The sequence below is a fragment of the Columba livia genome, chromosome 1 (genome assembly GCF_036013475.1).
Source record: "Columba livia isolate bColLiv1 breed racing homer chromosome 1, bColLiv1.pat.W.v2, whole genome shotgun sequence".
NCBI classification, from domain to species: domain Eukaryota; kingdom Metazoa; phylum Chordata; class Aves; order Columbiformes; family Columbidae; genus Columba; species Columba livia.
The window spans coordinates 70,282,268-70,426,446 of record NC_088602.1 but is presented as its reverse complement, the minus strand read 5'-3'; the positions used below and the strand labels follow the sequence as shown (position 1 = coordinate 70,426,446).

The following is a 144,179-nucleotide window of genomic DNA, read 5'->3' as shown; positions in this document are numbered from 1 at the left end:
GCACTTTAACTCCTTCGCAATCAGTAAATGTGCAGTCATGTTGGCTGTAAGCTCCTGAGGACTGGGAGACGTTGAAACGTTTGTATAGATACTGGTGTATTTTTATACACTTAAGGCCATATTATTCCACTTTTATTGAAGTGCAGTATCTTAGTCAGAATCTGGTCCTAAATAGATAATGAAGTGGTAGATATGCTTATGATACTTTGTGAACATTTAATTTATTTAATGAAAGAATGTAATTGAACACATTTGAATAGTATTTATGGTTTTAAGAGCTCCTGGAGAATAACAGGTAAAGACAGGAGAAATTAAGGGTTTGCAGTAACCCTGTTCCCTGTTGAGTCCTTTCATTAGGATCCATATAAGTGGATTAAAAGTAACACTGTATCCATTCCACTCTCAATGATTCATTCTGAACATATCAAATATATTTGCCCATTATGTAGACAGCTGTGTAATCTCTGAAACTTTTCAGGGTTTGGAATTGTCCTGCAATGTGGTTAGTTCCCCATGTGGTGCTTTTTTTTTTCTTTTTTGGGGGTTGCGTGTGTGAATGAATGTTTTTTGGTTCCTCCTTAACATTTACAGGAACAGGAAGCAGCAATACTATTACTACTCAGGGCCTGGATTTTAGGTTTTTTTTTTCCAGACAGAGCTCCTAGCTATTAGAGTGAGTACGTCACTTGGCAATTCAAAAAGCTTTACCTTCTTATAAAAGAAGTTACTTACAGCACCGTATAAGGGCATGAGTTCTTTCTTCTTGAGCAACAAGTTTTTGCTAGTAGGGACTGTTATTTGTATCTCCTGGAACATTCAAGTTATTTATATTTTTCCACAGCACTTCTGTGTACAGAGAGAAGTTAAGCTGCTGCTAATACGAAAACTTAAGAGCAAACTGCATCTGTAACAGAATAGGAAGCAAGTCAAAGAGCAGGAGTATTTTATCTCTGCCTCTGTAAAACAAAACAGTCAAGCTGGCATGGAGTTTCAAAGGTTGGTTTCTAAGCTCTATACCTAGTGACCTATTGTCACTTATTTATGAATACTAGTATTTATTTACACTAAAACTGTGTAGATACATTTAATGTTAGGTTGTCACTTAAACTCTAATTCAGTATTTACAGTTTTTCAAGTTTTACTTTATTTTTAAAATATACTTCAACCAATATCAATAACAAAAATGTCTTGATAATTAAAGTTTTGTGTCTGAATTAATTCCATCAGTGTAATAGAAAGAATACATTAAAGGTTTTGATTACTTAAATGCCATTCCAGTCTATGATACAGCAGCTGTTTAGCAACAGCCCAGCAACTGTATTTCATTTTATGGAGGTTCTGAAGTCCTTCCTTCTCTCTCTGTACACTTGTAATATTTATTCTTTGCCCTAAACTCAAAGGATTAAAAAAAATAAAATAAGAAGAAGAATTAAAATAAAAAAAACAACCCTGAATCATCCTTTGCCAGACAGTGACTCCGTATTTCTGGTTTTCCCCACTTAAAAATCTGACTAAGGACCATATCATACTGTCCATAACAGAGAACATTGATGAATTGTCAGAAACCCTGGCTATTCATTTGTGTGGAAAGAGGAAGGAAATAGCAACCTGTGAAGCATTCTTCCTTACTTAGTAGAAGTCTAATTATACCAAACTTTCTCAGGGTAGGGAATACAGTGTGATTTTGGGGGGGTGGCGTGCGGAATTAGATTCCTCCCTGATATGCAAGGAACAGCACTGTCAGCTGTCTTAATTTTATTGATGTTATATAATGCCTAATGGAGTTACCTGTGCTCAAAGGTCCACCTTTGCTGGTTCCAGTTATTACCTCAGGAGTCTGTGAATTCCTTTTTAAAAGAAGATCCTAACTGCCACAACAGCAGAGAAGAACCTTGGAGCATGTCTCCTAAACACCCCAACAACAGAAGCAAATTCATTCTTGCAACTGATTATCAGAAAGGGCAGCCTCAGCCAAAACTCTGATGGCTGAGTGTTTTGGGGGCTGCCTAGAACTCCCTGATCTGAAACCAAAAAATTAAATCCAACGTAGAGGTTGAGATGAGGACTTAGAGACCTTCAAAGTCAAGTGTTCACAGAGTCTGTATTTCCTAGAAAAGGGATCTTATGGGGCAGAAGTTCTGTGGTGAACAGCATATATTAAGCCACAGTTTGGGTCTCAAGCTCCAACCTCAGCACGGCGGGCTCACGAAGTTCAAAGTCTGCAGAAACAGGCTGAACAGTGACTTCTCGGTTGAGTTCAGTGCTACTTGGTCTTAAGAAATAAGTACTCAGTGCTGTACCTCAGACCGTCATGTGCTGAGAGTGACTGTGTTCCCCTAAAATGATATGGGGATCCTGTTCTGCTGTCACAGGGGGAAGTGGTGCCAGGCATTTAAATTGTTGCAGACTGTGGGTGCTGCTGGGTCAATTATCTTTTTCATTATATGAATAAAATGAAGGCCATGCTAGTGTCATGAGTCATTTTGTGTTTCCTTTCATTTATTGTCTGGTTGTTACTAAATATTAAGCATTTGATGAAATGTCCTAATAGAAAACATTACTTTTTAATTTAAACAACTTTTCTTCTTTTTCCCCGGTAAGTCCACCAGTAGCTGATACTTTGATAGGTGCATTGGGTCAAGTGAATTGCTGCTTGAAGTGGTTGTTAAAGTGTCTATGATATCAGCAAATGACCTAAGTGTAACTTTGGGAAGTTTTTTGCATGAGTTCCAGGAGCCGCAGGGCAACTGAAGTAGTAAGGGATGATGACTCATAAAGAATAAAAGGAGCTGAAGTGGGAATTTACAGGAAAGAGCGTAAGCTATGGCTTTTCCCCTCTGTGGTTTCAGGGCTATTTTTATTAGAGACAAGGAAACTTTTGCATACCCAGAGAGAAGGTGAAATCACCTGGGAAACAGATATTCTTAGAGAACAAGATAGGTGCGTTGACTAAGGTACTAATCATCCCCAAATTTTGGTGCAGGAATAACCAGGAACTAGCTGCCTTTTTTTTTTTTCCCTACAGTAATGGAATCTGCTGAGGTTAAGGTGCATCCATACTGCCTTCAAAGTCTCAACAGGTGAAATCGTTGTATAGTTCACAACCAAATTCTTCAAATTAGACCTACTGAAGGAGTTCACCACTGTCCTCAGTGTGGCTGGACTGTGAAAGCCCCTATATGGCAGTATATTTTATGGTAACTGGGGTGAAGGATGCAAAACATTATGATGTGTGTATTCCCAAGCCCTGTATTACATATAGAGAAAGCCTTGCATATGCAGAAGCTGTTCATGAAATTAGGATAAAAGAAGAGATCACTGCTTTCAATAAAACAAACACAAAAGTAACAAAAGCAAGCTATCTGTAATTTCTCATTAATACAACATCCTTTCCCTTCCAGTGTCTGCCAGGTTTCCAGAAAGCTCTTTTTGAGGTGGACAGAACTGCTCTATAAAGCTGTACCTGTGAAGGCCTAGCAGCCAAGAAAGATGTCATTATTTGAAAGACCAAAATGAAAATATGTATTTTAAGGAACCTCATAAGATAAATTCTTGTGTTATAAAAGCTCTCTTCCTACTCCTCACTGTGAACGCAGCAAGGAAGCATCTACCTACAGCTGCCCTGCGTGTAGCCTGTTGACAGAACTCATTCACACCCAAAAGAGCATACAAAACCATTTCCAGGGTTTTTGCTTCATGCTGGCACAGCGCCATCCAGGAGTAACAGCCAAAGGAAAAATTCCTTTCCAGGATATTCATTGCCTTAAGCCAGAGACAAAGTAGAAAGATAGGCTTTTCTCATGCTTGCGAAGTTAGAGGCACTGCCAATGTCAGCCATGGCTGAGGCTCTGAAATAACGCAAGGCTGTGACACTACTTCAAATTCGATGATGCAACCTCATTTTACATTAACTAGCTTACTTTTAAGGATTGAACCAGTTTAAAGCTTTTGGACAATGAGAATTATCTGAAAAACCTTCCTGCTGGTTTATTTTCCTTATTTGCATGTGTTTGCTACCTGCATCTCACTCAAAGTGGACTGCATCTCACTCAAGCGTGGTTTGCTTCTGTTTGTTCTGGAAATTTGCATTAAGAACCATTGTTAGAATCAGCACATTGATCCAAGGCTATAATGAAACACATTGCACTCCCACTTGGAAACTGGAGAGGAAAATCTTGATACATACATATAAAATACACTAAAACAGTGGATGTTAACATTTCAAGGTGAAAAAAAAGGCACTATTAACCTGAGAAGCAACAGGTAGTTTCTGTATTGTCCTTGGGGAGAATGTACTGTTCTATATCTTACTTCTATACAAAGTGCTCAGACTTTAAAAGTTACATTGTCGGTCCATGAACCAACCATTCATTATGTGTTCCCCCAAAAACAGGTTAAGCTCTCCACACAAGACCAGACAGGTGAATAATGCTAACATGTCAAATTAACTTGTAGATATATATTTTTCTGGCTGTTTCCTATGCATTTTGTGGGCTCTACTGTACAGTACACTACTTCTACTGTACTTCAGTGAGGGACATGTCTTCCCACCTGGACTACCTGCGATCGAGGTCTGTCTGCTGCACCATCTTCTTTTGTTACGATACCTTATGGACACCAGAAGGAACTGCAGACTCATAAAATGTAGGCAGTACAAAAGCTCCTTCTCTTAGTATTCTTTGTAATTTTTTTTCTTTTTTTGGCGTATGATCTTAAAATGAAGGTCACACTTTTCTGGCCTTTGGCAGATTGCAAGGTATTCTGGGGAATTGGACATGGAAAGCATACTGGAACATTTCACATTATGTATATTATACTTCTTTGAAATTATAATTTCATACCTATAGTATGCTGCAGGCTCAAAAGTAGCCTGTGCCTCAGGTACCGTGTTCTATGCCTTTGCTTTTGTTATTACTGTTTTGTAAAACTTCAAAAGGGAAATGAATTTATACCATACAGGAGGAACGCTGCTTGCCTCCAGTTATTAGGGTCTGTATTTTTCACTGAAACCAGAGGCAGGAATCTTAGACACTTGAAAAAATGTGCTTTAGTTTATCCTGGCTTGTTTACCACTGAAGAAATAGGAAAGAAATGTGTGTCTTTCTATCCAAAGAGGAGGTCAAAGAACACCTAATTTGAAGAGTACAAGAATCAGTTGGGCCAGAGTAATTTGAGACTGTATCCGAAGTTGGAGATTCTAACCACCTCAACTTCCAGTTCTAGTTGAACAAGAAACATTTTGGCTGCAATCTTAAGAACCACATATACATGAGCTCCCCCAGGCCACCCAGTCTTTCCATTACCTGACAAAACAGAAATACACGTGCATAACCAAATAAAACCCATAACTTTTAGCTAAGTTCTTGATATGAATGATGAATGGAGCAGGACCCAGGAGTTCATATGTTTATGTGCACACAGTTTGTATGCAACCTAAAATAAATACTGTAGTTAGAGGTCATAGGGTCGGATTTTGAAAGGTCCCTGATACAATTTGTCAACTGTTCATTCACTTAACTACCTTGGAAATTAATGCACAAATACCACTGAGAATCTGGACATAAATGCTCACCTTCACTTCTAAGAAAACCAAAGAGTTCAGATTTATAGTAACATGCAGTAGGCGAATTTGGTTGGGAATGCTGGTGTGAGGCAAACATTGAGGATCAAGAAAAGTAACTTTGGTAGTCATTGACACAAAATAGTAACAACAAATGTTAAGCAGATTTTAGAAAGGAATAAGAAAACATTTAAGTTCATACACTTGGATGTTTTAAGTAGGACAGTTCACAATGACAACTATTAAACATACCAAACCAACAAGGTTTGTTACTGTGGATATGGAATAGAAAATGCTATGTTCACTTTCCAAGGGGAGCACTAGGAGATCAAAATTTGACATTCATATCTATTGATCTAAATTTAGCTTTTAGGAGTCATTGTCTCCTATGCACCTCTCTGCTCATCTTCAGGTTAAATTTATTTTGCCTGCCAATAAAACATGAATATAAATGCTGAGACAGGTGGTGATTATCGAACATAAACTCAGCATGTTTGTGCAGCAGGGAGAGCAGTCAAAGAGGCGGCATTCAAACCTCAAGTTGTTTATTTCACCATACAGTTTGATTGGACACTAGAAAAATATGAAACTTTCTAGAAATCAATTAACATACAGTATGTTAAAAGCAGTATAAAGCATTTTGTACTTTAATGTACCAAACTTCGTTATTCAGCATGGAAAGCTACGTTAGATATTATAGTAGATCATCTCTGTAGACAGATCATCACAGCATTACAGGGAAAATTTATTTTTGAATCTGTATCATTAAAACTGAAATAATTAAATGTATTATTTCTAAATAGACAGAAGGTAGAGGAGTTTGCTAAAAACACTGAGGAATGGATTTTCTCGCCTTTTTAATGCATGCTTAAGATTCAGGATACTGGAAGGCAAGGAGAAATATTTCTCTGTTAGGCAGGATGAATGTTGGTTTCTTTGGTAATATTGATTTTTCTGAGTCCTACATCTTGTTGTTTAATAATTTGTAAAAACATCCACACTTCAACATCAGTAATGAAGCCTCTATAATCAACATGTCAGCTGAGGAACTGGCCTTTACTTTTCAAACCAGGAACAGTATCTACCATGTCACAGCACATTTCTGTACGTGCTCTGCCAGCTTGTTACAAGCACCACAGCTTTGCCGTTTTTAATGCTGAAAGTTACCTAGAGGTTGTGCAACAGCAGAGGCCACCACCGTGACCTGAATAATGACTTTCATCTGGGGCCACTGCAGAAGACAGAGAAAAAGTCAGATGTGATCTTATTGCCCCTTTTGCTCTGGGTTGCTGTTCTGGAAAGTACACGCTAGGCAAGGTACAAAGGCAGAGTAATTACTGTGCAAACTAGTTTAGGTAATGTAATAGAGTAACAAAAAAGCTATCGTATGGGTTCTGGCCAGAAGGCAGAGAGGAAGGCTTTCAGGGAGCGCTGAACTGGAGAATTTATCCTTCTAGCCATACATTCCCGTCATGTCTTATAATAGAAATAGTCCAGATGCAGTCATGAGTGCTTGTCAAATCCACGCAAATGTTAATTATTTTCTTGGGAGAAAATCCAAACTAAGGTTCATTGGTACAGAGCATGTAAGCAAATTTTAAGTTTGGAGATATAGGTCCCGTGATTCCACCTCTTGCCAATGTAATTCTGGTGAGGGCATATTCTAGCTGTTTTTTCAGGTACTTTGGAAGGTAAGTGCATTTTAATATGTTTGATGACATACTCCCCACCTCAGAAGAATGGCACAACTGGCCTAGAATTAACCATGTTTGCAGTAATCTGCTACTTACACCTGTTTCCCTCAGTTGAATCTAAGCTCAAGCTTAGTAATTTATAGAAATAGATTGGTATCCCACTTTTGTAGAATAATGATTTGATCTTTCAGAATTTTTTCTCATTGCTAACTTAAGTGAAATACTTTTCCTAATAACTTAATAATTGTGTTTCAGTGTTTGTTTCATTTTTCTTTAAAGTAGATCTCTGGTTCTGCAGCATATGAATGCCAAGAATATTGCAAGTCTCAGAGCAGAGATCTCAGAAAAGCAAATCACAGAATCACAGAATGTTAGGGATTGGAAGGGACCTCGATAGATCATCTAGTCCAATTCCCCTGCCTGAGCAGGAACACCTAGATGAGGTTACATAGGAATGTGTCCAGGCGGGTTCTGAATGTCTCCAGAACAGGAGACTCCACAACCTCCCTGGGCAGCCTGTTCCAGTGCTCTTTTACTCTGAGAAGAAGTTTTATCTCAAATTAAAGTGGAACCTCTCGTGTTCCAGTTTATACCCATCGCCCCTTCTCCTGTCATTGGTTGTCACGGGGAAGAGCCTGGCTTCAACCTCCTGACACTCGCCCTTTACATATTTATAAACATGAATGAGGTCACCACTCAGTCTCCTCCAAGCTAAAAAGAGACCCAGCTCCTTCAGCCCTTCCTCATAAGGGAGATGCTCCACTCCCTCAATCGTCTTCATGGCTTTGTGCTAGACTCTCTCCAGCAGTTCCCTGTCCTTCTCGAGCTGAGGGGCCCAAAACTGGACACAATATTCCAGATGTGGTCTCACTAGGGCAGAGCAGAGGGGAAGGAGAACCTCTCTCAACCTACTAACCACCCAGCTTCTAATACACCCCACTTGATACCCCAGGATGCCATTGGCCTCCCTGGCCACAAGGACACAGTGCTGGCTCATGGTCATCCTGCTGTCCACCAGGACCCCCAGGTCCCTTTCCCCTACACTGCTCTCTAACAGGTCATTCCCCAACTTATACTAGAACCCAGATGCAACTTGCCCTTGTTGTATTTCATTAAATCTTTCCCCACCCAACTCTCCAGCCTGTCCAGGTCTCACTGGATGGCAGCACAGCCTTCTGGTGTGTCAGCCACTCCTCCCAGCTTGGTGTCATCAGCAAACTTGCTGACAGTGCACTCTATTCCCTCATCCAAATAATTGATGAATATATTGAATAGTACTGGTCCCAGTACTGACCCTTGAGGCACTCCACTAGATACAGGCCTCCGACTAGACTCTGTCCCATTGACCATGACTCTCTGGCTTCTTCTCTTCAGCCAGTTCACAGTTCACCTCACTACCTGATCGTCCAGACCACACTTCCTCAGTTTAGCAGCAAGGATGCTGTGGGAGACTGTGTCAAATGCTTTACTGAAGTCAAGGTAGACCACACCCACTGCTTTGCCATCATCTGTCCACCTGGTTATGTCCTCATAAAAGGCTATGAGGTTGATTGGGCATGACTTCCCCTTGGTGAAGCCATGCTGACTGCCCCTAATGACCTTCTTATCCTTGATATGCCTTGAGATGGCACCAAGGATAAGTTGTTCCATCACCTTTCCAGGGATGGAGTTGAGGCTGACCTATCTATAGTTACCTGGGTCCTCCTTCTTGCCCTTTTTGAAGATTGGAGTGACATTTGCTTTTCTCCAGTCCTCAGGCACCTCTCCCATTTCCCACAACTTAGCAAAGATGATGAAGAGTGGCCTAGCAAAATCTAAATAACATAGTGTCAAGAAAAGTAATTCTGATTGCTATCTTCTCTATTTGTTATTACTAGACAGAGAAAAATCCATTACGACAATTTTGCCTTTAGGGTCATTCATTTACTGTAGACAAAGTTCAATGTAGATTGTTGTTATAGAACGGCTAACAGAAATATGACTTGTGTACCTTTTTTGAGCTAACTAATTAGCTCAGCTCTAACCACTAGGCCCCTTCTCAGTCTATTTCTATTGGTGGCAAAAAGCAGTCAACCTTGACTACATTGAAGCCGAGTAGATGAGCCTGTTCCACAAGGTCTTTTGGCTCCACCCTTGTTAAGTGAAATCTGCTGGGACTGGGTTATCTGACCTTTGCCGTGTAGGAAGTAAACGGGGGAGATTAACCATCTCAGTGGAACCTGAGGTTCAGGTTACTGGTGTCACGCGTTGCTTTCCTGCCATGGTGGCATGAACTGGGTATTCTCTAGTGGTTCACCCTTTCCATGTGCTTTCTATAGCTTCAGTGAAATAGTTTTGGAATCTACATGAAGTGGTTATGTTACACACGAAATGTCGATGTTTTCCAAATGTGGCAAGACCCTGGTGGTGCCACTTCCCTGTATAAACTGAGAGCTTGTTAGAAGTGGCTGAAGTTTGGAAGCTGAGAAGTGACGCTTCCTGTGTTCTGCAGTTGTTGAGGAGTACTGGCCTCCTTCACCTTATCTTTTTTATGTGAAATTACTTAGATTTCTTAGATTACTTAGATTTCTTTTTTTGTTGTTGTTTTTTGGTTTGGTTTGGTATGGTTTTAACCTCTGAAAAAAACAAGTGTGTATGTGTAGGCATCATCCAGAAGGACGCTATTAAGCGTTTATTACGATTTAACAGCAGCTTGTGTGAAAAATGTATCTTACTGTGGATTCAGATTTTTCCTTGTGGCTGAACGAAATGTTTGGACCTGTCCTTGAGCCTGAATGCATTTTTAAAGTAATATTATTTATGCTGAGACGTGCTTATCAACTTGTACAGCTAAATTATCATGGGGAATAGGGAGACACATAGCATGCTGGGTTTGGCAGGGGAGAAGCTAAAGTGAGTAGTGAAAAATGTAGAGCAAATTCAACAAATTATAAAATGCTGACTTTTTCCTTATATTCTGTGTTTTTTGTTTTCTGAACTCAGTGGTTAAGTGATTTTATTGTGTCATTGAACTAGCCAGCCTGTTTGAGAAAAAATAATAGGTACATTTTTATTTTCCCTGTCTTTCTCTTTGTATGTATCCACCAGTTCAGTCTTATGAAGTACTGAATTTTTTGCAGCAATGTCAAGTAGAATTATCACCTCTCCTTTTTGTTTTTGGTGATTACAAAATATTATTCTTTGAAACGATAGAGGAAATTCAGGACATATCACCACAAAAAAAGAAAAAAAAAGTGGCTGTTTGAAGTAAAACCTTGAAAAGTGATGAGATGTGTCATTTTCAAAATGTTTATCTTAAAACATCTTCATTCTTAAAGTATCTAAGATTTAAATGCTGCTTTATCAGATTTCATGTCCGTTGTGAATTCTGGGATGTGCTAGTTTTAAGTGATACGTTTTGAATATATTTTTTAAAAAGTATTTAAAAAATAATTGGTGCATCAACTATTGCTGATGCTCTTGACAGTTTTTAAACCTTTTAGTAGAATGTAGAGGAGACAGCTTGCTAGAGTGTTTACTTCTTAGTTTGCATCAGACAGCTGTATATTTATCAGTGGAACTTCTCGAACCACAACAGTTATTTCATAAGTAGTCAAGCTGGTTTCATTGTCTTTATGATCTGGTTTCAAAGATTTGAGGGTGGGGGATGTTCAGCACACTTAAATACCTTAAATGCAAGCAAGAATCTCACCAACCGCAGTTTGAGTGGTGAGTGGCAATGCTTGTGGAACATGAGGTGCCTTTTATCCAGCTGCTTTATTTTAGTTTTGATGGAAGACTCTGTATGTTGCTATCTGTTTGCATAAGATTAAAAAAAAAAGAAGTTGCCATTAACAAAAAAACTTGATGATAGTAACTGCAGTGATGTGAAAATTACTGATTTCCAAAGGTTTTCAAAACAAAGAAAGGATTTGTCACTGTATGAATGAATATAGACTTGCGGAAAATATAGTGGTTTTGTTATATCAGACTGTGACAGTGCATAATGGTTAGTGTACTATTGCTTAATTAACATAATTTTAAGGGTAATAATCAGTGTGTTCCGTGTTTAGCTTGAATTGCTGTGTTAATATGTATTTGTGACGTTGAAGGGTTTATTTTTAAAATTCATTTACTTTGTAGAGTATTCTGCCTCAAGGAGTGTTCAAGCATTTATGGTTAATTTCCGAAGTAGTCCTTAGGAATTATTATGTATATGCAAATCGTTGCAAGTAGAAATTAATTAGTTCTTATATTTTGTTTAATTCTATTTTCTTTGGGATATAGTTCAGTAGCAAGTTCCTGTGTGTGTGGCCTTAGCAAAGATTTGCCGTTCTTGATAAGCCTTGTCCTAAGAGACTTGTGTCAGAAGGAGAGGAAGGAATCTTGGTAGAAAAGTGCCATTTAAGAGGATAACTTTGGTTTCTTTTCAGGAAAATAAAATGAGCTTGTGGTACAAATAAATATTTCATAAATTACTTGGTAGCAATGCATACGCAAACTGTAGTCAGGGGCTTGTCTTGGTTGCCCAAGGCTAATGCCTCTAGAGCGACACAAGTTCATGCACTGGGATAACTACAGACTTGCGTAGATTCTGAGAGCGTGTGCATTTGTTTCTTTCGTTACCATCTGCACCATGTGTTGAGCATGGAGTTCAGTTTCCTTATCTGCAATATGGGAATAATCATCCTTCCCACAGCTAATGCACATCTTATGATAAGTAGCTGCTTGTTATGTTGAACACCAGCTACAACCTATTTTCATTTGTTGTCTTTGGTGTGATTGATTACAGCAGGAGCAGATCTGAGGCCCTAAGCAGAGGGAATAAATCAGGCTGTGCATCTTTTAGAACACTTTTTCTCAAGTCTGGAAAAACTGGCAATATTAAATTCAAGCAGGATTGCAGACCAACAGCACACTCTGTAATGTGCTATTCTGTACTTATAGCACATAGGTGCATTAGTCCTAGGATATCACATATTTCAAAACATTAAATAGCCATTCTGGAATGATATATTCATATAATTACAATTAGTGGCAGGAGCAGAATTTGGAGCCTGTTCCCAGGCACTTACAAAGGCTGTGCCTATGGCAGCTATATAGAACCAGCTCCTTAAGACCGTAAGGGGTACATCAACTATCCATTAAAAACACTTCCAGCAGCTTCTGCTTCCCACTGCCGCTGTTCTTTCAACAAACTGCTACTTTGGCAATGTAGACAGTACTTGCCATATCATCTTGTTCCCAACCTCTTAAAATTCATATTTAGCAATATTTGCCTTCAAAGCTAGTAGTGGTGGTAGTCTGTAGTGTTATGTTGTTAATCTAAAAGCACGTTTTGTGGCTTTAAGTACCAGGCAACCAGATTCTCTCTAATAAGCTTTTTTTCATTTTCTTTAAACAAAAGAAAACAATAGCAGAACAGCCATTTTCAATAACAAGAAAATAATGGATATCGGAAGCACAGTTGTATGCTTCTTCCTGACATGGGACTTTCCCCCTCCCAGGGATGTGAAAGTGCTCACTGCATTTTGTCTTTGGTGCAGAGCATGTACTTCCAGTCTCAGTCATAAACTGTATTTGGACCAGTGGGCTCCAAGTGTGCAGATCAGATCACGGTTTGCCCAGAAATACCAGGTGAAAAGATGATTTCTAGACTAATTAGATAGCATTTATAATGATTCTCTTTTGGTTTCTAATTCCCACATTAGTTTTAAACCTGGAAGATGAGCTGTCTTTTAGAGCTAGTAACTGATTTGTAGGGACTTTGTGAATGTCCATCTGGAGATTATTCTCCCATAGGAAATTCCCTCATCCATTTTAAAGCTGAACTGTTATCTAGCACTTGATAGAAGAGCATGGGTTTGGTATAAAACTCAAGGGTATGTTATTTTTGCATGTCTATGTGCTCATGTTGCAGAGGGGCTGAGGGGCTGTTATTCATACTATTATTGTTTCTGCTGGCTTTGACAAAATAGCAGCTGGTTCTACTAATGAATGTTGAAGGTGCTCATTTTTTCTGTTCAGTCTCATGCATGCTGCAGGGAAATACATTGTGAAGGGAACATTTCATGACATTGGTATTCGTGAAATGACAATATAGGTCCCAAGGCGGAGTGTCTGCTTTGTTTCCTTGGCAGAGCTCTTCCCCTATATTTTCCTTCTGTAGTGCACCTCATGAGAGACAGCGATGCATGACCATGGGAGTCAAATCACCTTGAACTTCGAACAGATTCACATCTGAACAGGAATAATGTAGTTTTCTGAATGCAGAGGAGGATTTGCAAAAATCATTTGGTATTCCTCTAAGCTTGCCACAGGGAAAGTCAGTGGTAAAACTCTTGGACTTTAAGGAGAACATGGCTATGTCAATATTTAACCTTAGTCTTTCAGGTTTGAAATAACTTGCATAAGAAAATACATGACCATCCAGAATCTTGGCAATTATATTAAATTTAATCGGTGCACATTGTCCAATTTAAAACTGTTTCTGAAAGCAGTTGACCAGCTGATGTCTTTAAAAATGAAATTAATATCTTTAAAGTCATCCTCTTGAAACTCTATCTTCTAGAAATGTGTAGGCTTTTGGTGTCTATGCTGTGAAAACTGCGGTTACTTTCCAACAGTACATTCTCACACAATTTCATTTGTTTTAATGAAATAAGACAACAAAGTGCAGTAAGTATATAGGATAGATCACTGCTTTAAACTCATCAGTAATTACAACTTCACATGTTCCGAAAACGTAGGTTAATAAAGAAGCAGCCAAATAACCCATGGCTTTGACCATCTCTCTCTTTTTTTTTTTCCTATGTTACATTAATGTTTTCAAGCTTTTCTCCAGAGGACCTAGAATTTCTTCTACTTTATTTGTAAATATAGCAAAATGTTCAGGTTAGCTGTGTGATTCGGTGAAGATTTACTGAATTTTATGTTACTTTTAATAAAGGGTAGGAAATGCAGTGTAAGCTGATACTTATTCCTTCAATTATAAATTCATTCAGTATCTCTTGAACTTTTGTCCTACTTGCTCTTATGAGTCATGTTACGATAACACCTAGAGCTTCTATTAGAAATCAAGTCTGTACTGCATTAGGACTTTGTACTGTAAGAGAACACCCTCTCTAAAACTGCCTGCCAATTCCAGTATAGATTTATCCTGGGGGGGTTAGTAATTGTTTTCTTCTCTCTCTCCCAGCTACCACCAAGAGCTAAGAATTTGTGTTGTTTGCTTATCTTCGGTGAAACCTGTTTTCCCCTTCTCTAACCAAGTGTCAATTCCCTTCTCAGCCTCAGGCTTCAAATCAGCAAGGCTCGCTTCCAAAGAGAATACCTGAGCTGGGTTTATATGGACTATGGAGGCTCTTGCTCCTTCTTTGGGAAGTCTTCTTTAGGCAGAAGTCCTCAAAGTTTTGGGCCAGAGCTCAAGACATGCATGTACCTGGGGTTGCGGGGGGCAGGCGGCACTGAGGTAAAGAAAAACAAAATAATCAAATTTATAGTGAGGAATAGTATAGACAGCACACAAGGTCAATGAATCACACATAAAATGTACTATAAGGAGGTATGGCACCTCCTTTGGCACCTCCTTCTGTGGCATATCTCACAACAAAGCAATGGGTAAGAGCAATGACACTGCCACCATTAGGCATCCATTTGTTGGATGTATCTGATGGTGGTGTAAACTTTGAAACAGGTGTTACTGGCTGATAAGCTCCTGAGAAATGCCCTTGAACAATTGCAGGTGACACACGTAATGCTTTTTCTTTGAATGAATGCCCATGTGCTTTTCAGGTACTCGTTCATCTCTAACTGTCTACAGCCCTTTCCTGCTTTGCCCATTTTGGACAAGCCAAAAGAGCCAGAGCATCCAATTTCAAGGTCTCTCCAGGAGTTTCTGCACAACAGAGACACGAGTAATTGAAGCTTCGTATGATCCTACTCTTAACACTTGGAAGTGTTGGCTCTGAGTTTTGTTTCTTTTCCTCCTGTCCACTTCCCACCTTTTGAAACGTTAAGGTATCACACCAGATTATGCTTTTTGAAGTTATATCACTGATGGGACATAGCAGCATTACAGATCTTCCACCCGGCCTTCTGCATACATGAAAAAAGAAGAGGAGGCCATGGGCTTCCATTACCTCTAGTAAATCTGCAGGATCGGTAGGGATCTGTTCTGCTTTTATGAACAGGTGCAATCACAAATTATAAACACGTGAAATTATGAGTTATTTAGTGCGACTCTGCTGTGCAGATGCCTCTCTCCTTCATAATTTTCAAAGCACTGTACAAACACTGCATGTAGTGACAATAATCAGTGGTAATTTTACCTAGCCCTTTGTTTTGCAGTTTGAATGTGCATTTACTTATTTTGTTGATCCATAAGCTGAAGTCAAAAGAGAAAAAAGCCCAAGCTGTCTCCTAAAGTAAATGTGGAGGGTCTCAACTGCTTTTAGAACAAATTGGATCAGATTATGAGGCCATTTAATAAATAGTTTATACAGGTAGGAGTAGAACAAATGCACCATACATTCTATAATTATTTTGTTCTTACAGCTCAAAACCAAAAGCATGGCATTAAATGTGTCTTTTATTCAAGTCCCTTTCACAGTGACACTATCAACTCTACTTTTTTTCAGGAAGCAAACCTTATTTTCATTGTCTTCTTCTGGTTTTCTGATGTTTAAGAGCTTCTTAAAGCTATGGGGTTAAATTCCACCTTTTGTGCAGTTGGTAATCAAGTGTACCTATCAATGGAATAATGTATCATGTATTTTCACGGGTGTATTAGAGAGTGAAATTTGGCCCTCTTAACGTCCAATAAGAAACAAGTGCTCTTAACTGGCTAAAACTGGATAAAATCTAATGGTCGTCTGTTTATTAGTGATTTTAATGCTGAGCTGCAGATTTGAAATAAAGAGGAAGTTATTCCTGGTTTCCACATGGCCGTAAAACTTAAAGCAAAAATCACCACAAAACCCCAAACATGTTTGGGTTTTTTGTGCCTTTTTTGTCTGCCTGTACTTGACAAAGGGAAGAACTTCAGGAGGTAAGGATGATGTTGTGTTTGCTTTTGACAGTCAAAGTGGATTGAGCTTTGCTTCCATCTTCAGACTCCAGTGAGGTGCCTGAGGCAGCATGAGTAGAAGATGGAGAAAGAATCTCTTCAAAAAGGTTCAGAAATCATTTTTATAAGTCTGTATTTCCTTGCTTGACTTGACAGTTTTATTTCTTTGTAGTGCCACTGGCTATTGCTGTCTTTGATTCTCCTTCACTCAACATACTGCGGGAAAGCACTTATACCATACAACCACACAGAATCTGATTTTTTTTATTTTATTTTTTTCTAAGGCAAAGTGAAGGGTGCGGGGAGGAGGAGCAACAAAGATTTAGTAACAGCTGCAACCGGCTCATTACAGGCCTTTGAGTTTTGGTTCCTGTTGAGTCCCTGTGGTAATTCAGCTTTAAGCAACAGAAATCTTGAGAGATGGTGACATGAAAGCCTCAAGGAAGATCAGGGAAACAAGCTGAAGCAGGTTAGGCAGTAAGAAGACTTGGTGAAGGAGAAATGTACTCACTAGACTTGGGAATCTTGTGTAAAGATTTTATTTGGGTTTTTCTGTTTTTATTGAAATAAGAGTGAAATTTTATTTTCTTCTTCCATCAGGAAATCAGGAGAAAGGGGAGAGGCACAGAGTTGACTCTGTCTACAATTACCTGAAAGGAGGTTGTAGCATGGAGGGCGTTGGTCTCTTCTCCCAAGTGGCAAGTGATAGAATGAGAGGAAATGGCCTCAGGTTGTGCCAGGGAAGGTTTAGGTTGGATATTAGGAAAAACTTGTGAAGAATTGGAAACAGGCTGCCTAAGGAAGTGGTGGAGTCACCAACTCTGGAGGTGTTTAAAAAGCATTTAGATGAGGTTCTTATGGACATGGTTTAGTGCCGGAGTTGGGTTATGGTTGGACTTGATGATCCTGACAGTCTCTTCCAACTGAAATGATTCTGTGATTCTATGACTCTGGGCAGACCAGTGGCAGTGCCAGCTATATGGATATCACGTGCAGCTTAAATTTGGACATGAGCAGTATCGATGACAATAACTGGAATGGGGAAGGTATGAGGGGGTTGGGAGTGCTCTCATTCTCCTCATGCAGCACTAGGCTGGCAGGATGGTATCACTGACATAACTGACGAAGAGTCACAGTGCCAGACTATTCTAATTTTCTCACTCTGTATGTTGAAAAGAGAAATGCTGGGTATGTCCAAAGCTTTATGAGGAGCTACTGCTGTTTCTGACCCTGCTGTCTCATTTGCATAGCGTTTCCAGAGCTCTGGCAGAGCTGTTATCAAGGCTTATGACAGGATGAAGGAGGAAAGAAAATGAAATTCATGCAGCAGCAGAGAAGAAAAGGCAGAGGGAGAAAGCCTGAGGGGAAGAAGGAAGATGAATATGCCATTTGGGGATTTTTGAGACAAATTGCTCTCTGAGGGAGGTTGTGCTCAGCACATGCTTTGCTCAGTTACTCAAAACTGAGAGCTATTTTGAAACTACAAGCCTATGTCATACGACTCTGCATATAACACGTCTTCCCTGCCACACTTGCAACTCCTTTTGGGGTCTCTGCCGCTATCATCTCCTCCTAGCTAAGCAAAGCACATGAAAATAATGCAACTGGTTACTGCTGCCAAATAACCGTAAATTTTGAAATCAGCCCATATCTGCTCTATAAGTAATTTTATTTTAATTGAGACCTAATGCACCAACAGAAGATATGGCAACAGTTCTCTAGGCTTAAATGAAGCACTCCATTAAGTAGACCTATCCATGGATCTAAATCTAAGCCTACAGTACTGTTGTAGAGAACAGCTCTGGATTTCTCCACAGCATGGTAAACTTTTAATTATTTTCTCTGTTCTGTGGAGGGGTATGGACTTGTGATTATGCTAGAAATCAAGAATACACAAACTTGTCATTGATGCCTGTTGTGTGGCCCCTGGCCAATTCTCTCAGTGTGTTATCCATAGACTCTTCTGCCAAAATCCTATTACAAGCTGAGACTCTAAAAAATGCAATTCCAGTTGTTAGTCCCCAAGTCATTAGGTACCTTAAATGCATGTAATAGCCAACTTTAGATATCAGGCCCTTAAAATTCATGCTGTTATTTATAGCTGTCAGTGTGCACATATGTGACACAGGATACAATTGAATAGCTGGCACACAATAATAAATTCTGAAAAGTTCTAGAATAAAACTATGGATGCTTGCCTAGTCTCTTATAAGCAATCATAACTTTTGTGAAGAAAGCAGGCTTTTCTTTTAGAGTATATCTCTCTGCTCTCAGCAATAAGAAGAGAGAATAGGTAAACTATATAACAGCTGAGGGACTTAATATTCAGTTTTGCTACAACATTTCTAAGGTGGGGGGAGCATTCTTCTCCATTTGCTCTTTCAGAGTTATGACTTTGGAAAATTAAAATCTTCATTCTCTTGGCTGTAATACCTTGGATATTGGCACTGCTAGGCAAGAGTAATCTTCACTTCCCCGCTTCATGCACCAGTGAAGTTTTTCATGGCACTGCCTGTGCAATTAGATAATACTTCAGAAATACTCAGTGACTGTTGGTGGAACACAAGTGAGAATTTGTGAGCTGAGAAAGTGCAACAGGGGTAGAACCCATCTAGATAATATGTGAATTAGAGAACCAGTTTGATATTTAAATTAAATGAAGAAATCAGGCAGCAGAATTGAGAAAAGTTTTTCCTCTGGGAGACCCAAGTTAATGAAACCTAATTTGATTCTCTATTAAAAGTAATGATTTGCAGATAACATTCAGCCTTTCAGGCTGTGCGAGGCTTGGTATCAAATCTAACCACGTTTGATTCTGAAGAGGTTTTGAACGAAGGGTCCTGCCCACAGGAAACTATCTGAACAAGGTCACTTTGAGGTATTCAGAAGCGGTGGTTGTCCTGCAGGCTCTCTTCTCAGAACAGGACCAAGACAGAGATGGAAAATGAATGCTTTGTAGCTTAGAGCAGGAGGAAGGAGAGGGAGATGGGAAGAGATGGATACAAAAGTTTGGGGAGGCTTTGATGCAACATCCGCTATAGGTGCTTGTTTCTAAGACAAATGCCTTAGAAGGTGGGGGGAGGAAGGAGGGCTCACTGGTTTCCACAGTCTGCTTTCCGCATCCTTATTCTTCATGGCCTCCACACTCTCTTGTCCTGTTACTTCTTTTTTTCCAAAATGACTAAGTGACAGTTACCCAACTGTTTCAGAAGGGAAATACAACTGAAGTGTGATAGTGACACAACCCTACATCTATTCATCTGGCAGAAGACTGTGACAGCCCAATCTCTCAGCTGCTCCAAAGCAGCAGGTGTCTTGGGGTGCTCATAAAGGCTGATTACTATAAAATTTCCAAAAATCTATGAGTAAGTCTAAACCCATAACATAAGCTAAAGATTCATTATGAGAAATCTGATGTCTTCTTTATTGTTATTTCCCCCACCCACAGTGAACAGCTTCTGCTGCTTAAAAATGAAAGTGAGAGTGGCAGGTGAGATGGGAGAGACATTTTACATACCTGATACATAGTTAATTTTTCACATCTGAAAGTCACGTAAATGTTTTGAGTGCTGTATTTATTGAAAGGTGATTCATCACCTAGGCTGGTTTAATAGCTCGTTCGCACTAGGTATCCACAGGGGAAAAAAAAAAACAAACATAACCAAAACAAAAAAAAAAATAAACAACTAAAGACCCCCACGATTTGTACCCAATGTACCTGGATGTGACAAGTTACAATCTGTGCTCTGCCTAAAATGTGAATAGTAATACTTGGAAATGTCTGTTTTATGTAATGCATGGAGAGTGTTCTGTGAACCACAGATAAAAGGTGCTGAAGATGTAAAGCAAAGTAGGGGCAACCTTAGCTGCATTGACTGTGAGATGCTGGAGTTCAAGGTCCTGAGAGAAAGAAACAGTGCAAACAGCAGGATCACAAACCCTGGATTTCAGAAGAGAAGATTTTGGCCTGTTTAGGAGTCTCCTTTGATGAATGCTGTGGGATACAGTCCAAGAGAGCTACTTGTTTGTTGTTGTTATTGTTGTTGTTGTTTTGTTCTTAAGGATCGCCTTCTCTAAGCACAAGAATAGTTCATCCCAAAATGCAGGAATTCAAACAAAGGTGGCAGGAGGTCTACATGGATGAATTATGATCTTCTGATGAAATTAGACGTAAAAAAAAGTGTACACAAGGTGCAAGAAGGTCAGGTCACCCAGGAGTAGTATAGATACTAAACATGCAGGAGTAGGGTTAGAAATGCCAAAGCCCAACTAGGATTCTGTCTGGCATGGGACCTTAAAAGCCACAAGAAGGGCTTCCTACAGGTGTATCAGTGGCACAGGGAAGATTGAGAAAAACATGGGCCCCATGCTGAATGGGGAAGATGACCTGATGACAAACGGCATGGAAAAGACTGATATGCTCAATGTCTTATTTTCTTTGATCTTTACTGTTAAGACTTGTCTTCACAAGTTCCAAGTCCCTGAGATCAGTGGGAAAGCCTAGAGGAAGGAAGGCTTGCCTTGATGTATGACGATCAGGTTAGGAGATCTTTAAACGAACTGGTCATGCACAAAATCCATGGAACTGGATGGGATGCACCCCTGCTTGCTGAGGAAGGTGGCTGATGTCATTATGTGGCCACTTTTGATCTTTGGAACATTGTGCTGATAGAGGGATGTTCCTGAGGACTGGAAGTGAGTGAATTTTGCTCCTGTCTTCAAGAAGGGCAGGAGGGAAGATCTGGGACACTACAGGCCAGTCGCTTTACCTTGATCCCTGAGAAGGTGATGGAGCAAAGAATTCTGGAAACCATTTCCAAACATAACAAGAGTAAGAAAGTGATTGGAGTAGTCAACATGGATTTATGAAGGGGAAATTATGCCTGAATTGCTTGGTAGCTGTCTGCATGAAAAGACAAAACTGGGGGGAGTGACAGACAAATGTTCTCCCATGCAGAGGGTCCTTGACAGGCTGGGCAGAGGGCAGAGAGGAGTGAACCTCATAAAGTTCAACAAAAGGATTTGCAAAGACCCAGACCTTGGGAGGAATAAGCCCATGTGCCAATACATGCTGGATGGCAACTGACTGGAAAGAAGCTTTGCAGAAAAAGACCTGGAGGTCCTGGTGGATACCAAGGTGAATATGACCCAGCAATGTGCACTTGCAGCAAAGAAGTCCAACAGCATTGTGAGTTACGTTAGGAAGAGTGTCACCAACAGGTTGAAGCAGATGATCCTTTCCCTCTACCCAGGCTTGGTGAGACCACCTCTGGAGTGCTGTGTCCAGTTCTGCGTTACCCAGTACAAGAGAGACATACTGGGCTGAGTCAATTGAAGGTCCACTAACATGATTAAGGGACTAGAGCATATGCATATTTTATCAATGTGCATAAATGCCTCTTGGGAGGGAGTAAAGAAGAGGGAACCAGACTCTTCTCAGTGGTATCCTGTGAAAGTTTGAGAAGCAATATGTGTGTACTGAAATACAGGTAATTTAAGCACATTATTTAAGCACAATAAAAAAAAAAAAAACTGTTATTACTGGGAAAGTTGTGGAGTCTCCCTTCTTGGAGGTGCTATGTGTCCAGTTAGACTTCATCTTGAGAAAACATGCTTTAGTTTATCCCAAGTAGGAGGTTGGACTAGAAAATTTCTAGAGGTCCCTTCCAACCTCAATGAATCTTTGTGCAAGTCTATAAAACTGAAATATGACCACTATAGGAATCAAAACCCCACTGAAGTCCTGTGAAAATAATACTAGATTATAGCATTAGAATATGAACTTACAAATACAACTGAGTGCCATACTTTTAAGAATTAATAAGGGTCCTGATCTTTCTGTCAATGGTGGAGTCCCAATGTCTGCCTGTGGATGGACTGTGAATAGAGTTGCAGATTTGGCAGCTTTGCAACCACTTTGAAGAGATAAAAATCCTCACCCAGTCAGAGACATCCTACCTACCTCAGAGATACTTTTAATCTAGCTGGTAGCTACAAGGTAAAACTTCTCATTAGAGGTTCTTTGAATATAGTAAGAGAAAACTTAAAAAGTTAAAATTATGTATAGCACTGTGGGCAATAAAATAATTTTTAAAATGTTAAGCATTTTGACAGATTTTTTTTAAGTGTATTAGTCCATGACATACACGGAAGAACTGTCAATGACATGCATGTGACATGCTAATATCAACTGACATGCAAACATTTTGGTCAGAATGGTCAAACTGGTGACGCTTAGCTTGCGTCTAGTCCCTGGGACTGTTTCTGGTGTGTTTTGTTTTCCTTATAGGAAGTAGGAAATGGCTACTTGGGCAGCTAGCTGGGTTTTATGTGCTTGGCCACATGTAGGCAGAGACATTTCTGCATCTGGTATTGGAGCCAAACCTCTTCTGTATGAGTCCGTGAAAATATCGTCTGCAAAGACAAGTATCAAAATGTGACTCTCCTCTTATCTGCTGGATCCCTGTAACTATGGGACTTTTCCTGTGTTCAAGCAGGGCCCACTGGTTTGTTGTTGTTTTGGGGTGTTTGGTTTATGGTTATTGTTGTTGTTGGTTTGGGTTTTTTTTGGTGGTTTTTGTTTTGTTTTGTTTTAAACATCTGGAAATAGAATTGTAGAATAATTTTGATTGGAAGAGACCCTCAAGATCATCAAGTCCAGCTGTTAACCTAACTCTGGCACTGAACCATGTCCATAACAACCTCATCTATGTGTCTTTTAAACAATATATACATCTTTTAAACAAAAAATAGTAATGGTAATATACATGTTTTGGAATAGGCTTTAAATAAGTGACAGTATGCACTAATAAATTTAGGACACTCAAATTTGCTTCCCTCTTCTGCTGCAGAATTTCACCTTTGCAGTTTCCACCTCACAAATATGATCTCTTCTTACATTCCCCTCCTGTACATTTTCCTAATTTGAGACCTCTTACAGATCTAAAGCAAAAAGGGGAAACCGAACAGTGTACACCTCATGTTGTGGGAAAAGTTCTACACTTTTTGTTTATGCCTCTAACACTGTCACCAGAACTTTGGCTCTAAGCAATTTGATCCCTAACAGCAAGTTAATGCAAAGTTGGCTTTCCTTCTTATTGGCTCATCTGGCTATTGATTTGGTTGATTATTGGTATTAGTTGTTTTGGTAAACCTGATCAGCTGGAAGGGCAAGACACATCTTCAAGTGTGAGAGGGACACCTATCCTCTCCACATCTGGTTTTACAGAATTGCTGTTTAACAAAGTGGACTTGTATATTTAGTAACACTGTGTGGCAAATATGTAGTTATGTACAGTAAACTCCCAGTTATCCAAACCTCTGTTTATAAACAGTCTCTGTAATTCCCTCTTCTCTTGACTGATGATCATTTGAGCTCAACATTATCCAAATACACTGGATAAACCAAATGTGGTTTGGCAACCAGGGTTCTATTATATTTAAGCTTGATTCATAATGTGGTAATAGTCTGGTAATGATACATATCCACTTTTCCATAACGTGCTCAAAAACCTGTGGATAAAACACAGTTGCATAAATGCTAGGACTCTTATGCTTTAAATTACAGTGGTGGGAGAAGAGAATGTATTTTCAAGAGCACACACAAAAATGTTTCCTGCTTACTCAGTTACAAAGGTCTGTGAGGAACGTAGTGCTTTCCATGATACTTTATTTCACTTGCCCGCAAATATTCTGGATATGGAACTTCTTATTGGGTGTGAATAAAACAATTTGAATCTGACCCTTTTTTGTATATTTCTACAAGCTAATTTTCAACAAATTGGTAGCATGCTGCTCAGTTCCCACCTTTGTCCGCTACATATGCTCTGGAATAGTGAAGCCACCTCCACTTTCCTTCCACTGCAGAAATTGTTCCTTCCCAGCTGGTGGCCTAAATGAGACTCCAGCCACAGCCCCATTTGTATCTCCTGCTCTAAAACAGGAGATTTTAATAAAAGTTTTCTGAGGCTTTTGTCATATTTGAGGGAGCTATTGGTTGTGTGATTCAAGCTCTTTACCCTGCAGGCTCAGTCTCCTCTTGTGGAGGGGGATAAGACAACCTAGTTCCAGTTCGATAATCGGCAGAAAGGAGGTAGAGTTCACTCCATGTAGCCTTCTATCTGCTCACCACCCTTATATGCAAACAGTCTTACAACTGCTTCAGCTCTCTGGTGCTTCACCCAGAACCACGGTATGTTTGGGATTGGAAGGGACCTCAAAAGATCATCTAGTCCAATCCCCCTGCTGGAGCAGGAACACCCAGATGAGGTTACACAGGAACATGTCCAGGTGGGTTTTGAATGTCTCCAGAGAAGGAGACTCCACAACCCCCCTGGGCAGCCTGTTCCAGTGTCTGTCACCCTCACTGAGAAGAAGTTTCTTCTCATATTTAAGTGGAACCTCCTGTGTTCCAGTTTGTACACATCCTTGGGTGCCTGTTGCTGGAGGAATTCCTCTGTGTCTCTCTGGCAGGCTGAAAATGCTCTCAAGACTGTAGTCAGAAGTATCTGTTTCTGTAAAGCCTGTAGGCTGCACTGTGTTAAACAGCTGTGATATTTTATCTTTAACTATTTCATGCTAACCTGGTGTGTGATTTATATACACGTGACTGCTATGAAAAGCCTGACCGAAGTCTAAACCAAAATAAAAATACGTCCAGTAGAAACAATTTACAAGCTTGAAGCCTTTGTTTCTCATTGAGGCAGATAGTACATATTTTGTTTAGCAGCGGTCATATGCTGCTAAGTCATGTTTCCTTTACAAAAAAAAATATTGCTGGGAAACCCAGTAGGGAGATTTATACGTGAGTCCCCTTGTTTGCTTTGCTGTAGCTATTCCTCTGGGATCAGGTGGGATACTCTGTAAGGAAGGGAGATTTCTCCTTTCCTAGGGTTCAGTGAGCCTTTTTGGTAAGAAATGTACTTTTAGGGTATGAGAGGGGAAAGCTGTACCTGTTTCTCACATGTTTACACCCAGCTCAGAGTTGGCATCAGGAACAGGGAGGCTAGTGGAAGAACAGCAAGGGGAGTAAAAATCAGGCCTCGGGAGTGGAGGGAAGAAAATAATATATATATATATATATATATTTGTTTTGTTTTGTTTTGTTTTGTTGTTTTTTTTTAACAAACTCTCCAAGGAGACTCCACAGAGTTTGAAAAACCAGAGTTAGAAAACCAATTAACTAATTGTGGGAAAGGGAGCATGGCTGAAAAAATTATCCTTCCTACCAGCAGACAGGCATATTTGGTTGCAATATTTCTATGCTGAGATTTTGTATATATTTGTATATATATCTCTACAAAGTGCTTTGAATGTTTTGTTCTAATAAAACCTAGTCTCCAGGTTTCAAAACTCTCCGAGGAGTTCAGCTTGTGAGAGATGTTCAAGAAGATTCTCTTGAGAGTTCTTGCTGATTCTGATCATTTTGAATTTGAGTAGGTTTACAAAAATGACTTCCTGAGGAAAGTAAAACCTCAAAAGTTTGTATGTATTTTTTGTTTGGTTTAGAGTTGATTTTTCTCTTACCTAAAGCAGATATACCAAATTCTGTAAATATTTGAAATTTGAATACTTTAAACCAAAACCCCCCTGGAACTTCCTTTGCAGCCTAGACTAAATTTCCACAAACAAATAAATGATTGTGAACACATCCGAAGTACCATTTTTCTGTGGAGTGTCACAATTGTCTCAGTGAGAAGATCCTGCCTTTTTAAAAGTTATATTGGCTCACTAGATTTTTTTGGACTGCTGAAGAAATTCCAGCTGATGACAAATTGTCTTTGTATGAAGTGTGAACCAGAATCCTTCTGACCAGTTGTGCTTACTACAGTTCCCACACTATTTTTGCAATAACAGTGGAAGTGTATTTGTTTGCCAGACTATTCAGTCCAAAATTCTATTAACATTAGCTACACTTTGCCTAATGAACATACTCTCCTACTCCCAACATGTTCTCAATGCAGTTTTTAATGTAGGTCTGGTACCATTCCATTTGTCTTAGCATTTTTTTTTCAGCAGAAAACATGAATTCAAAAAGCTGAGATTCAAACTGAAGTTTCACTGCAAGTCTACATAGCTGTGACGGTTCACACCACTTAATGATATGAGCCCTCAAGTATTTCTTGATTTTTGGATACTTGGAATAGAGGTACTTGAGTCTTTTTCTAGCCCTGTGGTGTAAAATGAACACTTTAGTTTGGATTTAATGTGAAGATTCCTGCTGAATTCAGGAGAGAATGGATTAATACCTGGAAATGGCCACTAGATCTTTGGTCTGTTGAAGATGTGGTTAGAGAAATCTCTCATTCTCCTGCTCAGCGCGTGACTTTTGGTAAGTCCTTCCACTTCTGCTTTCTCCATTTTCAGTAGGTAAAGGATGATAATGGTTACCAAATCTATTTAGGTTTATTGTGAGGATTAATTGACTAATAATTTTAAAGCCCTTCAGCTCATCAAAAGATAGGTCAGACTATTATTTCCCCACCCCCCATTAATAATGACCTAAGAGGGGTTTGAACTAGTGAGGAAGAGGTGAAAATATATGTCCCATTATTAGTTGCAAGAAACATCCACCACTTCTAAACCATAAAAAGGAAGCACAAATTGTTTGGCAGAGTTTCCAACACTGGCCATGAATGATTCTTCCTGAAACTGTTGAATCATTCTGCACAATGTTTTATGTTCTTTAAAAACCCACATGTTCAGTAAATCACCCTGCAACTCCAATGCTACTTAAATTGACAAATGAGTTTTTATCAGGCCATTAATTCAGGCTTTAAAAATTTTATACAACTGCTGTAGATTTGTGTAAAGTATTCAATATGCTCGATCATTCTTCATTGATATTAAAATTCAAAGGCATCAGCCTGAGCTTTAACAGAACCTCGTTGATTTGAACCTCCTTTAGCTTAATGGCCTTAATTTGCTTTAGCTGATACATATTCAGTGTGGAAAATTTAAGGACTAAAGTAAAAATAGTGAAAGGCAACAGAATTGTAGAATAGCTTTAGGGAAAAAAGGATGGGGGATAAAAGAAGAGAAAGTGGATTTGGGCACAGTCCAGTTGGAAGAGAAATTCGAAAGAAACAAGTATATATGATGCTCCCAAAGGCCACAGGTGGCATCAATGTCTTGATGGCTTTTTCTGCCTTTGGAAATCTCCTAAAGCCTTGATTCTTCTCTTAAATTCAATAGCAAATCTCCTATGACTTTGTTGGAGCAAAATCAAGCTTTAACTGTTTGAGGTATCCCACAAAGAGGTCAAGGAGCAGTTGTTTCAAAGTGTATAGGAACAATTAATAAGCAAGTGTAGGCTGTATTTGAAGAACAAATGGGAGATTTGCCCCTTTTTACAGCACTGTTAGAGAAAGCTGACAATGGTCACTGCCAGGGGTGCTTGGAATAGACTTGATAGTTGCTTTTAGGAGGTGGAATAATAAGTATTCTTATAAGTGTGGCTTTCAGGTTTTAGTTTTCTTTGCTGTGATTTTTCTAGTGGGAGTCCAGAATGGACTCCTTGTGGTACAAGACTGTCCTGTTTCCAACTGGATACCTGTATACATGCAAATCTTACTTTAGTATGGTAATTTACTGAATTTAGGAAATACTTCAAGTTTTTTATCATGCTGTTAACTTTAGTTGAAAGGTGTACTGTTTCTGGGGATGGATGAACAGGTACCAAAAGGTTTAATCGTAGCAGAGTTGTCATGTAGTTTCAATGATAATCAAAATGCCTGTTCTAAGTTGTCATCTCTTCCCGCTTCATCCACTGGCAGAACTAAACTTGGAGAAGCATAAGGTTTTTTTAAGATTATAATTCATATTGCTTGCTGAAGCCTTAGGACATCTTTTTCCTAGGAATAGGTGGCATCATAGTAGTAAAAGTCTGGCCAGTACATTTGTGTGACCCTAGTTGCCGTCCACTGTATCTATTACAGTCCAGCTGATTGAAGACTTTGTGATCAGCAGCCACAAGGATCCTGTCGCTTCTAAACCAGCAGTGTTGCATGTTCTAGCAGCAGTACTTCATGTCTCACTGTCTGATTCAGATTTCTGACTTGATACCCTATTTAGGAGTAATGATGCCATTGCTCAGCTATCTCTAAATCCCATCAGTAGTATTTTCCCATAGTCTTTTGATTTCCTCAGTTGTATGCTCTAGCTTACTGGGCTTCTAGGGGGAAGATAGAAAGGTGAATTTTGTATCTATAGACATTCCACTCTGAAAGCATCTGAGAGTGATTAGAAAGTAATTGCTTTGAAACAATCGAAGACTTGGGAGAAACATGTAGTATAAGCACAGCACTTGTGGGATTTCAGGATGTGGCAGTGCTTCTTCCTGGACAGAGGCTGAGGTGATGGACATTTACCCATCACAATAGTTGTATAGAGCTTGCTTCTCCCAGGTGAATGCTAAACTGCCCTCAAACTGTGCCCAGTCCTATGTTCTCTTGGTCACAAAGTACATCTCTCACAGTGATGGGCTGATGCCTGGCAGGATAATGTTGTTGATGTTCCTAGAGTTGATTGCTTGTGTCTTTTTAGGGGTTGCTACCAATAGTGTTTTCTGTTAGGATGCTGTTGGTTCTGGAGAATAGGTGGTCTTTTGTCTGGCCCAAAACCAGACAAAGAAGACCAGACTGGAAGACCAGTACAAAACAGAATTTGCAGCTTCTGTCTCTTTACAGTCACCCTGCTTAGCAAACTTGTTCTTTAAATCCCTTTGGAATGTACATTTTCCAGGACTAACCTGTGCTTTCTACTAACTATCCACTTTTACATTTGTGAAAGAAGTAATAGTGGGTATACTAGTAGTAGCCTGGTTTGTCACTATACTGAGAAAGGACTGTATGGCCACTGAAATGGCTGGATCTTGGGACAGAGTCTCTCATTGAATCTTCTTGTCTGTATTAATCACTATTATTTTTTGGTAGTTGAAAGCAGAACAGTATCTTCCTAGCTGCAAACTCTGTTACATGTGATGAAAGGCTGTATTAATTGCTCTGGAGCAATTCACTCTCTCATTGCTGCCTTTTTTAGTGCATTTCTGCACAAACATTTGGATAGAATCTGTTTCTTGTTCTGTTAGCATTCTGTTCTGACCAAGGGGATTGAACGTCTGTGGAATCAGGTGGTTTTCACTATCAAGAAGGATATCAGTATCTGATCCTAAAGCACCGTAGATGTGATGGTCCAACATCAGAAGCAGCATTCTAAGAGCAGATGGGCTAATTAACTCTTTTGCAGCTCTGATAGAGAAAACCAACAGTGGTCACTGCCACTGTCTTTCATGTGAAAGTTCTGTGATCGTACCGCTATATGTGAATGTCTCACCTTTATTGTCTGGGATATCAGATGCAACTTCTAATTTTTTTTTTCAGTTTTGTTTTATAGAGTCACTCTAGTGAAAAACTTAATAAATTCACAAATTTGGCCTACAAGACTTACCATGGACCAGTTTTGAATGTCACTTGAAAGAAACACTGTGGCAATAGACTGGCACGTTTTCCACAGCCAGTGTCTTTTGAGCTGCAGCCTGTAGGTCAAGGTCTCTGCTGCTAGGCTGTGATTGTTGAATTTGTGAGCAGCTTCTCAGATGACCTGTGATAGAATGCTCTTTCTTGCCTGTTGAAGAGCAACAGTGGGAGCTGCTTTGTGTTGAGATCTGCAACACTGAAGATTCAGTAAGTTCAACCTGCTTCACAAGTGGAAGCTGGGAGGATCATAGACCATCTCCAGTACTTTTGTCTCCATTATGATTCAAATGTCTATACAGAAAATCTTTATAGATCTTTCTTCCTCTGGTCTCAGAATCCTTTCCCCTCTTACCACCAAGGTATGAACAAAAGCTTCAAAGTGTTGAAGAAAGAAAGAAATGAGATTTCTGCCTGGATAGTACTAGACTAGCTTAGAAGAGGCAATGGAAATGTACCTGTTGGCAGCAGGAGGTCAGTTGCTCAGAGGTAGTATTTCTGTGATGTACTTAACCGGGAGAGGATTGTTTCTTATCTATTGCCTTTTGTATTCAAGGTACTGCAGAAAGTTTTGCAATGATGAATTAGAACTGCAACACCTATGTAAGCAAATGCAGTTGCAATTATGTATGTGGTAAAAACCTGAATCCTGTCTAGAACAAGTTGAAGGTGTTATGAAATTCACAGATGTTTGGTTCAGGACTAGAGTGTATTGTCCTCCAAAATTGTCATGCAGTCTAAAGTCTACATCTGTCTAGAGCCAGTGTCAAGCATCGGAACTTAGTCTTTCATATGCATATGCCTCTATTAGACAAAAGTTTATTATACAATACCAAATTCATTGTAATCAAATATTCTAGCTGAATCTGAACCACAGAAACCCACACTTTCGTGACTTGTTATGTATTCTTCCAAAATATTAATAATCTTATATACGCTCTTAAGTAGAGATACCTGGACAAACTCATGCAATATTGCTGAGAGACTATTACTGATGTTTGACTGTGAGTAAATAGGTAATGTAGGAAAGAGTACTCGAATTAATGTTGAATCAGCCTCAAAAGTATTCACATGTTAATGAGGGTTTCCCTCAAATTGTCAGAGATTTTTTTTTAAAGAAAAATATTTTTAAAAAATCTACCAACCCCCTGGTTCAGCAGGGTCAGTGAGACCAGATCGTTGAGGTGGATTTTGAACATCTTCATGGATGGAGACTCTGCAGCCTCTCTGGGCAACCCGTGCCAGTGTTTGATTGCACTCACAGTAAAACAAAAAAGATTCTTCTTTAGTTCATACATTTTTTATATATATATTTTAGCCTGTGCCAGTTGCCTCCTGCATTTCTGTGTCTTAGTTTTGCCGTACTTTCTCTAATAACTATTATATATTGCATATGTAAATTTTATAAAAACCAGTTAATTACTCAGTTTTGATTTTGAAAATGTTCACTTGCTAACACCTTTGTTTCCTCATGGAAAAAAAGATTCCATAAAACTGAAGATTTTAAAAGAGGCAGGAGGGGAGTCAACAAGCTCCAAAAAAAAGATTGTTTTCTAAGCAGACAACAGTAATTTCATTTGTTTCTGTTCTGATTGTGCCACAGTTATAATAGAGTATGGAGGAGGTGGTGGTGGTGAGATAAACAAAACCAAAACAAGCAAAAAACCAAAACCAAACACATACCAAAAAAAAAAAAAAACAGAAGGAGCTTAATTGAAGTATTCTGGGCCTTTACCTGTAGACAAAGTAAATAAGTAGTTATGACAGGCAACTGGTACAGCCCCAGTAAAATCATAGCCTTAAGGAACGGTACTGTAATTTATTTTTATTCTTTTTTTAATCTCTCCTCAAGAATGAGGGTTACAAGATTTGTCCTTATCCCTTAGGGTGAGATGATTCAATTTTGCATTGACAGCAAAATTGTTCCTCGAGGCAGGAACCCTTTCGCTGTATGGCTAATGACACTGAGCTCAGACAAAGTCACCCCTTCAGAGATGCAGGGCAAGAGATTAAAATTGTGTTGTTTGGGCCTGTTTGTTTGTTTGTTTGTTTTACACCATCAAAGGTAGATACTGTATACTGTATATTTTCTGTGGCTCTGTCCTGACTGTGCTTCCTCACTGTACCCTCTTCATGACCCTGCTGAAACTATTTGGTGTTGTTGGTCAGGAAAGAAATCTGAGGGAAAGTGTGACTGGTTTCTATCTGCTGGTTATGATCCCCTGTTTCCTGGCTGGCAGAGCCAAATCCAGGGTGGGGCCATGGTTTTTCTTGTATTTGAGAAGTAAAATGCATTTTTGTTTATAATGTGGACAAAAGCTTCCACTAGTCCTAATCTTGACTACCAGCATGAAAAATACTTTTCCCAGGCCATTATGATAACAGCTAAAACTCTGTGCATAACTTCAACTGTTACTCTTGAGCACTTCAGAGAAATGCATTAGTTAATTACTAACTATTATTACTGCCAGCTGGTACCTGGTTAAGTCTGCAGTTTGTTTTACTGCAGCCCACTGTGAAGTAGCTCTTCTGTTCCATGGTATGCAGATGTTTTCCTGGAACCTGAGAAAGTCTGTGTTGAGGTAAACACACTGGTTGTCTGTAATGGGCAGCTCTTTTGTGAACCCTTATTTCTCAGATATGTTCTCCATCTGTTCTGTTACCTACCATTCTCCTGCTGCCTGTGAATTTAGCATTAGGTTCTACGCCTGCATTCTGCTACCTATGGATGGTGTAACAGAGGCAACACAGGTTGCTTCATGCTCTTTTGCAGAGGTGACAGCTGTAGGAAGATCTCCATTTAATGGTCTCCATCATGTTAATTAATTCTTGCAGCAGTAGATACTGAAGATGCAAAATCTGATTGTTAGCTGTGCCTCCATCACATAGTTTACTTATTTATGTAGCTATAACAACATCCATGCCTTTCATCTGAAGGATATCAGTAGGATAATGAGCCTGTATGAATAATAAGTTATCCAGTTTAGTGGCCAAATTGGATTGGAAGAAAGTAATTTCAAGTCAAACAAAGAATACTATTTACCTCAAACTAAAATGTTGGGGGGTTATTGTTTGTTTGTTTGTTTTTCCTAAGTTACATAAAATCTATTTCTTCATGTTTCTTGTTTATTAGAAATTTTCTATCAATTTTTAGAACACAGCATTAGATTTATAGTTTGTTTGTTTTTTTTTTCTGTTGGAATTATCTTCTAAATTGTGTGGATTGTGATGCTAAACTTCAAATTGACCACTTCAAATGACACTTTTACTTATTTCTGCAATATATCAAATATAACATTTACTGGGTCCTATTATTCTGTCTTGTTGTAAATGTTTATACCCTGACCAACAGACCCGTATTTATGAACTATTTAGAAATCACTTGGACCCAACAGAGGCTGCATTCTACTAAATGGATGCAGTGTAACAGAGGCCCTTCTCAATTTAAAAACCGTTTTTCACCTTTCTGCTGAGAGAACCTCATAAAAATACAGTTTATCATGCCACATCCTCCCCTTACCTTAGAGAAGCTTATTCACCGTGGTTTTAATTCTTACTGAAATAAATGTTTCATGATGCAGCAGTTGCTAAATGACTTCTTCTAATGACATAACAAGTTCATAATGGCAATTAAAGAAGGTTGTAAATACATTTAATATGACAATTCAGAGAAAGGTGGGGCATGAAGGCAAAACAAATACTCAAGAGGTTTTAGAATGAGGTCGTTGAGATTTTGACTTTCAGTTTTTGTGCAAAGCATAAAAAAGTAGGAACAAGAACTTTTCTTAGTATTGCCCTTCCTTCTCTGCCTCGCACCCATTCACCAACCCTCAAAGCATTAAATTACTTTCTAGTTTTGAGTAAACAAACTCATAATATATTACACAGTGGCAAATAGAACAGGGAATACAGTGAAGCCTTAGCTTAAAAAAAAAAAAAAGGTAAATCTTGTCTATGGCTTTATAGTTTTCTGTGTGTTGGGGATTCTGTGTTGATACGGGTTTGCTAAATTGTTCATAATTGAGCATTTATGAACACTTGATATATATTGAGTTTCTGATTTATGAAATGTGCCTGGTGGTCAAAAGATTTATGATTCATATCAGTAATTTATGTGTCTAGTGGCACCTGATTTATTAATCGAGAAAATGACTTCCCAGTCAGTCAACTGTTTTGTGAATATGACTGATTTATAAGTGTGGGAAATAAAGGATAGTCCATGTACCTGATTTATAAGTAGCATTACTGTCATACAGATGGTTTGAAACTCTATGCTTTGGATGTAAATATCTATTTAATTAATAAAAATAGACTGATTTATACGACTTATTTGTAAATCTTGATTCTAGATTTTGGCAGAAGTCATGCTCTGATGTGCTTTATTTCTCAAACAGGTTATTTTCCAAGGCCCAGATTTTGTAATCGCAGTTTAGTTTATGGGTATTTATTTTACATTCTTGCTTCATGTTCTTACCAAGATGAATTACTTTCTTTGTCCGTTTTAGAGTACTGCCTTGATCAATGTTGTATATGGCTGTTTTTCTATCACTTCACACCTTCTCTCAGAGTGATGCTTTATGCGCAACCTTCGTATTTACCAATAATTTCTGACCTCTCTTTTTGTCTGGATGCCACTTCAAGAGCATCTAGTGCTTTTTCTTAGTAGCTGCATACAAATTACCGCAGCAAACAAATGAATGGCTAGAAACTGTAGCCAAGGTTGATAATACTTCACAAATCTGTTAGAGACTTGGGAATTTGGGCTATAAACCAAGTACTTTGAGACAGTGAGCTTTCAGTTACATACTTAAATAAAAATAATTTGTTCCTTCTAAGATGAAAAGGAAAAGAAGGTGTCCATAAGGTGCATTTTTCTGCTATTTTCAATCAGCATTGAATCATATCTAAAATTTATATTGCAGTATTTAATCTTTTTTTCTCTCCATACTGTTTCTTTGTTGAAGATCTATACTCATTTTTTTACTGAAATCTGTACCCCCGCAATTTATTCAAGGTATTCTTTTCCACAGTGGAACTTCTGAATAAAGAGCAAACACGTTGAACTTTTTTACTTAAAAACAAAAAAAGTCAAGCTTTTAACTGCAAATGATACAGCAGATTTGAGTTCAATTTTTGATATAGCTTCAAAAAGCTTACAACCAATACTTTACACACTTTGTGACTGAGCTGTTCATAGAGGGAATTCAAATAATTGTTGAAATACTTGTTATTGGTCATCTGTTTTTGTTTTCTGATTAATGGTTTAATCTTCATTCATTCTTAATGAACTGCTACTAAATGAGTTGTGATTACAGTCACTACAAACATATGCGGGAACAACAACTGAGGCTTGCTAACTTTGGGAGGAATGCTGTGGATGGGTCAGGAAGATGGGGTTCAGTAAGAATTTGCAGAACTAACTATCACAGAATGGTTAGGGTTGGAAGGGACCTCTGGAAATCATCTAGTCCAGCCCAAAATATGTAACATTACGGCAGTATTTTGAGGCCCTGACTTAAGTTTGGTGTTCCTCATTTTGCAAGGCAAATGTCAAGGAGAAGAAAGAATAGTTCATGGATATGAATAAGCCAGATTGCTTTCACATTTAAGTTAAGAGACAGACCCCACTAAACTATTAAATGGTGCATGGGGAGTTACAACATGCTGTGAGAGAAAACGGGAGCCATGAACCCTGTAGTCAACAGTTAAATTCTGGACCGTTTCAGCAGATGTCCCAGTTAGTGCACCAGCTTACTGAGGATCTATCACAGTGAAGGTGGGGCATGATAAAATGAGATTGCTATGGATTAAAGCCAAATGGAAAGGATCAGGAATATAAAACCTTGAAGGAGCTGTTAAATGTCACACAGTCACGTCCTAACTGGTCATGTATCTGATCTGATGAGCTTAAGGTGGATGAGATACATTGGTGGGGATGGAAAGGAATTCTGGAAGTCCAGAACAATGAAGTGATTGGCCCAAGGCCAGAAATGGTGAGAATGAAACTCAAATATCCCAGTCCCATGATAGGCAAGCTCCCACAGATTTATAGATAAAACTTTGTTCGTATTCTTCCTTTTCTAGTCTTCAGTCACTCCTTTTGAAACAGTATGAACCACAACAAACTGTAAAGGGTTTTGCATGGCAGAAAATTCAAACAGATCTTATGTTAATTAGAATAAGCTTGAGTAGCTTCAGATCTTGTGAAGAGCATCATTTTTATGATCAAATTCATGTTGAAGAGATTCACTAACAGCCCATTAACTCACTGTAAAATATCTGATAAGGTTTAGATGAGCTACAAAATTGACTGTATCTCTTGCAACATTAATTACAATTTAAACTTTAATATGCTTACAACTGTTCCTTTTAGAATAAAAGGACAATTTAAAATGACAAAACGTTAGATTTTTATGGATTCTGCTTCATTTACACTACCATATTTTTAACTTGTTGCAGGATTAAATACTGGAACCTCAATTTATAGCTATCTAGTAAATTTCTGACAGTTTTTGTAGAATGAAAATTTGCAGATGGAGAAAATGTTTAGCAATCATTTTATCTAATTTGGTGCTGTGAAAACTGAAAAGAAATATTGTGGTCTGACTGAAGTCTGAAAGTTTGGCTTCACAAATCACAGAAAAGCAGAGTTCGGTACCAAAGTTGTCATCAGATTAAGAAAGCGTTAGGGCTGTCTGCAGCATGTAGAAAGAGTTTTATCCTGAAAGTCCCACTAACCTCATGGTTTGTGCTTTTCTCTCTGAACTACAAAGTCCATGCTGCATTACATCCTGCCTTTGCCTTGGTCCCTCTGTCCTTTCACTTATATACCAGTAGTCTTGTCTACTGACTCAGAGACAGAAGGAATGGGCAAATAATTTCAAACTACAGTTTCCAGACCTACTGCGCTAAGTCTGGTGGAGAGAATTTTGTGTTAAGTTAGTTCAAACAAATATTTTCTGCTTGATTTGACAAAATTGATTTAGTCAGTTTTGAAATGTAAAAATATTTTTGTTTGTAAATTTCCAGAAATATTCTGAATTTGTGCTTTTTCTTTTACCAGTATTTTAAGTTTACATTCAAATTAATGAAAAAAAAAAATCTTAGAATTGCTCTATAAGAGCAATGATTTACAGTGAGTTTCACCTCCAGATGTTTCACTAGTGTTGGGGTAGGCACAAGGCTTCAGATTCATGCATTCAGTTACAGCACTAGTGCCCATATGGTAAATCTTGAGTGTCTTATGTAGTACCCATAGTAGGTTTCTTTGATTCCAGAACCGAAAGGACGACAGATTGGATTATCTTCTGGTGTAAACCATTGCTGAGTGGAGTCTCCCACCACTTCCATCAATTCTTTGGTAGTTTCAGTGTAGCTGACTTCTCATTCACCCTTTACATACACACGCACACACTTTGGTGTTACGTAATTGCCTAAGCATTTTTGTTAGTTTCTCACTTTTTATTTTTAAAAATTTCTAGAAATATATATACACACGGTACATATGACTGTCTTGTCTTCTATTCCATTCCTTCAAAGGGTTGTTTTACTTCCCATCATCAGGTTATGAATATACCCTATGAATTTTTCATGAGTTCCAGGATGTTCCTCACAGCTGTAACTCTCGCATTCCACTCCATTACTTTTTCTCATGAGCCATTTTTAAGATGAAATTAATGAGAAACATCACTGGATGAATTGCTCATTTCTGAGTGTGTGTGTCCTTATGTGTCCAGGACTCGGAAGGAGAGACCTTTTGGCAGTATCTGTTCTTGGCAAGCTGGGAAATCTCCTGCTAGCGCAAGGAATCTTACAAATGTGACTAATGAGTGAGTGTAATGTTGTTTGTAAAGTGCGTCATCAAGTGATATACACTCATTTTATGTGAACTGGCTTCCTCTGTCGCAGAAACATAGTGGCTGTATTATTAACTCTTTTTCTGATGGCCAAATCTTTGTGCAGCTAGGCGCCTGTGTTTAGGCTCCCTTTTTAAAGTACTGCAGTAAAAGTCCTACTTATGGTCTCTTGTAATATTAAGGTAGATATTGCAGCTTCTGTGACAACAAACATACCAGCTTGGGTAAAGGGCGTAGAACCATTGGAAAGAAACAGAGCAGGCAGAGTGGCAACCAGGGCATAATCCTAAATGTGTAGACTGTCTCATTTGGAGGCTTTATTTCCTTCCCCGCCTTGAACCAGCAGGTACAGAGATGCATGAAAGTAAGCTGTGAATATTGGACAGAAATGATCAGCAAAACGTGCTTGGACCTCCAAGTTTGGTTGCTCTCTAAGGCCAAACACTAACCCTGGAGTTAATTCTGTGTTTTACCTAAGCTGCTGTGCCCATTTCTCCCCTACACGTTTGCCTGTGTTTTGAACATCAAGTTGAATGCATAAGCAGCAGGATATTAAACTGCATTATTAAACTGCATCACAGTAATTTGGATCCAAGCACCAAGCTCTGCAGTGGCTGCCTAGGAAGTGCATGTTGCTGAATGAGCATAAGGTCTGATGGAGTTAAAATGACATGGTTAGTGGAGTATAGTGTTACTGTAGTGTACACAATTCCATATTGGTTTCCAACAAAGCTGAATCCCAAACAGTGTTGAAATACTGAATTATTATGACCCAATGTGTTGAGCTGCAATGGAAAGCACATATTTAAATATTCAGAAAGCATTATCTTTAAGAGCTTTATTGGGAAATTCAGTGACTGTAGCAGTTCAGCTGCTGGGTTTAGCTGTGAGGGAGAAAATCTTAAAGCAATACTTACCATTTGAAGGAATATGAAGTGCAGTAATGGTACTAATTTGTTATTCTCTGATCAATAATATCCAATTATTTCTGTTGGAGAATGTAGTAATAACTGAGGCACAGCTGAAGTCTAGGGTGACAAGTTTCTTATTTAATTAGTCAAGTTTGTGTGGAAGTTTCTCATGTTAAACATGCCGGGTGGCAGCAGCACAAACAAGGAGAGGATAGATCAGCAGTGATGCAAAATCACATTTACTTTCTGTGGCTGTGAACCACTCCTGTGATGATGCTGTCAGAGTCTGGTGGCTTGCTCCTGTTCCACTTGAAACCAGTGAGATTTTGTATGGATTTCAGGAAACACTGGAGTGGGCCACTGAGTAGACCTCAAAATTGTGAGCTGAAGGCGCCTTAGAGCTTTGATGTGGGGCTCTGGAGGAGGTTACTGTGAGGCTTTAGCTTCAGGTGCTTACACCACCCCTCTGCCAGAAGCTACCACTCCCACAACATGTTTAGTGCAATGTCTTTATGCACAGCTCTGACAACTTAAAAACACCAGTGAGGAGTTCAACCTACAGTGCCAAAGCACAACATGAAACCATTGAGATGCATGCATGTGTTCCTTCCTGTGAGTCCTCTAAGGATGGTGGACTGCTGGGTAAAATAAGGTTATTAACTGCAACAGCATGATTTGCTAGAGCTTATCTCCTAAATCCATCCTCAGTTTCATTTTAGTTAACAGCTCCATGGCTTTCTTCAGAGCACAGTCTGGCCTTAATAACTGACAGCGGGTTGGATGCTAAATCTGAGAGCTGACAAAGTGGGGGAGAACTGGAAAAAAGTAGTTTCTTTAACTATTCTAGTTTATATTTGTAGCTGTACTTTTGTTGCTTCTACAAAAAAAGTCTGCATTTTCTGTTTGTTATAAAATTTAATTAAAAAAAAAAAAATATTGTTGACTTGTTAGCATAACATTTAGAAAGTATGTGGGCCTTTTAATGACCCCAGTTCCCCATTTGGGTGGCTAAGAGTTGCATTGCTATAAATTCACTTTAGATGCCAGCTTCTTGGCTAGTGTAAATTGCCAGAATTTATCTGATTAGATGTAAATGTCCATTTTTTGAAAGCTGAAGGTCCCACTGATGTTTGGATTTCTTTGCGTGTGACAATCAGTGGAATAAGGATAATGTCCGTTTTCCAACAGATCTATTTGTCATCCAGTTTCTTTCAATATCTTAATAATATTTTACATGCTCTTATGGTTCCAAACATTGTGCCTGATTCTTCCTCTGTTAAAATTGTGCTAAGGACTTTCTAACGACGTCTACAATGTTGTTATGCACCAGTGTTCTGGAGAAATCAGCTGTTGCCTCACTACTTTGTAATATTAAAATAAGTAAAAGTCAAAGAGCTGGCTTGCATCATACCTTTTACTATTTGACTAGACTAACATCTGTAATAAAATTCATCTTAAAGTGTGAGTCATAGTTTGTAGAAGATCTATGACCTTTAGTAACCACCATAATAAACCTCACTCTTTTTTTTTGCCCACAGGTGCGTAGATATATACGTTATACTTCTTGTCCCTAAAGAGCCAGGAACATGAACTTGGATGAACAGGTATAGCCACTGCAGTCCTGAAACACTTAAGCATTTGCCCACCTTTACTTACATGATTTTGCTGAATTTATTTAGATAGGCATGCTCTTCATTCAAGGAAATGCAGCAGGAACTGTTGCCTGGAATAAAAAAATTGTTCAGCTGAGGTGGTGTAAACCCAAAGCAACATCTCAAAATAGAGGAATACCTTCAGCTGTTAGTACAACAGATTATTTTGACTTCTCTGTCTAACATTTCAAAGCTGGTAACACAGTTTTGTGCTCCCAGTGAATTTAGAGTGTTATACATTTGTGCCTGTGCCAAAAACTGAGAGCAGACGCTCTGGCTCACTGAAGCTGGCAGAAAACGGTGAGCAATTGCCCAATGCCAAGAAAAAACATCTGTAGGACAAAAAAACACCACCATATCTATGCTTTTGGGTAGTAATTGGCTTAAACAGGCCATACTTATGTCAGCAAAACCCTCAAGAATGTTCATTGTTAATTGCAAAAACATAAATGTTAATAATCAAGGACTTCAGTAAACATTTACAGAGATCACAGTGTTCTTTAATGAAATTATTAAACACTACATTATTTTCACATATGAATCCCAATGAGCTTCTGTACTAATGTGCCTAGGAATTGCTTGGCACTGATTACAGGAAAAATAATTCTTTACGAGGAGGTGAAAAGTGTGATTTTCGAAATCCAGACTTCTGAAAAAGTGGTGAGACTATTTCCTGACATTTGCTTAAGGGGAAAATGAAGTAAAAATAGTGATGCTGAAGATGTTTTACAGTAGAGTGAATTGAAAGCAAAGACCACTACAGCAATAATGGAGGAAGAGGACGGGCCTGGACCTGAGCCTGGGGTGGGGGATAGACATCCCAGCCATTCCTCATTACATGAGCCTGTGCACTGCTGTGGTGGTGGGGTGATGTGCCTTAAGCTCTCCTTACAGATCCATGGTAGCTGTAAACAAGAGGACAGCAAGAATTAAAATGTCTACTGATTACTGCTTAATATTTTAGCAGCTCATCTTTCCAAGAAAAAAGATTTAGGACATGCTTGTGGAATGAGCTGCTTTTCTGGGAGCAAGCAGGGAGAGAGGGAGGGGTTAAGTTAGTCGTTAGTATGTTATGTGGTGATGAGGTATGGGAATAGGGAAGAGACATCTGCTGCCGATCTCAAACACCCACACAATGAGATGAGTAGATCATCACTCCATCCTTAACTCCTGTTTACTAGGAATCCCAGTTCTTTGCTGGAATTTTGTCACTGTACAGAATAAATCTGTATGCAAGTCAGGTTGCTTTAATTATGGTACATTTCTTTAGTAAAGAAAATGAAGAAGCAAAAATGTCAGTATTTTAAATTTATTTTAAACACAGTTGGAAGACAAAAAAATGAATAAAACGCTGGCCTTAAGTAGCACCTCATCTTTTTATCACATGCCTAGGTGTCTTAGTAGATCCAGACCCAGATTTGTCTGTGCTGGCCATCATTTCCTCATTGCTACTACATAGCTTAGAATTTTCTTTCCTTATGGCATATCCGTGGGGATTAGAGCTTAATTGCTCTGTGAAGCCTTGATCATTAGGCGAAGGTTTTTGAACGAGGCAGGCTTTGCACTGTATTCCTGAGGAAACCAAGAACAACTGTATTTTAATCTCTGAATGTTTCACAACCAAGGGCTGTAACTTGAGGGATTTCACATTCCTGATCACGTTGACAACCTGATGCTTTAAAGTGTAATTGAGCAGGTAGGGATGACTACTGAACTGCCCCGTGTTCCTTGCTTTGAGGTTTAGCTTGTTTATGCCATTACAGGAGGGGTGTTAGGGGTTCTGAGCCATCCAGAGCTTGAGATCCTTTTGCTCAGAAGCTTACATCAGGGCCATATTTACCCATTTATTCCCACTTGGTATTTGTCTAGTTGATTTTCCTTGACTCAGCATGCTGACCTGCATTTTAGTAGTTAAATTGCATCCTTCTTTTTTCAGACCTCTCTTTTGTTTTGTTTTTTTTTTTTTTCAGGTTCATTTTTAACTCTATTTGTATCCTCCAGCATACTGGCAATTACTCCTACCTTGATGTGCCTGCAAAATTAATAATCTTACTGTCTTTTTCATCATCCAGTTTATTAAGGAAAGCATCAAATTGTCCTGTAGTTAGGATAGGCCCCTGTGGAACCTTGTGGTGTGTATTCCAAAGATGGTTTCAAAATCAGTTCCCATAATGAAACATACATATTGGCTAATAAACCTTTTGAAATTACTTTTTATATTGCTTTGGGAACTTTAATGTGTGGTTTCCTCATAAATGGTGTGGAATAGCCTACTACCTTAACAATTAGTTCTTGAGTTTGCTTGAGTGAAGAAGTTTACTTTGGTTTGTTTCTTCCAAGAATGGAAACAGCTGTAAGATTGTTAGTAAGGCCCTTTTGGTTTACAGGGTGCTCTAAGTGAAGGGATTGCTTAAAGAAGCATTCTGCTGTCTGCAAGAGTGACAATAAAATCGGAAAATCCCCTAATATCTGCAGTTATACATGTTGCATGCCAGATGGTGAGAAGATGAGGCTGATTTACACTCCTCTGGTGCCACAGGCAGTTTGTGATAAAAAATGTTCATGGCCCTACTTCAGTGGCATAGCTGTTTGAAATTTGGAATAGCTGTTTTACAGTGGGATCTTCCCCTTATCTTAGCAGGGGCCTTTACATTACTAGCTATTCTTCCATAAGTTCCAGTAGTTGTTACAGATAGGCATAGATGCTATTTTCCATTTTCCTACTACTGTGCCCAGAGAAACTCTTGGGGATGTATTGTCAGGGGCCTAGGAGAAATGCATATGGAAATAATCACCTTGCAGAACCCACAAAAGGGGCCAAGATATTGTATGAGGGCTGCCAGAAGTCATGCAGATGCTGTAACAGGAGGCATAGCGTATTCTTCAAGATAGAGGACATTTGATCTAGGAAGTCCACCCAGTATTGTGCTATAGAGTTACTAGTTAGGGTCTAAGAGCAGCATTGCAAATTTTATCTACTAAGCTGGGCATGGTGCCATGTTGCTGCCAATATCTGAACTCAGGCTGGTTGTGTCCAAGCAGTTTGGATATGTACTCTGTGCTTTATTCATGCTTCTGCTTCCAGGGTTAACAGCCCCCTGGTTTGTCTGTGATCAGTGGCATACACCTACCTACACTCCATATGCACTGACGCTGTTGTGTCAGTTCAGCCAAAGGCAGACTTCAAAGTTTTCCTTGTCTTGCTGCAAACATCTCACTTTTAAACTGAAAGATAATGTTTTGGTACAATCAGTGATACAAATCTGAAGAGATGCTGGAAAAGCAGAGACTTTCTAGTTTATCTTCTAGGTATTCTTGAGTATGGTGTCAGGGTGCAGCACAAGCTCTGTGTGTGCATTCAGCCGTGTACCAGTCTCAGCCTCAGAACACAGAAAATAAAGGGGCAGCTAAAGGGGGCTATTCTTCATTTTATTAAATGGCCTGTGACCCCTGTTAAGGGGTATCTGATATCTACTATAGTATCCACAAGCAGTGTCCTCATGAATAAGTGAGTTTCCGTTAACCTCACCCAAGCTTTGCAGGAAGGCTTAGATTTGGATGAGTTGAGAGAGAGACAGAAGAGTCATGTGCTTTGAGCAAACAGCAAACCTTCTGAGCATATGAAGTACTGCAGCCCATAACCCTGTGTTGTGCTCACAGCATGAAATATTTTGCGCTTCATGGATCACTGTCCTTAGTGGGCCTAGTCCTGCTGAGCACTCAGTTGACTTTGTAAGACCTCTTTTGATGATGGAATTCCCTGTTGCCAATAGAATCTAAGGAGAATTTAGCTGCCAGACTGGTTGCAGGATATCAAACAAGTAACAGCCTCTTATGAATGTCTTTAGTGGTAGACCTGTGTCTCTATCACATTTGTGATTAATAAGTGCCTTAGCAAATAATTATTTGATAACAGGATCTTTCTAACAAGAAGCATCTCTGGCACCAACAATGAAAAAGCACTTGTACAGGCATAATGATGCCTTCCTGCATTTGAAAAATATCCTTCCCTGTGCAGCTTAAGCCTGACACTTAGTGAAGGTAGTTTTTGTAGCTGTAGACTGTTATAGCTATGAGGGAAATTTAGTACCTCTAGAGAAAATACTGCCTTTCTCTGCAAACCTGTCCTTAGTAATTGAAGAATAATGTGTTAAACCATTATGATCATTAAATATGTGAAGAAAAGGGTACACTTATTTCAGTTTGCCTTTTAAAAATGGCTCATTAATAATTTAAAACTCTTTGCTTCAGGGTTTTTTTAAACACCTAACTAAAAATTAGACTCCTAATTACATGTTAATCATACAGTGGCAAAATGGGAGGGAAGAAGAGAATCATAATTACTAATTCTCCCTGGCCTTATTTCAGCAATTCATTCAAGTACACGGTTTAAAACCTTCAGTAGTCAGAGAAGAAAAGGACTACAGGCACTAAGTAGCATAAAGACAGCAGCCAGAGGAAAACTGCGGTGTGGAAGTGTTGTTCTATAGTGCTTGCTACTAGAAATGTGCAAAGGGTGGAGGTTCCATTTCAAGAGAGGCTTTGAATTTTGAATGAAATCAAAATTGAAGTGAACTGTCTTTTCACAGCAAAATAGAAATAAGCATACTATTTTGCATGAATACAGATATTTATTTTCAACAGAGTCACAATATTTCATTTTGAAAGGTGACAGGAGAAGGCTCTCTGGTGCACTGGCTTCTTTTCTTCGTAGATATCCATGCGTGCTTTTCAGGAAAGGGGATGGTTTGTGTTCATGAGACGTGATCCTGGATAAGTGTGTGCACTGAATTGCCTAAGATGTGATAGTTGGCAGATACTAGTGGAACGGGTTCTTGCTTTTTAAGAAGATTTCTTAATGCACTATTCTTTTCTATAAAATAATGTCAGGTTTTGCTGTTATGTTTCTAATGAATGATGCATGCGCTAAGTACTGGTGAAGTAGTTACTGCTTTGACTCACTTTTAGTGGCAAAATATAGCATTTTAATAGCTTGTAAAGAGCAGGAGAACCTTTTTAATTGACTTAGACAAATCTGTTAAGTTTCATTTGGCATCACCAACTTTTCTTCTGTCATTAATGCTCAGATTTCTGCTCAGTTTTCTTTCTTGTGTCCGGATGAAAATAAAATGTCAGATCAAATGTAGCAGAAAATAAGACCACACTCTGTTTTATTTTAAGTCTTCCTCTGACATGTTGGTTTTTCATTTGTGTAAGTACATGATCATCTTAGTTATGTGATTGCATAGAGTGAAGGATAATACAGACCTGTGACATGTCTGTATATTGCTGATATCTTAATGACTGTTAAATGACCGGCTCACCTAATAGTTGCTGAAAAATATTGCAGGCTTTTGCAGGCTTTAGACTTCACATTGATCAGTCTCTGATTGAATCAGGGTTACCACTCTGTCTTTTGGCTCAGAAAGTAGCAAGTCTCATCTCCATACTTTAAGGAAGATCTTTTCTTACTGTTCAGTGAACTCTAGATGGATAGAGTATTCTCCATCTTGCTCCCCAATAATTCTTTGGTTGTTTTTAGGAAGACAAATCTTTGTTGTTCACATGGTCTTTTCACCATAGAAGTGAAATGACAATATAATCTGCATTGTACTGCAGCAACAAAGCATTTGAAGGCTTGTAGTCTTCTTGATGTGAGAGAACCTATCAGCAGATTCTCCATTTGCTTGATTCCTTTTATAATGTTACATATTTTGGTCTCCAAAGGGTTAGAACTTTTCACTGGCTCATGAAGTTTGTTAGTGACCTTGTTCCACCTCTGTAGCATGTCCTTTTAACAACATTCAAAGCAGAATACCATCATTTTCTATAGTTCACAAAGGTATTAACAGATGGTTTGAAGCTTTCAGACGTGTAAGCAACATGTAACTTTACTGCCACAAAGATAAAGCTCCTCTTGCAATAGAAGGGAATGGCAAGCGAAAAACAGAACAGCTGGAAGAGAGAGGAAGGCTTGCTGCTCTTGCCTTGAGAGTGGTATGGCGAAGCTATTAGGTGGTGCAAGAGGGAGAAAAGCTCTTTCCCCCAGCAGTTTCCTTTGCCTCACACACAGACTGTTCGTGGTGGGATGGCAGCCACAAGTTTGGCGTTTTCTGCAAGCAAAGGCTGTGGAAGCATGACCACCTCTCAGTCCACAACAGTGTATGAACCTGGGCTACAGCCTGTTCCATCAGTTTTAGGGCTGATCTTGCTTGTAAATGAAATGAATGCCTCTGTCACTAGGAATGCTAGGACTAAGGCAATAACTGAAAAGGAAAAGGCAATAACTAAAAGAGAGAGCCTTTTTCTTTGTCCACGTGTTGTGTTGTTGTTTTTTGTTGTTGTTTTACTTTTTTAAATTTATTTGCATTTCTCTCTCTCTCTCTTCTTTTTTTCCTTCTCTCCCTAGTCTTCCAAAGGATACTGTTGTCATCTAAACCTAATTCAACTTTGCGAATATTGCTACATCTTCACAGACTTTCATGGGCTTGGACCTACGTCAGCTGTGATGCATTTTAAGTGGGACCATGGTCACGTATCAGAACTGTCGGTAACGCACGGAGATCATCTTTGCCAACTCTTCCCTATGTGCTGCGGGTCTGAACGAGCATGGCTGTGCAATACACCATGTGCTCCCCTCGAGGAGGAAGCGTGGTGACACTGCTGTGTGCCCTGCAGTCTCGCTTGATATTCTCCACAATAATGCAGTGAGGCAGTGACTGAGAACGGATTACTAAGTAATTTGGAGAGCTGCAAAATGACTGGACTGCATCCCAAGACTTAGTGAACACACAGCACAACAACTCAAAGGATTTTTAAACAGTCTACATGATTAAACATGATGTCCTCTTTTAAGGTTTTTTCCTGTTTAAATTAAATAAAATGGAAAAATGTTTTTCCTGGGGGAAACAAAGTCGTCTTATATCCATATTGAATTCAGTCAAGTAATTGCAGATCCTGTACTTTAATATCTTGAATGAAGCAGGAAGTTTCTCTCTGTGCCCAGGGAGAAGGACCAATGGAGAGAGTTAATAATTGCTTAAGGCAAGTTATTGCTTTTTCACCTTTCTTCCTATTTCAGTTGCCCAGACTGTGAGCTGAGACTTTCTTACACGCTGCATAGACTTTCATAACAAGAAGTTCATCAGAAAGAGAAATAGGCTATATTGTAATTTGGGGATATAAGTGAAATAACTTTTAGGGAAAAACAAACAAACAAACAAAAACCTAAACCCAACTGACAAACAATAAAACCTCTCCAGTTCAAGATATCCTAGCACAGAAAGAGTAGCCTAGTTTTATACGTACATTTATCTATACATTTTTACTGGACAACCTTTATAAACAAAGCCTCCAGTCTGCCAAAAAACTGAAGCACACACTGACTACTTAGCTTTATTGCCATTAAGACTGCACAAGAAAACTTGAGTCAAAAGGATATAATGTTTTTTTCTTGAAATTCAAAGGAGCTTTGGCTTTGATTTTCACTAAAATGACAGAGGGACTGGTATTTCTAGAATAATGGTATTTTGTACTCTATAGCTCTGAAAGCACTGTGCAAAGGTGAATGTGAATAAATAGAGAAGCAGTAGAGATGGGGGAGAGCAGGAGCACATAGATAAGGAATTGTATGGCCCACGATCTTGGTGAACCCATAGCAGTTCTGAGAACGGAACGCAGGTGTCCTGATTTCCCATCTGGTACTTACCTTGTACTGCACTGTCTCTGCCGAAACTATTCAACTCATCTGTGGCTTTGCCAACGGAACATATAGCTGCTTCCCTAGTGGCTGCCTTTCTATAAATGACCTAGATGAGGGGGAATACTTGCCATGAAGAATTTAAAGATGGACAAAATTACAGGAAGAGAGCCAGGTAATGGATGTAAGTTGGTTTAGGATTTGGAAATCTGTGGAGTTTTTATAGGAACTGGAACTGTAGTGCACTTGTGTTTGCTGTAGGATTTACTAGCCACTTGATGGACTCTGTAGAAGTGATATGGTGAGTTAAACGGTGAGTTAAACCTGAGGACAAAGAAGAGCTACAGAAAATCTCTAGAGTTTCTCCAAGGTGAACCAGCTGTCTTCTTTTTAACTTCTACATGAGTATTGGAATTGGAGACCCAGACAACCTATTTTCAAACAGTTCCAATTATTTATATATCTCGGATCAACCTTTATTATAAGCAGTTATGTATTCAGAATTTTATGATCCCATCAAAAAAGTTAAGTGATTAACAGCGGCAGGTTTTACTGCAGGTCCTATAATTTATGTAGTCAGACTCAGATTCATAGCTTTGTTCTGTCTTCTCCATCCTATAATATATTGGTTGTCCAGTGCGGTCTTGAGCCCAGTAAATCTCTGAAGAGATCACTCTTGAAAAGTGAGGCTCTCCAATGTCATGTAGCAGGCTGTAGGCAAATCATGGCTGAAAAAGCAGCATGTGCAATGTGTGTGTGCTAGAACAGCCAACAAGGCTGCTTTGGAAGAAACCAGGTTAGAATGGAAGCTCTTCCAGTTGTATGAATGTATGTAGTAACTTCTGCTCTTAGCCTAGCTAAGAGTAGCATGTATGTCATTGATATGCTGAGAGGATATATATGAAAAAAACAGACTTCGTCTAATACATGAAATGGAAGATGTTAGAGAGGAAGGAGGAAACTTGGAAAAACACCAAGCTCTGCTCTCTCCTCAACCAGAGGGTGAAAATATCTGTCATTCACATATCCTACAACTTTTCTTTAAACTTAAGCTGCTACTCCAGAGTGTTCTTGGCTATTTAGAAATCTGTAGAAGAGCAGCTGGATCAGGTGAGTGTGGCTTCCTCAGAGCCTTGTCTTCATCTTGCAATATCTTAGGCACTGCTTTCCTGAGCTGTTTCATGGGCCCCTTTTCCTTTATTGCACATTGTTTTATCAACATATAGCACACGCAACAGTGGAATGTCACATGTGCTCTATTAAGGTTAACAGAAACAGACCTTTACTCTTTCCTTTTGTCTGTGACCTGAGACTCTGAAAGAGCAGCTTAGTAGGCATTACTTTAATTTGCAGTAAAGGATGTGATCAATACCACAGAATTTGACATCTAACAACAATCAAGTTACTTAGTGTGTGGAATTTATCTTTTTTTCCAGGAGCTGCCTTCTTTCAGCACAGCATTAGCAGGCATTAACTATACATCCTAAATAGAATTAAAAGTAGCTATGCCCCTCATTGCTATGCCCCCCATTTCCAGACCAAGTGTCCCATATGTGCTAGGAGTTTGTCTTGGCTCTCATTTTTACCTACAAGATTTCCGTGTACCACCCTCAACAGTTTTAGAGACAATCAGTTCTAACAATTACTTGACACCTCAAGCTTTAGTGGTGGTAGCACAGAAGAGGGATGATGTTTTGACCCTTGTCCAGGTTACACGTCTCTACAACTCTCACTAGTGCCCCTTGCTTATCCCTCTTTATTTGGGAGACTGTTCTGCCCATCATTTTAATCGTATGAGGGGCTCTGTGTCCCTGCTTTTGCCATAGCATGGTTCCCTGGGATTTCTTTACACCAGTGGATCTGTGAACCCTGTAAGCTGCACTCCTTGTTTTATCTTCCTGATTCTAACAGAAATTCTGTCAATATCCTCACACTCGCATGTTGTGGTGCCAATTTCCTTTTTCCTCATGTAAGGAAACTGATACATACTCTCCCTTCCCTTCTTACCCACAGTTAATCCCCTATCCATTTTTGGTTTATCTCTCTGGGTTATCTCAATAAAATGAGAATGGTCCAGACCACAGATGCATAAAACATTGTTTCTGATGAAGTTACACAATTAACTGAATGCACAGTTTACATGCTACCATGTGATGGATAGAAAAAGTTAAGTTGAACGTACAGTCTTGTTTTGCTCGGCAAACAAAGCAGACATAACTTACCTCTGAGTTGCAGTGGAAGACGTGCATTGTAAACTCCTGTTAGCATCATGGTGCTGAGAACTGCAGGGCAGCCTCATTCTCAGCAGGTTTGAGTTGGGTTTTTCCATCTCCCTTGAACAAATAAAGAAAATGTTTGGAATTGTTTTAAGAACTAAGGCAACTTGGTAATGATGGTGTAATACAGAAGAAAATATCTAAAAAAGGATGTACTGACTTCAGTTCTTTTGGCAGAAAAACCTGAGGCATCCACAGTTTTCCTTTTGTTTCTCCTGCTTTTGAAGTATCTTGAAAAAAAAAAAAAAAAAAAGCCAAACCAAAAAAAAGAAAAAAGAAATCTGACTTGGACATAGAAGAGCCAGGCCTTTACACTCTTCATTATTGTGTCCTGTGGAAGTTACCAATGCCTGTGCTGAAGGCTACTGTAGGCATTGTTAAACACCATTTAGACATGTGAAGCAGCAAAAATATTGTCAGATCTTAAGCTTTTTGTAGTGGTTTTCACTGAAGCCTCTGAAGCCTCAGGTCTCCAAACTCTTATTATAAACTGGGGATCTCTTTCATCTTCTTTCAGAAACTGATATTCCAGTGCACAGGGGAACCAGAGACAAAGGTTTCTGCCATTCCTCAGCTTTCAAAAGCTAAAAGGAAAATGTGAATGCCAAAGTAATGACTAGAAACTCCAGCAGCCTAACTTGAGTGTTTGGGTTTTGGCAACACTGAAGCAGCTTTAGAGCAAGATGACTGACACAGATTGCATCTGCATACAGGGAATTCCTCCTTCTGCTTTCTGTAAGAGGACTTCACATTGAGGGTTGTGTTAAAGAGAACCCATACGTTCTGTGAGCTACAAGAATGGCATGTGCCATATTTGGAAGTGGTCTGGTGAAATAAACAGTGGACTTGCATGTAGCTGAACGGTGTATCCTCTTTGACTTCTTGCGTTATAAACAGTCAAACTGGTTTTAATCTTGACTGACTGGAGGATCCTTGAGAGAAACCTCAGAGAGTAGAAAGAGCTGTCAGTCTTGCACAGTTTGTGTAGAAAAGCTGTTGCTGTGTATTATTTTTTATTTTTCCTGGAGAAAACATCTGCTCTCAGATCAGCCCGGGGCTACGTCAGTTTTTAGAAAAAAAGCCATTTCCAGGGGCTGACTATTCTCAGAAGAGGCAGTAGTTTGCTTGAGGGGGAAGAAAGTACCCGCTGCCTCCTTAATATCATGACGTACAACTGACTTTGCTCTATCCTTTGATTGAGATGATGGTTCTCTGAAAGCCCTCTCTGAGTTCAGTGGGATCGAGGTTGCCTGCAAGAGCTTTCTTTAGGCTGCAGGCTGTTAAAATGAAAATCACTGAGGTCTCCTGTTGCGGCTGAGCAGAGAGACCAGCCTTCTTTTGCCTCCAGCAAAAGATAGTAAGTCTGTGTGGAAAAGCAAGTATAATCTACTTTTCTGATATTTAGTGGTGATAATGGCCGGGGATAAGGGTTGCACCATGCTAGACACCGTTAAGTTAATCTCAGCTCTGCAGAGCCCCTGTTCATAAAGATGGCAAGACAAACAGGTGTTAGTACAGAGCTACAAGTACAGGAAAGATCAGCTCATCTTTGCATAAATTAATATTGTGGTGATGTTAACTGACACAAGGGGGGCACTGATATAACCAGTGCCGACAGGCAGCGTGAAAGCAGCTGCAGGCGTGACTCTGGTTCAGCAGCGGTGGGGTGCGGACACGTCAGCTGCTCTGCCGGTGCGGAACCACAGCAAGAAGAACAGCGGTTGCTGCTGCCTCAGACTCCCTGTTCTCATCCCTTCCTCCTCCACTTCCTTTTCATTCTCTTTTCCTCCTCCTGCAGATGCAATCTGCTGACGCTTTTGTCCACTTGGACAGAAAGGCTCGGGGCAGAGGACCGGTCCTCTTGCAGGTGAAAAATTCCTGCCAGTGCATGGCTGAGGGGTCCAGGCCAGCTGCCACATCAGGCAATGGAGTTTTAGCATACATTTAACCTTTCCTACCTGTCTCTTCAGGCAAAACAACACTCAGGCGGCTTCTTGGAGGCACCAGACCCTGTAAGGGCTCTTGCTCTAATGATCTAAACTAGCCCTGCCCTTTAAGTTCACTAAATTGCAGAAAGGACAGGCAAACTGACTGGCTCCTTATGTCTTCTCTGCATGCCCGATTTCAGAGGGACTTTGGTGTGGCCAAGGACTTTCCACTTCTCTAGACATTTCACTCTTCTATTGCTCTGTTACACTTTATTCTGCCTGACCGCAATCCATGTTTCTAGGTGTTTGGAGGAGAGACCTTTTTGAATAGGACACTTTTGCTTGGTTGGAGAGGGGCCTGATAAAGCAATATGTCAGACACAGTTACAGCCTGAGTTCCAGTTGCTCGCATAGCTTTCCTGCTATAACAACTTTCTGTAGACTGGCTCTTCTGAGAGACTCTGGGGAAAAACTTGTTTGCCCAGCACATAAAGCAAAGGATTCTAATTCTGGTAGCAAGGCGTTGCCATAGTAATGCGGAGGGAAAAAAAATCCTTCCTTTTTTGGGGTGGAGGTGGAGAGGGAATGAGAGATGGCTAGATGCTGAGGCAGAAAAGAAAGTCTAATGGCTTGTGAGGAAGGGATTTTTAAAAATAAATAAATAAAAAAAAATAAATCAATGTCAGTTTCACTTGAAAATGTTCAAGGCAGAACCGCCTTCTGCTCAAATCTTGTGTCAGTGTTGCATTCAGGGGACAGCTGAAGTCACTGCGGGGTCTTAGTGCTTCACTAGCCCATTCACTAGAGTAAGGCCAGGGCTGGGCTGGGTATCCTTCTGATGGATTTGATGCCTGCTTGGTCTAATTCACTTGCAAAGAGCTCAGGCAGCAAAACCCCACCTCTCTTTCCTTCTTTCCTTTCCTTTTTTTTTTTTTTTACGGTGTGTGTTTTGGTTTCTTTGTTTCAATTCGACCAATTCATTAACCGGAAGCTAAATTTATCAACCTGAAAATAAACTACTAAGCAAGTTCTCCTTATAATCTGCAAGTTCTGGGAACCATTTCCTCACTCTTATTGCTTTAATGGCCTCCATTCTCCCTCCTCCTCCAAACACCTATAAAAACTATTGATGGGAGAGGTAAGAACGATTTGAGCCCACTGGTGTAGAAAGTCAAATTTATCCATTTTGATTTTTCGCCTGCTTTGGCCAAGTGGTGGAAAATTGCTTTTTGCTCATAGCAAAGACTCAGAACTACAATGTTCTGTTTTGTCGGGTGGTTGTTTTTTGTTGGTGGTACTTTTTTTGTTCTGCTATTTTTGTTTGTTTTGGTTTTTTAAAGTTGTACGAGTTCATGGTTATTGGAGGAAGCACAGAGCTGTTAGTGATTTTCTTTTTGTAACTTCTACTTGTGGTTTTACTTCAAAGCTTTATACTTGTGGGCTTGAAGGCTTCCTCCACTCGAAAGCACTTGAATTTAATTGAATTTAATTGACTCAATTCATAGACTTGAATGATAATGTAAGTTTTGTGTGTGTATCCTATGGATAGAGATTTCTCATGTCCCCTGATAGGAATCTTTTGTGGTCTTCCTGCATGCGGCTCGTGTAAGGCCTATTTTTAGGTAGTCTTCCTACCATTGTGCTTAAAACACTGGGCAGAAGCGAGAGGGATTCTCTGAACCTGAGCTGAAACAGTTTGACTGTCTTCTCAGTTGTTTTCATAGCGGAATTTAAATCTCAGGTTCTAACCAATTGCAACTGTTTTTACATCATGAGACCCTGGTCAAACCCAATGACTTAGCTAGTCTGTGCATACGTGTTGCTGAGTGCAGAGACTTTTTGTGTAATCTCATTTCAAGGTCGTATTTCTCATCATTTCCTCTCCTGTGTTATGATGTTTCTTTGAGGGATGAAATATCTACTGCTTACCAGAAGGGGAGCTGAATTTCACTAGTGCCTTGAGAATGCAGCCACAGGACATATGGTAAAATCAGAATATTTGATACGTTTGGGCTGGTGGGTTTAGTGTGAGATGTGTGCCTGCAGAGAGAGCCCTGGGGAAGCACCAGAGAGGCTTGAGGAGCAGGTGGATAGAGAACACAGGCCAGAATTAAATTAGATGCTGTGATGAAGGGTACAAATACAAAATAAAACCAAATCAAATCAGAGACTTTTCTGGGGACTAGTCTGGACGAAAAAAAAATAGAAAGAAAGAAAGAAAAGGGGGAGGACACACAACAACTACTGTTTAAACTGAATGAATTCTCAGTTCAATGATTTTGCTAAAGGTGTCTGATTGTATTATAGGGTACAGATACAAAGCAATTTCTTCCAGGGCAAAGAAGTTATTTTTTGCCACTTTTCACTGTATTGAAGAGACCAAATCAAATTTTGTACATACATTTTTGGTCTCCATTTTCTGAAAAGAAGATTCAGATGACATGGAGCTCGGACTAAAAGGAGGTCAGCTAAAAGGACATTTTTCAAGACCCAGAAAGGACTTCATCCACAGAAAAAAAAAGAAAAATAAAAAAGAGAAAACCAATATATGTTGCTAATTTACACTTATGCTGGCGACTTGAATATAGAGACAGTGGGAAGAATTAATAGAGCATTTTTAGAGTAGAGGTGTGCTATATTTTTAACATAAGAATGTTTGATTTGCCAAATGAATAAAGATACATAATACCTGGCATGGGGATAATGAAAACACCCTTTTTTAGGTGCATCAGTTAGACACTTTTCAAAAATAAAACATGAGACACTTCTCAAAAATAAAACATGTACTTTGATCCCTTTAAACTTAGGCACTTATATGAAAGCTTAGAAATGGGGAGAAGCGGCACATTCGAAAAAGACATCCATAATAATTTTTAAGAGAAGTTTGGTAAACAAATAAGAATTGGAGCTGACATCTGTCTTTGTTCTGAGGAAGGTGAACCTTATTTATTTTTCCCCAGCATTTCACCTTTTTATAAACTACCACACCACCCAAAATAATTAGAAGATACACATTCTCTTGGGGCTCTGTCAGCTATCATAGGGAAAAAAAAAAAAAAGGAATGTCAGCATATGAAGTTATGATCCTTTGTTTTCTGAGGGCTTTTTTTTGGTGGAGTTTTTTATGCCCAGCTGCAAGCATGAGAAGAGGAACAGTGCTGTGGGCAGACTTTGCATGCAAGTCTCAGTTCCACAACTCAGTCCCCATGTCTGTATTACAGCTGACCTCTACTTTTCAGGAAGCTCTGACCTGGTTTCAGAAACCAGATATGGAAATGAACTGAATGCCCACATTTGAAAGCTTGAAAGTCCTAACTTTCTTTGCCCTTGATTTTACTCCACAAGAAGTTTGTGGTCTTCAAGGGTTGTTGGGTATGCATTTACAAAGAGCAGAACTTACTTTGTAGTGCTCAGGATCAAAAGTAGCATTCTGACCTAAATCAGCTGAAGTTATGGGAGTCTGATTTTGACTGTTTGTAGAGACACAGCACTGCTTATGATTTTAAATCCTCTGTCCAGATTCATAATCTCCGTTCTAATGGGATAATTGAGTAGCAGCAGGCTTATCAGAAGCTCATCTTTAATGACCAGTCGATTAAGTTCCCCATCCGTCTCTGTAGCGTAAAGATGCAAACATAAAACCCTGCACACTGCTTTGGAAGGTGGGAGCTCTGCCTGGTGGAGTGCAGAGTCTTGGGCAGCCCCAACACACTGTTGGGAATGAAGGCAAATGGGGTGTACACTTCCTGCGAACATAATTGGGAGTATTTTTGAATGTCACTGTTCATTTGTGAGCTCTCATCTAGGTAATACGACCATCCTGAGAGTCTTTATAGTACCATCCTTTGTGTCCTTTCATGGCTACTATAAGCAGTGGTGTCACCTAGACTTATATACTGTGCATCAATATAAGTTGGGCTTTAGAGATGCGTTTTCAGGTCTGTTTTAAAGTTTCTTTGAAATCAGCTGGTCTTGTTTTATGTCTTCGAAACACACCGTATCTGTAGATAATTAACTCACTGTAAAAAGGCAGTTGTTATGGAAAAGCTAGAAGGCACATTCCTCCCTCAGGCTAGGTCTGACATGGGGTCTGCTGAAGTCGCATCAGGCTATCATGTAATTTAATTTTAATTTACTGAATATGTTGCCTTGGGGTCACATTATTGCTAGGAAATCTGAGGTGATTTATGTCATGCTTGTGCAATTTCCACTCACAAACTTGCGGCAGACACACTGTGATGGTGTGATCATCGATAAGAAAGAGACAGTCCCCTCATAAGGCAATGCGTCTCTCAGGCTTCCTGTGCTGAGTGATGACTTTCAGGGACACAGAAGAACTGAGAATTCTCTTAAGATAGTTTATAGAGATTTTTCCTCTCAAATCCATCTCCTGAACTGCAGGCACTAAAACTCACCTTACTTGACAGGAGTGCTGGCAGTTTTCCTGAACTCTGGTGGCCTCAGCCAGTAGGCACAGGTGCTGTCTTCAGACAGGGGGTATGGGTGACAGAACGGACAAGGTGGAACTCTGCCTGATGGAACCCAGAATGCACCACCGCCCAGAGCAAAACTTGAGATTCAACCACTTGTGTCTCACTTGTGGGTTGCTCTGTGATCCCAGAGCATCAAGTGTTGTTGGCAGGTGCCACCCTGGAGAGACTTACCCTCGTTTATTTCAGCCTTAGGCTTTTAAAAAATCAAAAGCAAAACAAACCCAGAAAAGCTCACCCCTGCCAAAACAAAAGAAGAAGTCCCTAAAAATGTCTTGTGGGATGTTTAAGGTGAAGAAAGTATCTTGGGAATTACAAATTTGCCAAAGGCAAATAACAAAGAGTAGGGAGGCAAGCACAGCTGGTCCTGCCAAGGACCGTATTGGATCAGGAAAGCCTCAGTGACCAAATAAGACAACACTGTTGAACAAAGACAGTGAGAAGGGTCAGAGTGAGTTGAGTGCAACAGAGATCTTGTATTTAAGTTTGTATCAGAATTGAATTTTTGTGAAGAAACGAGAATAGATGTGAAGTTGAGCTACCCTAATTGCAGGTCCAGTTGTTGAATTTATCGGAAACATTCTTCCCCTGCCTTATTATGCTGGTCCGTCTTTTTGTACCTTTTGACAAAAAGGTCCTCAATGATAGCAGGCAGCCAGCTACCCTTTCTCATTTTTCATTTGTTTGCTGGATTATGAAAGATCATAACTGGACCATAAATACTGATAATCTCTTCCTGGAACATCCTGAGGGGTTAACAAACAAATGCTGTGGTCTGCTAGAAGATTCCTAATGAATGAAAGGACTTCCTGATGGTTTTCCTCGGAAAGGACAACATCATGAGGGAAGTGGCATGTGCATAATTCTAATCACATTATAGGCCATTAGAAAATATCTTGAAGTAGCCTCTTTTGAGCTGTATTTTAAGGGTTTAGTCTCCCTCATCTGTAGGAAAACTCATTCAGTTGGGCAGTTATGACAGGAAGGATATATAGCAGACTTTCAGCAATAAGCATTTAATGTTAGCATCTGTATTTTCTCAACACCGCTCTGACTCTCAGTCAGTAAAAGAAATACCAGCTTTACAAGGATCTAGAGCCATAATGCCCTGACAATTTATTTTTTCAGTTTCAACAAGCACACACACAAAATTCAAGAACCAAAACATTCATATTTCAAAATTTTTACATGTAGGAAGGGCAAGAAAGTAGCCAGAAAATAATTTAAGCATTGACAAAACCCAGTGGATAGGTACATTATTCTTATTATATTCTTCTGGCAGACTTTCATGATAATAGTTCTCAGTGTACAGACAAGAGCAGGGTCACCGCATGGCCATGTTTCTGTGGAGTAATGGTGCCTGTGATGTATTGGCTTCAAACCTGGCTTATTAAATTTCTTCTCCTGAGTCAGATCCTCAGATGGTGAAAATAATTGTATCCTTGGCAGAGCATCTGCCCCTTGTTATAATTTTTTTTAAGTCAGAAAAGAAATCAAAGCTAGTTGGATGCAGCCACGTGTGTATTCCTCAATCTAAATTACTGACTTGTACTCTGTTCTACTTTCATTTTGGCCCTTTGGACAACTGACATGTTTGACAATTTCCTATCATACTTGACTAGATAATAGTAAAGTATGGCCCAGTCTGGGCGCAGAAACATTGACATACAAAAAGATTGTTGCTGCCTCAGAAAGATGCCAATCTAAGCATCACTGAGGAAGCAATGAAATATAATATTAGTAGAACTGGGTAACAGTGTAGAAATAAACTATTTTAGCAAGTTACCACTCCATTAGTTTACCTGGCTGGGAATTTATCATATTATATTATTGTAACAGAAATTCACAGTGTGTAAAATACAGCTGTGGAAGAAGACTAACTTAGCTATTGCTAAGGGGTTTAGGTGGTACTTGTATATGGAAATAGACTTACGCCATCCATATCTGTATGGATGATTTTCTTTTCTACCTAGCTGAAATAGTTTCATTTGTTGGTTCCAAGGTAGTAGTAGCTTGTGCTCTGTGCTCCAGTTTGAAAGTGTTATGTGAGGATAGAAAAGTACCAATGCATGTATGCAGCAGATGACTGGCGCAGACCTGGCCCACTGAAGGTAACGGTGGGTTCTGAAGGACGCTGGTGGCGACAGGATGTTAAGCAAGTTGATGAGCAACAGGCTGAGAAGCCTGGACTAGAGCCGAGGTCGCTTCGCTCCCCCTCCCTGGTGCTTCCTGTCAAGAGAGATATTGCTTGTCCTGAGGTCCCAGATCCCAAATGCCTCAGTTGAAGCATGTGTTCTAGTAGGCGAATATTCAAATAGGTCAGGCACTGTGACCTGGACTGTTGTTTAGCTGTGCTCCAGTGTGATCAAAGAGATGAGTGGGAGGGGATGCAGCTAACGTGCTGGGTGACCTTCAGCAAGTGACTTCACGTCGCTGCATTTCTGTTTCCCGTAATGTGAAATGAAGATTGCTACACACATCTCTAAAACTGTTGTTTACATTTCTGGATGTGATCCATTATTTAAATGTAGATGATAACTCTAAATGTTGCTGACTTTCTGAGATGGTCTGTCAGATTTACTCTACACATCTAGTCTGCGGAAAGGGAGTCTTCAAGCATGCTTGGTAAAATGGTACCTCTGTTCTGGTGCAAAATAAGAAACTCCATTTGAGATTGATACAACATCCCCTGCTCTTAGAACTGGTTGAATGCTTATTTTTAACTGTACATTTTAAACAACAAAAACGGATTTTGCAGTTTTGTGTATAATTATAATGAGTTTATTCACGCTACTGAGCGTGGAAAATGCATACAAGATGCATCTCAGCTGCTTCTTCATCATAGTGTTAGATTCAAAATGACTGGACCAAGGATGATTAAATCTTTCTTGCCCCTCACCCACCTGACAGAGTTGTTCTTATGCTTTTAGTCATGCGAAGCACGTAATAAAGGTAGATAGTGCTGTAGGAAGGGGAAAAAAGCTTGGTCAGTGATACAGTACACATACAGACTCCAAGCTGCAGCATCTCTTGGTTTGTTTCACTTTTCAAATTCTGTTTACCACTTTAGAAGCAGATGGTGAATTCTAGAAGCCAGCAGCAAAGCAGGCAGGATCATGGATGAGATGTATAAAATTAAGCTCAGGACTCTGGAAGCCCAGTTGCCTTGTGTAGCTGTTGATGTTTGCACAGACAAGACACAAAATACCACCAGATTACAATTAATTAACAAATTCTGATCTTTTGGTGAGGCTTTTCACAAGATTTGTGTAAATAATAAGGGAACACGCAGGGCAGTGGGGGAGCAATGTTTCATATTTGAAGTGTAGGGTGAGATTTTAGTTTTGCAGTGGAAAAAATAAATGAGGGTGCGATCATACCATGTCATCCTGCTATTCTGTTGCTTGGTGCCATTGCAGCCACCCTGCTGCAGGCTGTGATTTTTGTCAGCTGTTAAACTGAATTTGACTTCATCTGTTTTGGATGAAAGGTCACTCAGAGAAACTCACAGTGAAGACTGTAACAAGCCCCTCAGTAGGAAAAGTTCTGTTTCAGGACTAACGCAGCTTGGTGACACTAGTGACAAAATTCTGTTTAACACAAGTCACGAGATCTGGTGTGATGGATGAGCTGTGTGTGACTTGCAGAGCTGTGACTTGCAGAGGCTGGCCCCAGCATGGCCAAGGAGAGCAGCCAGGACCCTCTCAGCTCTGCTGTTGCTATTCCTCCCCACACCATGTGCCTTCCATCCCTCCCAGGACCAGTATGGTAGAGATAGGTCTGTCTCCTACAGGGACAGCTTTCACTCAACTTTAGTTTCGGCTTTCCTCCCACTCCCTATAAAGGAATTCTCCACCTGCCTCTCATGCCCAGAGTTCAGATGTTTCCCTGGCAAACCTTCCCCTCCAGCAGAACCACAGGTGATGAAAGTAGTTCTGCACATGGGATTTTTCCCGTTAGGTAAATCCACCTTACCACTAGTTATAAGCTTCACCCTAATAGACTGGTGCTGGCTGCCCTTTGAGAAACTGCTCTGTGCCTTTGAAGCCTTGAGGCCTGAGGCTCAAGTGGAAATGAAGTAGAGGCCAAGAAGTGCGGACGGAAGCAGCATTTTCCTCTTTTCAAATGATATGGGTAGACAGGGAGGCCCTTCGCTAACTGTTTGCCGTTGAAATACTTCTTGTGCAGTGGAGCACTACTCTGATTTTCAGGGTAAATATCAATCGAAAAACATTTTTCAGGAGCTGGCCCTGTATAAATGGCCAGTATATGATAGAGAGGTCTCTTAGGTAGAATTAGTTTGCATGCTTCTGGTCTTCCAGTATGTACTCAGATTTTGTCAGGGTAGAGTCATTGCTTCTGCTTGTGTTATCAGGTGTCCTATTTTTCTTAACATGCTTTGTCCTAGACTTTTTTTCTTTTTTTCCAGAGCATACAGCACAGTTGTCACAGTTTGTTTTCATCAGGGTTGGACTCATTTATGTGAAGAAATAATCTGTGGAGTACTTACTCATTATACAAAATTCTCACACTGTCCTAATAAATTTGGCCTTAACTTAGTGTGCATAGTTAAAAAGGAACTGAACACAAGCTGAAAACCAATAAACCTTGCCCATTCCTTCCTAATGGATTGTGGACATGTTCATTATTGCTGCAGGTTGTGTTTGCCACTCATGCTCTGGCAAAGGTGCCCATTAAATCTAACACCTGCAAGCTCATTTTTTAGGAATTAATAGGAAACTTTTTCTTGTGCAGGCTGTAGCAGCATTTTATTTAATGGCATTTTAATTTAATTTAATGCATTTTATGTAATGGTATTTTTCTTTGGCTATGGGGGACTCTACCAACCTCTGTGTTTCTACCCTATTCACAGCCTTCTTCATAGGTCTGACAGAAAGGGATGTCTAAGGTGATAGAAGTGAAAAGGCCAAGCCAGTCATTGGAACTGGTGTGTTGCAGACATGCACTTACCTGTGCACAGACTTTTAAAAAATATACTTGAGAGGCACAAAACACATTTGAGAAGGAGCAGAACAATATTGTGTGGATTATCAACATTCTATAGCCATCCACATTCCATATGAACACACTAAATCAGAATGACAAAACTATGGACCCAATTTCTAATGTGGTGTCAAAGTTTGTCTGCTTGCTAGAAGTCAGCTGCTGGGTTGTAGGGCTGGTCAGCTTAGATGACAGATAAAATCCATATGGCTACCAAAGGGGGTGAGCAGGGGAAGCACAACTCTTTGGTTTCCTAAGCAGTGAGGACCCAGAAATTTAATTTCCAACTCTGTTAGTGACTCAACATACATGGTTAGCCCAGTCATAAGGTTAACACTTCAAAGAACGTCCATTCATTATGAAGGTCTCAACATCTGAAAAATCTTGGTCTTTTTTCCTGGAAGTGTTGTGAATGTTTAAAGCTGCTATTGGCGCAAAGGTACCAAATCACCACATGCTTCACTTATGGATAGATTTGCAGTTACAATACCTGCTAATCCCCAAGGTCTCCAAAATTAGTAGACATTTTTGAGAATGTTGTCTTCATCTTCTCTGGATCTTGTTTTCAACTTGTAAAATGTACATAGTCATGCCTTGCAGTTCACACAGGTATTGCAATGCATAATTACTATACAGGAATCCTTCGTGATCTTTGAATGATGGATTTTCCAGATGAAAATAAAAGTGTTTTTTACACTATCAAAAGCTTTGATGAATGGGTTCTTCAGAGACTGCCTCAGTCTCCATTCCCAAGAATAACCATGTGACTGCTTTGTTCAAGGAAGGTGTATATTAGTGGTGCTTAGACCAGGACAGTACCCCGGCTCATTCTCATTTTCACATGAAGATGCAGTAGAAGTCAGGGATTCCCAGGGTCACCCTGTGAATAGTATTTTCTTGCTTTGCCCTGACATTGAGTGTAGCTTGAAGTCCCTCTAATGCTGGGCTCATGCCATGAGCTCCTCTTTCCTGCATGCCTCTTGGTAGCTATTTGCTGTTGGTGGGTTGTATTCTGTTCTGATGGTGGCATCACAGGTGTTGGTGGAGAGGAGGAAAGTAATTATCTTGGCATTGTTTTTCAGTCCGTTTCAGTGAAGTTTCTCCAATTTGCTGTATCAGCAGTGAATGTATTATACAGCAATGTATTATACAGAAATATATTAATAATAAAATGCATTATATTTGTTTAAATTCCTTAAAAATGATAATATCAATAATAATAGGATGATAATATCAATGTTTCTTTACTTGTAACTTCAAGCATTGTTTTGAGTACCTGGCCAGCAGCCAGTTTGTCAAATTAGTGGCATAAGCCAGAAGACGTAGGAATTGATGGAAATTATGTCCAGTCAGACTCTGGTTTTGCACTGGAGCAACTTCGATACGTTTGATCACTCTCTTACATTATACCAGCATTTGTAGGATCAAAATCAGGCCAAACTTTCAATTTGGAGTTTATTTTCCCCAGGATGACTCCTGTGACTGGAATCTGACCTGTACAAAAGGAAGGTGTTTGTATGAACGTAAGCCCAAATGCAACTGCAGAAACAGGACAGAAAAACCAGTGTAACATTTAGCAATGGCTTGTGTCTGCTAAGGTGTTGGTATTCATGCAGGTTGTAACTATTTTCTGCTTCATTTTTTTTGAAGCTATAGCGGAAAAAAGTGGTGTCTTGAGTCATTCTACTGTTTATCACCATCAGATCAAAGGGCACAGAATTAGGTTTGTGTTTTCACAGGGAAGATTGATGCTGACACACAGCTGTCCTTTCCTCCTCCTGAACACATCAAGACTGAATGTTTTTCAGATGGCAAGCTTGGCCCTGGTTAGGAGTCTGAAATAAAAGTCCTATTGTCTAGAGTGTTTTGGTGTTTGCTCTAAAGAAATCATCAACCTTGGTTGTTTATTTTTTCTTTTACAGGAAAGGTGGGGGATGGGGTAGTCATCCCTGCATCTGTTTGCAATCCTCACTTTAAAAGTCTAAAAATAAACAAGTCCCACAGTCCACTCAAAAACTGTGTTTGCTGACACTCTTGAACAAGGGACAATGAACACTTCAGAATCAGTTTAGCTTAAAAAATTGTATAGACTGATTAAAAAAAAAAAATCAGTAGTGTGCTTTACCACTTTAAAATATAAAAAAGGTATTTTTAGACATCTACACAAACACAAATACTTATTTTTAACTTTCTAACAGGCCCAGAACACTACTGTTTGAATTCCTCTTTGTAATCTAATTTTTCTTTCCTCTCTTCTTCTGATCCTTCAGAGGACTGAGTTGGATGTAAGAAACCACTGAAATACTTCTGTGATGATATGAAAGGTTAAAGAATGTTATCTCAGAAACATGGTGTGCACTCGTTTTTTTGTTTCACACAAGGCAAAAGTAACTTCAAGCATGACAAATCTTTTGCAGGGCAACCCAGTGAATGGTGGTCTATATATGGCATTAGTTATGGTTTCTGCCGTGGGGTCTACATGAAATTATTGATAGCCAAGGGAGAATGGTAGAGACTACTTCAGGACAGACTAGATTCTGTGGCATCTGTAACACTAAAACTATTGCTAACATACCGCATTGCTATTATGATTTATGGAATGACAGAACAAGAGCAGGGACCTGTAATGGGGTGGTGCAGTGGTGTATGTGTGTATGCCTGTGGCCCCCTTTGAATTTCCAGGGTTTTAATTCTATTTCCTCTGTGTGTAGAGGTATTTACACAGCTATAAAGACAGCCAGTATTAAGAACTGAGGAGACAGCTGTAGCACATGAATAGACACTTGTTTGTATGTATTTATATACATGCCTATACATAAAATAAATACCAAAATCCACATTGTACTTGTAATTAAATTAGCGAGATATTCAGTGTTAAGATTCCCACAGTGTCCATTTGTAGCCATGGAAAAGCTAATTTTATCTGGATCTGCTAATTTCTTCTTTTTTTTTTTTTTTTTTTTTCCTTCCAATCTCTCTTTATTAGTCCCTTTGAAGCCTCCTAGTGCAGCAGAATCCAAAGACTGAAAAACAGAATTGCCTGACTGGTAAGTTCATAGCATTGTTATCTCTGGTTAATTTGGTTTAAGTGGAAAAACTGCTCAGAGAGTAGCACTGCTATCAGGAGTTGGTTTGATGTCTGTGGGTGGGGATGGAATCCCTGTCAAAACCATGTAGATTGCAAGGTCTCTTAATTCTTCTGTGTTATGGGGTTTAGAGACACAGTGGTCTCTTGCAGAAAATATAGATATTCCTAATGTCTCCAAAGACAGAAACTGGTTTAGTTGGAGAAAGCAGTAAGAGGCCCACATGAGACAGGGAGAACTTTAAACTCTGGAGGGGAGGGAAGGCTCATCTGGTGTTTTGCACCAGAGGAAATCTTCTGTGGGGAATCAGTAGGCTGTCTTTACGAACTCTTGAATTTCCTTCATTGTTTGGAGTTCTCTCATGAATCTCACTGGATTAGTCGCTCTTTGCTAAAATTCCTGGGGCACGTTTCAGTCTGTTCTTTCTTAATTTCCTCAAGCAGGCTGGTGCATTTTCTTGTTTATTTAAATCTTTGTCTCTCCATCTCAGGATAGTTTCTTCCCTCTGTAGCTGTTGAGTTACGCACGACGTCGGGTGATTACTCAGAACTTCCTGGAAAGCTTTTTGTTTATTTTACACAAAAGTACTCAGGAAGTTCCTCAACTCTTCCAGCAGAGCTGTGCTGCCTTCTGATCCTCTAACTGCACTCACTGCATTTTTGGAGGATGAGCTACAACCATTTTCAGTTCAGTATTAAAGCCAGGGTATATCAGTGTTGTTCCATATATTTCAAACGGCAAGACTACTTTTGAGATCTGCCGCACCTCAGTTAATAGAAAAATGTCTCCTCACTCATTGCAAGGGCAATGTGACAGTCAGGCTTTTCAATGTTCCCCACCAAGCCTGCCATCTTCAGTCTAACGTGTTTCAGCTCTGGGTGCAAATTTGACACCTTCGCAGCTCATCTCGCCCTTCCGCACACAGGCTTTCTGTCTCTCTTGGTTGGTGAGGCTTCACCCTGCTTCAGCCACTTTCCACAAGGCACAGACTCAGGCAGCTAAACATATGTATGCTAAAGACAATAAAAGGAGTGGAGGAAAAAAAAAAAGAAAGGAAAAAAACTGAAAAGGCTTGGCATGTGGGTTCTTCTTAGCCACACAACCCCTGGTGGCTCATTTCAAAGCACTTGAATCTATACAATTAGGCTGAATGTTTCCTGTGATATCAGGTGATGGAGCAATCATTTTAACGTATTTATATCTTGACGCTATACGCAGCTCTTGCAGCCCTCTGTGAGCAGAAACGTGCTGGTACAAGTAAGGGAGCAGTGAGAGACTGTCCTGTGTAGTCTGTGTGTAAAGTTTTAATTGTCCCCACAGACGTCACTCACTGGTGTTGTCAGTCCTTCCAGCTTCTGCACCTCCGAGTCCTCCACACCCACACAATGAGAGGTCTGTGGGAAGAGGCCTACAAGCGGTCGAATTCAGCTGTTGCCTTAGAAGTGATAACCCTCTGTAAACAAGGCCAGCCACTACCAGTGTGAAGGTGCTACTGATGTGGCTAAACCAGTTTAGAAACTACTGGTGCGTGAGAGCACTTGTAAGACTGTCTTTAGTCCATATAGGTTCTGTTGGCATCTTAGTTTCGGCTACCATCAATTGTACGATACTTTAAAAATTGATTATGAGGGCTCTACAGAAGTGACCTGTACTGACTTGGTTTCCATGGGCTGCTCAGATATTGCTGTTGTAGACCAAATAATTTTGCAACTGGCTCTTTAGTTTTCAGGCTGCATCTACATTTCCTCTTCAGGAAAGAAGGAGGGAGTGGAGGAAGCTGTTGGTGCTGGGGCCTGTGCTTGGCCTAAACAGAAGGATTTGGAGGGGAGACGGACTCTGAGCTGTTACCTTTCTGGCAACTCTGAAGCTCACCAGGGGCTTCTGCATCTGAAGGAGCAGGGTGAACCTCAAGACAGACTCTAATGATGGACCTGAATAAAACCCAAAACAAAACAAAACCACAAAACCCCCAAATACCCTGAAGCACCCATGTCCCTGCTACCGGAATCATTGCTCTTCAGCCAGATGAATCTTACTATCGAACAGCATTTAGTGGAACGTAATCCAAATGCTTTGGGGCCGAATTGCTTTCCAAATTACCGAGACTTTGTGTGGTTGGTAATTGGCAGTTGCTTGTACTTGTATATTCATTAGATACACCACCAATTCATTTGGGCCTTCTCCTCCACAGAAAGGACCATGCTGAGAGAAGACACAGCAAGAGAAAACAACTTGACGTTCAACTGAGTGGATTCAGTTCAGCCGTTACTGGAAGAGCGAGGTTCGTTTCTGTTTGTTCTCCCAGCATGCCCAGAAGGCCCACTTTGCAAGCAGGTGGGACTAGGCAGAATGCAAGTGCAATTTACCATTCCTGTTGTTTTATTGTATCAAGAAACTGGGAAGCTTGGTTTTGCAAGTGGTTGTTCCTAATTCTAGATCCTCTTTGAAAACAGATCTTAGAAATTCGTTCCAATGTGCCATGAAACAGTGAGTTATATTGAAACTGTAGCTTACTGCCTCTGACGAAGTATTAGTCAAGGCTGAAATGACGAGAGCTAGTAGCACTAAGTGTGCTCTGCTATTTAGTGCTCAAAAGTCATGAAAACTGGGTCATAACTAGAGCTCATGTAGAGCTTTCGTGGCTCACAGGTCATGGAGGCAAATTCTGACTACTTAGAAGGTGTCTTTAACATCGAACTTTCAGGTTTTATACTATAGGTGCCATTTAAATAAAATAATCTTGAATGATTTTTTGCAACGAATGAGATTTGTACATGTCTTATGACTTTACAAAATATTGGTGCCAAATCATATTAATTTGTAGCTATTTCAAAACTGGATCCAAGCCCAACAAATGTGTTCACAAAGCTTATGAAAACTGTAGCCAGTTAACACTTTACTTTCTTGTGGGGAAAAAAAAATAAATATTGCTCATTTCACACTTTCCATGCAAAATTATAACAGTCTTTTTGTCGGACAAGTTCTAAATCTTTCCAATATAAGACATAACTTTTTTTTCACTTTTGTGCATGGGAGAGCATGACATCTATCTCTAGTTCAGCTTTTTCGCCTTAATGCTTCTGAAATTGAGAGATTATTATTATTTTGGATTCTTAATCGGAAGCTGGCCAGACACTAGCATTCAAAGCACGACAGTAATTCTGTAGTGACAGAAAAATGATGGTCAGACCAGGCAAGTAAGTTCTGTAGTAAGAAACAAACTACATCCTTGAGGAAGACACACAGTGGTTGTGGATATATTTTGCTGTGCTGTTTCTATTTATTGCATTCATGATGTGTAAGAGCTCAGAAGTCAGTTATATACAGGCACTCACAAGCTTTGGTCTGTCTTTTTTTTGATTGCCAATACTACCTCCATTTTTGAGAAGGGTCTACACATGTGTGAAAAAGAGGAGGAAAGGAAGAAGTTGCTGAGTATTTAGTATTTAGTAAGACAGGAGAAAGTCTGCCAACTCATTTCACATGGGCCAGTTCACAGTCAGGCACTGGAGGGTTACAACTTCATGTCTATGAATATGGATTGGATTCAAACCAGCAAACCAGAGATGAAGTGATTTGTTTTCCTTTACTAGTTCCATTACTTCTTTCAACTCTTGCATTCTCTCTTTCCTAGACTTGATTATATTTGTCACGCAATGCGTTTGTGGCCAAATGAATATGTATGAAGTACGCACCACTTGTTTAGCAAGCGGGCAATTGGTTATGAAAATTGTCTGCTGGAAACTTTTTTCTACCTAGGTAGCTCTGCTTATGCTGTGGTTTGTTTTTTTTTGTTTTTCCTTTCTCCACCCAGCTTCCTCTTCCCCGCCCCCCAATTTAATTCTCTGTAAGTAATCCTGCTAATAGTTATCCGCTCAATTTGTAAGAAGCAATTTGTTTATTGTATTTGCAAATGAATGAGGATGGATTATTTGTTCAGTAAATCTTGTGGTCATCCACTCTGTAGTTGAGCCTCTTCCTTACCTGCACATATGTTTAATACTTTTTGATATTATTAGCATATTGCCTTCTTTAGGCACAATGTCCTTCTGCACACAGTCTGTGAGTATTTCTGGAAATAACAGAAGCTCAGTGTTTCCATGAGTAGTAACCACTCATCTTCAAGTTCCTGGAAAAATATCCAGAGGGGAATAAGGGAGGCCAGAACAAATTACAACTGGGAATGCATGAGTGTATCTGTGGATATTATTTTCCTGTTGTTCTTCTATTCTTAGAATTACACATAATCTAATGCTTCCTAAGACAGAATGAACTTAATGAAACAGAAAGATAATGGTAAATGTCTAACAGCTTTTGTGATAGAAGCACAGTTTTCTTTAGTTCAGATTTCAAGTGATTTGTTTGGCTTATATTTGAACTATCTTTTAATTTGTTTCTTTAGAAGACTAAGGTTATGAAAGAGGATTTGCTGAATGTTTTACTTGTAATGTATAGGCTAAGGCTTCCCAGAGAGTCTTGGAGATCCGGCAGTTCAGTACTAATAGTGACAGCCATGTGTTTTATAGTCTTTCCTACGCAGTATGTCAGTCTAGAGTGAAGGGAATTCATTGCAATGGATCTCAAGGAATGGCAATCTACATCTTGCTCTTCCAGCAGAGACTCTTTAGTATTTCCTTAACAGCAATTCACCTCAGGAGACTCCGTTTTGTAGATTTGAGCTTGGGCTTGTGAAACTTACTGTATCAATAACCTTCAGGGTAAGCACAGAATAACATTTCTCCTACTCCTCTTTTCTGCTTCTGGTGGGGGAGCTCTGCCAGTAATGCAAAAGGGTAGGTAAGACCCCATGGCTCAGATGGCTCAGCTATGAAATACTATTTGTGGTGTCTGTGTCAGGTCTCTGAGCACTACACTGAATTATTTCGTATTCACTATGAAAACCCTCTGTCAGAGAGAGATTATTTTGAATTACCACCAATCAGGGTTTAGCTATTGATTAAAGAGGATAAGGTTTTGTATACCACAACTTCATATTTAAAATGAGGATTACGGCACATCTAAGCAGGGGGAGTGTCATACTTCCTTTTGTTATGTAGGCAAAAGTTGCAAAAAAATCAGTACTGAACTTTATTTGAAGGGGTGGGCAGGCAGTGATATGTGCCTCATTCTAACATTTAAGCTCATTTTCCTTTCAGATTTGCATTCTTTGTGCTTTGCTCTTACAGATAAGGCACAAGGACTAGGTATTTCAAAACCATAGGTGAGCTACAAGGGACACACTGCAGTCCTTTTCTGTGTGAAGCAGAGTTTTGGAAATCTAGCAGTTGCTTAGTACTGCCTAAAATAATGATTTACTACTTCCTGTAGTTATTCAGCTGTGTCTTCATTTTTGTCCTGTGATCTCCTGATCTCATGGAAATGTTTCTGAGGGCATTTCTTTCTTCTTGTACTATTCTGGCACAGACATTATGCTGACAAACAGCTGATTTAATTAGCAGGGGGAAAGAGCAGCTCTAAATTTACTGCACGGGATTTTTAACAGACAGTTGCCAGCCTACTCTTGTGCAACTAAGACATTTGATTTTTTTCTGCCCCTCAGTGGAACTGCCCCATCTTTACCGTGTTTGACATTTAACTGTTCAGTTGAATTCACCCAGAAAGCGGGGGAGGAAGGCAACTAAATGGATTTCCCTGCTAAATTAAAACACAACTTTAGCTGGAACAAGTCATTGCTGAGATGAAGCAGCCACTAGCACTTGCACTGCTAAGGAGAGCAAGCAACGGAGACCACTCAGGTAAAGAAATACAGGTGCAGCAGCCTGTTGCCCTTGCTGGACTCACCAATGGCAGCCCAATCTAGGGTGGACATGAAATGGCATTTGCTTTGATGCTGCTGCCTTGGAGGATCACTGAGTGTGACACGAGCAACCCAGAGAACTGCACTGAGTTAAATTCAGATTCTCGCAGTGAAGCCGCATCTCAGCTGCAGGTGCTGTTGTTTGCTCTCCTGGATTGCTGCTTTCCAAACGCTTCCTCTCTGACCCACTCTGTTACAGAGCAGGCACCTTCTATGCCACAGACCGAAAACAAGGATGAAAAAACATGGCCCTTACCTCTAAGTGTTATTGTCTTTAATTTTTTTTTCTCCTTTTAAATACTGGCTTTCTTATCAGTTACACAAAATCTTTCTAAGTGACGCTGTATCTGACTAAACAGCTTTCATACTGCCTAAGCACAACAGTAGCTGAGGGGTGCATCAATTATGCTGTCCCTCAAGTGCAGCGAAATGGCAGAGTTTTCTTCTGAAGTTAAAATAAATGCTAGCTAACCGTAGTACTAGCTTACAGCAGTTTCACATGTTTCAAACACTTTTCAATAATGTTATTTTTGTTGTGTTTTGGGCCTTTGTCATTCACATTGAAACAGGTTGAATGGGTTTCATTAGGGCTGATAGAGTTTTGTGAGGGCTTTTTCAGGCTGGTTTATTATCAGAGAGATTTTCTTGTTGGGGCTCCTCTTGCCAAGGAGATAAGGAATTTTTGAAGCCCTTTTCCATCTGTATGGCAGTTGTTTGCATCACCAGTTGTTACCTACCCTCTGAAAGAACATTTCTTATTATTTTTGTAACCTGGACTTGGAGCTTAGTTGTGTTTGGCACACTTACAATTATTGAAAAGCACTTTTATGGTGTTATTAAGTAGAAATGGAGGCTTTTAATTTTCTACAGAAAGGTATTTTCTGTATGTTTGACTTGACATCCAGTAAATGGAGTTACCTGAGCAAAGAACAAAACTATCAGTTTGACAGTTATCTTTTCCATTAAAACCAGTTGTATCTGCTTTTGAGTAAAGCCCTTTTGTTTTTCTGTTTTTCAACAAACCAACAAATTCTTAATTTAAAAATCTCTCTTTTTTTCACTTTTTGACAAAAAGCCATAGGAAATCTAGGTGACACAACTTCTTGCGGGTTTTTGTTTAACCAAATGTAGAGGACAAAGTTAGAAAAAGACATTATTTGTTCACCATTTTAAGAAAGCCAAGCTAAATTTCAAGAATACCAGGATCAATGGAGGCTGCCTTGGTTATAGAGTCAGCTTATATTAATCTCCTTACCCGTTCTGATGCCACAGGTGTTATTGTTTCTTGAGCAAATACAGATATTAATATAATTTAATTATTTGTTTATAGGCCCTAAGAACAAGGAGTACCATCTTTAGAGGAAGCATAACCTGGCAGTAAGCCAACATGCCTGAAAGAATGAAGTCTTCTGGAGGTTGAGCAGTGTCCCAAGAAGCCTCAGTAATTTTTTTGTAACGTATTATACCAACACTACCACCTACAGGAGCTCAGCAAAAGGGATACAGTACTTTAAAAAATGCAAAATAGAACACAAATCAGGGCTTTTCCAGTGTGATCTGACCTTCCTCAATATCCAGCATTTTGGGGTAAATCCTTAGCTATTTCAGGAACTGTTAAGACACAGTTCTTGCCTCATGAATCCAAACATTCCTATGGGGAGCCATACTTCGATAAAGGCATCTGTTGTTGCATTGTAACCCGGTGTGCTAGAAATTTCCACTCTCTTGTTCTTCAGGTTTTAAGTGTGAACATGTCTGATTTAAATTAAAACCTCACAAACATCGATGGATCAGAAGCACATCTGCATAAAAACTGTGCACGTTACTATATTTGGTTTATGTATAGGTATACAACAGTACCAGTATTTTAGCCTGTGTGGTAGTCTCATTACTTGCACAGATGTTTTATGTATCTCATTGCTTTCAGTAAGCTGCTGTTAAGCCAGCACAAACAGAAATGTCTGCAAATAGATTAAGGGGATTTAAAAGAAAATATGTCATCACTTGTGGTATCTTTCAGTCATCCTGGACTTTGAGGGATTCTCTTTCCAATCATCCACTGTCATTGCTTACACTACTTCATATTATTTATCTGAAGAAAGGGAATGGTGAAGCTGTAGCTCTACAAAGTATTTATACTGAATGAATGGCAATTTCTACTTCCTGTCTTTATTACTTTCTTGTTGGTCATTGCCAAGCTAAGAAAGATGACCTATAAATAGCAGGTAAGTATAAATTTGCATCTTTAAAAGAAAGAAGTGCTAAACATTCTCGTGCTGGCCAGTAATGCACTTAAATTGTGGTAAAACTCAGTGGATTTCAGTGAAGCTTAGCTAGAGAAAAGTGCTAGGCCTTAATATGTAAAAGCCAAGGTTGCTTAGCATGCTGTGGAATCCTCTTTTCAATAAAATGCACCAAAATGGCAATTAGATCATCCTCATCGAAATTATCAGCGAGAAATAAATGTATTGAGAGTTGCTGTGGTTGTTTCTGTTTGTGTCATCTCATCCTCACTGGCATTTTGATTTCCTCTGCCAGCTAGCAAAAGCTCAAGTTTCTGAGGTGATACCCGTGAGATTTTCTCCAAATACTCTGTGTCTGTGCAATATATCCTCCAAATTTCTTGGAGTTTCATTCTTGTTTTGACAAGAAAATTTCAGCCTTGGTACATTGGTGTTGTAATCTCTGGAAGTAGCTGGGTCATATCTGCAAACCTGACTACCAAGTGTTTGGCCTTAGTAGGAGAACATGTAGGACAGTGTTTGGGGTGACTGTAGGACAGAGAAGGCAACCTGAGGAGCTTAATGTGCACAGTGACTGACATCGGCAGCTGCACTTCCCAGGTGGCTGGGGGGTTTTCAGTGCAGGAACTGCTCAGAAAGAGCATTCTCCATTTAATAGAAGGAAGTTCAAGGCAGCCAGGGAAACAAGGCAAGAAGGAGATTATTTGAATATTTAAGCCGCGACTTCACTGCTATGTTTTCTTTAGCTCTTCTAGGCTAGCTATGTTGCTTTCAGGTGTGTTTTCTAGGTAAGGAGATAAAATATTGTGAGCTTTTTAATAAGTAAACTGTGGAAGGAGGCAGTAAAAATTTGCTCGGGGAGGAGCTGGGCATCAAGACTCAGGGGCTGAGCTGAGACATATAAGCAAAACTCATAATAAAACATTAAAATAGAGAAGTAAAACTGACTCACCCAGAATTGCTCAGCAATGCTTCCTGTCGGCTCTGAGAAGGGCATTGATACCAAGTGATAGAATACAAGGTTACTGAGGGTCATTGTATCTGTAAAGGAGTCTCGAATAGCTGCCATTAGCTGCAGGATGTTGTATAAGCTTGCTTTCATGCTACACATAAAACTGGTGCTGTGTGATATCTGAGGAGTTCTTGGGAGGCTCTCCTGTGAGCTTTGAGCAGTAGCATTTGGGAAGCTCGTCTTAATTAGAATTTCAGACTGAAGCAGACCAAAAAAACCACCAAAACAGACCAACAAAAAAAGCCCTAAACAAACCAATCAAAAACCAAAGGTGTGAAAGGAAAGAAAACCACTGAAACAGCTTTGTCTGCAAAGTCAGACATCCAAAAGGTCACAGTTCCTGGTTCTTCCCCAGTGTCTCTTAAGTGTTTAGCCTCAGTATTTTCACAATCTTCTCTATATTAAACCTTTTGAACCACTTAAGACGCTTAAAATGAACAGTGCCAGTGTTATCTGTCCTTGGTGTTGGAGGTTAGGCCTCAGATTGACACATTACTTTATAATATAACATGTATTGAAAAGTTATGGTACGAAAAAGATAAAAATCAATATGTTTACTCAAAATAATTAAAAGTGAGCCATAGAATAATAATTATAACCTTGGGAAGTCATCACGAAAGTTTACTGTTCTCTGAAAATGATCTCCCCCTTTGCTTTTCCCATGATAGAGGAAATAGGGCTTTTTAGACAGGGGGATAACTAACTCCTTCTCTTGGGCCTTTGGCCAAGTAGTGTTTTGAGTCTGAAATACCCACATGCAGACATCACACACTGCCTGACAGTACTGAAATATTTTCTACACATTATATTTGAAAGGAGATGGGCAAGCCTTTCTATTGGTGTTTTACAAGTTTGCAGAGCGCACAACGATTTGGGGAAGTCAGCTGACAGACGTTTGATCAAACGGTCAGATGTTTACAGAATCAGGATTGAGTATGTTGTGTGGTTTTTTTCTTTATGTAATTGCAAAATTACAGTAGGTGAAAGCATGAGATACCAGCTCTATGTATGCGTCGCCTTTTCGTTAAAAAAATACTGAAATACAGTTGCGTGTCTTTCTCCAACTACTTCTAGATTGTAAGAAAGAGTTAATCACATATATGGTTTCCTTGAGATTGCTAAAACTGGCTTTAAGATCAATTATCAAACCACTCCCTTCCCTCATTTCCAAATGTAGATGAACTATATTTATTTAATTGACCTCTAAACTTCCACTGAGCTTCGTAGATGGGACCTTACAAAGTATTGTTTTCTTTCTATGTTGATGAAAAACCGATCGGTTGGCCAGCTTTAATGCCCCAGCATGATTTTGCAGGTGAGTTTCGGCCACCGCCAGGCACTTCACCAGGACTCAGAACAGATCTGACAGACCGCTTGAGGGAAAGCCAGTGCCCCTCTTAGAAGACCCATTATGATGAAGTAACCCTAAACGTGACACTGTTGTCCCTACTTGTACCTCTTTGTCTTCAGGCATGCCTTTTTGCTAAGCAATGCCAAAGCTTTGAGTCGGCTTGCTAATGATGGAGAAAATCAGTAAGGGAAAGGCTAAGTCTGAGTGATAGTTGCGTATGTTTTGTATGTATACACCAAAGAAGCATTCATGAAAAAGGGATGGTCACAAAAATGCAGGCATTTTCTCAGAAACATGAGCTCCAAGTTGTTCATAGGGAGAAAGCCTGGTTCAAGAACTGACTCCAAACTGTGAATTTAGGAGAGTAATCTAAGTCTCCAGAAGCTTGCACGACTTCATTTCCAAGGCCCATTGTTTCTGTGTGAAGCTTTCATACTATAGGTAAACAGAGAAATATCAGCTTTTCCTAAGTTTTCCCAATAGGAACACTTTTCATACCAACAGCTGGCACTGGCATTAATTAAGTGATGTGACATATAACCGGCTGAGCAGAGGATAGGACCTTGTCATGCGTTTGCTCCACAGAAAGAGTTTGTGTGCATGCCCAAATTCTCAGCAAACACCAGTAAGTGAAAGACCACTGGAGGGAAGTCTGGCCCTACCTGGGCAGAAGTTGTGGGACTCTTGACTTTTTACCACTAAAATCCTCTGTGTGGTCAGTTACTGACCAGCTGCTGGCTCACGGTACCTCGGGCACGTGGCAGAAATCTAATAAATCTGTAGTCTGAATTTTGTGTGGCAATGCGAAAGGCTTCAGTGCTTGATGAAACACTGTAAAGATGGCTCATGACCACTGCATTTGGTTTTACCAAGTTACTATGTTTTGATAGTTTTATTTATAAATTGTGAATGGTATTAGCAAGGGATGTGGGTTCTGTGAGGATGTTGTTTCCACCAGCTTTACACCACTGTGAGGTTGAGTACCTCTACATGGTTAGGTTAATTTCTAATTTACACAAGACTGAATTCAGAATCCAGCAGCATCTGTGAGGTTAAATAGTGTACGTGGTAACTATGTGGGTTTTTTTTAATAATATGCATATACTGTCTCTGATACTGTATGGGGCAATTAGCAAGATCTTCAAGCCCTGTTTATCTGTTGATGCTAAGAGAATATAGAAAGAATTAAAAGATGGTTTGTAACAGTACTGATTTGCTTGTTGCGCATTATTGCAGTTCATAAAGGTGTTGATTTGCATACTGGATGTATTCCTGATTTGTATGTTAAGGTTATTTCATTTCCTGTTATGGTTGTAATGCAAATGACCTTTATATACTGAGCAATGCACTATCCTCTGAGAAAAAGGCTCAAAGGTATTATTTTGGAAAGGTAGGGTGCAGGTAACATTTTACAATTGCTATGTTTTCTCTGTTCTCATTTTTTATTATCAGTGAAAGTGAAAGCTCTGTGTAAATCCAAATGTATAGCTCTCTGCTGCACCCAACACAGCAAACCCCTCAGTAGCTGAATTCCTTTAATTGAGTCTTCCAGAAGGCTCCAGGCAGACAGCAAGGAGAAAATAGATTGCATCAGTGATCTCACTGAGGTTGAATACACTGGAGCAAAGAGACTAGTGTTGGACTAAGAAGTGGAGGTATGAGTGTTTGGGGAAAAAAATAATAATCTCCCAAACTAGGTATGAAAGTATTCAGGCGATCTTAGCTGTAATTATCACCCTGTTCTTAGCTATAGTGATGTTGGGATTTAGGTAACACTTTTTATATGTGAATTGCTCATCAGATTGCTAATTACCTGATAACACAGGCAGTTCCTTACATGAATGCAGCTGCAAAAGAGATCTTTCTAGCAATCACCCATACAGGTAGCTATTGCAATTTTCTTTTTATCTTGTGTTCTTACGAGATTATGATTTTGTGACCACATCATGCATCTGTATCTATGTGCCTGCCTAATAATATCAGAGCACTTTCAACCAAATATGACAAAGCACTAGAGGTCCAAAAGATTCAAATTCCCTAAACATGTTAGGGAAATAGAAGACTAAATACAGGAAAGAGACTCAATTACTATTTCCACTGAGGGAAAGGTTGCAACATTTCCCATTTTCTATGAGACACCAGAGAGTTTATGTGATACAGACAGGGAAACAGCAGGAAACTCTTCAGTCCATTTTCACATTCTCAGACACAAGAGAATCCAACCATAAGATAAAAGATGATAGGAAACCAGATTTCGTTGCTTGTGATATGGTGGAGAGTTAATTCTGGCTTCTTATTCTGAAGCAGCTCTCCTCCTGTGAACAGAAAGAAACAAGAAGACAGAATTCAGCCCACACTTTTTCAGGCTTGCATGCAGTAAATTACTTGCCTTGTCATCCAAGATGGGTATCAAGAAAGGAACTGAGACTCTGGAAAAATTAACTGAAAAGACATTTTCCTGTAGGAAAATTCTGTTTCACTGAAACACAGATTTTGTATGGGGACATGCCATTTTCAGTGCAATTGCATGTAGAGAAATTGAAAACCAACTATCAATTAGACTGTGTCTTGTTTGCCTAGACATTTGTCTTTGTTTACAATGTATTTTGCATTGTATTATAAAATTATAAAAACATAGGAAAAACTTCTAAATTGGATCAAAACAGAACTTTTTTAAAAGCCCAGAGAGAGTCAATTTAGATTTCATGACAAAAACATTTTTTCTTTCAGATTCAGAAGAAAAATAAATTTTAGAAAGTTGAAATTTCCTGTAGACCACAATTTTAGTTTCTAATTGCTACCACCATCAACCATTATGGCCACAAGGAGCTTCCTTCTTCAGTGCTCTATCTAGAAGTATGTCTATTTCCTTCTAAATAATTTATACCTTCTATTTAGTGAAATTTGATTATTGAGGTCTAGCAAACCTTCTAGACTGAAGAATGCTAACTTGACTATTTTAATCTCTAAGTATGTGTGCTTATGTGTTTTCTCACACCATTGCACATGAGTTGAAAAAGCTGTTTCCATATCTATAAAATACATGCCAAGGGGGTGAGGTTATCAGGATTTTGTTTCTCAACATAATTCAAATAGTGTTTCTGTAAAAATCCATGCTGTTTTCCTCCTTTAGATTTTCTTAACAATGTTGTAACAATGAGGGACTCTTACGTATAGAGTAGGAGAGCAAAAATCATTGACATGGGAATTTTAAAATATTCTTTTAAATTTTTAAAAAGTACAAAGACCTGGTGCATTTTGAAGATTTGGATGGCTGAAGCAACGGTCACTAAGTCCAAGCTAAAAGCAGTTTTAAAACTGCAAAATCTTGAAGAGGCTGAAATTTTGTTTGGTTTGGGCTTGTATACATATCACAAAGTGGTGATGATGGCACTGCAAGCTAATAGGGAAAATGGTAGTCTTCTGAAAAGTCAAGCAATTTCGAATACAGTGATTTTTCTGTCTTCAAGCTTTAGGAACCAGGTGAAATGATACCAACTTGCTCAATTTGTGTAGTGTCTCCTGTCCTAAATAACAAAGATATGATGAGCTTATGTACTAGAAAAGAAAGATACTTTTTCACTGGAAAATCAATTCAATATTTTTAGCATTGAAGGAAGAAAATGTGTTCTTAAGGGAAAATGGTCTTATTTTTGGCTATTGTTAATTTGAGAAAATATATTTAAACCTAGTGGAAGCTTATTATGTTATGAGCCCATGGCTGAGGATTTTCTGCATCTGGGAGATGGTGTGAGGAAGGCAAGAGAAAAGTAATAACCTGAAGATCTGTAAAGCTTCCTAGAGATTCCATTCTCTCAGGCACCTTGTTTGTGCCAGAAGCTCAAGTTTTCCCCTCTCTGTTTCAGCATCTGAAACATCTCCTGTCAGCATCTCTGAGTTGCCCAGTTTTGGGGGAGAAAGTAAACTAAAATAAAAGAAGAAGGTGCTGAGACTGGGCAGTAATCCTGCCCACTAAGCTGTAGTTATTTAGAATTTATCAAGCCAGCTGCATGAGAAATAGCCCAGCAGTTTGCTGGAGGTGCAACCAGCAGCAAAGCAGCAGTTGCTGGCCCAGGAGAGGTGGTTTCTGGCATAGATATGAAGGGAACCGGTTCACTTTTTCCACTTGTGAGCTGTAGAGTGCTGCGTGGGACACTGCCAGTGTCCCCTGAAGTGAGTAATGATAGCTGGAAACCAACAGAACTGATTTGGTACAAAACCTGCTCTCACCTTCGCTGTCACGTAATTTCTTTCTTAGTCATCCAGGGCCAGATTGCTTATGGAAGCCTTGTCCAGTGGTGGACTGGAGATGCTTCATGTTCCATGTCGAGTTGACCCTGAAAAGTACTGGGTGCTGTGGCCTTAAAGCAGCCTAACACATCAGCACGTGTATGAAGTTAAATTTACAACCCTACTCACTGATGGAGGAGGAGGTTAAGGGCTTTGTACCCTTCATAAAACTTCACTAGCTGCCACCTGTAAATGCAGAGGCAAAGTGGAATTTTGCTTCTTAGACATCTGAGAGGAGCTGGACTTCTAGGTGTCTGTCTGAACCAGAGGCCTAGAGTAATAAGATGTATCACACTTGCGTGTTTTACAGGCTTGACCTTTGCTGCTACCATCTAGATTTTCTCACCTCCCCTGCCATTTTTTGTCAAAGAAGAAACATTAGTCTCTTGCAACTTCCCACCCTACCCAGAAGTGTGAAAGAAGCCCAAGTTTTACATGTGCAAACATGTTGCACCTGTGGTAGGACAAGCGTGAGTGGTGGTAGTGCAAGAGATGAGGTAAAGCAGCTTATTGCTTAGCTGCAGAGGTGGACAGCTTGTGAATTGTTACCAAAGATTCATCACCGGGCTCCCAGCATTAGACGGGTGTGCTCTGTGCAAATCACTGGCCATAAATAGCTATTAATAGTAATCCACTGTAGCTACAGAGTTCAGACATCAATATTAATGAAGTGAAACTAGCAGCAGCTTTCTGTGTGAATTAAGTGTTGACCATGGCAGTTGATGTTAATCAGGTGTGAATACCGGTGAGGTCAGATGCATGCAAATGAAAAAGATCTTTCTCAAACTGTTGCTTATGGCTTTGCCAGTTGTCTCATTACTTTCTAATGTTTACCTTTTGTCACCATTCACTTGGTAGCTAGAGTGGTACAGAGGGGTCTGCATGAGAGCTCATGTGCCATAAATAGTTGCTTCTGCTTTTAGAAGTCGATGCGTATCAACAAGGTTGTGCTGTGAAGCAAGAGTGCAGGGTGGCATATTGGTGAGGCAGAAATTGTGCATGAATTACTTGAAGCAGGTTATTTTCTGGGAAGTTTGAACTTGTGAAAATGTAGATCTCAGTGGATATACAGTTCAAGAAGCACAAAGCATTCCTGTAATAAAAAGAGAAATGATCTAATCAGTTTTGAGCTAGGCAGTTTGTCAAAATCCACAGCAATCTGGGTTAAGAAGAAAAATTTATGTTAGAAGTCAGGCATTTCCTTGCATGCCTGCTTATTAACAAAGAATATTAATGGTGGCTTCGTTTATAATTCAGTTTCTTTTCTAGCCAGCACTTATGGGAAGTGCATTGTGTGGGATTTTTGTTTGTTTGTGGGGTGGCGTTTGTTTGTGTTTGTTTGTTTGTTTGTTTGTTTTCTCCCTTTGGGATTTTCTCAGGACTATGTTTCCTAAGCATGTGCTGGCTGTCTTCCCAAGGACCAGAGACAGTCACATCTGTGGCTGTGCTGCTGCTGCAGGGAGCAGCCATACATATACTGGTGAGGGCTGAAAAATGGGGACACGAGCTGCATCTTTCTTGCTTCCTCATGTAAATCATGTAACACTCTATGGCTTTCTGCTGCTTTGTTCTCTGCTCCTTTGGGGTTTTGATGTCTCACTTTCAGCCCTGTTATGTGACCCATGTACAGCTTTGTCTCAGGTGGTGGTGGGTCCTATAGATTGTGTTATGGCTACGTGATTACAGTAAGAGGAATCTTAGATGGGAAGTGAGGCTTGTGGTGAGCTTTCTTACAGTCCTTCAAAAGAAGGTACTTAGTTCCATGGGACAGTAGTCCCGAAAAGATCAGCTCACACAGACAAAGTACCTGCAACAAAAAAAGGATGGCAAAAAAGGGCATTGAGAAACCTGTCTGATAGATGTTTTTTTAAATCAAATGAGTGGGTAATTTTCACAGTTTAACTGTATGGGTGGGTAGGTGTCCTTACAACTTGATGAACTGCTGGTGTCTGCATACTTATAGAATAGAGGCAGCTAAGGTTTCAGGGTCTGAGAAGTTGTATTTTGCTGTCCTTCATCTGCATGTGCTCACCTTTGCAAGGGCACAGTGGAGCTACCTGATCTGTCCTTATTGCATGTAGATGCTCTTGCTGGACATACCTTTGCATCATTAGTTGCTGGCGCTATCTCCATTTTCTGATTACAGACATGTTCAATGAATATAAAATTTAGCCCTTTAGAAGTGTTGTACTGTGAAGGAACTTACCAGTGGACTGATGTATTGCTTTTTCCTGTGGTGAAATTCTAGAAGCAAATGCATAGTAATGAGCACCACTACCTAGCCGAGTTCCTTATTGAAATTTGGGTGAAATCCTCACTCTCAGCAATTCTCTTTCCCAGAATCTCTTTTGTTCCCTCTACAGAGGGACTGACAAGCTGCAAGGAAGGCTTACTGACCTTGCACCCTTTGGGCAAGCAGGTTACACAGTAGAGTTTGCTCTTCTTTCCCGAGGGTTTTCTACTTGTGTCTCTTGCTTGTGTGTGTGTGGACAGAAGGAAAAGGTGTTCTTTTGTGGTTGTTCTTGTACCAAAAAGCATCACTGTTCACCGTGGACAAGAGCTTTCAGTCAGACTAAACATGGAAACAAGACAATGTCAGTGTGTTTTGAAAGCAGTGGGTTTTGAATAACTTGCCACACCAACCTGTGACTGCACTGGCAGTAGAAAAATCTGGGGGGGTGCATAATGTTTCTGGAGCTGTTACTTCTGAGTGATTTGTGTTCTACCCTCAGCATTAAGGTGGCATTCCCATCTGTGCTTGCGGTGCACAGGAGACAATGTTGGCAATGTTCCTTTGTTCAATAGTGGCAGAAATACCCATTCAAGTCTAGAAAATTTCCTTTTTCTCACAAAAATCAAACACAGACTGCTATATCCTTAATCAGCCTTGCTATTGATCTTTAGAACAGGGTTTTGAATGCCACCATCAAAGGCATATCAGACAAAAGCACAAGTCTCATTTCCTCACACAGAAGAGATTTTTTAGGCTGTATGATACAGAAGTTAAAAGTTTAAAAGAAATATTTGAAGATACTGTCATTTCACTTGAATTGGCTCAGTTATGGGAAAAGATTCTTCATTCTATGAGTGATTCTAATTTCTATTTTAAGGATCAATTGAGCTTTTGAGACTTTGGCCCTTATTGGAGAAAGTAACACCACACGAAGGATTGTTTGAGTCTATGTACCTTGCAAAAGCTTTTGGATCCCTATGGTTGCAAATCACCAGTCCACCTTAAGTGTCACTACCTGTTAAATTGATAGTTTCCCAATTTTAGCAGAGTCAGATACATCAGGACACACCTGCATTTCTGGCTGGAATTTCCCATATGGATTTGAAGCCAAACCCCATGGCTAATGAAGAGCAGTACAGGAGCCAGTGTGGTACGGGGAGGGGGTATCTTTCTGTTCTCCTCCTCCTGAGACAGCATTGAGGTTGCATCAATTCTTGGCATATTTTAGAACATCCAAAGGGTAAGTTTTATCTCGCATCAGCTGGAACAGTGCCTTGGGCTCTGCTTTCAATTACTCCATGTTCTAACTGTTCTCTGTCTCCTACAACACCCTGTGAGAAGTGCACCTGTTCTTAGATAGGAGCTTTGTTATTTTTATACCACTTGAGGATCCACCTGTGGCAGGAAAACTCTGCCCTTGTGCTAGGACACAAAGGTAGCACAGAGGAGAAAGAGTGTGGGGTTAAGCTCTGACCCATCAGGTATGGTTATAATCTGTAGTTCTCTGAGCGAGTGTCTCAACCTTTATGTGGTGCACTGAAATCAATGGTAGTTTCATGTAAATAAAGATTTCTGCCCCCATCCCCCTACCTAAAGTGTAGTATGTTCTTCATTTGATTATTTTAACTTTATAGATTTCTTTTTTTTCAATACAAAGAGTGGTGATCTAACCAGATAATGGTTGTGTTTTGAGAGCTGGCTTGATGGCTGGTGTGGTCCTTTGGCTTTGCTTAAAGTGTCTTTTTCCAAGATCCTTTGAATTGGACTATTTACTAGTAGCTGCAAGAACTCAGGATTCAGCCAATTGGTTTCCCCTGCCTTAATCTTGTTTCTGAACATTTCAATTAACGTTTGTCTGAACTGATTTTTCATTGTGAATTGTTTCAAATGAGTCTGCTGAGTCCCACAGCCCTGCAAATCGCTTTCATTTAGAGCCACAAGAGAGCTTTGCAAGAGCTTGCCCAGAGAGCATGAGAGCAAACAAGTGGGAAACCCTTTCCTTCTGAGCTTTCCCAGGTTGAGTTGTGGGTGCTAGCTGCCAAGGCATGTAATTTTTAAAATGTACAGAAACAATCAAAGCCTAGTTTAACTCTCCAGTTAGATCCCAACCTTGTTAACAGCAGACTCAGGCATGAATGCCACACGTTGTTATGCTAAAGAGTTTGCTCAGGAGCTGCATTTCCATGCACTGACCCCTAAAAAATTCACTAGAGCACCCATTTGCTTCCTGCTGTGACAACATAACATTATCTGAGGGAGCGAGGAGATGAGCTTACATCTCCTTGCCAGCATTTGAAAGCTGTTAGAGGAGACATGTGGAGAGATATACAGGTCACATCTTGTAGTTCCATTCTCCTACACTGGATCAAGAAATGTCTTTATATATGTGGAAAATCCTGAAAAAAAAACAAACCAAAACATAAACAAACAAACAACAACAACAAAACCCAAAAGAAACACCAGACAAAACCACCTTGAAATTATTAACTGAGATTTCCCTTTGCAGCTACATAAAAGGAGTGCTTGACCCATGTAATCAAATTATAAATTGTATGCTTTCCAGTTATCTTTAAGGACTGTGTGCTTGGGAACAACGAAGACTAGTCCAGAATATGTCTAAGCTATGCTAGTAAGTTTGGGAGTAGTGTAGATGTACTCAAAATAGCTTTCTATTACCATGCTACGCATGTTTTGTGCAGCAGCATGGAACACTGCATAGGTTAATTGAACTTGGATTTTAGGTGCAGTCTGCCATGGCTGCAGTGGGAAGGTCCTGAGCTAGTTACTGTAAAGTTAGCAGCATCATGTTGCTGCAGTCATTGAAGTGCAGGCCCACCTTGAGAAAAGCTTGACCAGAGGATATATAATAAAGAATTTATCAAGCAAGCTTTTGTCCATCTGGTTACAGACTCTAATAGCTGTGATGTGGAGAAAGAAGGCCTGTTACAAACTGATTCCATTTAGGATACAAGTGGGAGATCTGAGGTCTTACAGTTCCAAGACAATGTGCTCCTTTGAAGGCATAAACTTGATCATCTGTTATGCCCTTTTTTGCTCCTTACTAATCTCTAAAGCTCATAAAGAAAAGTGACATTTTTAATCATAACATGTAATTTATAAGCGTTTCACTAAGCCTTGTTAATAGGAATGGTTTAAAAATATATATATATAATTAAAAATGTTCCTATGCGGTAGATGTTTACTTGCACTAATCTTGTCTCTGCAACTATGTTTTTCTATTACTGTAGGCATGCTGGTAGTCCTAGGAACAGGTGTCTTGGTCTGTTGTGAAGTGATTTACATGCTGGTGGATGGTTATAATTGATTGCCATATTGCCATCCTCTAATTTTATTTCTTTCCATGAAAAAGGCAAGCTGCAAAAGCTTCCTTTAGTAAATAGATAAATAAATAATACCTACTTTCTGCCGTAGCCTTCTGTAACAGGAGATTATAAACTCTTTTCTACATGGGGTTCCAGAGAGAACAGAACAGGCTGGTTGACTTTGCATTGGAATAATGAACCCAAAGAGTGAAATGTGCAGTTGCTTTACCAGTAGCACTGGTAGTAGCACTGTGATCCACAAAAGACTTGCCAGGGAAGAAGGGGAGGTACTAGGAGCATTTCCATTCCTGTTCCCAATGGGCCTGTAGGAGATGTAATGTTAGGTGTATTAACTGTTCCTTTTTGCTGGGCTTTTGCTTGTCAAGCAAATGCTGCCAACCACGAATTCCATGTGGTGCCTGGGAAGTATAAGTTCTTATAGCAAGCTGACAGTCACTTCATGGGCCCTGAACATCTTCCACTTTTGGGTCTTTCTTGACTGCTAAAGAGCCAAATTGTGTTTTCAAGTGCAACTACCAAGTTGGCAGCTTTTACATAATCCAAGCATTATAACTTCAGGTATTTTTTAAGCCATAGAAGCAGATGGTTTCATTAAAGTAAAACCTTGGGATTTTTCATGGCAGAGAAGAAAAAGAAGAGAAACCCAGGAAAAATATAGTAGAAGTGTGATTGTTCTAAACCAGAATATTTTTCCAAGAGGGATCAGAGTCCCTTTGAGACATGCCCAAGTTTAGCAGAACCCTTTGGAATGTGCTTTTTGGAGAATCACAGTTTTATTGGAGTCTTTGTCCAAAAAATAAGATAAACCAGAATGTTTTTTTTTCCCTGCAGTTTCACTTAGGTTAGTTTCCAGTATTCTTCACTCAGGTTGCTTCATTAGGCAGGTTGTTTTGTCAGAAGCACTTGCTCCTGGAGGACTCCAGCAGCAAAGTGGGAGCTTCCTGCAGAAAGAAAATAGGTGAAAGAAATGTTTCTTTTTACATTAGCTCCCATCTTTTTTCTATAACAGAGGGAGAAAGTTTAAGATATCACTTAAAAGATAAACAACCAGTAATTGCACCTTATTAAAAGGCATAGCATTTTAAAACTTCATAGGCAGGCAATCACTTCTGTAGTTTGTGCATCAAAATATAATTGTATGTTAGTTTCCACAAGGAGAAAGTATATAGTTGCCACCCAGTATGGCTCTAATAGATAGAAGGAGTGATGGAATATTATGATGTTTGCCATAGGAAAGTGAGGGTGCACAATTACCCCCACTGCTGCTCTAATGGACTGAGATTATAGATGGCAACATACTGGAGCAGGGGAGATCAGAAATGTACTTGCTAGAAGGCTGATGGAAACACATGCAGAGAAAGTGATTATCTCTAAAAGTCACTGACTAACCTGAGTGGAAATCTGTTTTAGCTAGTTGAAGAGCCACTGTTAGGATAACCAGTATACTTGTGTTGTTCTTGAGTCAATAAAGTGAAGGACATACCTCAAGAACAAGATGTTACCCTGACATAAGCCAGGAAAATCACTGTGGTCAGGAAAGTAAATGGGATGAGTAAAGTTGTGGCTCCGGTGAAGTCAGTGGTAGAAGTTACTTGGGAGAACTATTTCACTTCGTGTGCTCACTCCTGACTACGTCAGAGCTACCCCTTTGTTTATCAGCCATAGCAGGTAAACATGATTTAGTGCCAAAGGTAAACAATTTTGTGTCTTTCTTAATGTTGCTGTACTGTATTATCTAAATATTTTCAAATGCTATTGGTTTTGAAATAGTTTATTTTAAGCTTTATGGGAACTCTTCAGAAGCTGCCTTTCTTTGATTTCAGCTTCAAAAAATGTGACTGTGATATATCAGGATGAAGAGATTCTACTGTCCTACCTTCAATTAGAATGAAATTGCAAGGGGCTTCAGGTAATATGTGTAGATAGGAAACGTTGACATCTTTACTTTTAAACATTCCCTACATATAAAGCAGAGAAGTTTTGTTTGCTTCTCTGCACAGGGTCACTGCAGCCTATTGAAGGCATGGTGTACATGTATACACAAGCACATAAGCATGCCCAGTTATCCTGTACCTTTTGCTTTTCTCTATCTTTCATCTAAAATTGAAAAATGTACAGTCCAGGCTGTGGACCACTTTGAAGATACTGATGGAAGCTTCGATCTTGGCACAGCTCCTCAGGGCAAAGTGCTGGAGGCTTGATACACTCCTAGCAGTCGTGTTGCTGGAGTCTCATGGAGTGTCCTCTTCTTAGCTCGAGTTTCTCAGGGGCTGTGGCTTCATGCCAGATCACTGTGCTGGAGTTTAGATGAGGCGAAGCCAGATAAGCATTTTCTGGGATGGGATTGAGTCTCCAGCCAACTGGAGACTGTAGAAAGCATTATTCATGGATGCTGTCAAGATCAAACTTATTATTTTCTGCAGAAACCAGGACTACTTCTAGGCTGGGGATTGGTATAGTATTGGTATGTTCATGCTGTGGTGCTGTAAAACTCTTGCTTTCTTCGTATTGTAGAGTTACTGCTATCTGCTGTGTAATCAAAGTCAAGCAGTAACATAGCTATGTGTAGTCACTGGGATCTAACAGACTGAGCAAGTCTAAAAATTGTGCCTTTGTTTTACTTTTTTTTTTGGAAAATGGGTTACTGATAAATGCAAGAAATCTGTGGTGAAGGGTACATTCTGAAGCTGCCTTTACCGACAAAAGATGTAGATTAACTAATTTGGCCACATCCTTGACAATTAAGACTTTATATTCCCACATGGAAGAGTCTTGCTGATTGTTCCAGTCACTTGCTAATTTTGTTGAAAAGAATTATGCATGCTAGCTAGACAGGTGTTTAGATAAAGCATTCCCAACTGTCAGGTGCCAAGCAATTGATACTTTCCAACATCTTTGCCTTCTGGAGAAATGACCTGTGTGTAGAGTTTGAAAGACTGGAGTAACAGTCTAGAGGAAAAAGTACTGTGTCAAGAAAGATGGGGGCAAAGTAACTTTTCATATATGATGCTGTGAAATGAGAAGGAATATTTTTCTCACGTAGTCCACTCAAAGTAGAGGAAGAAATAATGGACTTCAATTGCAGTACGAGAATTGAAGGATAGCCATTGAGGAAAAACTTCTAACAAGTTAATTGCTGGAACAGATTATCTGCAAAGGTTATGGAGACTTTGTCATCACAGGTTTTTAAGAACAGGTCAGGCAAGCATCAGAAAAAAGTGAAGTTAAGCTGCATTTGGGACTGATTAGTTGTCTTTAAGTTCACTTTCAGCGTTTTTTCTGTGATTCTTTTAAATGACTGTGGCAATGGTTTGTTGCTTCTCATGGCAACAAGGGGGGAAAAAGGAAACTTTTTGTTACATCAAAGAGTCATAAGAGCTATTTTTCAAGAAAAAATTACTGTGAGAGATAATATCTTAATCTAATTAATGCTGTTTAATAAATAGCTAAACTGGGCACAAATATGTTGGTGGGAGCAGGGAGGGGAGACAATCGGAGAGACATACTGGAAGAGGAGAGAACGGAGCCTGTAATGTGATTAGCCCATGGTTCCAGGTCAGAGAAAAGCTGGATCTTGTCTGGCTTTCCCCTTAAGTTGTAGAAGGGAAAAACCCAAACAACCCACCAAGCTGTCAGTCCTGCTCCATATTAAAAACAGAGCAAAAGTGAATGGCAGAGCTTTGCCCTGTAGCAAACTGGCCAGAGGGAAATGCCACAAAGAACTCGCGTGTTAATCTAGAGAAAGATTTAACCGGTGCCTTTCAGATCCCATCTGCTCTGGTAGACCCACAGACAGGCCTGGGGACCAACATTATCATAGCTTCTACATTCTACAGAATAGGCTCCAGGGCTTTATGTAGCCATAATTGCCATGTTACTGCTCCAGCCACATCCATACAACATAGAAGGGAGTGTTCAGAATAAAGCCATTTAGCCTTGATCCACACTGCTGGGGTGAGAGGCTATATTTGCAATAGGAATGGGGGCTCTTTGGGGCCCTTTTGTGTTAGGGAGGACAGAGTGGGATCTCCCACTCTGAAAAATTCTTGTTGTTTGTTGGTTTTTTTGTTGTTGTTGTTTTGGTGGTTTTTGTTTGATTTTGGGTTTTTTCTTTTTTTTTTTTTTTTTCTTACATACCCTTTTCTGAAATACACATTTTTAAATGTAGAATATTTAGCAGTGATGTTATACTAATTTGCCTTTAAAGCTTTCTCAGGAAGTCTCTCAGTGGCGTTTATCCCAAAAAGATGTTAAAATTATGTCATTGTGGAAACCAGCTTATAGCTTACTGGAAAAGAGTTTTACAGTTCAGTTGATCTCTTTTGTTTAGTTTTGCTATATGCCTAAGTAAGCATAATCTGTTGGTTGCATAGAAAACTATCTTCACTAAAATATGTACAAGGCATCATGACCAAACCAATGCCTTTCCCAATACTTAAGCTCATATTTTCCTGTTGTTGTTGAGGAAACCCTAGTAGGAAAATAGGAAGGAAAAATTTTATTTTGGTATTTCTGGTGGCAAAATATACTATTGCATTTTTTTGTCTTGAAATTTCTCTTAGGAACTACCACATCTCACAACTACCTCAGTAAGGATCCCATGCTGTAAGTGATCCTCACAGTAAACAGCTGGTATGATCTTATCACATATACTTATGTAACACAAAGACAATGCCTCCCTTGTTATTCATACTGATATTCCCATTGACATCTACTGCCTCCAGAGAACAACTCCTGGAGCCATGATGTGCCTTGAACACATTGCAATATGCAGTACAGTCAAAATTACTCTCACGATTAACTTCTTAGCTAACAAAATGTAAACTCATTAGTTTACATTTAATTCTGAGAGAAGAGCTGTATATTGCCTACAAATTGAACCATCAGATCAGGAGGCTGAAATGTGACCTTTTTTTGCAGTGGTTTTGGGACAGTGCTGAGGGAGGTCTGGCATCTGGACATACTATTGTTTCCACTGCCTGAGAGCTTTCCTCTTATAGACTATGTAACCTCAGTCTTGAACTTTGTTTATACCACAGGAGTCATGTTCTCTATGACTTACAGAGCCCCTGGCAAACAAAAATATTTAGCCTCTTTTGAAGGGTAAAGAGGCTTCAGAGCAATGCTGAACTGAGAAGACTGTTAGCTGTGTTGAGGAGAAAGTCTTAGGAAAAAGCTGCTCACATGGACCTCCGGTTAAAGACAGAGGATCTTGGATATAATTCAGCAGCGGTATGAAGTGGAGCAAAGTAGAGGGGAAGCTGGGGGAGTGTGTGTGAAAATTCATAAATAAAAATCGGTGGCTGGCAGTGCAGATGAGAGAACCCAGTTGCCTGATCCCTGAACACTGAGCATGCACATCAGGCATCAGGTCTCTGGGTCTGGCCTGCCCTCCTGTCAGAGGCCGTGGTAGGATGCTGAAGTCCCTCAGATGGCCTTTGCACTTCTCCAAGTCTCTTCCTTGTTAGGTGTTGAACAGGCCCCACTGAATAACATAGGGCAGACTTTAAGTGTAAGAATCACCACTAATCAAAAATTGCTTGTTCTTACCCCCCCACCCTCACCCTGAATAGTAAAAACTCCAGAAAACTCATAGGAAAGACAATATAAAATATCTTTTCTGCTCTTAAAATAATTCTGCCATCATCTATATCATCCAAATAATAAATTCTGATATCTGAAAAGCTGGTAATTTTCTGTAATCAGACTACGCTGTGAACACGGAGAAGAAAGGGTGAAAGGTAAGTACTAAGAAGAGTGCAGATTTTAAAAAGTGCTGGAAAAACAGGAATGGATAGCAATAAATTAGAAAGCACTACTGTATCATCTCAGCCACCAAAATCCTTGTTTAAAGTTTGGTGTTGTCTGATGTGGAAGGAGAAGAGAGGACATAAGCAACAGCTTGGTGGTGAGGGGGAGCCTGTGGTTTCTCTGGATGAGGTGTGCCTGTATGAACCATGGCCCATGAGGTTTGTGCCTGCTTACCCACAGAAGTTCCCCTTCCACCTTCCCAGACCTGGATGGGAGGTCCCTGGGGACTTTCACAGAGCCACGTAGCCCAGGTCCCTTAACACAACCACCATGAATCCTAGGGAAGCTCATCTACAGTACAGAGGGAGAGCTCTCCCAAAGGGGGACCGCCATGCAGGAAAAAGCTCTCCATAAACAAGACGCCACAGTCTGTGAGAATTACCTTCCCCACAGAGTAGAAATGCTGGAAGAGGCACCTTCTCTGCTTGCTGGGCCTGCAATATCCACACCTCCTTCCTCAGCCTGCAAGTATTATTTTGCTTTCCAAGGAACGCAAAGCATACAGAGGACTGTAGTTCTTGTGGAGGGCAAACACAGACAGAGGACAAAAAAGGAGGTATGAGATTGATAAAGATCAGTTTAAGAAGGCTATGTTAAAGGTCTTGCGGATGCGTACACTGGAGGCATCGTAGTTCTCTGAAAGAAATGGTGAGTTGGGTCAGGTTTCCATTGGCTATTTTTGAGCTGATAGATGTTTCCATTGCACAATGTACCAGAATTACTGTCGTTTAGCAGGCCCTGAACAAAGTTCATTTCCTTTTTTTCTTTTGCAAAAAAAAAAAATGCAATAAATGGCATTGCAGTCATACGAAAAAAATGCTATAATATCAGCATACTTTGTTCTGGGATAAGACTAACTGAAAATAGACCAGAATTGGTGTTAACTGTGAAGTTCACATGCTCATGCAGCCAATGAACAAAACGTTGGCAAATAGTACTGTCAGATTAGTTTCAGTCTAGCTTATCTTTTTATCCTTTTCCTGGTGATACAGCAATGCCAGCCAGAGCTGTATAAACCTGGAGTTCCTTGTCATGTCCTTAAATAATACACACTAAGTGGTTGACATCCATTCATATGCTTACCGTGCTTCATGCTAAGCTTTTTCCATAGGTAGGAAAAGTTCCATATTAAACAGGGCTTTAGTGGGGCTCTGGCAGAGCCCTGTAAGGCATGAGAGAAAGTAATTTACTGTCAGAGATAAAGAGGCCGATTCTCAGTCACAGTGGTCGGTTGAAGTGTCAGTTTATATTCACTCTAGGATCTGGCTGTGAGACCTTGTTTGGCACTGTTATCTCATATTTACACTAGCATAAGCCAGCTGGAAAACACCAAGGATTTGAGATATGGTTCCTCGTGGAGAACACTCTGACACCCATTTTGGTTTATTGCTTTCTTGTTGGGAAAAGTGAAGACATTCACAAGTGTAATAGAACAGAAAATTAGGAGCCACCTTTTGGCAAGAAAGCTTCTATTACCATACATGATTTATATGCCCATTCTTTTTTTTTAATTGACACCTCTGAGCTGCAGTCACATCATTCAAGCTGAGCATTTCCTGAGGACAGCATATAAATGCTCACAACAAGATTCCTTTCCTTTTGTGTTCAATTGAAGTAGATTTTTAAAAATTATTTTCAGTCTTTAGATGGGGAAATCATTCTCAGTGTATCTGTGTGCCTTTCATCACATACCAGCTAAGATGCTCTTTCATTCTCATTAATTCAGTGACATAATGTCACTCTGGTTAACCAAAGTAATTATTTGTCTTTGAATGAGATCTAAAAAGGAGGCTGGAGATAGTCTGCTAGTGGGAGGAGATTCAGTCCTTTTCTTCTGAGCTGTGACCTTTAGAAAATGAGCCATGCTTTTGCTGTGTCCACGGCTTGCTGAAATGCAGCTGGAGATTTCCTCCCTCTGCCTTCTACTTAAGACTTACTGATAGCATCACTTAAAGGAGAGAATGTAGCCTGTTTGCAGTGCTGTGTTTCCTACAGGGTGAAGATCCTGGAGCTCCTTGTATCTGCATTATCTTCCAGTTCATTTAGAAGTCCAGCTCTAAGACCCTCATCTGGTTTGTAAAACTCAGTGTGATTTGCATTCTTTTTGCACCACTTACTTCTGATAATACTGCAACAGCTGAGGTCCGTTGATGTGTCAGAGCTTACAGATACCCGTTCCTGGTCTTTAACAGCAAGAAGATCTTGTCCCTGCTTTTCCTTCATAAAAAATACCCTGAGCCTGTGGTGCCTTGTTCCATTGCCCATTTCAATCCCCACCTTCTCTCTGAAAAAGGTAGTTTGGGTTCAGATGAGGGTGTTGTGCATGGAATTGTAAGGACCTTGAATGCAGCTGCTGGGGTAATTGACCACTTGGAATTTAAATTGCATCTTCTCCTGTTCGTACTTGGTCCAAGTGCAGTTCAAAAACCTGCATGAGAATGTGATGCAGCTTCAGATATTGTTTCTAGAAGCTACTGATGCTTGGATACAGGCAAATTGGAGGAAATTCAACACAAAGCAACACAGATGATTAGAGGGGCTGGCATGATTGCTTAAAAGGGAAGACTAAAAATGTGTAATGTGCCTAACTTGATGAACCAGCCCCTGATGTTTCACAGGGTCATCCTCTAGATGATTCAAGTGCCAGTTGAAGATAAATGAGAGAAATCAGTGTGGGCACGTGAAATGGGACAAAGCCAGAGGTAGGAAACATTTAGGCTGAATAGCAGCTAGTGTTATAAAGACCTCGGTGATCAGAAAGTCCCAACCTTTTTCATACTGGGAATTCACAGTATCTCAGTCTTCTCTCCTGGGAGGAACTGGCTGGAAAATGAGAACAGACGAAAGAAGAAGGGCAGACAGGTTGAAACCCAGCCTTTTCCAGGTGGAATAATATATGTATTAGATGTAGGATGGTTTTCAAATGAAATGGTGGAAACTCCATGAAACATAAACACAGACAGGCCAGGGTACCAGTGAATGCTCCACAGGGGTTGATTAGGAAACAGTAGAAGGATGTATTAGAGGGCCTGTAAGACTTGTTCCCTCTCTAAACAGTAAGATTTATGCCAAATGCACTCAGCAAAGAGAAGCTAAAAATAGAATCACAAGGCATAATGATTTCCAGTTGTATTTACTTCCTGTCTCATTCCAATGATCAGACAGTGAAGCTGGCAGCTTTTATCCCTCTTAATCCATGGGTCACTGAATGCCTTATTCTCAAATTCCAGGGCTCAGTTTGTGCCACATGGATTTCTCTCTGGTGAGCAGTTCCTATGACACAGTTTTCAACTTTTCTAACTTTTCTTTCTGATTTTTTAATTCCTTTTGGGTATGTGCAGCCAATAGATCCTTCCAATGTAATAAAATCATAATTGTATTTAAGTCATACGGAAAGAGGAAATAATTATATTAATCCAAAGAAGACCATGGATACTCTTTATTTAGTTTAGCCCAACAGCTGTTCTCATTTGTGCGAGTCATACAACACTGCGATATTGTGCGTGAAAATATGTCCCATTGTCAATCACCATATCTTCTAGTGTATTTTCTCCTTGGTCTAATACCTATTGCTAGCCTAGGAATGTTCATACTTTCTGAAATTCAGCCTTGTGAAAAGGTAATTTACAAACCATTTGAACAGCTATATAGAAGCCTAACACAAAATTCTTATTGTGCTTGTCGAGTTGTGATAATGTAGTTATGTGCCCAAGAAACAGAGACCTAGACATATTTTTGTCTTTTGTACCCAGATAAAGTCTGCTGCTACTTACCTTGTTTTCCTACTTAAAACCCGATGAGATTAGGAGAGGTGTACTTTCTTTTTTTTCCTGCTCCTACAATGCTTTTTGGGAAACCCTGCTGTAGTAATGATTCATGCTGACTAACAGATGAGCTTTTTTTGATGAGGTTCAGAAGGCACTTGTTCCTTTTCCTGGAATTATGTGAATTCTGTTAACGCAGTCACTGAAACGATAAATAAATTTAGCAGCAGGAACATTATCTCTAGGACTCTGTCTGGCTAGCATCAGTCACACAAATCTGGAGAGAATCTGCCAACAGAGGAGCAAAGGGTTAAATTCTCTTGTTAGTTTGTGTGTTTGCTCCTACTGAAAACAGTAGCTGTATGGGAGTAATAGAGCAGTACTTGGCTTTAAACCTTTCTGAGCTGCCACATAGTGCTGCATTATCTGGATACTCCTTTGCAGACTTTCTCCCTACAGGAGAAAACTGGATATGCTGGATGTTCTCGAAAGAAATGAATAGTGCTGTAAAAATAAAGCCTCATGATTAACCCATCTTGTCTAAAATAGGTGTCTTCCTAAAATGTGATAAACCTCTCTGGGAAGACAGTGTTCAAAACCCAGCCTTGGTAGACAGCTCTAAACTGAAGCACTGTAGTACGGAGAGAATTTGTAAGAGGAAACCTGTGAAATTAAAAAAGAAACGTGATAGATGAGAGAGAGGTTGGAGGCTAAAATCAGAATAAGGCAGTTGGTTTCTTCTTGCTTCCTTTCTTGCTTGCTTTCTTGCTTGCTTGCTATCTTTCTGCCTTTCTTTCTGTCTTTCTATAAAAAAGGCAGGGGGGACCAACTCCCTAGGCAGGGCTCAACTGGAAGTCTTAAATCCCTAAATAAATGTCTTAGGAAATAGGTATTGATCCTTGCCTGGAGAATAGTGCCAAAGATATTAATCAAAGGGGCAGGTGAAAAGACTGGAATTGTTGTTGTGTTGTTGGCAGGTTTTTTTGGTGTTGTTTGTTTTGTTTTGGTTTTTTTTAACAACCTATGAACACAAGCAGGCTGAGTAAGGACTTTATTAATGTTTTGCACCTCCTCCTGTGCCACTTGCACATATATTTTTGAAATAAGGAAGATTAAGTAATCTTTTCCTTTCCTGTGGTCTGCTTAGATGAGTGTACAGTAATCACCATTAGGCACCTGGCTACCCCCACAGAGTTGGCACATGCCTGAGTTTGCTTAATCTCCATAAATGTTCTTGGATTTTTCCCCTTCACTTTTAAAGATGTTAAACTTACAGCACTGTGCCTTAAGCTCTGTTTATTGAATTTCATGCTAGGACGATTGAGAGGGGATTAATAAACTCATGCTTGGTGTTTCTCTCTCTGTATGTATGCTGTTCCGTGACCTTGCAGCTGCTTGGTACATCTGGCACAGCTGGCAGCAGCTGAAGTGCCCAGTGCTGCTGGTGCTCATTCATATGTCTGACAGGATAGGTGGAAACAGGTATTCCTGGATAACACCAACCACTCTATTCTTGTGTTTTATCTGTATTCCCGACAGCTAACAAGCAGGACTGATGCATGGGTCATTTACAAGTTGGAATTTAAAGTGCCTGTTTTAAAACAGGGGAAAGGGCATGTTCTGCTATCTTTTCAATAGGTGTATGCACATGTAGGACTTAAGCCAGTTTACCTAAAAGGAGGACACATCATGGATTGAGTTTTAGTAAGGTAATTTTCTGTGTGGAAGTCCTCTTGTCTGTCTAAGCATGATCTCTTTTGTCTGAACTTTGTCCTGTGTAATTCTAAAACTGCTGAGAATGCTGAAGGACCTTTGCCCTGATTTATTGTTCCCTGTAAGTTGTTCAGTTTTGAACGCGTTAGGAGATTAGGAACGTGCTTAGAGGAGGTTAATTGTGGTGACTTCTGTGGCCTGTGCGATTCCACACTGCTGGCTCTTTATCCAGTGGTACAGATGGGCTATAGCTTGGACTCAAAATGTTCAGACTGTGCTTAGGAGAAGCTTAGGATAGAGTAGGATGAGCCTGCTTGATCCTTGGATATGTAAGGTTTACCCACATCACCAGGAACAGAAAAGTCAACCAGTACTACCTCGCTGTCAGTGTTCGGACTCCACCTCAGGGAGTTCCCGAGACTGCTTGTCCCCAGTCTGTACCTGGGTGTATGTCTGTATATAAGCAATACAGAGAGAGAGCAGGTTTGACTTGGAGAACAACTTCAAACTTGGACTTGCAGCGTAAACATACATTTAGAGGAATTTCAGGAAACAGCAACCTGTCCTTAGGATGTCTTGAGAAACTGCACAAGCATGTACCAACCTGAAATGCAAACCTTAACAAGTAATAGCTAAATACTTTCAAAGTCATTGACAGGAAGAGTGTGGTATGCGAGGGATGTGTTTCAGTTGAGAATAGACTGATTAAGAATGACAGCAACAGGTATGTGTTCAAGTTGTTATTCTATAAAATACTTAGGGCTGGGTAGGAACAGACCGAAGTGCCTAAAAGTGCAAATATATATTCATTTAGATAATTAGGACATTGGAAAACAAAAAACAAACAAACAAGCAAAACCCACCAACACTCTGTCTCGATCTATAGTAGTTTAACTGTGTCTGTAAATCTGGGCCCTCAGATATTCCAGAAATGAGAGATGTATAAATGTCCTGCAAACTGACAGCTAGCTAGATAAGTGAAGACTGGAGAATTGAGCAAAACTTGACACAACCTGGTAGTGGAATTATAGTCAAGAGTATCTGTCATTGCTGTGTTCTTAGCAAGCCAGTGATGTAGCAAGAGCATCATTATGATGTCCTGACAGGTTATCAATGGCAAAAGATACTGTATCATGAGAGCTGTACTAAAAGTATTAAAATCTACTGGGGTAAAAAAACAAAATACAGAAGAGATAAAAGAAAATCTCCTGAAAATACCTTTTTTTTTTTCTTAGTTTGAAAGTTGCTTTTTCAACACACTAACATTTCTTGAATGAAGAAACTACTGATCTCTTATCTCTGTGGTTTTTTTCTCTAGGAGTGTTCTAGGGCACAGGAGGTAGCATACATCATCCTGTGTAAAAAATAAAAAAGGCAACAGATAACTAGAGAACTAAAGAAAAGTGCTTACATTTTAATTTGGATTAAGAAAAGTTACTGTATTTGGGGATTTTCTTTTAGATTGATTTATTTATTTCTTGTGTAAGAAGCCAACATAAGAGCGGGAAAAGAAATGTTCATATTTTTATATTGGAACATATCCATTTATGTTTGTACTGTATTTCAAAGGTGAAAGAATATTGAAGTCTCATTTAGACTTCATTTAACAGTATCTTCATTAACTGCTCTAAAAACAGGGACTGCCAAACAGACAGTGACTACAGCACAGTTTTTAAGAGTCTTCTACAGACACCTTCAACTAAGGCAATAACAAAAGAAGGATAAACTCTTTCTACCTCAGTTTTGGTAAGCATATGTACCTCTTCTTGTACAGATAAATAGTTTGACAATAACCAATAGTCAGCAAAGACAGAGATGCCAACATCCAGCAGCTATGATGTGACAAACCAGTGTGGAATATTTGTCTTTATTTTGAATATTGCACATGTGGAACAGTACTTAGTTTACTCTGCAAAAACATGAAATGATCTGCCTTCTGTCATAATTTGTCTGTATAAGGAGGACACAACTCTTTCCTTAGTTGTTCAGTTTGTGTATGAGCTAGTCATAATATTACTGCAGCAATGTAGGGTGGTTTCGTGAAGGCATGGATGTATCTATACGAAGAGATTTAAGTGCTTCCATGTAGTTTTACACTTGTGCAGGTTCATATGTCTCATTTCAACTTGGGGCTGCAGAACAGTTCATGAGATGTTCACAAGTACAGATGACTCAATCTAACTGGAAACTTTTTTTGATTTCTTTTTTTGTGTGTTCCATTACATTGTGTGTAAGTGCTGCTGAAGGAGCATTGTGTAGGTGGTATTACTTAAAGGTTAGTAAGGGTGATGTCACCTAATGGGACTATTTGTTTGGACTCAACATGATAGCTAAGCAGTAAAGTATGTCTGATTTCTTTCTTCACGCAAAGCTGATGTGAGAGAGTTCTCAAATAAAGAATAGTTCACACAACACATGGAGAAGATTAATGATTAGAGAAAAGTCCTGAGATAAGAGAGCCTATTTTATATACATACAAAACAAACTCCAAACAATCTTGTTTGTCCACCCTTACTCAAATTGGTCACTGTTTACTCTCAGGAATAATTGCAGTAAGAGTACTGTGGTGGTGTGTGGTTTTTATTTGTTTGTTTTGGTTTGTTCATGTGTTTGGGTTCTGTTTTACTGATTTGGGGTGTTTGGTTTTGTTTGTTTGTTTGGTGGGGTTTTTTAGTTTTGTTTTTTGTTTTCCATAGTCAAAGGCATTAAGATGCTTTCAATTGATTGGTGCCCTAACTCACTCATCAAAAAGTGAGCATATGGTGATTCTCCGAGAAAGACCTTCAGAGAACATTTGATTTTTTTTCTTGCAAGCTTGTTACCACTTTGCTGCTATAGGCATTGCTCTTTTTATGTGTCAGTATGGATTTTAAGAGAGACGTCCGTGAATCAAGACCCAAACAAGCGTCTGTTTGGGGACATATACACAAAGTATGGAGAAATAGGTTCTCTTCTCCTTACTGAAGGGTTAAATATGAGGGCAGAGAATGACAGAGAGACTGGAGAGAATAAAGGACACAATTGAGTTGAAAAAAGAGTAAGGGGAGAGGTAGAGGAGAAAGAAGACATGAGTATGAAGGAAGCAAAATGGTTTGAGTAGAAGGAACTGAGAAGCCTCAAGGGAAGTAATCTTTGACACTGAGAAAGTTGTCATTTTCAGTATGATCATTCTGAGACTGATAGCTGAGGCTTAGAGAGTCTCAAAAGCATGAGCCAGGATGTGCCTGTGGTTGGGTTTCTCATGGCGGGGGTGGGGGCACGTTATTGTGTGCAAGATACTGCCCTCAGCTGGGCAAAATGTATGTCAGAGGTGTATGGGGTGTACCAAATATGCATCTTGAACTACTGGAAATCAGTCATTGCTACGTTTCCTTAATAATCTGAAAATGATTGTCTGGAAAAAATGATACACTCTGATACAGCACTGAATAAAAGCTCTCAGTGAAAGTAATCTTACTGGTAGGCTGTGGAAATAAGGAGAAAAAACCTGCCAAATTATCTTCATTTAAGAAAATATAGATTTCATTTTTCCAAATTAAAATATGAATTTTATTTTTTCTTGATAAAGCTGAATTCTGTTTGCCAAAAACCTGTTGTTAAGATGAGCTGACAATACACTAGCTACTGCTTCTTTCCATGTCAAAGGTTTGTGTCTCTGAGCTCTGACAGGAGCCTGAGGCTTTTGTGTGGGACTGAAATGATAGGTGACAACTTTGTTTCAGGGAATCAAAGCAGAGAAATAAAATATTGAATGCATCTATGCAAAGTTACACAAAACCTGCAAACTTCTACCCGTCCAATGGATGAGCACTTTTTGTCAGGAAAAGACAGGAGTGTTTTTGGCAAGATTCTGTTTAGGATGTGCAACTTTTCACCAGGGCTTAATCGTCACATTGGTCAAGATATCTCTGCTGCTTTCCTCACTGTATTTTCACACCAAGCTTTTGTGATTCAGCACAGAAAAATCTAAAAACTATTGACATAAGTCCACTGTTTGCAGAATGATTTCTTTAGATATAATTGATGATGCAGTCATGCTCACACTCTCAATTCACACATGGCAACTGAAGTGGCAGAGTAACATCGAAGCTGAGATACCTGAAGATTGATATTTTTTCCACTCTTTGCTCTTCACTTTTGAATTCTCCATGTTGATATGTTGTTTTGCTTGGCTGCTGTCATCTACCTATGTGTCAGAGTGGGAGGGAGAGTGCAGATTGGCACACTTCTGGAGAAAAGAGGTGAAGGATTGCACTTCAGGAGACCAGAACCATTTCACTGGCCTGGGATGCAATAAAATCATGTCCAGTTTGCCCCATCCCTGTGACCTGCTCTCCCTGGTATGGCTGCTCAGTATTCTGGTGTACTCCTAAGTGGTAACTGACCCTGGCTTGTGGTTTTTTAATGGACCTGCCTCTGTGTGAGGCATCCCTGAGGATCATTTGCTTTAGAAAGAATCAGGTTGTTTCGTTGTTTTTTTTGGTGGTTTTTTTTTGTTGTTGGTTTGGTTTGGTTTTGGTTTTGTTGTTGTTGGCTTTTGTTTGGTTGGTCAGTTTAGTTTGTGGTTTTGGGGTTTTTTTGGTGTGTGTGAGCCCTTCAGTAGCCTAATGCTTCTAACAGCTGCTGAGAGTTTTTCCTTTATGTTCATAGTTTCCCAGGTGCCTGAAAGGGTAGTGATACCTTGCGAAAATAATTTTTCTTCTTGAAGTCACAGTACACTCACCATGATTTAAAGGAAAATAGCTTTCTTCTTTTTTGCTTAACTGTTTAGGTTTTTAAGATTTAACAATTTATTTATTTATTTATTACTTATGGGAATTTGAGGTTTATGTGGTGTAGGTAAATAGAAGTTAGATGACCTAGGAACCAGTGGAGAAGGTGTCCAGTAATTTTTTTTTTCTGATACTACTGGTGTGAATTCTCTCTCTTGCTTGTCATAAAAAGTATTTTGTGCAGTTCCCCTCTTTCTTTAGGCTTTAATCCAACAAAACACTTTCAGCACATAAGTGGTCTCATTTGCTTTCAGTGACAATATTCACAGACTTAACATAAAGCATGTGTTGGCGTGCTTTGCTGGGTCAGGGTCTGCTTTACTTGAGCTGCATATCAAGTCTGCGTGCATGTTATTTGAGAAGTTTCATAACTCTACAGTATCAATTCTTAATTGTACTTAGTATTTTCATACAATACATGTTTGCAGAATAACACAGATAAACCTAAACTCATGTGGATGGAAACACAGCTGTGTACTTAGCTGTGCTCATTAGAGCTGGGATATTCAGGGCAGTTATGTCTTATACAGCTATATTTGCAAAGAGCAAAATTTGTGTTTTTCGTGGTTTTTTTTTTTTTTCCCCAATTCATTTTGTTTCATTTTGAGAGTTCAGAATGATGACTTAGGGAAATAATCAATAAAGTAATTAAAATAGCCAAGCTTTGCCTACCTATGTTCAGGTCAGACAGTGATTAACAGTGAGTTGCGCACTGAAAGCACCAGTGGCTACTGACATCACCTGAAACTAGTCCTTGCTTTACTCAGGTCTCACCATCTGTCCATTTGATTTTTATTGTTTTCTTAAAGTTGACCTAGCTTAACACACAGGCAAGAAAATAACTTTTAGACAAAAAGACAGGTTTAGGCAGCCCTCACTTTTTGCCCGTAGTAAGCTAAGGGCATGCCTTGTGTAACTCCATGACCTCTCCTCATGCAGCCTTTGGAGCTCTGCCTGTACAGGGCAGAGCTAATTTGGGCTGGCTCTCAGCAACCCCAGCAGCCCAGCCTCCCCTCAGGCTCCTGTGAGTGTTACTGCCTCCTCAGTCGATCATTATCCATCTGTACACACCTCAGGACATAGCCCAGGGTTGTTTTTGCCGAGACATGCTAAAAATATGTCTATGCTGCAATTTCTGCTTTAAGGTAAGAGGCACTGGGAGCTGCTTCCAAGAAGGGATAGACACATGGCTCCTTCCACTTGTCAGCTGTTGGTGTGAGCTGGTTAGCTGAGAGCTGCCTCGTGTGTGCCTTTGCCTCACTGCAATCATAAGAGCAGTTTCCCTCAATGCCAGGAATAAAACAGAGATTTATCTTGTGCTTAGAAGGTAGTAAATTAAGGGTCCACGTGACACAGGGAGTTAGTCTCAAAGACAGAGTCATTTGAAACGGTAGCCTGTGCTGATTCCACCTCCTATTTTTGCCATTCACAGAATCACAGAATGGCTGGGGTTGGAAGGGACCTCTGGAGATCATCTAGTCTAACCCACCTGCTAAAGCAGGGTCACCTAGAGTAGATCGCACAGGAATGTGCCCAGGTGGGTTTTGAATGTTTCCAGAGGAGACTCCACAACCTCTCTGGGCAGCCTGTTCCAGTGCTCTGTCATCCTCAGTATAAAGAAGTTTTTCCTCATATTCAAATTCGGGCATTTATAAATAATCTGCTCAGAATTGACAGCTCTGGCATGACATTTTAGAGATTTCAGATCCAGAAACAGTTACCTGGAAATAGTTAACTCTGAGAAAAGAGGCTTAAGCTGCAATTTCACTTAGACAGGTAAACCCTCATAATCTCAACCCTCTCCAAGATCCTGGACACATGTATTGTGCTGACTGCATTTTGAAGCAACACAGGAAAAATGTTTTTCGTTTTGGAAAAAAAAAAAAAGGAAAAAACACCACGAACAAAACAAACAAACAAACCCCCCAACACTTATAAATAGTTAGACAACAATTGTCCTAAAATTTTTAGTTTTCTGTTTTATCAACAAGCATTCTATCTACAGAATTTTGGTTTTCAGTTGAGAGTTTGCTGGCGCTTAAACCTGAAAATTCTGTTCCAGTTCTCAGTGCTGTATATATTTTTATTTTGATAGCACATGCTTCAGTGGCCACAGTTTCTGAATGGGGCAGAAATCAACCCTCTTTTACACATTTGAAGAAATGCTTTGACTTCACAATATTCAAATTAAAAAAAAAAAAAAAACAACAGGTTTTTCTTTCCTTGAAGTTGCCTTAAGAAGATGAAATGGATTTAAAAAGAATAAATCATGACTTAACTCAAAGTCTCATTTAAAGCTGGGACCCTACCCTGCATAATAACAGTGCAGCTGTGGTGTCTTTTTCTGTAGAAACTGAAATAGAATCAGCCTCATCTTCCCGCAAAACCTCCTGTGTTCTCCAGGGCAGCACAATCAGGAGTTTTGTCTCAGCAACCTTCACCAACCACTAAACCAGCTCTGGTTCTCATCTTAATATAGAAGGGATGGTGATTTTACATATTGCAAGACATGGCCTGGTGACCCAGGAAATGGTGATGTGCTACTCACTTCTACTGACTGAGGCATACACCAAAGCCTGGACAATTTGTATCAGCTGAGGTACTGCGGGAGACAGTTTCAAAATGTGTTTTCAATAGTTGCAGAAACACCTATTTTTCACTGCTTGTGGTGATAAGAACAGTGTCTAGGTGATCCAAGATAATATCTCTATAGTCTTCTCTCCTTGTTTTGTAAAGTTACTATTTTTGGTAAAGAGATTCATAACTGATTTTTTTCATGGTGGATGAGATGTGGCTATAAAAGAAGTAGTGTTTTAAATGCAGTTCGTAAGGGCCTTTAGCATCTCTCCGAATTGGAAAAATCTGTGTTTTCTTTCTAAATCGAAATAACAAATCCATTCCAAAAGTTTGTTTCTACTGGTATCTCTCAGAATGGGACAAACCTTGTGAGGGTGGAAGAACCACAAAAAGACTGAGTTAAGCTATACACTTAATAACATGATCAATGCATTGCATGCTTAGCCAAAGTAGTGTGAGGAACGACTGAAGATGCTAGTGCAAAATTCACTGGGGAGGGTGTGCAGGACTCTCGGATTTGGAAGAGAATGCAGGTTTGACCTTTTGTCAAGATAAAGAAAGTGGTATGTTAGTTCATGCATTTAAATTGATGACTTTTTAAACAGCTTTTTGTGTTTGTCTCAAAAGTGGTTTGAAGTTTTCACATTAGAATGTTAGGTAGCTGACTGTGGTCTGTTAAACATATCTCAAAGATGTCAAACCTTATCATTGCTTTCAGACAAAAGTAAAAATATACCTCCTTTCAGTTCCAGCCCAGCTAGCTGGAGATGGTTTTTGCCTCAGGCTTCTCATCATTACCCACAAAATGAGGAATTACTGCCTCTAGCCCAGTGATTAGTGTGAGCACTCCCTAAACCACACATTAGGGAACATCAGCCAAGTTTGCTCAAACCACCCAATTAACATTTTAAGCCAACCTGCTGGGTTTTTTTTCTGAGGTGGATTAGGGAGAGCTCCTGTGAAGCAGCTCTCCCAGCAGAACAGTGTGTGTTTGTGTGACTCACACTTTGTAATTCTGGGAGAGCGATTTCCAGCAGAGGTTGATAACAGATAGGAAATAGCAGGGAAGAGGAGATATGTGTCCCAATCAGTGCTGCTACCTGAAGGGTGACCAAATGTCTGCAGTCCACAGGCCCCAGCTTGATTTGTGCGAGAAGGGAGATCAAAGGTGTTGGGGGCAGACAGGGATGGGACATGTAGAAAGGCAATGTATTTGTATTTCTTTGTGAGAATTTTTTGCATTATTATGTCAGTCCTGCACCCACGTAAGTGTGCCATTTTCCCTGTGCTTCTGTCTTGAAGCGTGCATCCTGTCTCTTCATCTTACTGAGCCTTGCATCTGTACCTGGCTGAAGAAGCTGCTTTTTCTAGCTGATGCTTCTCACATGATTACTGCCTTCTCTAAATCAGGCCCAGAAGGTGTTTATGAGAGTTTTGTTTCTGCTGTTCTTCCTCTCTCAACTGTACATCTCCCCCAACTATAGCTGCACTGGGATTCTAATGATACACAGCCAGATGCTTGAAACACAGATAATAAGACAGAAGGATGTTTATGCCTGGGGAAAACAGAGATATATCTTTTTTAATATATATTTTTTGTCTTACTCATACAACTCCTGCCACTTTAAAGTGGGAAGTGTATTCACTTTTAAAGAGAACAGCAGCTTTCCCATTGGATATGCTTGTGAAGCACTGTAAATCATTTATGTCAGTCTTCATACTTTAACCATTCTAATGTTATTTCATTCTGAGATCAAGCGATGTGCTGGAACAAAAAAAAAAAAAAATTACACTGACTATTTAAAGAGGATCTGAGAAACACAAGCATTCCCGGTTGTCACAGCATAACCCCTGTTTGTCTGAAAGTATGTGAGAGAGACTGAGAGTGGAAACACAATTACAAGAGAAGAAGTTAAACCTCCTATACCCGATTTTCAATTTCCTTGAGTCAGATAGATGAAAACTGTCCCAGTGACATGTCTGTATCATATCTGATCTAGTTAAAGCTTTGAAGAGTTGATACTGTAGTGTTAATGCTAAGCTGACTGACAGAATCTTTCCTGGAGATGGCATGAGCAAATATATCAAGAAGAAGATAAATTAATCAGTCTGGCAAGCTTCATTAGTACCTGCATGGGGAAAAATGAGATTGTATGTCCCATGCTAACCAGAAATCCTTTATACCACTCCTACAAATGGTTGTGCCTGAGGGAAGAATGGCTAAGAATGAAGAAAGTGGATTTGGGAACTGCAAAGCTTTTGATATGAAGTGATTCAGAAGGGAATAGTTAATGGGACAGAAGACCAAATCCTCTGTTCTTGAAATAAGAGTACGTTTGCTCTGTGAATTCATCAAAGACTGTGACACTGAGATTCTTCTGATTCATATAACATTTCACCCAAGAGAACAGGATAGATTTGTGACAACCTCTGGAAACAACAGAAGCTCGTGGAAGAAGTTTGATCCCCGAACTTTTCTCAAACTGCCTATATAGATTTGGTCACTGCTGTGTTTGCAGAGTACCCAGAGCAAACCCACACTTTCCTGTAAGTCACCATTGGCTGCTACCTCAATGTACATCTTTATGTAGACCAATGAACAGATAGAGAAGTCAGAAGGGAGGGTTCTGATAACTTGTATGGCTTCTGGACAAGAGCTATTGAGTGTTTTCTACCCAAAGCATATTTCAAAAGTGCTGCTCTACTTCCTTTACAAAAAGGAAGTACTAAAACATACAAGATGAGTGGCTCTGGGGCTGAAAAGCAAAGTAATGGCAGACTGAAAAGAGAACATATTGTAGTTGCTGGTCTGCTGAGCTTGGCACACCAACCTTCTTCTCTTTCCTGATGTCCTACAGCACGTTGCTCTGTAGCCTCCAGAAGGCAGCATTCCATGGTAGTGGGTGGTAATGGAAACTCCACTGCACTACAGGCTTTTTTTTCTTTTGTTTTGAGACCTGGCAATATGCATCTTTAATTCCCTCATCTGTAGCATCTTCTGCATCTGCCTTATTCTGAGGGAAACATTTTTATTAAAGACACAACTAAAACACGTGCTGGGTCGCTAGGCACTTTTAGCAAAAAGTGGAGACTAGCATATTACATATAGAAGGGATGACAAACTAATAGAGGCGGTAGCATGGGCAGCAGTAGATGTATGGTTGGGGGAACTACAGATGCTTGCTGGATGCAAAAGCAGTGGAAGATGATGACTCTAGAAAAGCAAAAGCAGTCACATAGGAGCCATTTACCAAATAGTACAAAGCAGAATTCATGAACTGTCTTGCGTTCTAGCCTTAATTCCAGTTTTAGAGCTTTGTTTGGAGGGGAGGAAGAAGCTATTAATTGAAATGAATCTGATCATCAGTCAAAATGTTTAAGTGAAGAACAATATAAAGGGGTCTGTCTGAATCATCAAGAAAATGTAATGGACTGTGTTTTCCTTTATGACTAAGGAGTTGTAACTCATGACAACTAAGTGAGAAACAGCCTACTGTTCTTTGTTGAAAACTGGAAACAAAAAGGTAACCACATGCCTTAACCTTTTTATATTCTTGGGATATTCATGTTTAATATCATGTATTAGTTCAGCTGCACAGAGCTCTCAGGGCCTGCTGACTTCTTTAGCTTATAGAACGAGTGGACCTAATTATCTTTATTGGAAAAGTTCTTATTCTTATCCTAAACAGTATGGAGGGTTCAGCACAGAAACACGTACCCAGCACACATAACTGTGCAATCCTGTCTTTCTTTTGGTTAGTCGAAAAAGCCCCATTTTGTTCCAAGTCTAGGGGGATCTCTGGGTACAGTATCCTTGGAACAGCCAGATTAAGCCCTGAAATCTGAACTCTTCACTCCGTGACTCTTTTTCTAGGATGAGGATCTGCTTTTCAAAGTAGATGTTTCCCAAATTTTCTCCTGCAGCTGTTGCTAGCACCAGCAGTGAAGTAGAGGGACTTCTTGCTCCACCAAGAAGTTTGCCAAACTTCTACCTTCTTGCTCTAAACTGGCTATTAATGCCTTGTCTTACACACACAATGAAGGCACATACCCACATGGAGGGTCTGAAGCAGTGTTTATTGGTACACACTCTAAGGAGAAAGCTGCATTGCTGTTGCACATTTCTCTCTGCCAAACTGGTACTCAGTTTTCCAGTCATGCCCATGTGTAAGCCTGTGGTCTGGGCCTCACAAAGAAGGAGCTGTCTTCCACCACCTGTTGGTGAAATGGAGGGAGGAAAGGTTATGTGTGATCACATTTTGGGCATGTGGGTGAATAAACTGTGACTAATATTAGTTCTGCTCTTTGGTGTCAGCGGTCACGTAATTGCACAAAGAACATTGTGAATGATTATATGTGTGTCAGGTTATCTCAGTTATGTGTTGTAAAGCGTCAAGGGTGAGGCACGGGTAGTACTGATTACTAACTGTGGTATTACCTGTATAACTAGGATTGTGAATGCTAATGAATCTTCTTGTTGATCATGATAGAACTGACATCTGATAGGACTCTGGATGAAGTTCCTTCTTTATCCATGCTATAAGAATTGTTGGTCAGGAGGATGAAAACCTGCCTTTACTCCTGTTAAAGCTAATGAGAGGGCCAGAACCATATCCAGAAAACTTTACTGCAGGACTGTATGCAGGCAACACTTGTGAGAGTAGCAACATAGGATGAGATGAAAGAATTTAAAGGAGGATAGAGACATCTTGTTATCTACTACAGAGAGAACTGACTCATGTCTTCTGACTGATGTGGCACATGTCACAAATGTCACACAGCGATAAAATGTTCTGGAAATGCAGGACAAGACCTCTGAGAGGCTGGGCATGGACCTGGCTGACTTGCTTGGATGTTCTTATTGTGAGGTGGTTGTCAAATACATGATACAGTGAAGCGGCAACAGCAGCAAATTAAAAAGCCATTTGCCTTAGTGAAGTGACCAAAGACTTATGAGGAAACCAAAGCAAGGGAATACTGCCAGCAATACTTGAAAAACAGGTATTTGGTGTTCATGAGTATTGACACATAAAAATGAAGATACTGTTTTTTGGGTTTTCCACCATCAGGTAGTACTTCTTTCCCCTGCCATCCCATCCTTTTAGTATTAAAAAGTTGTTTGTTTTTTTTTTTTTTTTTTTATATCCACAAAAGGGATATTTACAAAAGGGAAAGCAGAATCAGCTTAGTGTGACTAGGGAAGCTGTTTACATTGTCCTACATTTCTGATGTTAGTTAATATCTAGAGGAGCCATTCTTGAGGCTTTAGAGGAGCCTATATTTGAACATGGAGCTTTCTGCCAAATACATCTGGCAGAAAGGTTACCAATACGTTTGGTTTTGAATGCAAGCACCTGCTTGAGGCTGAAATGTTGACATTTAGTATCTTTGCATGTGGTGTGCTTGCAGCTCTGTTGTATAATGCATGAATGTTACGCTGGTAAACATTTCTTCATTTGCTGTCCTGGAGACCAAAATTGTTTAGTTGCAGAACAGGGAGAATTAGCAATAGCAGTGCACTTTTCTGTTCCAGCAGTGATAAACATTTGACTGTCATTATGTTCAGTTTGGACTATTTGGTAAATATTCTGAGCTCTCCATGTGCAGGTTGATCTAGCTTCATCTTGCAAACTTTTATCCATAAAATTAAACTGACAGGCCTTAATGGGCCAAAATGTGTGAGGACAGGGTACCAACAGCCATAGCTGAAGAAATAATAGGTCCTTAGAGAATGCTGTAGTATTTAGAGTCTGACATAATAAAGTACAGTGCGGCACAAATGTCTCACTAATAGATAGTAAGTAATATGTTGTGAAATCTAAAGCACGGTTTTTGGAGTACTGAGCTACGTGATACAGAGTTGTTGGGAAGTACACTGTCAACAAACATATGCTTTTCAGATGGAGTCAAACTACGTTTTGACAAACTTTAAGTATTTCAATTGTCATGGTTTTTCTTTAAAATTATATGTCAGGCAATGAGCATGAAGCAGCTGTCATATTTCCTGACGGGAATAAAATCTCTCAATTTGTATTCAAAGCTTTTGGTGCCTGTCCTGGTACTATGAGAAGATACAAACACATCAGTCAAAAACATCTGTTACTTGTAATGGCTTAAAAAGCACCGGGTCTAAATACACACCTTTTACAAGGTGAGATTTCAGCCTAATTTGAAAGTTTTTAAAACTTTCAAAGCTGGGGGTTTTACTGAGGCTTAGGTTCATCCCTTACAAAGGTACATAATTGAGGTTACGTTTTCATGGCTAAGCTCTAAGGCATCAGGAAAACATCCCAACAGCTTCATAAACTGGAACAGATATTTTTACCCACTGAAACCAGCTGAACAATAGACTCATTCACAGATGTGATCCCACACATTTTACATTTCAAAGATCAGAGGAAGAGTCGAAGTTGACTGGATCAGCTGTTTTACTACAAATAATTCAGCCCTCTGCACTAGAGGCCAGGGGCAGTAGGTCTCTGTGGTGAGGCCTCATCTGCAGAGCACTTTCCCTGAGGAAGCCCGTCAGATCTCCCAGGAGCTCTGTTCACACTGATGAGTCTCTCCATCCTGAGCCTTGCCATTGTTAGTCCTTGATCATTTCATCTGCCCTTCTGCACAGATGGGCAAGGGACTTATTGAGGAGTTGGGGGAGCAGGGTGGGAGTGGTGGTGCCCATGTGCGGGATATGGATCATTAAAGTCAGCATTAGCAGATTATGTAGGGCTCAGGTGTCTTCTTGGCTGGATACACCAAATAAATTATTTATATAAATAAAGGGTCGTCCAAGACAATTAGCAGCCATAGAGTGAAGTGTGGTATATGCTGGGCTGTCTCCCTCCCTAGGTTAGGGAGCCAAACTCTTGTAAACAAGGGGTGTAAGTGGGTCAGTTGCTTATTGGCCCAGCCAAATCAGAAATTGTGCTTTTGGCTCAGTAGAAACAAATTGATTGTGACTGCAATCATCCCTGCCACCCCTGGTTTAGTGTATTCCCTTGCATACTGATACTTAGATGGTGTAAACTAACACAGCTCCTCTGACAGCAATGCCTGTGCCTCTTCAGCTGTGCCGTTAGCATGGATATACATGGATTAATGGCATCTGCATGTCTCCTGCATGGTTGTCATTGTATACGGCTATAGCGAACAAGGATATCCTGGACTATGGAACCTTTGATATTCTTGTTTCTAAGTGAAGAGGGGCTCGTGCAAATCAGCTTCGGTGTCTTTGCATTATTCAGTGTGCTCCCATCTGCAAAGGTTTACAGGCACAAATGCCTGGAGGCAACTTGCATCCTTCAGCAGGATAGTTATGCAGTGATGGGGCTGCACATGTGGCAAGCAGCCCTGTGTGTGCTGAGGAGCGCTGGCAAGTGTGTTGTGTGAACAGCTGCGTGGAACCAGCTCAGGACCAACTCTGAACCTGAGCTGGGTCCAGGCAGAACAACACAGCCTGTCTGTGCTGCATTCCACGCGCTCACAGGGTTGTCGCCAAGTGAATGTAACCATGCTGCTCCCACACCTGCACCACCTCTGTGTGCAGCTAGGGCCACATAAACACAATTTGGTGCCTGAATAAGCCATATTGGACATAAACTGCCTCAGTGGGCTCTGCATCCTCCACACCGTCTCTGTTTCTATGTGCACAGGGGTCTGTAACATGCTTTTGAAGTGCTAAATCTGTGTCCACATAGATAATTGCACAAATGCAATCATATCAGTCGATGTGCAACTATGTCACCACAATCTGTTCAGCTTTTGAATGTGGAACAGGCCTTTAGCTACATGTATTTAGTTTTACTTTTGCTGCTTTGCTCCCTGATGTCCTAGTCAAGACTTAGGCTGAAAGCAGAAGTCTCTTCTGTATGGGAGAGGGAAGGGAATAAAGAACAGCTGCTTCCAAGAGATGCTTTTAGAAGCCAAATTTAAAGGAAAACTTTTCCAAAGCAGACTTGGGCCTTTTTCCTCTGTGAGAAGAGTGCTTTACCCCCTGTGCATCATACTTGAGCAAAATGGGTGTATTTTTTTCTGGTAGAAAGGCCGTTGTTTTCTTTGAGATTTTTCGTGTCCTGTGTGCATTTAAGTGCTATGTGGAATGGCGTGAAAGGGGCTTTTTCTGAATCTGTCTGTTGTCTCAGTCAAAGGGTTGCTAGAGTTTTAGGCTGCTTGTATTATCTTAGCAGTGATTTTATGTCACTAAATAACAAGCTATTAGCACAACCTTGCCATTGGGGTTTGTCACACTTTGTGTGTCAGTGTGTACATGTGCTTTTTTGCTAAGTCTCATCTCCCAGCCTATAGTCTGGTCATTTAAAGCAAAGTTCGCAAACAGCATAATAATGCTGGAAATCACAAAAGAAGGAGCTAATGGCTGCAGCTGCTATTGTAAACCTGATTTCCACAGGCTCAGCAGGGCTTGGCATATGAGAGGCAAGTTCGGTAAAAGAGGTCCTGCTGCTGTAGCTCTCTCTGAGCAGTTGGATTTTTGTTGTCAACCTCAAATAGAAGCTGGGCCATGGAACCTCCTGGCCACCTCCTGCAATGCACTGAGAGGCCTTAGCCCCAGCAGGAGCCTGACGTGCTACAGCTTCCTTGAATTAAAAGGAGAGTGTTGCTATACAGGTCAGTATAAGCTCAGGCTCCGGGTCAGCACTGAGGCAGCTTCAGGCAGGAGATGCTCTGTGGTTTGCCCTCTAAGAAAGGACAACACAGCCCCAAAGAAAGTAGAGGAAAATGGAGGCATTCATTTAATTCCTAGCTCTGTGCTTCTATGAGCACTGAAGCAATTCTCCTTGTAAATGAGAAGTATCCTCTGCCAGCTCAAAACTGATAGTGTCCTCCTTATGGCTTCTTTCAAACCTGTGATTTTCATAATGAATAAGAACATAAGGCCTTATACTCCATATGTTTTCTGTACTTAGAGATATTTGTTCTGAGTATACACTACAGATGTCCACTCAGTAATTCTCCTTTTTGCATGTCATCTGCCTTGGTGTTTCTATTTGCTGTCAGGTTCAGGCTCTCAGTACCTTCAAGGAAGGCATAGAGTGGACCATGTAAGCACTAAGGAGCTTTCCTTTATCTTCTCCTGTCCCTCTTCTCCCATGTTATTGCCATGCACTCCACATCATGTGAGAGAGGAGAGTCTGTGCAGTCTTAATGTATCTACATCTCCTCCCTAAATTAATATTTAAGTTGCTTGGGAGCACCTCTGACACTAAGACTGAAAATGGAGGCCCTGGTCGTCTCCAATGATGTTTTGGTTTTCTGTGCAAATATAGTGTTTTATTCTTGTAATTATACCGACATTGTGCATGTTGAAGGGGAAGATTTTGTTGAGACATTTTGGCAGCTGGAAGCCATCGCTCCATGGGTTTCTGTTTGTATGGATTAGGATATGCTGGTGGCTTTCCCTTCTTCTTTTCTGGTCTGCATAGCTTTAAAAATGCAATGCAGTACATTTGTACATCAGATATACCAACGGGAGTGGCCATCTAGTACTCCTTGTTAGATTATTTTGGCCCACAGCACTGTAGTCTACTCATACTAAAAAAAAGAAAAAGTTTATGCAGTTGTTTTGTGTGTGTGTCTGTGTGTGTTATAAGTTTAGAGCCTTGTCTCCCCATTTCAGGCAAATCTGAAATTATCTTAAAGTTAATTAAGTACTAATAAACTGGCATCAGGGAAGAGAAAATCTATCCAAATGTTGTCAATACTGTGAGAAATGAGAAGAAAACTTGGCAATTTCACAAGCTAACTAATTAATTAGCACATACATGCTGCCTTGCCAATATGCATGCATCTATCTACAGATAAGCCACAGCATATGGCATTTCTTGCCTGGCGGGTATGATGTGGGGGATCTTTGAGGCTCAGATTATTGCAGTAGGAGAGAAGGAACCCCAGACAGAACATGCAAACCTGTAGGAAGTCGGTAAGGATGTTTACATATTTAAACAATTTGTGGTGAAAATTCTATAGTTATTCTGTACAGTTATTCTATTCTACACAGCAGAACTTGTGTGTGGTTCTTATGGCCCATGTTGTGTATCACTTGGATACCTCACAGCTTGAATGCATTTGTCTTGGTCACACATTTCGCCTTACTTGCATAACTGATGTAAGCACTATCCTTCGAACACGTCAATACCTATAAGCCTGGTCTGTATCATTATAAAATATTAAAATTGCAAAATTTAAATACTTTTCAAACTCTGCTGTTATGTGACTTTCTCAGGGTCTCATAGAAAGTCTTCTATAGGGGTGGAAATGAAGCTGATTCTGCTGAGTTGCAGAAGAGCCTTTTATATATGCCAAAAGCATGGGCTGCATTTGCCAGCACAGAGCCAAGGAAGCTGGCAGGGGTTTGCTTCGGCTGGTGGCTGAGCCTTACCAGATCAGTCTTACATAACAAAAACCACCTTGTTGCCCTGTTCATGCCAGAGCCTCCTTAACACTGTTGCTCCTCATGCAGAAAATGAACAATAAAACTCCAGTTATCCAATGCTGCTAGCGATACATTCTCCTGTCTGCAGGTAGCCAGCTGGGATAAAGGCATCGCTCCATGCCACATCTTAAGGACTTACACTGTGAGGCATTGACTCATTTCCACAGAGAACTGAGTGCTTTCAGCTCTCATTAGAGTCAAGTCAACCATCACTGAATCAGACTAAGAGGACAACTTGAAATAAGACAGTGTGTGGTGGTGGGGAAGAGAGAGGAGAGTTGTATTTAATCCATAAAGTATTTTTGAACTTTCATTGAAAACACTGGTGAGGATTTTTGAAGGGAGGAGGCCTAATTTTTTAGAAAGCACTTTTTTTTTTCCTCTAAAATCCTTTTTTTCTCTTGAAAATTTGAAAATATTTAAAAGAAACCAAGCATCGTTGCGAAAGTATGTCTGTACTGAAAAGAAAAAAGAAATTTCCAATAAAAACCATCTACCAGCTCCTACTCAGTAATTACATTTAACATGCATTCTTACTTTAAAACACTCATAGTTCAAACACTTTAAAAAGTTTTAAAATTTCCTCCCTGAATGTTTTTGTGTCTGACGGTACTAATGTGATCAAATCAGTTCAGCTCAGCTTCAATTAAGAAGATGAATGTATTGAGACTCCCAACAAGACTGTCTGTCAGTAGCACGGGATTATATGATCCCACCATTTGGCTCCACGTTTGCTTTGGGTGAGGCTGATAATTTCATCACCCTCCCTGAAGCTGCGTTTCTCTCTCGGTAAGTTCTTTAGTGCCTCTTTAAGCCTCTCGTATTGGAGCACTTTGTCTTCCGAAATGTCCTAGTTTGATCTGTCATTATGGTGGCATGTCACATTCAGTTACTGTATGTGTCTCACTAGGTGCAATGTAATGCTGGCTGCCAACATAATTAATTGTGAGTGAGCCTTGCTCGTGAGGCAGTTTGCTGAAAAACGCAGCTGAAAATACTGTTTTCAGAGTGCTTGCTCTTTGAACTGTCTTGGCATCAGTGAAACGCTTCATTATAGAGAGACATAATAGAACCATGGGCCGTGTCCAGGCTGGGAAACTTCTGCCCAAACTTCCTACTGTTGCTACCCTTGGTTCAGCTCGGCTGGTGATAGCAACTAAGGGGATAAATGAATAGCCTGCTGCTTCCCAAAGCTTTCAGAGTGACACTCACAGTTGTAGCTGCCACAGCCTTCTGCTCTATTCGCCTTTGCCCTTGACAAGCCAGTGCTCCCCTTCTGCAGTCTGAAACGGCTACTGCTGCCTTCTTATCTCTGCTGCCCCTTCCCCTCCCACATGCCATGCTCCATGGCCCCTGTGATGCTGCTTCTGCTTTTTCTCCCACTCTGCTGCTGGCTCTGGCCGGTGCTGCTGCTGGGACTAAGTGAAGAAGCCCGGCAGAGCTTGTTCAGATTGATTTGATGCCTTGCCCGCAGCCCTAGTGTGCTTCGTCAGCTGGGAATTGGTGATGTGAACACAGCTCCGATTGCAGCTTCCAGCACAGACATTTCATCCTGTGCCAAGCATGTCAGTGTGACACCCAGATTTAGCATGCCAGTCACTGTTGCTTTCCCTGCTACGGCTCAGGCAGAGAGAGTGGGAAATTGTGGCAAAAATACTCTATTATGTTCAAAGAGAGATTGATAGTGCCATTAATAAAGCTATTGCTAGCAAATAACACCTCTGTGTAGAGAGAGACTAGCATTGTCCTCACAACCATCTGTCCCTTCTTTGTCTCTCTTTTGTACCATCTTTGTGATTTTTTCTGTAACATCTATTTGAAACACTTTTGCCTTATTGGTTCCTCAGGCTTATGAAAGTTGAGTTCCCTCTCCAAAGAGAATGAATTACACCTTGCTGTAACCCTGCTGTATAGCATACAAGGTTTGCAGTTTTAAATTTTAGCTTTCTGAGCTCACCTTTGATAGTCTGAACCACCGTGAATCATGTACAGGTAGACTGAATGATACAAACCATGGCTGATGTAAACCTCACTTGTGATCAGTACTCTCTTTTCTGCTCAAGAGTGTCATCATAAGCCATGTCACTGCCTGAAGTACCATCCTTAGCATCTGAAACAGCAAAACACAAAGTAGAGGTTGTTGTTTGCAGGTGGTCTTCACAGTCAGGTCATACTCCTAGCGCTGTCACTTCTGACACTATGAGTATGCTAATTTCCTCTCTTCCCCCAGCCCCATACCTTGTGATTATATACAGTAATAGACTTTGGATTCCCATCCTCCCCAGTTTCTCAGCCTGCAAAGTGCTTTTGAAATACATTTCTGAGTGCATTTTCTCTGCAACCATGAATGATAAAAAGAAACTATTTTTAATGGAAACGGAAAATTTTGCCTTACCATTCCGCTATGCTCTCAGGAACTGCAGCCTAAAGAGAAACATAAAATATGCAATGCTGTAAAAAAACTGGAAGAGCACAGTTCTATAGTTCATTTCATATTTTAATGATATTCTCTGCCCTTTTTAACAGCTAGTTGGAAAGTTGTTAACTAAAAAAAAAAAATCCAGGAGAAGATGAGGTTTAGAGAAAACCAAGACCTATCATGAACTTCGGCTACACATACCCCTGTGCTTTCTAGGGCTGTGTGTCTCACTTTCCCTTTGCTGTCTTCCCCTCGCAACACAAGAGTGATGTTACTTGTTAATACCTGATACTTTTAAACATTCTTTGGCTCCAGGCACATAGAAATGGATGTAAAAGGGAAGGATAAAGCTTTGAAAAGGGCTTCCATTAATTTCCACTACTTTAGCTACCAGAATGGCTCTTCTCAAGAATTTGCCATCGAGTACAGACCTTCCTGGGAACTGAGACTTCCGTTTGGTTTAGAATATGTGTGAACCACCATGCTCAGTATTGTACATCTGCTTATGGTTTTATGTGGCTATCATTGTCATTTCCAAGACCTTTCTATGAAAAAGAAAAACAGCAAAGACACTGTGTACTTGCAAGAGAGGAGAGCTGTTAGTTGGAAAGAGTTTTGAGCAAGCAGATTTTGACCCTGAAGCCATGCAGTTGTAAAAATAGTCTTTCTCGAGTCTTCTGGGAGGTGCAACCATAGCTGTGAGGATCAGACTCTAATGGTTTAACTTTCTGTATGTGCCTATGCACCAATAAGTGACTTGTTATATCAGTAGTGATAATTCTCAAGGTCATGGGCATTTGCTTCTCTAATCTTAGTCTGCTTTTGCTGTCAAAGTGGGGTGACAGATGTGTGATGTGTGCTGTGAGTACAAACTGAATTTGAAACACACTGTACCACATTACCTGATTTTCAAGGGCAAAGCTGAAGCTAGATCCTCTCCCAGTTTTGCTGTTCACTTAGAAGAAGAAAAAAAAAAAAGATTAAATAGTGGGGGTGGGTATAATCAGACAGTTGAGCTTTGTTACAGCATTATTTATTTTCATTAAAGCCATAACTTTGGAAATGTTTAATTACCTCTTTCATCAAAGGCTGCTTGACGTGCAAATAAGAGAAGAACCAAAGTGATGTGAAATATAGTTAACAACTGTTACAAATTAACAGGCTTCAGGCCTGGGGGCCTTGGGTGACCTCCACTTTTAACATCAGTATGGTCTCAGGTCGGCACAGGTTTGTTACGACCTTACAGCCTCTTTAAATTTCAATGAACTAACTTTTTCTGTTTGTTTAGGTTTTATGATTTCTTTGAAGATTGTTCTTATGGGTATGGTTTGAGATTAGGGGAAAAAACCTTGGGAGTGGCAGATGTAGTGGAAAGGCATATAATAAGAAGATTTTGCTGTATTTTTTTTCTCATTTGGGTGGAATGGCTGTGATTAAAGGTGGACGAGTATGCCTTAAAAAAGAAAGGTTTCTATATATCCATTCACATACATTTACTTTACAGAATGCCTGAGCCCTTTTCCCTTACCACCACAGATTTATTTCCTAAAAAGCTTTAGTTCCCAGGAAGGAAAGTGTTATAGATACTCCTGCCAACATATATCCATCTGTGAATGCTGGTGTGAATATTTATATGTTTGAATCAGAACATGGGGAGGGCTGCTTGTGGCCTGGGAGTCATTTGGTCAGGAAGCAGATGGCTTCATGGCTGCAATGAGCACACGATGCGAGTTACTGGGACCAGTCACGAACGCTTTCTGAGCAATAGTCATGCTAAATAGTGAGTGCATTGTGCAATCTGGAGGAGTTTTTCAGTATCTCTGCATTTGTAAATTCTACTGTTTCATTGCTTCAGTTGCACTGGTGATATATAAATGGAAAGGCAACCATGTTCTTTGAATACCTATCCAGATGTCAGTTAGGGCTGATGCAGCAATATAGCCAGCTCCATGTGTTTAATTTTTATTGAAAACTACGTAGTACACACTTTAAAATTATAAGAATTATATAAGAATTATATTTTGACCTGAACTTGATGACAAAACTTCTAGATTATTCTGGCCATTTCACTACTTGAGTTGTCATGTGTTTCTGGTCTCAGGGATGAGAAGTTCAGTTTTCACTGAGGAATGCTGCCTCAAATGTGGCACTTGTTCTGTTCTGGCCTGTCGTTGTTATTAGTTATGGCAGACTTGACTGCTGTTATCAAGGCTTCACTTGCATTAAATATTTTGCATCATTCACCTGCATTGTGTGTTATGCTTTAACTTCTCTGGGTTCAGACAGCCCAATACATATTTCTAGCAACCTTTCAGGTCCATAATAGTAATAATAGGTTTGTTATCATTAAAATAATACTTGTATATGATTATACTTTTGTTAGAGACTAGGCATAGCATTTTTTAATCTAATATCAGAGAGCAGACAGAGCTTCTTTTGTTTAAAAGTTGTTAAAATCCCTCTTCTGCTGGATCAGTATTGATGTTCCTGGATCTTAAAATGCAAGCAGTCCTTCAAATAAAATAGTGTTTTCCTTTTATGGTGGTAATGAAACCCAATGCATCTTTCACAAATTAAAATTGCATAAACATAAAATTACTGTAAAGGAAGAACTGGGCTGAAGGTGGCGTTTTTAGTGAGTATTTTGACTGCTGTGATTGTATTTTCTTGTGTAATAATAATAATAATACTAATAATGGTGATTGGCACTTACTTCCCTTAAGCTGATATCCACCATTCATTCATCCATAAATTGAGTTTGAATGCAGATTGAGTACTGGCTGGAGAATTATTTCACACATCTTTTCGCCTTTTGATCTTTTATTCAGTTGAGATAGTGGGATGCCCTGCTTCCATTTCCGAGGTTTTTCCTTCATCTTTGAATAAAGCACTGCAGAATGCTTTGATACTTTATTTCAACCTAAAAGTGTTTTTCTTAACCTCTATAATACCTGCTAAGTTTAAGATCAAGGAAATGAATGTTCCATTTGCAATATCGTATATATGCAAAATGAAACTTTTCTGTTTCCTCCCGGGAGACTTGGAGTCTGCTCTGCTGGGGACAGGGCCGAAGAAAAGAACACACTTGCAAGCCTACAGGCAGAGCACTGAAACAGCCTCCTCATTCTATCAATGTCATCATAATCTAGAAAAACAACTACTCTTGTGGTTTTTCACAGTGTAAAAGATTGTGTTCACTGGATGCACCCAGGATTTCTGGCACTAGTGCTTCCCTTAGGATGCCTGTCTTGTGTCATGCCCAGAAAAGACTGAGACATTATCCAATGATTCTGAGCATACCTCCGTCCTCAAGTCCTTCAGTGAACCTTACCCCAGAGTCAAGCAGAGCAATGAACTGCATTATAAAGAAGTTGCCATATTGATATTCTCCCACCACCCCCTGCTCATTAGAGGGGCAAAAGTTGCCACCATGAAGAGAATCACTTATGTTGGGGAAGAATGCTGTGAAGCACATAAGGATTTTGTGCATTCAGAATGTTTTGCAGATTGCAGAATTCCCCATGATAATGTGGGATGGCATTTGTCACTTCAGTTTTGCTCTGAGATGATTTGGACAAGGTTACTCTGAAAAACTGTAACAGAACTGAGATTAGACAGCTGGGTATCTGATTATTCACCAGGCAATATAGGAGGGACCTCAATACTTTCCTTCCAGGCACCTCTAATGATGCCTTTCTGTTGCTCTGAGCTGGCTGCACTAGAACAGAAAGGTTGTTTTTACTGCCAGATCCTTCCTATCAAAAAGTCCTTGGTTTATCATCCAGCAGTGGTTTGTCTCTCAAGTTCAGTTTTATGCTGTCTGTTGTCAGCTTCTCAGTCCTCTGATGACTTTAAGATAAGTGTCGCATAGGAATTATACCCCTCTTTGTGGAAATTTTCTATTTCTTCACCCTCCACCTATGCCTCTGATATTGCACCACTGAACAATCTACAGAACAGGAGCTCCTTGTCTGTACTTCTAATAAGCCTGCCTGATGAAACAAGATCCCATTACTTAATGATTGGTTTTTTTCCCCTTTGGTTAACTATGGTCACCAGTATTTTATGAGGAACTCCTCTTTCCCTTTAAGAGTCCTGGATTCCTGGTCTGAAGAGCTGTAATCCCACAATAATTTATTTTAGGAGTTTTTATATTGGTGTTTCAAGTTATTTGGTTAGTAAGCATTGACTGGTATAAAGCACTGAAGACTGATTTCCATGGTACAATGCCGTGCAATTTATCATAGGAACAGCTATGAAGTGACTGTACTGACTGGAAAACAACACTGCTTTGTCCCAAAAGAGGCATAATCCATAGGTCTGGATGCCAAAACAGACCTACTGCATTCTAGATGTCGTATCTTACACAGCCATGCATAAAAATGTCATTGGTTAGGAATACACCAAAAGTCCTGGATTGTGTCCCAGTTAGAATGAATTATTTTTTCTTGAGGGTACAGTTTCAGACTCTCTATTGCTTATATACTGCATACTACTGTCTGATCCCAAGCTCAAACTTTCGTTGGTAGCCTAGGTTTCTTAAGTAAAATAATAGTTTCTTAGTGCAATCAGGAAATTATGGGTTAGCACTTCAATATGCTACACCAGTCATCAGATGAATCATGTGGTAATATCATTCCCAAATTGCCCATTTTCTTGGAATGTAACTTTAGTCACTATGTTAGCAAGGAAGACATTGCTTTTCTGTTATTCAAGCTAAAAGTTAAGAGTGTTGAGGAATTTATTTTGCCTAAGTTGATGCATTGTGCGTGGCTGGGCAGGAGAAAACTTTCTTCATAGCAGCCTGTATGATGCTGTGTTTAGGACTTGTGGCGAAAACAGTGTTGATAACACACCCGTGTTTTGGGCATTACTAAGCAGTGTTTGCACAGCATCACAGATTTCTTTTTCCCACTCTAACCCCTCTGCCAGTGAGCGGGCTGGGGGCTGGGAGGGGATGCAGCTGGACAGCTGACCCAAATTGACCAAACATGTATCCCATACCGTATAAAATCATGCTCAGCAATAAAAGCTGTAGAGGGTAGAGCAAGAAGAAGGTGAGGTCTTTTCCTTCCAAGGTAGCCATTGCTTGGAGACTGGCTGGGCATCAGCCTGCTTGTGGGAAGTGGCAAGTGATTCCCTTTGCATCACTTGTTTATTTTTTTCTTTTCTTCAGCTATTAAACTGAGGTTATCTCAACCTATTAGTTTTTTTGGCTTTTGCTCTTCCTATTTTGTGCCTCATCCCAATGAGCAGGGTGAGGTGAGGCTGCATGGGTGCTTGGCTTCTAGCCAGGATCAATCCACCACAGTTGAAAACTATTTACATGAAAATGTTTTAATCCTCCTCTATGTGAGAAACTGCCAGCATCACTCTCCAAGATGCTCAGCCTGGCTCTCTGGTCAGGTGCATTCCTTACCTTCTTTTTCCCATTGCAGGCCAGCCTGAGAGTTGTCCCCTCCCTTCATCTTTCTGATGGCAAAATCCTGTTCTGCTTCCAGTTTTGAGGAGAGCTAAATGAGCCCTCTATTTACTGGCTACAATGAAATTAGAATTTGCCTAGCTGAATCAGTTGTGAAGTCCCTGAACAAAAGTTTTTAAGGGTCAAAATGTGACTTGTAATAGTATGAAGAATAAATTATTGTTGAGTGCTGCGGGGGCGTGGTTGTTCCTTTTTGGCATTTTAGAAGGGCTGTAGGCTAGAATTTGATAGCAGTAGTCCAGCTATATACCATCTGCATTTCTTTTAATGACAAAAATAATCACATTTTTTCTGCACTGCTGTCAAAATGCTGAGCCAACATGCCGATCTGGGAGTGTGATCTGGAGTTCTGGTCTGGCTACATCAGCTGTGCTTTTCAGCCAATTCCAGCAGCAGATTCTGTAATATCGGTGAGGTTTGATCCAGGAAAAGTACAGATGTTGCAGTATTTTGCAAGTACTTTGTCAGTTTGAAAGACTCAGTCCAGTCCTTGGGCCCTTTTCTATTTGTCTTACAAGATGCTTGTGGCATGGAGCAGAAGCAAAATGTAGGCAATCCAGCAAAACAGTGATTCTCACAATAAAAACATTGGTACAGTCAGTCAGAGCCACTAATAGCTCTTAATATTTACTCTTCTAACATTTGCACTGCCAGAGAGAAAGGAAATTCAGCTGCAACAGTGGATCCTTGGACCCACAAACAGCTGTGGTTATAGCTGAGGTTAGAGTTCTTAAGGGTCAGGAGAGATTTATTAGCACCCTCTTTGCCCACTTTTTTCTCTCAAATGTACTGACAAGCTACCTCTAGTCCTCATTGACTCTGAGATGACCTGGTCTGATTTGCTCTGAGAGCCGTAACAGTAGTAAACTTAGAATCCTATTTCACTATTTTGGGACACAAATTATGTATAGACTTTACCTCTCAAAGATGAGATCAGTCAGTTGGAGAGGTTGACTTGGATAAGTCTTACTCTGCATCTGTTTTGTTTTCTGTTGCATTTGTTTGTTTGGGTTTGGGGCTTTTTGTTTGGTTTGTTGTCATTTGTTTGGTTTTTTAATGAGCATCAACAGTTATACATAGATGGCTGAAACACCATTTTATCAGGACTGCTCTGTCAGTAAGGCGAAGAAACTGATGGAGTTTTTCCAACATCTAGCCAAAACAGTCAGTTAGCTGCATTCCACAAGCTTTACATTAACATTGGAAAGTTTACTGTTGAGCTTTCTTATGAGAGATGCACATGGAAGTAGAAAAATGACTAGGGGGTAGACATAAAGCCACCTGTTGCTCTAGCCATAGTGTTATTAAACCACAGAGAAATAATTGGTCTTTTCCCTTGCACTTTATTTGTGCTGTGCCGTGTTGGTATGTGGCATCAGTTTTATATGGAAAATCAATGAAATGTATCAGTTACTGTGACTAGTGACAGAGAGACATAGTTTTTGGATTATCCAGGAGTATAAAGACCATAGTAAAGAATGTGTGATACAAAATGGTGCTGAATTATGTTAATATGAGTATTCTCTCATGAAAATAACATATAAAATTCTGCTATAACAAAGCTTTCTGAAGGCTGTTCTAGAGAAAGCACCTCTTGCCAAATGTAGATGTCTCATTCAGACCTGATTTCCAGCAGTTACAACAACGTACAGTTATAATTTCTGCTTGTGTAGCCCTGTGGAATTAGTGTGTGTTGATCTCGATCTTGGATTTGCTGTTAATCTTAAGAAGGGTCAAAATACTTAGTGAACAGAACTGGAAAACTCTTTTGGCAATGCCTTTCTTTGAACGTATACATGTATATACAATGTATACATTTATTTAAAAAATAAATTCAAATCATTAAGTTTACCTGTGCTACAGGCAGAGAGATTATTCTTATAAGCCTTTTGCAAGAAACTGAGATCCAATAGGAGATAATTTACTTCTATTCATCTGTAACACTACAATGAAGCATGGGGAAAGCGCTTTTATGAAAACACAACACTGTTTTATTTTTTGACAAATAAAGAAAAAGTGTCCAGTTGTGTAGCTTGCATCAGCCTGCAACTATGCAGCTGTCTGCACCAACGTTGGTGCTGGTGATATCATATCTCTAGCTTCACTGTTTATCGTGGTGTCTAGTGACTCCTCAGTGCTCTCCAGAACCTGGCCACCAAATGTGTGTAGAGAAAAATGGACAGCCACCAAATGTGTGATTTCCCATTGACATCTCACATAAAATGACATAGTTTTGGGCTCCCCTGTCTCTTCTTTCCATTGCATCCCATTTTTTAAGTCTTGAGCATCTTAGGAAATAATTTAAACATTCAGTTGTAATCCTAACATACTGTTCCTTCAATTTGTCTCAAGTATTCTGATTTTTTATTCAGTGCAGTCTATAATAATTTGGGCTTAGCATTTTTGTTATGTTGTACAGAATAATGTGTCAGCACAGCACTACAAGAGAGCTCTGTAATTACCTTAGGGATCAGTGAAGGATGACCAAATATGTTGATACATGCACTGTGCTTCCTCTTCAGCAACAGGAAAATCAGGAAGGTGTAGATAACAGCCTGCATGCTTAATGCAACATTCACACTCAATTGAAATAGTATTGAATGTGACCTAAGATAGTGACATGCAGAGGTACTTACTGGACTTGAAATCTATCATACTGTTTTGTTACATTTTCAGGAAAAATTCTGAATTTGTGCTTTTACTGTGTTCTAAATTTTTGCTCTGTATGTTGCATGACAATTCTAGATCCTGACCTGTGCTACCTTTTCTCAGGTAAACTCCATGGAAGAGTCAGGTTCAGGAATACTTGAGGCAACTCCCAGAGGCAGGGAGCAAAGTTCCTTCAAAACCACCAAGAGATTCAGCCACTTCTGCTCCATATACAAGGTATATTTTCTTATGCTACCTTCTCTAACAAATAACAGCAAATATGTTAAAACATACGTTAAATATGTTCAAACATATATATGTTAAAACATCTAGCTGTTCCTGCTCCAGCAGGACTAGATGATCTTTCGAGGTCCCTTTCAATCCCTAACATTCTGTGATTCTGTGAAGACAACAACACTACACACAACTTTCCTCTGTAGCGCAGATGAGGAAGAGCTAACCATTTATAGAACAGAATTAACACTTGATTTAGCTAAATATGCTGATGGAAATCTTTCCTTTGCTACTGTGATGGAAACAAAGAAGCAGTGACTGCTAAAGAGACTCTTTGGCACTTGCTTACTTTGTCCTTGGTTGGTATTGTGCATTTTAGCTTAAAGAATCCAACAAGTTTGTCATGGGGAAGTTTAAGAATTGCTGACACTTTAAGGGCAGCTCCAAGGTCTCAAGAGTAGCTTCACTGATACAATTCAGTGCAAGAACGACTGGAGCACGCCCAAGAGAGCAGGTGCCTGCCTGTGTCTGAGCTCATCTGCAGGCGTGCTTGCACCGGCTGTGCGCCTATGGGCAGGACATGGAGCATGCAATGCCCGCAGCCTGTTCTGAACTTTCTCTTTTGCTGTGCTAGAGGTGTAGACATGCTGCCTCTGCTTTTGTGCCAAGGACACCAGGAGAGCATCAAGAAAGGAAAGGTCTTGGGGTAGTGTGGAGCAGCCTTCCCAGTGCAGAGAACACAGGCTGATGTGCTTCATTTGCCCTGGTCCTGGTTCTGGAAATACTGGGCTAGCTTCTTCAAGATGCTGCATCTCTCTATGCCTCTTGACCAAATCCTTGAAGTCAAATAACAACAATGTACAGGAAGCTGAAGATTCCCTTGGGGGTACTGCATATGGTGAGGAGCAACCCAAAGTGAAGCCATTTATAGAATGGGGGATCATAAAGAGCTACTTTGTGTTCTCCCAAATGGAGTTGAAGCCAGAGCTTCAACCTGCAGCTGGAAAACTCGTTCAGAACAGCAACATGTCCTTCAGTAAAATCATATATCTGTGTTAAAAACAGGTCTCATCCTTCTCATTTAGTGTTCTCCAGACTGTTACGATTAGTTCGAAGTACATTATCTCATAGGCATTGATTTGACTGTGTCTACATAAAGACACATTGTTTTTAATAGTTTTAAGTATCCTTATTACATATCCCCAGGACACTGAATGCTGCAGGCCTTCTGTTCAAGCCCAGAGGTTGCTTCTTGGGCCTCTCAAACTGTCCACAGTTTGCTGGTAGGTTTCACCTGGTTACACCCTTTGGAGGCAACAGGACGGTACACTAAGACAACAAGCTTAACAAAAGAAACACACAATTAAAATTTAAAATATGACAGATCGATATTAGGCAGCAGATTTTTTAATGCAATCTGACTCTAGTCATGTCCCTGGGTTTGGTTTAAATCCCCAGGAAAGTCTAAGTCTCTCCATGTTGCCCTCTGGCAACAAATGGATTCCTTTGGGCTGAGGAACTCCCCTTCATTAAACAGCCTCTGTCGCTGTTTGGTCGGGTGGAGAACACTGCTGTTTTAACTGATACTATCTCAGCCTGAGTATTTAAGCCCTCACCCTTGGTGTATTTTTGCAGAGCATGTCGAAGGCCTTACACATTCTGTTGGCTAAAGGCCCATGGCTCCCTTCAGCAGTCCAGGTGAGGGGTTCTTGATTGTTTGATCTCATTTTTCTGGACAACCCTGCCAGTGTCTAGGTCTTCTTACCAAATGGATGATTTAATTCCCCGAGAATATGGAATACAGATCGCATTCACAGAGACATGTGAAATTCATAGTAACTGTACAAAGGCATTTCTGCAAGCTACTGCAATCTGCAAGTAAAATTCTTATGGTAGTTAGTTGCTGCAGGCTCATTTGATTCACTCATTGCTCTGCTGGGGATGTAAAGCAGCTCTGCTTTTGTCATCTAACGCTATGGTGACCAAAGTGAGCCTGCTTCTGCAGACTTCTGCCCTGGAACCTCAGCCCAGTGACCTCGTTCATCCTGCACACATCGGTATTAAATTCTGAGACTTCAGAGGTGCACTCGCTGCTTCCCCTGCCATAGTAGGCTGTACTTTGCTGGAAGGTACTGAGAGAGCTTGAATTTCCTGAGCACAAACCTTTGGGATGATACTGCAACTCTGGCAGTGTGCAACTGTGTGTGGCCTGCATTCCCTCTTGCAGGGTGTTTGGGTTGCTAGCAGAAGGAATTACTCATTTGAATTTTGCCCCCCTGGCTTCTTTACTACCACCAACTCGGCTTCAAAACATTGTCAGGCTTTAAGAAAATGGCTTTTTGTTTGAATGGGATCCATTCTTTAGACAACAGTTCAGTTATGTGGATTTTGCTGTGAAGACAGGCCTAAGGAGGTAGGTTCTTCCTGCTTCTTTTAAAGGCTCTTTGTAAAGATCCTGTCTGTCCTCTTAAGGAGGAAAACTAGAAGAGATAGTGTTAAAAAGCACTCATGCTAGAAATGAAAGGTGGAGAAGAGTGATCTCAAAATCATAAATTCAAGGTTCTGTGTGGTAGACTTGATGGTGTGGAGGAGATGGTGAAAACACACTGGCATTCTTCCCCCAAAGATTCTGTTTCCACTGCAGATTTGGTTAAATTGTAAACCCTTCTGTTGTGGTAGATGGATTCTACAGAAACTTTCCATGTTGTGTGATGGGATAATGGATTGCCTTAAAATCACAACTTTCTTTGGAAACACAAGCCTGACTTTACTATTTTTCTATGGTTAACAAAGCATAAGACATTGATCTGTCTGCTCGGTCTGATTACTAGAACTAAAAGATAGCCTAAATTCTCTATGGCTCTGTCTAAACACGAGTAGCCTGACCTAATAATATATTTCCTTCTTTGTCTACATGTTAACTCTAAAATTACACTGTTTTTCTGTGCTTAGCCCCAGGATATAAAATTTCCCTCCCTTCCTATGTGTTTTCTTGAGCAAAATACAACTTGACAAATCTCTTCCTTGTTTAGAAATTCTAATAACTGAATTTTAAATAGATTTCCCAAAAGAAGGATTTATTGTACCTTTCTACTGCCTTTCTATTTGCCCCTTCCCTGTCCTGATTTTTAAAAGGAGCTTATGCATTTCAATGTTTTCCAAGCTGTGCAGAGCTAAAAAAAGGGACAGACATGCAGCCATGGCAAACCTCAGAGCTGCTGAAGTTGTGTGGAAGGCAAACTGAGATGTGGAGCCCAGCCTCACCACCGAAGCCCTTAGGAAAGCTGGAGAACTGTGTGGGGTGAGCACTATGGTGGTTGCTTCTGATGGAATTTGGTGATGTTCCTGTGGGTCAAAGTCTCTAGGAAGCAGAGGAAAGTATTCATCTATCTAATGTTCCCATGAGGTGAAGCGGTGCTATTTCTGTTTTACTGATGACAAATTTGAAGACAGATGGAGGTCTATACAAAGGCTAACTGTAATCACCAAACACAAAAAAGCTGGGTTCCTTTGTCTAGAGAAGCCTCTCTGTTTCCACAGGCTATAGGAAAAACAAAGATTTGCCTAATGATTGCCAACCTTTTGTGAGTCTCCCCCATTTTCACCCTCTCCCAAAAAGTGACTTTTTCTAGGTCATGCAGAAATGATTAAATAGTACCTTGGAGCAAGGAATGTCTCCCACTTCTTGTAATAGCCAGGCTAGCATCCTGGCCACTTGACTCTCTTTCCTGACTATTGCTGAGCTGCATGTAACCATTAAATAAAGTTTTCCTGCGGATATTTATGTAGAATGCATATGGTACATCAACAGAAGCAACTGGCAGTAGTCTTCCTCAAATCGCTCTGTTACCACTGACTCCAGACTTCTTTAGATAATAGCTGATAAAGTTCAAAACATTAATTTCCACCAATAAACAGGAACTGGAAGCCTAGGGAGTTAATAGAGCTTTTTCATCTCAGCCTAGCTCTCTGATCTAATTTCAGATAGCAGGAAATATGCCAACTTTAGCCACTAATTAGAGTTACTCTTTGGAGATTATTCGTAGCAGACCTCCAAGCTTCTTATAACAAAAAAAGCACTGACAGTCCTGCCAGCATAAATATGTTAGATGTTTGTAGTGTAGAGGCTATTTGAATTATGCAATGAATTGTTACAAAGAGCTTTAAAATATATCAGACTCCACAAACAGTATTTTTTTTTCTGGAAATTATGGGTCTGTATTTACCCAGAAACACTAAGTGTGGCAACGTTGACAGTTTTATCTCTTTTCTTGCAGGTGCCAAAAGTCTTTAAATAATGTAGGATGAGGTGGTGTTAATGGTTCCAGTTTAGTTTTCATTTGTTTTTTGATCCTGTTTTCAAGAGTGCTCTTGGTGCCATATTCTGATGAACTTTAGTTATATTCACTTGAGATCAGCCCTCTGCCCAGGAATAACTCTTGCTCTCGGAGACAATGAGGTACTCTTTCATCATGACAAAGAGGTCAGTCCATAATCCTCTGTTCTCAGAGGAACTTGCTCTTGCTACCCTCACAGTGAGCTTCAGCTTTCTGAGGAAGTCCTGCCTCCCAGTGTAGCTGTGCTTACTACCCAGCAGAAGTGAGAGGGACAGAATCTGACCCAGAGAAATGAAGAATATGAATAAGTGTGTGGTGGCAGAGGTGTGATTATAAGATTCCTTTTGTTAATGTCTCGTGTAGCACTCATATTTTGTGCTTCTACCTCATGTTTCATTCAAGGTTGAACTCTCTTACTTTGTTTCTGTAACATCTAGGCAATAGTGCCAACAAAGCAGGTTATAAAATTAGCCAAGCCTCACATTACCCCTTTGAGAAACTCCCTGAGCTTCATAGTGGACATAAAGTGATGAGTCAGTGAGTACAATGCTGAGATTAGAACCATGACCCCATTTCCACTGCTGTCCCTTGCTCACTCATGAAGATGGAAAAATGTGCCATTACTGATGGCAGCTCCTCCTTCCGTGTTTTCTGAAGAGCACTGCTGAGGAAAACATAGTGATTCCGAGGCAGTGGGGAAAACAGGAACCCAGAGGAGAAAGGGAACACGTATGTCCTAACCTTTGTGTTTTTAATGTCTTTTTTTCATCTCTATTTGAAAACTATGTCAGAATGCCTGGGTGCTGTACTCCTGGGAATCTCCTCTTCCTTTGCCTTCTCTTAACCAGATTCCCTGGCCAGTCTACAGCTTCCAGGGTGATTTTCACATGACTGGAGCTGAGAACTACAGTGCATCACAGTTGACTCGGAGAAAATGAGGATATGAACTAGCTGAACTACAACATGCTTGAGATATCAGGAAGCATTTTCAAAGAAAAATGGTTTGATTTTCAGTCTTTTGACTGTAGAAATATTTAATTTAGTTGAAAATCCAGCAGCAGCAAAGGTAGTTTGTGGAAAAATGTTGTCCATCCTCGGCCTGTGTCATTTTTATTTTCCTTCTTTAAAGGATATCTAAGGAATTTCTAGTAGTCTTTTTTCTATGTGCATCTTGTATTTAAAATTCATGTCTTGTTTAACCTGAAAGTCTATGGATGACTGGAGAACTGAAAGAATGACAGAGAAATCACACAAGCAAAACCAAATTAATTTGGGAGGTGAAATGGGTTTTGTTTTGATTCTTCATTGCCACTCAACTGTATGGCCATTTACACTTGCATGATATGCTAGTACGAATATAAAATGAGAGAGGGGTTCCGAGTGGGTAGTGTTTTCTTGCTCTGCCCACTAAATTTAGTGGCAGATTTATAAGAGGTAGATTGTGCCATTGCGGAGGAACAGCTTAAAGCCACGATCCTCTTCCTCAGTGAAATGAATTTACAACAGATAAGAAATCCAAAAGTTGAAATCCACTGCTGAGCTCATATGCCTTCTTCCTCTGAGCTGTTTCAGTGACCAGGCTGCCTGCCAACACCTTTGCATCAATCAGGCAGCTACGGTGATCCTGAAATATTTAAGCACTGCTTCAGTAGTTGTCTTCCTTGTCCTACTCCATATTAATAGAACCTGGTGTGGTCCATGCTGGAGGGTGACTGAAGAGCTGTGAATCCCTGTGTGGGTTGTGAAGGTCTGCAAATGACTATGCAAAACAGAAGGCAGTAGAGTACCTGGCCCTTTGTTCTTTTAAATTAACCTCTATAGGAAGAAATACATTAAAAAAATGATTTCAGCACTGATCTTTCATGCAAGGATAGAAGAGCTGCCAATCTAAGGGGAACTGCTGAAGTATAAGGAAGATGAATACTGATATCCCTGGGATTGAAAAAAAAAAAATCAGGCGGAAGGTTGTAATTTTGTCTTTTGGTTTGGTTTGGTTTTTTTTTATTCACATAAAGGACACGACCTTTATAAAGGACATGGCTCTTTTAAACCACTTTAAGGCAGATATGTTGAAATAAAAACTCAAAAATTGAACGCTTCCCTTTTCTTCATTTGCAGATGTGCATGTTAGGACAGCAGGAAATGTAACTGTGGCCAGGTGAAAGGAAGAGACCCCAGCTTGCAGTGCTCAGAGGCATGATGCCACCTGCCAAAGCTGTGTCACAATGTGATGGCTGGCCTGCGGCAAGCTCAGAAGAGAATGGGGAGCATGTATGAGGTGAATTATGTCCTAGTGCCAGAGGTGGCTATGTACAACAGCGAGTACCATGGTAGTCCCAAGGGAAACACAGCTGGAAAATTTAAATAAACAGTTGCTTGGTCACTTCAGAGAAGACATCAGTGAAAACATTTTCTTTGAAAAAAGGGTGTGTGGGTGGCTTGGCCAGCAGCAATATTTTGGTTTTGTCTACTGTAGGGAATTACTTTTTTTCCAAGCTCACCCAGCCAGCTTAATTTAGAGCAGATTTAAGTTACTAGGGGTAATGTTGGTATTAAATGAGTGCCAGAACTGTGGAGGTGAACTTCAGCAACACTGTGTATTGGGTATTGCTGAGAATTTGGATCTCAGCAGTAATTCAACAGAAATCTGGTGTAAGGAGCCATAATGTTCACTGTGTGAAATGGAAAAGCACGGAGAAGTGAAAAGCAGTGAGCACGACAGTGTAAAATAACATACACACGAGTGACAATTTTGTCTTACTTTTACCTGCCTTTTCTGATGTCCCTCCCTTTTTGCAAGTAAACTTGCACCTACCTATTTTCTGATTGTTATATTCCATGGGTCATATACCACTACAGATGATCTGTATAAACTATTAAGCTGCCTTCCTGAACTGCTATAAGCATGGACATAGTGATGGGTAGGTGCCCTGGGATCACTAAAGGTTGTTGCCTAATGTTAGGATTAATGTATTTTAATCAATATTATGTATCAGATTTACTTCTAAGTGTCTAGACAGCCTGATATTTCAAAACCAATCATCACTGAAGCAACTTTTGTGTGCTACAGGGTATTTAACACATCTTAGTTTTCAGAGAGTTCTGAGCTTACTGGGTGGGATTCAAAAGAGAGTTTAAAAAAGGAGATGGGAGGAGCTCAGCTTTGTAGTCTTTAATTTTCAGGCTAAGATATGGTCATGGAATGCTGAACTGTAGGTCAAGCCCTGCTGCCTCCCGAAATGTCCCCTGGGAGCAGCGAAACCCCCAGATCAGATCCAAAACTACCACCAGACAGGACTCCAAACTGCCATGAGCTGGAAAGTCAACTGGAGATATGTAGTGTACAGAAATGCAGGGGGTACAGAAGTGTTCCTTGTTAAGGTATTGCCTTCCACTCTGAGCTCCTATGTAAAAGAGAAATTACATGAAATGATGAAGTTAAAATGCAGGTGTGGAGTTTGGGCATTAACACAGTGAGATGGGGAAAAGCAGCTCTCAGGATTGCATATATACTTGGCATTTTATCTAAAAGTCAGTTTCAGTGCTTTGGACTTGTTTCCTTTTGCACATAATCTTTGAAAATTCAACCCTACTTTGTTGTCTTGCTTAAGTATAAGAAAACAGAGGTTTCCACGTGCATTTCTGAAACTTGAGTGGAGAAACAGGTTACTCTGGAGACCTGCTCAAGGTCTTGACAGGGGTGTTAGCTTAACTTGGCTCACCAAGCCCAGGTGCCAGGTCAGCAGTCTAGTCTGTGTTAGCACTCTGCTGTTCCAGCTAGATCCCGGCAAGTCAATTGGGCCTGATGAGATTCATCCAAAGGTACTAAAAGAGCTAGCTGATGTCATAGTGAGACTTCTCTCCATGATTTTTCAATGCTCCTGAGAATCTGGAGAGGCCCCAGCTGAATGGAACCTGGCAAATGTTGTCCCAGTCTACAAGAAAGTCAATAGAGATGACCCCAGTAGGCCTGTCAGTCTCACTTCTGTGTCTGGCAAAATTATGGAGAAGATTATTCTGGGAGTTATTGAAAAACACCTTAAAGACAATGTGGTCATTGGTCCCAGGCAGCATGGGTTCATGAGGGGAAAGTCCTGCTTAACAAACTTAATTTCTTCCTATGACCAGATTACCCACCTAGTTGACCAAGGGAAACCAGATGATGTGATCTTTTTGGATTTCAGTAAAGCCTTCAATACTGTCCCTTACAGTATCCTCCTGGACAAGATGTCCAGCATACAGCTGGATAAACACACAATGCAGTGGGTGAGCAATTGGCTGACGGGCCAGGCTCAAAGGGTTCTGGTAAATGGGGTTATATTGGGCTGGTGACCAGTCACTAGTGAGTTCTGCAGGGATCCATCTTAGGGCCAGTATTCTTTAATGTCTTCATATGTTACTTGAATGCAGGACTTGATGGTATACTAAGTAAGTTCGCTTATGACACAAAATTGGGAGGACCTGTTGACACTCTCGAGGGCAGAGACGCCCTGCAGAGTGATCTGGACAAATTGGAGAACTGGGTAATCACTAACTGCCTGAAGTTCAACAAGAGCAAGTGCCGGATTTTGCACCTGGGACACGGCAACCCTGGCTGTACATACAGACTGTGGGATGTGATGCTGGAGAGCAGCTCTGCAGAGAGGGACCTGGGGGTTCTGGTCAACGGCAAGTTGAACACGAGCCAACAGTGTGCCCTGGCAGCCAAGAGGGCCACCCGTGTCCTGGGTGCAGCCAGCACAGCATTGCCAGCCGGGCGAGGGAGGTGATTGTCCCACTCTGCTCTGCACTGGTGCGGCCTCACCTGGAGCCCTGTGTGCAGTTCTGGGCAACACAGGATAAAAAAGACATAAAGCTACTGGAGAGTGTCCAGAGGAGGGACACAAAGTTGGTGAATGGTTTGGAGAGGAAGCCGTATGAGGAGCAGCTAAAGTCACTTATTTTGTTCATCCTGGAGAAAAGGAGGCTGAGGGGAGACCTGATTGTGGCTACAGCTTCCTCACAAGGTGGGGGAGGAGGGGCAGGCGCTGATCTTTTCTCTCTGGTGAGCAATGATAGAACCCAAGGGAATGGCAGGAAGATGTGCCAGGGGAGGCTTAGGTTGGACATTAGGAAAAGGTTCTTCACCCAGAGGGTGGTGGAGCACTGGATCAGGCTCCCCAGGGAGGCAGTCACTGCCCCAAGCCTGACAGTGTTCAGAAAGTGATTGGGCAACACCCTCAGACACATGGTGTGAATTTTGGGGTTGTCCTATGCAGGGACAGGAGTTGGACTCAATGATCATTGTGGCTCCATTCCAACTCAGGACATTCTATGATTCTATGATTCAGTGATGGGAGAAAGGCTTCTCCTTGGGCATTTAGTTATGCTTCTGCTCCAAGTCCCCATCAGGAGCCTGCCTCTCTCATCTCAGGCTGCCCAGGGAAGTGATGGAGTCACCATCCTTGGAGGTGTTTAAAACGTGTTTAGATTATGTATTTAGGGACATAGTTTAGTGCCAGAGTTAGGTTATGGCTGGACCCAATGATCCTGAGGGTCTCTTCCAACCAAAATGATTCTATGATTCTACGATTTCATTGCAGAGAAGTCTAGGGAGGCTGGCCACTTATGAGCTCAGCTTGGGTCCCAGCATTCATTGCTAACCACCATTTCCCACTGCCTGACATGACCCTTGCAAGGCCTTCAGGTAAGGCTAGGTTTACTGACCCAACCTCACAGGTCTGCTTCAGGGCAGGTGCCATCTGGTGTTCAGCCCAGTTCTGGCTGACTGGGCCCGTGGGTACCTGAAAGCAGTGCGTGACTGCAGCTGAGAGTCTGGGCTCCTGAGTTCAGTTCAGGAGATGTATCTCTGCAGTAGACGTGATGTTATGCTGCTGAACATGAGTATCACAATGATGGGTTGTCATCATGGCAGCGTCGTGCTTTTGCAGACCTTAAGACCTGAATGGCAGCAGCTAAGCACAACAGCCTGTGGGAACGATAACCCAAAACCTTCATTTATTACAGTTTCCTCTGGAATCGGCTATGCCCCTGCCTGGTGCTCAAGTTGTACTTCTGCATTATCTGCCTCTCCAGACAGCAGAATGTGGCAAATGCAAAATCTCTGCTCCATTAAGATTTATGTCAGGCTCACACATTTGAAAGATCTGGAAGAGACAATCCCAAGCTTCAATGTTTTGTTAGTATTTAACAGTGGGCCCTTAAGGCTACTGTTGTCCCTGGGGTTCAAACCAAGGGAGAAAATCACCATTATACAAGAAAGCTCTTGAGTTGTTTAGATTGTGGGCACCAGCTCCTACTGTCCAAATACACCATGTTAATGGTCCTTAGAGAACAAAAATCAAAAGTTAATGAAAATATTTAATTTTCTATGCAAATTGCTTGTACTCCTGCTAAGCCGTGGGATTCTGAAAGCATCTGACTCCTCACATCCAGACACACACATTTGAATTCTGAATAATGTTTTAAGCACTGTGGTTTCATCATAACTTAATAGTTACTGGTAGATTTTTTTTGTTTCAACTACTTGTTATGCAAAGGTTGTATTGAAGAAAGAAATGTGACCATGTCTTTTAACAATAAAAAAATGTCTTATCCCTTGGACAGCACTTAAGCAAACTTTCACCAGTTGAAGATTGGACTCAAAATGCTGAACTTTTCCTCTGTCCTGTGAGTTGTTCAGTGATGGGGCTTTTCACCAGCCTTCCGCTGTCAGTTAGGCAACTAAATGCTGGAAGGCTTAAATGCTGTTCTGAAGTGCTGTGAGGAATGCTGACCTTCTGATACAAGCAACCAATGTATTTATCTGTACAAGAGGTGAAGCAGAGGGGTTAGTGCTGAACCCCCAGTAGTATTGTATGAGCTCTGCATCTGACTCAGCATGTGACCTTCTAACGTTGCTTTGAGCCAGCTTCTCGAAGGTGTGAAGGTGTCAGCAAGTTCTGCCTATTCCAGTAATGCATTTGCTGAAGACTATTACAGCTGTTCCATGAGTAAAATCAGCCTTACCTGCAAAATCTTTGTATATTCATGTAGCTGTATTTTTGTCAATGCTTTTCTTGACCTAGGAATGTGGGCTACAAATAAAGGGCAAGCAAAAAGGAAGGCACAGCACTTAACTTTTTATATTGCAAGAATTTCAAATGTTGATCCAGCTGAAGGCTGCAGACATATCAACCTAATTGCCAAGAAGTTAGAAGCATCCAAGTCCACGTAATGCATTGACAGCCAGCCTGTCTGTCATTGTTTTCACTGGCTTCAATATTCTATATTTTTCACCACTACTAAGCAGAAAACACATCTTTTCTGTGCAGCTTTATGAGATGCCATAGCTTTTTTTTCTCTGTTTAAGAAGAAACAAAAGAACTCTGTATTCTGCTCCATCTCTGGTACAGCAATACACTGTGGTTTGGGCTTACTTTTTCAAAGTTCACAGAAATAAGGAGCTTCCACTTCTGGAGTTTAGTTCTCCAGCACATGTACATGTGTGCATGTTAGTGAACACACGCATAAACACAAACGTGCACACACTTTTACTGGATGCTCAAAATGAGACAGTGTGGTTTGAGGTGTGGAATTTGTTTTAGTCATCTGAAAATTAGACACATAGTCTAAACTGTATATATAGTCAGGGCTTCTGTACTCAGTCAAGAGAGACAGTCACCTCCAGGAGATTGTTCATCACTTTAAGATTAATTTCAGGGGATGATTAACTTAGCCTGGGTACGTGTCTTTCTGGTCATTAAAACTGGATTGAGTAAACCCCATCTCAAGTGGCTAAGGCAACTACCCTGCAAAGTTGTCTAAATATCTTTAATTCTTATTACCATTTGTTAAGATATGATGATATGCAGCATTTCAGTTTATATAAAGTATAAAAAGTAAGCACACCAGAATTAGAGGTGAGGACAAGTGACCTTGAGAGCAATACAGAGACACTGTCCAAATATGCAGGAGTTGGGTAAGGAATGTCAAAGTGACACCCTAAAGGGCAACAGGAAAGGCTTCTACCAGTAGATCAGCAGAAAAGAAAAACTAGAGAAAACACGGGCCCAGCGCTGAATGAGACTGGGGACTTGTGACAATGGGAAAAGACTGAGGTACTCAATGGAATTTTTTTTGCCTTGGTCTTTACTGGTGAGACTTCAGGAATCCCAGGCTGTTGAAGCCAGTAAGGAAGTTTGGAGCAAGGAAGACTCCACTATTGGTGAAGGAGGATCAGGTTAGAAAATACTTGAACAAACTGGACACACACAAGGCCCTGTGTGCTGAAGGAGTGGTCCAATGTTGTTGTGAGGCCACTCTCGGCCTTTGAAAAGTTATGGCAATTGGGTGAGATTCCTGAGGACTGAAGAATACAGATGTCACTTATGTCTGCATGAATGAAAGAAGGAGGATCCAGGGATCTGCAGGACAGTTGGCCTCACCTCTATCCCTGAAAGCTGATGGAGCAAATAATTCTGGAAACCATTTCCAAACAGGTAAAGAACATATAAAGGAAGTGATTGGAGTAGTCAGATTTATGAAATGGAAGTGATGCCTGGCCAAGCTGATAGTCTTCTATGATGTGACAATTCCATGAGTGAGGGGAGAGCAGTGGATCTTATTTATCTTGACTTCAGTAAGGCTTTCAATGCTGTCTCTCATGACATCCTCACAAACTACTAAAGCACAAAGTAGATACATGCATAGTGAGGTGGATTAAAACCAGTTGAATTGTGCAGCTCAAAGAGTTGTGATCTGTGGCATGAAATACAGTCAGAGACCAATCACTAGTAGTATAACCCAGGTGCTGATGCTGGAGCAAATATTTGAAAATATCTTCATTAACCACATGGATGATGGAGTAGAGTGTAAGCTCAATAGGTTTGCTGATGATACAAAACTTGGAGGAGTGGTTGATAAATGATATAATTGTCTTCTGTTCAGAGGGAACTCGACAGGCTGGAGAAGTGGACAGAGAAGAACATCATGAAATTCAACCAAAGGATGCGCAAAGTCCTGCACCTTGGGTGAAATAACCCCATGTGCCAGTACAGGCTGGGGACCTACCCAGGGAGTTTTGCAGAAAAAGACCTGGGACTCCTGGTGGACACCAAGGTGAATGTGGGCCAGCAATATGCCCTTGTGGCAAAGAAGGCCAACAGCATTGTGGGTTGCATCAGGAAGAGCATCACCAGCTAAAGCAGGTGTTACTTTCCCTCTACCCAGCCTTGGTGAGACCACATCTGGAATGCTGTGTCCATTTGTGAGTTCCCCAGTACATGAGAGACACGGACAGAGTGGAGTGAGTCCATTGAAGGTCCACTAAGATGGTTAAGAGTCTGCGACATCTGTTGTGTGAGGAGAAGATGTAAAAGTTGAAATTATTTAACCTTGTGTGTATCTTATCAATGTGCATAAATGCCTCTTGGGAGGCAGTAAATAAGATGGAGCCAGACTCTTCTCAGTGATGCTTAGTGAAAGGACAAAAGCCAATGCTCACAAACTGCAATACAAGAAATTCCATTAAGACAAAACAAAACAAGGTGCTTTTTCACTGGTGTTGTGCACTGGAACAGATTCTCCAGAGTTTGTGGAGTTTCCATTCTTGGAAATACTCAGAAATCAACTGGACATGGTCCTGGGCAACCTGGTCCAGCTGACCCGTCTTTGAGCAGGAGAGTTAGACTAGACAATCTCCTGAGGTCCCTGCCAGCTTCAGCTGTTCTGTGATTCTGTGATCATGGAAGGCTTAGGAATTTTCCAGAACTGCAGCCAAACCTTTCTTTGTCTCTCTTATCATTAACAAACCAGTAAGAGCTCTCTCTGTTGCAGCCAGTCTGCCTCTAAAAGTAATAGAATGTGAAATCTGCAGAAATATTGTAGAAATGCAAAATACGTAATTGTTGCCATTTTACTGTTAACATGTAATTAATTTGATTTTGTTTAATGACAAAGGAATAGCTCCTGAATTTGTAGTTAATGCACAAAGAAAACCCACAAAACTGTTAGGGGATAGAAGCTTCACAAAGGAACATCTGTTAAAGGAAATGACCTGCACAAAGTCATTGCAAGTCCGTTATTCACTAACTGGCTACCTATTGAGAAATAAATGACGCAAATGAGCTATACTCTTTGGCTTTTCATCTCCAGCGAGGGGGCTCAAATCCCTAATAAGGCACCAGGTGAAAATGGGTCTCTAAGGCCTCTGTTGCAAATCCCCTGTTATGCACCATAGAAATTAGCACATTAGCAGGCTTGCCTCAGGGGAAAAGCAGGATGGGGACAGCAGGTGTGTCATGCAGCATAATTGAGATGCAGCAGCAGAGCAGACTGGTGGTTTTGCACAGTGCCAAGCTGCTTCACGCCACCTCTATTGATCTGTAACTTTCGTGAGCTCTAGACTGGCTCCTAATTTTAAAAGCCCCATCTTCTCTTACATGAAGGAAGCCCTCTAAGGGGAAAGAAAGATCACTGAAGTTTATGATTGAATAGGCCAAGCAATACAGGATCCCCAGGTATCAAAACGTTTGTCAATATTAATTTGGTGTATACAAAGACTTCAGAAAACAAATGAAGGACAGTCTGTCTGCATTTTTTTCTCCTCAAAGCCCACTCAGGCTGTTGTGAAGACTGTTCCGCGAGTGAGAGGAAGAACAAGAGCTTTCAGGGATGCTGTTGTACAGAGGGTGTTTTTTTTTCCCTGCTGGTGTCCATATGTCAGTGGGGTGAAAGAGTGGAGTGAGTCTGAGGCAGTTTTCATAGAGAAGGACTTCTGTGAACACTATGAATAGGGAAAGAAAGAGGGAAAGAAGAGGGAAAGAAAGATGCTTATTGAAGCTTTCAAAATTTTGACAGTCATTCCCCTACTACCATGGATTGAGGTTTTGATGCTGAGTATTCCTCATATCACAGGCCGTCTGTCTTTCCTACAAAACAGTGGCAAGGAACAGGGTCAGAGGAATTCCTGCAAGCCGCCAGGCCTGGCAACCTACGTTTCCCAGCCTGCCATGCTAATGCAAGATGTCATTAGCTCTGGGGAAGACAGCAGTAGATACCTGTTTGATTCAAAGTTCAAGGCTCTCATACTATATAAATTCACCTGACAAAAGCAAAAGAGCGGTGTGGTTACTGTCATAAAGCGCTGGGAGGGGGTTTCCTGGTAAAGTTGTAGCATTCACGGTCACATTTCTAAAGCTCAGCTGAATTATCTTGTTAACAAAGCAAGGCTGATGTGTTGAAGTGAAGCACTGATATGAGTAGTAGAAACACTTTGTTTGTTCGTATCAGGAGCTATTTGCAAACCTGCCAAACAGGAAAACAGTCACTTTTTTCCATCTTTTGGTTAGCGATTATAAAATTCTTATTCATGCATAAAGCTTCTTCCTTGTTGATGATTAAGAGACTATCTCACAAAACTCTGGATCAAATTGATGTGTTCACCGCTTTAATCTTGGGGAAGCAAATTAATCTCTCCTGACATTCTGATGGCTTTACCAGGATGACATAAAGAATTATATTGGCAGAAAGATGCAGGTGAAGTCCAAAAGCAGAGATCCCAATTAGCTGTTGTGGAATAAATCACAGCTGCTCTTCAACCCTTCAAATATGATACATTGGATTCTGTACACTCTGTCTAGCTTTGGATCTGAAAAGGCAAAATGAAAACAGGTATTTATATACGTATAACTAAATAAATGCCTGGAAGTGGTGGTGGTGAATATCCATGGGTGTGGTCCTAAATTTAACTCTGAAATTGCCTTGAGTTCATGAACGCAAGAATTCTCTTTAATAGAAAAATGTCAGTGTGTTAACTCTTAGTCTCCTGAGGCAGAAGCAAAGGGGCATCCTCTGAAATCATTCACATGAAGAGTAATGACAAGGGAGAAGAGAGATGTGAAATTTGAGGATAAGGAAATGTGATTAGTAGAGAATAACAAATTGGCTAGCAGTTAGGAGTGGGTGAGGCACCTGAATGAACTCTTCCACTGAAGGCCCACACATCCTTCTTTGGAACCATTTGTGCCTAATTCCGAGAAAGTCTCTGTTTCAGCAAATTAGTATTGCATGACCAATAATTAGTAAATGCATAATTGCTACCAGACCCACATAACTTTGAGAATTTCAAGGTCTCAGTCTCTGAGTAACTTTAGGTACTATGGCTGAAAATGTTGACTGGAGTCTTGTGTCTTTGGTGCACAGGGGATATCTTTCTGTCTGCAGAGAGAGTTACACAGAAACTTTCTATAAGGTTGTGGAAAACTCTGACCTTTTATTTTGTTGTTAGAAGTTGAAAAAGAAACTGGATATCCCTTCTGTAAAAGAGTGTGTGTGTGGCACAAATATCAAAGTCCATTGCTGTCTGCAGTAGAAATTTCAGGTAAGGAATTTTGCTATCCAAAACAAGGTCTGTTTACTTGCCTTGCATCAAATTATGGTGTGAGGTTTTTTAGTAAAGAAGCCACATAACTTATAGCATAGTACATGTGTATGACATAAATAACATTGTACTTATGTTTCCTTAGCTTTTTGTCATACAAACACATGTGCATTCACAATTTCATGTGCAATGAGCCAACAGCTCAACTGAATCACATCCCTCTGTTGGCATTTAGGTTTGAAACAAGTAGGAAAGTTGAAGATGGAACCTCAGCTTTTCATAGCTTAATTTAAACTGGTTTTGTTTCTCGATGACCATGTGGTCAATATTTTCTAATAGTAATAATTGATTATTATAATATGGTTGCTATGGCAAGACTACTCTATAAATTGTATTAATTTACAAAAATTGTGTGGTATCATATAACATCAAGATGTTATTATAGAGTAGTAATTATTCTCCAGCATGCTTCACATAAAATTCTTATTCTGCAGATGATCACCGTATAGGTTATATGCCATCGGTCTCATGGAAGTCTTTTAAAGGAGGCATATGGCTGGAGGGGTTGCTGACACAGAAGGAAACTACATCATCAGGAGAAGGACTCGGGACCCTTGTAGTCCCAGTTTAGTCCTTTAGCAGAACCTTAAATAGTGATAAGATGATTCATTCACTTTGAATACTTCTTTTGAGCAGAGGAACTTTTCAGCGTTACGCAGTGGTTGCTATCAAAGTTAATTTGTACAAAACAATTGCTTCACTGATGCATTGAAGATATTAGTGTTATCTGTAGCATGGTAATGGGAATGGCTGCAATATATTAGAGTCCACAAACTTAATTCTTGGATCCAAAGAGATATGAGATTACTCTTTTCATAAATCCTTAGGTGATGGAGGAACAAAATACCTATTGACTGTCATAGCATCATAGAAAATCATCTAGTCTGTCCTTTTGCCTTAAGGCAGGATAAGTAATGCATAAACTATTTCTGGCAGATACTGTCTAATCTGTTTTTAAAGACCTCTGATGATGATGGAGACCGTGGCACCTCCCTAGGCAATCTCTTGTAGTATAATAATTCACTATCATTGCAATGAGACTTCAGCAGGGGTGTGAGGTGTATTCAAAAACACAGGAGAAATGAGGAAACAAAAGAGAGAGCAAGGGTTACAGTCAGAAGCCAATCCAAGGAAGGTTCATAAAAATAAGATTTTTTTTTAATGTGGATTATTACACAAAGGATAACTGAGGATAGTGGGATAATGTAATATCTGGAATAAAATATATCCTGTGAAAAACAGAAAAGGCACCTTTCTTTCAAATTCTGGTATTCTGCATTATTGGGAGAGCCTGGGAATGCAAAAGAAATAGTATTTTTTGATCACAGGCCTAACACTAATACAATCTAACAGGGAACTGTAATTGTAAATGCATTATGAAGTCTTAGAATACCACTCATTACTAGATTAAAGTGAAAGTTCTTGATAATTTCCTCCTTCACTTCAGAGAAAAAAGCTTATCTCTCAGAAAAAATCGAAACGAGGAAAAAATCTTGAATGCTTTGTATCTAGTTCTGTGTTATGGGCCAAGTTGTAAGGAGAGTGTTTATAGCAATGAGGCACTAATTGGAACCATTGGAACCCAAAGTGTTCTCTGAAAAATACTGAAGTACAAAAGCAATTACCATTAATAATTACATTCAATGAAAGTAACATTATCATCAAGTGATAGTGCCATCTGAAATAATACATTACTACCTGGGATAAAAGAAGAGCTTCTGCATTGCTGTTACCGTTATCTCATGAATGCTTATTTTTTCTTATGTTTTGCTGTCCAAGTAGGTTTTGACCTTAGTAAAGAGTGTGGTTTTCCAGCAGAGTAAGTTAATTTTCCATAAGAATGAAGAGCATAACTATCACAGCCTTTGGACATGCAAACTGGAAATATTTGCTTAAAGCCCTCAATAGGGCTTTGCAAAGGGAGGTGATAGCTTCTGCCCAAGTGAAACTGAGCTAACATGCACAAAAGCACTGCCAGCTCTCTGTATCTCTGTATCCTGCCAATTACTTAAGCAGACCATTGTCCAAGAGCTGCCCTTTTTGCACCAAGCGTGTTCTATTGCCTGAGTGTAACTCACAGTCAATTCTAGCACAAGCAAAGAGGAAAGGGGGGAGGCAACCTGAAGTAGCAGAATTCAGGGAAGCCTCAGTCAAAGAAGGAGGAGCCTTTTTCTGATGAGGAGGCAAGCAATGTCAAAGAAAAATGATCTGGCACATCTCTTTCACCCTGTAATTGACTATCAATTTATATGGCTTAGTGGCATCAGCATATTTTCTAAGTTTGGAACCTAACCAGCAATATCTCAGGCACCTATTGTACAATAATGCTACAGGCGAGCAGCAGCGTTGCCTTGTAGGAAAGTTCGATGTCACTGACGAGATGAGCTGCATAGTAGTTTGCCCTGACAATCACAGCCTCTCCTGTACCTGCCCCACATATTTTGTCAAAGTACATAGGATGTGTTCTGTTGTGCTACCTGAGTGGAAATAAGCTGATTCAAGGAAAGCACAGGAGATAACAAACACAGAGCTGTGGATATGAAATCATGCCATAACTTTTTTTTAATCTGTAGGCCTGTCAGACAAAA

The 144,179-nt window shown here is 40.1% G+C and overlaps 2 long non-coding RNA genes across 2 annotated transcripts; both read left to right on the top strand.

Annotated features, from left to right (window-relative positions):
- The first annotated feature begins 32,265 nt into the window (after positions 1 to 32,265).
- LOC110364734 (uncharacterized) lies at positions 32,266 to 50,446 on the top strand. The gene is made up of 3 exons (XR_002423701.2): positions 32,266 to 32,354; positions 40,078 to 40,143; positions 46,601 to 50,446. It is a non-coding gene; the product is annotated as an uncharacterized LOC110364734 (long non-coding RNA).
- Positions 50,447 to 64,572: 14,126 nt separating this feature from the next.
- On the top strand, positions 64,573 to 131,436 carry LOC110364736 (uncharacterized). The gene is made up of 4 exons (XR_010472284.1): positions 64,573 to 64,635; positions 66,866 to 66,955; positions 124,723 to 124,836; positions 131,289 to 131,436. It is a non-coding gene; the product is annotated as an uncharacterized LOC110364736 (long non-coding RNA).
- The last annotated feature ends 12,743 nt before the right edge of the window (positions 131,437 to 144,179 follow it).